General features: G+C 37.6%; 1 protein-coding gene across 1 annotated transcript; it reads right to left on the reverse strand.

The window, feature by feature from the left end:
• Positions 1-5250: 5250 nt before the first annotated feature.
• On the reverse strand, positions 5251-117707 carry SUCLG2 (succinate-CoA ligase GDP-forming subunit beta). Its single transcript, XM_084292543.1, has 11 exons — positions 117609-117707; positions 96080-96221; positions 66454-66553; positions 66235-66325; positions 60210-60362; positions 59133-59222; positions 56148-56244; positions 52348-52509; positions 51130-51272; positions 13071-13191; positions 5251-7198 (listed from the first exon to the last, which is right to left on the reverse strand). The coding sequence occupies exons 1-11, from the start codon at positions 117690-117692 to the stop codon at positions 7083-7085; spliced, it is 1299 nt and encodes a 432-aa protein (XP_084148669.1). The 5' UTR covers positions 117693-117707; the 3' UTR covers positions 5251-7082.
• Positions 117708-144179: the final 26472 nt, after the last annotated feature.

Genomic DNA, 144179 nt, shown 5'->3' on the forward strand with positions numbered 1-144179 from the left:
AATAAGTTGACTTTTTATCAGAAAGGTTTTTGTTTTTTTTTTATTTTACCAATCTGTTTTCTTTTGTCTTTTCTGGGGAAAGGTAGAGAACTGATTGAAAATTGAAGGGGACTCACGGTGGCAAAATGCCAGCCATGAAGGCTTTCATCACTGTATAACATTTACACATGCTGCAAGGAAAAGCAGGAATCTTTGGGGGGTCTTTTGGATCCAAAAGTTTTGACAGTTCAGTTCAGTCATGAGCAAACCTAACTGTTAACCGCTCCCTGGTGTTGGAGGAGGCGTGGTACTGCTTGCTAGGAGGGGAAAAGGCATTACTGCAAAGCCTTGACGGAGCACCTACTCTTGAGTTTCTGAATTAATGTGTGAATTGTGACCCACAGGTACTGAGCTAGGGCTGGGGGCCTGTGACAACAGCAGAGGGATGGCACAGCTGGTCCTGAAGGCTGGGAGTGACACAGCCCCGTTGTGCAGCTGCTTCTAGTACCCGTCTAGAAGAGGCTCGAACACAGCACGTGGGTGGCTCTGTTAGAGCAGCAACAGACAGCTGAACAAAAGGGACCACACATGAAAGCCCTGCTGTACCGGCTGCAAACACAGCCTTTGCTTCTGCTGCTGTGGCTGCATTTTCAGATCTTTGCAAGATCTGGAAATGACTGGGGCAGGGCTCGTGCTGTGATGTGAAAAAGCTCAAGCTTAATGATGAAACCTGGAAATCAATCGTAAGAAGCATGCACAGCTCTGGCAGACCCCTCCGTGTCTTTTGAAAACAAGCCACTTTCAAAGGGCAGCCCCATGAGGGTGTAGCTGGGAATTTCCCAGCTAGAAAAGCCAATGCAGCTGTCATGCAAGAGCAGGCTGGCTTCAGCAGATGGAGCATGACAGCGACAATTCCTTAGGCTTGTGAGCAGCTATTTCGACAATGGGTATAATCCAGAGCATATTGAAAAAAAATAAATAAATCAATGGATGGATAACGTTAAGGAAATCAATAGGATTGAAGATCTAAAGTTGAGCTGTACACATGGAGAACTGACACAGGCCTGCTGTTGTCCTCAAAGGTTGTCTTGATGTGGAGGAACTCAATTATGGACATCGGCATGAGAGCAGCACTGTTCTGCACCCGCCACAGAAATAATGGAAAAAAAAAAAAAAAAAAAGATTCATTCTCTTTCAAGTGACATTCTGCATGTCTGAGAAAATTCACTTTCTGCTCCAAGAATTATCTGAAGCAAACCCACGGACCGATGACCAGATGTTCACAGACGAGCTGTGGAGGTGTGGTACGTCAAACATTGCACCGGGGCTACATGACAATAGTTATGGAAGACTAAATGCAAGATAATTTATGCTTCATTTTCCCCGTGTTTTGCACATGCTTCTTCAGAGCACAGCTCGAGGGGGATTAACATCTTCACATCTGAAGTGGCAGTCCTCCTGCTGTGCAATATGGGAGAAGCACTTGGGAAAGCACTAGAAAAGGGCACTGGCACTAACAGCTTCCCAGCTCTTCACAACTCGGGATGGAGGCTGAGCTTTCCTACTGAAAGGCAGCGGGACTCCCCCAGAGCTGCAGGCCGCCTGTTTTCGCCGACCTGGCTCCCCCCAGCCCAGGATATTTGGGTATAGGAGACAAACACCATGCTGCTGCCAGCATCCTTTGCATGCAGCCTCTGGTCCAGCTGGGGGAACAGGCCAATTCTGCTAAGCAAGCAGCCCGGTTAAGGCAGGGCACCAAACACCATTTGTTTTTGAACTGTGCTGCCCTGCTTGGCCCGTGTTGGGTCACAGGGCCAAACAGAGCAGCTCTCAAGCACAAAAGGGCATTTTCTAAACCCCTCCACTGCCCCATCCGTGAAACCAAGGAGGAATGGGACTATAAGGACTTGCTGCACTGCCCTTTGTTGCCTGGTATTTTTTTACTTCTGTTTTTGGAGCAGCTGGAGAGCAGCAGTCGGCATCGAGCTGCAGAGAGGCTGCCACATGCAATTACAGAGAAAGTCTTGAAGGACACAGTGCCGAGGCAGAGAGACATCTGAAATAAACTTAACGGGAACGGCTTTGTTTAGCTGCGTGGCCTTTTGCTGCCCTGTAATTCTTTATGTCGATGATAATAGAAAGATCAAATTTCTCATTTTCCTATCTCTCTATCTAGAGAAATGCAAAAACTCCTAGGTTTGATCTCCCCGAGCCTTCCTTTCCTATCGCCACTTACAGATACTTTGTCACTGTCACCTCTTTGACGGTGGCCTGCATGTGTTCATGCGCGTGTCCCGAGGAGCTGCTCTGGTAAATAGAAAGGACCCAGTTTCCAAACCCCATTGTGCTGCACATCCCAACAGCACTTTATAAATGAAGTAACCTACTTCTGTCAGTTGCTTCTTTCTCCCCAGGCTTGGCCATTTCTGTTAGGGTTCATTTCAGATTAGCCTGGATGTTACCGGGAGCTGAGGGACAGGATACTTCCCTGTCCTCCCAGACTCAGGGAGACCAGAATGAGACATCACCTGTCCCAAGGAGGTGGGAGAAGGGAATATTAGCCTCTAAAAGAGAAGAGAATATTGGCACTGCTTTTTCTTCCTCGATGATGTGGGAACACTCCAAGGACACGTGGAGGGCTGAGGTGTGAAACCATCACAGCTCCAACATGGAGCTTCTTCCTTGCAAGCAAGGTGGCATCACAGCCTGGCACTGTGATCCATGACACACAGAAAATCTTTTCCCTCTTCAGTTCTCCAAGTTCTATGGAAAAGGAATGGCCTCAAAAAAATGGGGGCCCCAAATTCACTAAAACTTCTTCTGCTAGGCTCCCAGCTCTTGGCTACATCAGGTTTTAGCTCATAGTGGTCCTCTCTGAAGAACAACGTGCAATAATCCATGCACACGTTTATTTTTAATCTTTAGCTGGTACTTTGTGAGGCCAAACAAAGACACAGACGTGTTCAGGATTCTACCAAGGCTGCATGTGTCTCCGGATAAAAGGATCCTGACATCAAACCGACTGCAGCTGGGCTGGAAAAAGTTTTAAATCACTGTGATCAACATGAGTTTTGCACCAAAGTACAAATACGAATACCGTGATTTCCTCTGGGTGACAGGCAAATCCTGTTATTCTCCTTATGAATGGGCCTCATTAAGTGAAAAAAAAAAGTGTTGGTGCAACCTGTTCCCTTTTAAATTAAACATATTAAAGTTGATAGATACCCCTAATTCTCTGCTCAGCCTTTTATGCATTGCAGTAACACTGCTCCCATTGTTACAGAAAGTCTTGAGTTTGCATAAGCTGCTTTTCATTTCCCTGGCAGCTGCAGATCATTCTTGGTGACAAAATTAAAAAGTTTCTTTCAAGAATCCACCAGATCTGTGCTCCTTTTTCCTCCCTGCACCTACAAGTTTAAAAGAAGACAACAAAAACAAAACCTCACCAATGAGCATTAAATCCTATCAAATCAGGCTGGAAGGTCACCTCATCCATCCCTCTGCCCTGAGGCAAAAATCAGCTCCTCTAAAAACAGCCCTGACAGATGCTCATCTGACTCGAAAAAACACCCATTGATGATTTCACAGCCTGTTCCTTGGCTCACCTTGTGCCCACCAGGTTGACCTAAATGTCCTATGCCACAGTCAAAGTTCCTCACTGCTTGTCCTGCCCACAACAGATACAAGACTCCTACCCCTTGCAGAAGAGGATCTCTTCTCTTTGAAGCAGCCTTTTGCAGTGCTCTGAACCAAGCCAGTCGGATGTGCAGTGATCTTCCTGCCCCCAGCCCCTTCCTAGACTTCAGAAAAACTCCATTTATCTGAAAGCCAGTGAGAAATAAGACATGAAACCTCAGGATCAGTTCAGAGCCTCACAGCAGCAGCTAGTATTGGTATTTTTTTCATGTAATGAAGCATTAACCTGGGAGGTTTTTGGTCTTCTGTAGCTAAGTCGACTCCTTTTACAGGACATGGTGGTGCCAGCACCTAGCCTGCTGCATGTAGCTGGTGTCTGAGCACAGGGGAACCATGCAGGCCACGCTCCCGCAGTAAGCAGAGGTTGTCTGAAAACCCCACAGGCCCCAGGCCCGACACACCTCAGGGGGCAAGGCAAGGGGCAGAGCAGTGCCCTCGATGGGGGAAGCAGATTTTTGGTGAGCAGGGAAGGCCCTACTTGGTCTCTCCTGTCCTGACTGCTTTGCGTTGGCACACTGATCTGATCCCAGTTGTCCTGTGTGATTCCAGCTGCTTTACGGGATGCAGGGAAGGAAAGCCCTGACAAACAGGACAGTAAATGAATGTTAAGGACGTTACTCCAGAGCTCCCAGCTGTTACAGGCTCACTGCGAGCATTTAAAGGTCTCTCGTTAACGACATAATGCCATGTCAGCACTAACTGCTTCCTCTTGCTTTTCCTTCTAAGCGCCCAATCCTATGGAGCTGTATGAATACAGGCTGAAATCTCAAGATGGAAAGGCTGACTAAATCCCACTTTCACAAAGGGGATTAGCTGGGACTCACCCGCCACTTCCATGGCCGCTGGCTTTCCGCAGGCAGGGCGCTGCTCCCGCACGTCCCTTTGGCCATGGCTGGAGTCCACCGCTTGGCCCCTGGAGGGGGCAGCGAGCCGAGGACAGCTGCTGAGGGCAGCAAACCTCGCTTGTGCCAGGCTGCAATGTGCTTGAGCGAAGGCTAAAGCATCCCGTGGAGGTACTGCACATTTACTTGTGCTTCGTAACAGCTAAAACTACAGGAATTGTAACCAAATCTCCTTTCCAATGGAGACCCAAACTGACTTTAGACAGTTCCATACACAGAGAAGCATCCCATGGAAGTAACAACAGACGGGTCCACAGCACCACACAAGGTACACTGAGCATACAAAGGGATTTGCTGCCTACAGAATCCATACAGGGCCTTGGCGTCAATGAAGTGTGCCGGTTCAAAAATCCACACCCAGAGCTAAGGAAGCATCCCACCTAACAGCTGAAAAGTAAAATGTTACGGTTCTATTCCACATACGGCTTAAAAGGAATAAATCTTGTATGTACTGTCATGATCCCGTGTATAAGAAATGGAGGAGAAAGGTTTTTGTTTTGTTTTTAAGATAAAAAGCATATGTATGAGTATATTATCCACTTGCAAATAAATTCCTATGCATTTAATTTCACCCATCTGTAACAAAATGCCGAATGGAAGCACACAGAATGCAATGGACAAATTAAATTATTTTATATTTTCTTGAGAGGATGAAGTCATTAAATGGGTTCATTTGTACATTTATTGGACTAAGCAGTTGGTGTAGATAATGTTGATCTCTGCAGACTAATAATGACACACGCACACAACGAATGGCTTCGAGGCCAGAAGCAGATCCACAGTGTATGACAATATTGCATCAACAGTTCTTCCACAGAATGCCTCTATTTCCAGTATTAAAATACAGAAAAGAGTGAGTTTTTTTTTTTAATTTATTGTGGTGAAGTAAACATTTCTTCCTGCAAAGCACTGCACTTCACGCACCTTTGCTAGAACTGCTACCGATACCCTTCTCCTTCATTCAGTCATTAAGTACACACCTACTGGCATATTTATTGCTATTCTAATGGTCAGACATTTCTGCCTTGAGCAATATGTAGAGAAAGGAATGGAGAAGAAAATAAACACCCTATAGTAACTGATGATAGCAACCTATCTACATTACTTGTGTGAAGTGGCAGAGATCAGTGCAGATAATTTATTTTGAGTGTAATAGTTTTAATGGGAATGCCAAGAAAAATTTATTTACATTTTTCTAAGTAGAACACGGTATTGATCGGAGCTGCTCAAAAAATCACAATTAAGAATTTATTAGACAAATTTTTACCTCTCTGCCCATTTACAAAGTCTTCGAGACCAGATCACTATATTCACTCCTTTGTACTCTGCTCAATTTATTGATGAATTTCATGCGGTTCCTGTGCTGAGTGAGATTTGTACTGATTTCTGTAGTTACATGAGCCATTTGGTATGGTCTTCTGTTCCCTGAATGAATGATTCATGTAACTAACAGCTTGAATTTTGACTGTTACAAAGGCATATATAACCAAAATAAATCTTAGTCAGTATCTTAGTACTAAAACTTTTTTCTTGTACATATTTTTGCTGATGTCTTAGAAATAAAATACTTTAAATTTGAAAAGTTAATTTGGATTTTATTTTCAATAAATAAAGCAATGTGTTTTTTTTTTTTTTTTTTTGACGTTATATCAACTGAAGAGTACTCCATGATCCCATAGAAGGCTGGATAAGGTTCTTACCTTTAAAACCTCACTGCAGTGGCATACTTATGAAAAGAGGTTATTCTGAAAAGTTAGCAGCCATTTCCTGCCCGACAGGCACATTCTTCTAGAGCTTTCTGTATGACCTGGTTACACCTAGAAATACTGCACTTCATTACTGAAAAATAGAAAATAAATCACATTTCACCTGTTTATAGGTACAGGATAAGAATGGAAGGTCCTTTCCCTAACAACTACTCGATCTCTTTTCCCGTTATGAGGTATACTTTTACATCTACAAAAGAAAATCATGTTAAGGCAAAGTGTGTGCTTTCTAAAAAAAACCTTTCATTTGAATAAAAATAGATATTGTAAGCACAATTTTTATATTATTGTAAAAATTCATAAAAATATAAACCCATTATTAGTTTGCTGACTCTACAATATAAAAAATTAATGATAGTATTGTGAAACAGGTGAACTACGTGTTTGATTAAAGAATAATCCTGTTGATAGAAGTCAATTATTAATTATCGTATCTTAACATGAGTTTATCAGTGTCAATTTTAGAAGAAAAGCAGAAAAACAGCTCTATGGAACTAAGTATTACTTAATAAAACTCTTGATAACAAAATTACCCAAACAAGAAAAAGACATACTTTTCAAGAAAGTAGCTGCAAAATTTCCGAAGCCTAATTTGCCAGCCTATAGCCTGAGTTTGCCATGTGTCAAAGTCCCCCAAACGCTGATGATTGCTTAGGAAAAGTCCACTAATCCTCTCTGAAATGGCAGGAATGACATCTCGTAAAACATGTACACTTTCTATGAGAATATCTTCAAGGAGTTATTTTTTGGCCACACTGGCCACTGCCTTCTTCGCTGCATCTTCAAGGTCATTTGCAGACGTGATGGGGAGTCCACTCTCATTCAGAATGCGCTGGGCTTCATGAACATTTGTTCCTAATAAAGAACATTGACTATAATTAGTAACGTTAATGAATAAATGAGCATTTTCTACTAAATCACTAGATTTAGCAGAGTTGATGCTTCAAGTTGCACATCATTTCAATAACAGATTCAATGCTTGGTTTAGAATGAGCTGAGAGGAAAGACCCCTGAATTTCAGTGACAATTTTGACAGACAATGCAATGTGATAACAGTACTTGCACCTACAGGAGGGCCTTCGTGAAGGTTAGAGGATCAAACCAACATTGGTAGGGTCATCCAGCAAGAGCAGTGGATAATGGATTAAGTATAAGGCCTTCAAGACGCTCAGAATTTCACAGCAGACTCCATTTTAACATTTATTCAAGTTTAAAGGACTGCATATCAACAAAAACCTAGCAGTGAAAGCTGCTGATGAGAGACAGAGAAAACAACACTCCTAGAGGAATAGGAGGTCCAAAACTCACATGCATCCACAGCAGAAGAATAAAGAATGGTCGAAGAGGATTCAGTCAGACTTCACATTTACTCTAGTTGTTGAACCTGAATTCTCCAGACCTTTCTCCAGCAAAGCCAATGCTCACCAATATGTCTTGCATGACAGAACTTTGAATCAGGTATCTCACTGAGTAAGGGGAATCCACACTTTGGGATCACATCACCCCTCCCATGCACAAGACCCTGAGCTGATCCTCTGTAGGATCACTTCTACTCACTCCTGACCATCAAGTTTCTTGTTCATTTGCCATGTCAAAATGCTTAATTACTTAATAATTCCTAGACCTAGCAAAGTGAATTTTAATTATATTTGGAACTACACACTAATTATACCTTTAATTATTAACAAAGCAAGAAGCATACCCTGTATTGTGCAACTTCCAGAATGCTCAATTTAAAGGGCGAATTTTTAAAGGGTGAATTTTATTTTATTTTATTTTTTGTCAGACATTTTATAATGTCTGAAATTATACAGCAGAAATAGAGAAATTCAGAAGTCTGTATCAACAGTGTGCTCAAGTCAGGATTTCCACTATCAGCACTGAAATCTCTGTAGCAGTAGGTCCCAGTAGTAATGGGGACAATAAATGGAGACAGGGAACATTTTTGCTTGGAATTTTTCCCATACAGAAAAATATTGTGCTGTTTGTGATAGCCACATATTTAAAATTAACTTCTGCTCTTCACCAAGTGGCAAATATTAATTTACTATCAGGTCCTAATGGGAACAATACACTGGATCTATTCTGCACCACATTGATTGCTCTGCACATCAGTCGTCTACTGTGCATTACAAAATCAGTAGAAAACAGTCCTCTAAAAAAGGAAGGAGTTTATGCAGATGAATGAAAACATGGAAGCTGAGAAAATCTTACTGCTGTCAAAAAGACTGAGGTTATGTACTGTATTTAATAAATAAAATACTGTTTTATAGGCCAGGCATACAACTAAACATTTTTTGAACATTTCATTTGCAGCAATCTTATTATTTTTTAAAAAAAGCTTTTTATCCCATTGTGATAAGTATTTTAGATATATGGAGCACACAGAAATTGTAATGAGATCCTGCTAAAAGCAGAGGTAAGAGTTTTTAAATTATATGTTCAGAAAATACCGAAAACATTTAAAGAATCCACAAAAGGCATTATCTTATTGCAGTAGATGTTAAAATAAACAAATAAATAATCCCACTATTCTGACATTAACCTCTTGCCACTGGATGGTGTCAGAGAACTGTAAACAGAATCCAAACACAGGCTACGGAAATAACCTGCCCTGCAGAGAAATGGAGAAATGGTGAAAATTCACAAAACTGAAGGCTATGGGGCTTCTGTTGTCATTGTTTGTTTGTTTGCTTCGTGTTATTTGTTTTTGTTTTTTGTTTTTTAACTTGTCTCCTATTAGGAGAATGCCATTTTGATAAGAGAAAAGTTTGTGGTTTTTTTTTTGTTTGTTTGTTTGTTTGTTTTCCTTCTGACAAGTATTACTATCAATGACACTCCAAAGAAAAACAGGAAAGCTGTAATTTTATCAGCATATGCTGTCAGGCTTTATATTTTAAATGTTCTCCTTTGGAAATCTGGGTTCTGAAACAAGCCTCTCTGTTTGTGTACATTGGATGTGTCACATTTACACCTCTTTTGCCTTGAAATCTCTGCTGTAACTAGCAAAGCAAATCTATTCAACTCGTTACCTAAAAATCCTTGAAATCCTTGTAATAAATTTTATATGCAAGCATGTTTCTATAAATTGTAAATTCTACCAGCACACACTGTAACAAATGAGTCAAGAGGACTGCATAGGTCAAATGAAAACCAACAAAAAATCCACTCCCAATAATACTCGGACAGGATTTTGGTGATGTTCATTATTCACCTGCACTGTCACAGCCATTAGGAACAGGCTGCATCACCTGTTCACCATCATATCTTAACTTTTCCCAAAGTTTATTTAAATATTTTCCTCTGCTTCATGTTTACATCCTAGAGTGGGAGAGACTCCATAGCTCATTTACACGTGTGCTGAATGTTTAAATTCAGAATGCTGGAAGGGATGGGTAAAAAAGTCTGACCTTGCAATACCCCATTCTTCACTCTTGATAAGCAATTTGGGATAATAAAATCAGACATTCATACTAAACTATATTTGTGCTGACAAGCCAATGAGAGCAAGATACAAAAACAGAAGCAAAATTTCACTTGTGTATGGAAGAGTTCTGAAAAAAATGAAATCATTAGATGCTGAAGAACCCAGAAGGTCATGAATCACATGGCTAAATATAAGACAACATTTCTAAATACAAGGCAACATTCTGTATTCAGACATTTGAATAGAAAACAGTTTGCTTCTAACTGTGTTTCAACATATTAAGTAGTTCTAAATCCTCCCAATTCTTCTTGTCCTGTGAACCAGAGAAACAAAGAATTCATTTGCAGAGAGAGAGAAGAAAATTTCCAACATAGGAGGAAGACATCTAATTCACAATTCTTTTTTATTCTTTCCTATTTTCATCTAACGCTGAGCAATGTTAATTCAAAACAAGCTTTGGCTTCCATTCAGCACTGCTAGTTAGCTCTCGCAAAACTTAATTGAAATACATTACATTTTAAAGGAAAAAAAAAATCCTGCATAAAAACAGCAGAAGTGAATTTTCGACATCTGTAGAAGATAAAATTTGGAATATGTAGTTTCTCCATTTGTCCATAAGCCTTTCAAACAACAATAATCCTGCGTCTCAGCTGCTGAGTTCTTTACTGATAAGGCAAGTAAATACATGTAATTATAAAGTTACCATTTTCAAAGAGGAGAGTAATCCTTTCTTTATCCACTGGTAAAACAGCTTGTAATTATTATACAACTGAGAACAAAGATTTGTCCACAGAATCCTGCTAAATCAAGGCAGATTTGACTGATTAAAACTCTAGTCATTGAGACGTGTAATACAGTACAGACTCTTTGCCTGAATGCAAAGTGCAGGTCACCAATCTTTTAGATTTATGGGAACAATCATGAACCTTCCCTTAGAAGAACGGAAATCCAAATAAGTGCCTGTCCCTTTTTCTTCTTTTGAAGTGTAAAATGTTATCAGCAATGTTTTAAAAAGTCTTAGGTAGTCTTTATTTCTTCCACAGTACTCATTATTATTTCAAAATCATTACATATTTGGATAACCTAGTAGAAGTTCAAAGAAGAACAAGGAAGATGATTAAGGATCCAGAGGGATTGATTTCCGAGGAAAGATTAAAAGAACCAAATAGATATATTGCTTGGTCGGGTGATTAAAGAGGCAGAGAAGGCAGGAGCTACAAGCTAACAGTTTCTAGGTACAACATCTGAAGGCTGTAAACATCAGAGGTCATCGTTTAGAATGAATTAACAGGTAACACCAGGACTAACAGAAGGAATTAAAATTATCTCCGTTATCTGCTGAATCACCAGCAAGTCTAGGAAAAGCATCATCACAAACCTAACAAGGAGCATGATATCTTGGGAAGTGGTCAAAGATGGTCAAGCATCAGAAGATGCTTGTAGTAAGACTTTGTGTTTGACTTTCTGAAGATTTAGCTCTGACCTCTGTGCAGAAGCAGCACGTGGCTCTCATAAAGGTCACCAGCAGAAGGGGAATGGGCACTAGGCAGTCACCTCCATGAGGCTTCATGCAGCCCTGAGCCAGAAGCTCTCCCGCTCCATGCCTCTTTCAGGCAAACCCAACGTGCAGTAGCTAACACAACTGGGACTTTGCTAAATCAGCCTGGAGACTGCTTTGCCTCTTGCAATCCCAGAAGTCACCAAAAAGTAAATAAAAAAAATCACCCTTGCTTGTATACGATCGTGGAAGATGCACCAGAGAAAGACCAAAGGCAGACGCAGAGGATTGCAGTTTAAAAAAAGCCAGTTGAGTCTCCTGTTTCTCTTACATTGTTTTCAACAATTGCATTAGAAAAAACTTTGAGCTATCAGGTTTAGAAGGAGAACTAATGACTTTTCCAATATCTTCACTTATAAAATGACAGCTATAATAGACAGTTACTCTGCACTTTTGATAAACTTTTACCAGCTAAAAGAGACAGGAAAAGTTTTTTTTCTTTTTGCTGTGACAAAAAGCTAAGCAACATTGCCTAGAGCTGATAAACAATGAGATTTTATATTGTAAAACTTCCCTGCTGGTAGCCAGCATCCATCAGTCTCTCCTTCACCCGTACCGAACTGTGCAGTTAGTCTCTTATGGTGTTCAGCGGTGCTTCATCACCCAAAGAAAATCTTCGCCATTGGTTTTTAAAATCCATTTTATTTAAATTTTCCTGTGCTTACTACAGCAAAAGGCTACCCATGATAAACCAAGAATATTTTTATGCCCTCTTAAAATTATTTGAGCCTTGCAGGGAAATGCACCGTGGATCTTTGACAGGACTGAGCTGCACGTCAGGCTGTGCTATGTGTCTGTCTTCATCAGGAAAGGCCACAGAAGCAACCCCTAAACAAAGGGCCTCATGGTGAGCCTGCCTTGAAACCTTATTTTTTGAGTAAGAGAGTCTGGGGTATTCAGAACCCTTTTTTTTTTTTTTTTTTTTTTTTCCCCAAACCTCTTTTAGTCTGAAAAAACACGATTGTTTAGTATCTCTAGTCCTTAAAACAATGCAGTTCCTCCATTCACCACCAGCGCAGGGTGACAGGGTATTTTACACCTTTTACCCATTTGGTGGCAGAAGAATCTGCCTTCCTCCTTCAGGACACGTTTCAGAAATGACAGACAGAACGCTCTGCACACTGCCGTTGTAGTAAGGAATGGAAGAGGAGCCAGTAACCACCAAGGAGCAATCTTCCTCTCCTCTGTATTTCTCTTTTGTTTCCAATTTAACAATGCTGGATGTCCTCTAAAATTATTCCACACCATTACCAAATCTTCTGTTTTTAATGGATTTTAGCTGGATTAGATACTTGGACAGAAGAATGCATTACAGTAAGTTCTCTCAGAAATACCATTTCGAAACTTTTTCTTTTAATTATATTGAAGTAAATTTAAGAAAACTCTTTGTTGCTACAGGTTTAGCAATAATAGAATTGCATTCACTAAAAATCACATGAAAAAGAAATACCTTCCAGTGAATAGAAACTTGCATCAAAATCATTTCTATTTGCATTGCAAATGTTACAAGCAAAACTGTAATGCTTTCACTGCAAAATTACATCACTTCAAATACCACCTGGGACCAGGGATGCAGAAATATGCAAAGAAAGAGTTTATTGTCTTCAAGTCATTACGGATAAAGAATTGAGCACATTTGTATCGTGCTGTACTAGCCTATTTTGAGCTTAGAGACCACCAAAAGCCAAAAGGGATTACTGTGCACCTGAGGGAAGACTTCCTCAGGAACCACCAGCACTCACCTTCCAGTCTGACCACCAGAGGCACTTTCAGCTCAAGCTCTCGGCAGGCTTTGGTAATACCATTGGCAATAATGGCACAGTTCACGATACCACCAAAAATGTTTACAAGTATTGCTTCAACCTGTAGGGAAGAAACAGAGTGGGAAATTTTTAATATATTTTTACCTAACATAGGTAAGATATGCAAAGCAGAGTAAAAACTTCCCTCTGTTAGACAAGGCGTCATTTACAGACTGCTCGGAGCTTCACATCTAAGGCTTGGAGAACTTGATTCTGACTGCACTGCTTCTGTAACACGCAGCAGTGATTAACTGCCTTGGTCGAAACTGGAATGGCAATTTATGTCATAAAAAAATTACACAGAAAAGCGGAATTTCTACTTTTTAGTAAAAATAAAAACAGATTAAACAATCCACATTTTAGATTTTTTTTTTCTTTTCATGTATTGAATCTTCAGAGGCTGGAGCTCAGAAAACACTCTCTGGATGTGTGTGCACACGCAATGAAGTGTTCATGTACACTTCACAAAACAATTTGGATGCTTGCTTTATCATAAGCACTGCAAAGGAAACAGTAATATAGTTGCCTTGACTCGATAAAGAGGAGTAAAATTAATTAACTCTAATTAATAAGGAGAGGCATGTAATGAAGAGCATTCATTAATACAGATTAATTGATAACAACCTTGAAAAACTGTTATTCATCAGTTTATCGAAACTCAAATTCCTGCATCCAATTCACAACTAAATTACACTTCACAGGATATAAGACTGGGTCCTCAGCTCGAAAGGATCTCTTGATTTCTGTGAAATCAAATACAGTGACAGTAAAATCTAGTAATAACAGCAGGTAAACACCTTTGTGTTGTTACTGAATCCTTACCGATGAAGAAGCTACCAATGGTGAAACCTTACAAGGCCCCTTCTCTGCCTTGCTTCAACTACCTGGGCACACGCAAACGTTCTCAGAGTTAGGAAGTAAAAACACAAAAAGGGAAAATAAAGCGGTTCAAACCCTCATGCCATTAACCCTTACGGTAGGGAGATACCTATGCAAAGTGCTTTGATGTTAAAATGGGCTAGCGATGCACTCCAGCAGCAGGACAAGCCCAGACACTGCTTTGCCCTTTCTAATACACGCTCCTAATTCAGGGACATTGCACCAGGCACGTGACAGATCAACTTAACCAAGGGTGTTTACATTATTAGAGATAAGGAGGAGGATTTTATGCTCAGTACAGATATTTTAATTCCTAATGCAGACATTCTCATTTAAGGATCTGCTTTTCAGCTTTCAAGCTGAATTCTAATCAGGTCCTCTAATCCATTGGCAGCAAAAGGAAAAAAATGTTGAAGGAAATTAGATGCAGCTTGGATAATTGATGTTTGTATGCTTGGCTTTAATAAAAATACACTGTTAAATTAGAGAGGAGTCTAAAAGGATTCAATCAATAAGAAACTGAATCAGGTACAGAATTCAATCTTGGGTTTTATTGTAATCTTCCAAATAAGCCAACAGATCAGCCCAAATGATGCTGAGATTCACCTTAAACTCCTCGGAAATTCATGAACATTGTTTATATATGCCTCTGCAGCCTCACTGGATCTTGCATTTCTAGTTCAAAGAACTTTAACATTCAGACCCAGCAGATGGATGAAAAGGTTTTCAGTATTTCATGTGCACAGAGAATGCATGATTTCTGTGTCATTCAAGTCTGTAAGAAAAATAAACCTCCCATTGTGTATCAGAATTCTTACGCATTGGCATTCTCGGTATCTAATGCATATGGAACATGAATTTACATTAAGAGGGCAAACAGTTGAGTACAGGACAGGTTACTTGGTAGTATTTCTCTAATTACTATTTCTACCCAGTACTATGTACCTTATAAAATTACTTTATTTCAGCAACATTATTAAGGAAATTCAAGTATATCCACAGGTTGGGCTCTTTCCATCCACCAAAGCAACTGACAGATGTGAAATCACCCTCAAAAGTACTTGCAATTGATTATGGACTCCTCTGGAGAAATAAGGGAACCCACAATAGCATTAAGACATCACTATCAGTGGTGGTAACAACCTGCAGTCTGCCCAGTCCAAGCACCAGGGCTGGAAAATGAGAGTGATGGAAACTTTACGCAGATCTGTTTCTATATAAAATCATTATTGCCTTATTAATAACAATTTTAATTTGCAGCAACTTATTTTTTGTTAAAGTAAGCATTAGCAAGGTTTGACAAAGCCTGCAATTCTACCTGGCACCAAAAAGAATAAAAAAGTACCCCAAATAAATGTATTTCTGTATTAATTGAAGTAATTGTGCTAAGAGATTGCTGTTAGACTTGTTGTGCATCACTGACATAATCCATGAGGCTGCCAGTTGCAAGCAATTAAGGGTATTGCAGGTGCAGCAGAACAGCTTCACATACCTGCCTGCACTCAAAAAAATGCATTTACTGTAGTTTATTATTATTATTTTAAAATGTTCCTAGGCCTTAACAAAATGCACAATGACATCAGGTCACTGTACACTTCAGGATGACTCCCGGCAGCAACTATAAAGCACTCTACCTTTCCTAAAGCCCATTTAGAAATCTATACGCAGGCCATCTCGCTGTCTGCAGCTCTGCACTCGTCTGCTGAACATCCTTCTGCACTAACACCACACATCTATATGCAAACATAGAGAGGCCAAAACCTTGACACTTACAAGTTGTTCTTGCTCTTTCATTTTCCACCTCTGTTACCGCCACAAAACAACAAGAACAGACGTCGGAGAGCAACACACTGCAGCGCTGAGTGATGGCAGAAGTTTCATACCTGGTCAAACTCTGAATCTCACGTAAAACACCAATCCCAACACAACTGCAAACTAACCTGAGATCTGATAATTGCTTTAAGACAGTCTAAGCATGGGCAGCCACCAAAGAGGGCATCCTCGCACCTCCCCTGTGCTCAGAGTAGCATCCGTGATGGATGCCCACCAAGCCCACAACCAGACAACACCAGCCCTGAGGCGAGGGAGAGCCCTTGACTGCTGTTAGGGCCTGGGATGGAGTGGGAATAACCTTCCCTGTTAACACAGGCTCATGTCAGCTTTTGCCAGTTGTGAAATCTTTTCCTCAGCTGTTACTTTTCAGGATCAGAATAGGCATGCAAAAAACGTGTGGGCAAAACCTCAGCTGTCCAACCCCCAAATCACCAAGACCATGATTGTACAGCTCAGGTCTCTTCTGAATATTACTGAAAACGTATATTGGAACGTAAGTTGTTGGTTTTTAAAATGTATTTTACCATAAAACAAAATATTTCATGATGTCCAGCAGAAATAGCTCAAAAACGTAATTATTCCAATATTCAAATCCCCTAAAACCAAATTTCTGTTAGTGTACTTTTTATGAGAATGTCTCTCAAAAAAACACAAATCATCATCTAAACTGATGACAGCATGAAAGGTTTGCAACAGTTTTCCACCTATTAGCAGTGTCAGAGAAGTCTTAGTGACTTGGTATGCATCTTTTTCCCTTATATGCACACAGAGATACATGAATACCAGGAACTGTAAATATTATTATAAAATCACCAATATAATCTGACCCTGCTGTAAATTGTTGCTCTGAAGCTCAATCCATTTATTTTAGTTGAAATGAAGCTATTCAGCAACTGTCAGTAAAATCACATCTGCAGCAAATTAAAAGCTACACCAGGAAATCACTTGCTTACAGTTTGCTTTGACTGAAATCTGAAAAAAACACCTTCACATCTCAAGCTAACTAAATTCAGGTTTTGACCACTCCCAACTCTTTCATCAGCTAAAAACGTACCCGGACATATGAAACAGCCTACATTTGTCAAGATCTCTTCTCCTGTATGGCACGGGTCACATCTACATTGAAGCAGTTGCTTCGCATGCTACAGTTGGCTAACGTGCTCTTGCCTGGAGGCTCCTAGTGCTCTCTGAGGTTAAAACATGCATCATATCTCCCAGTCCTTCTAGTCAGCAGGGTCTAATTTTATGTCCTCAAAAAATAAATTTATTTATTTTTTAACCAAACTAATCCGTGAAGTTGCCAGAAAACAAAAAAGAAAAGCAAGCCTGCAGCATGCTATCAGGCAATAGTGAGAGAAATAAAACAAAGCCATGGATAAAGTGGGACATGTAGTTCTTCATTTTCAATCTAATAAGGTGCATTTAATCCTTCTTATTTTTCCGCTGGCCTTTATTATTCATTTATTCACACCTTACTGCATTTGTGTCAATGTGAGAGAAGCAGATTACCTGCAACTTTCAATACCACGCAACAAAAACCAGATGCCGTAAATTTACATCCTTACTCCACCCTCCTGCTCCAACTGATAAGTCAGACAAACATTTTTAAATGTCCCTGTATTACTATAAATTGGACTGCAGGTCAAATATAACTTTTTCTTATCCAGTTTTTAAATCTTACTGTAATCCACTAGCTTTTTATATAAGGCAACATTTATGGTTCATTTGCAAATAAAGATTAAATCTATTGTATTGGAGCAGGAGAAAGAGCCACAAATACAGAAACAATTGCTTAAAATCTCCACTAGAGGACAGTGCAACTCAATGTGGAAAGGGAATATAAAAATCCCCCTTGAGAGAAGAGCAGGGTTATTTTTTTTCTGCTTAAAGTCAAACCATCTTATTTTACTTTATAAAACGAGAAGCAAAATAATATTTTGCATCTTTGGGATGGAACTTTCAAAGTCTGGAGGTGATAAAATTAAGAAGGATGAGTCATCTAGAAGCAATGCAAGAATGCTTGCAGTCAAAAAATATTAATACCATGCAATTTTGAATGTTTTTGACTATTTTAAAATGGGCCAGGGTTTAAAATTTATTAGTAATGTGCCATAGTACCACAGCAGGACAGGAACTCTGATGAATCCCCGAAACAAAATTCAGACATTCTTTCAAGTAGGGATGGAACGCTGGTTGACAGGTAGGAAAAGCACATTAAGTATTTTCTCCAATGCTATTTTTTGGCTTCTATTTGAGAGGTTCCTGAGGAACCTAAGTCCCTCTGAGAGTGAATGCCTGGTTTCTGCTACACCCAGTTGTTGTATGTTATGCCCTTTTCTTGCACAGCTGGTGAGATGGCAGCCTCTGGCCTGCACACCAGTACAGCACTGGAGGAAGCCCTTTCAGTAATGCAACTCCTTTGGTGACACAGTAAAAATCCCAAACACCACATTTCTGAAAAATCAAAATTTTTCAACCTCAGCTTCTGATGCATTAAAATAGCCTACAGTCTTGAGATTTTGCTGTTTATTGCAAATTCAGGATCTAGAACAGGACACAATTGCATTGGCTTTTGCTGGTTTGAAAACCATTCAGCAATGATACTCTGCCAATAAACCAGATCGTGTTTGTGGCCCCTTGACGGGGTGAGAAAAACATTCAGGTAAGCAGGGGAGGGCTCTGACACCAAAAACAGCTCAGGATGGACCACCAGGGACACCTCAGTCCTTACAGGAGTAAGGAAAAGAGGGAAAGAAAAATGTTGAGGCCACGAAGTACTATTCTAAACTGTATTTGAGAATCAAAACAACAGCTTTTAGCACTGTTTTGGGGGATGGAATGCACCTGTCAGTTCCTAAAACAATTGAATTTTTGGTGCCAATATAAGGGGATAAGTTTTCTATGAGATCATGGGTACAAGGAATAAAAGAGCATAAATTAAATTTGTTCTGACTATCATTTAAATATGCGAGCTTCAAGGAGATCAAGCCCCTGGATAAGCCGATCAGAATGCAGATCAAAATAAGATGGAGGGATGAGGACTACTTACACGACTGCATATTGCAAGAGCAAAACAACACACACGATCAGTTCTTCTGTATAGGATGAGGGTGCAGTATTTCAGATTTCATTTAAATTTCTGTTTGTGCACCCAGAATCCAGCATAGTTGCATGTTTAGGTCTGATTTGGGGGATTTCATGGAAGCAAAAACGAGATGTGCACATGGCACCCATCTCACAGGTGTATTTGGTAAGCACTGGTTGTTAAATACCTTGGGAATTTATGTTATTTGACTGCACCATATAATAGGTTATAAATACCCTCCAAATCCACTTACCTAAAATGGGTTTATACAGTAGCATGACTGTAAAAGGTTTATTCAAATTGATCCATTATTTACTGAATTTTGCCTCTGCACTTAAAATTTAGATTCTCAGAGAAACTATACTATGTGCTACCTTTAAAGTCCTTAATGTCTTAAGTTCAAATTACATTTCTGATAAACAATAATCAATCTTCTGAAAAAAAAAAAAAAAAAAAAAAAAAGGAGTATTCCTGGAAAGAGCGTACCTGGAGAACATGGATGGATAAAAACGGAACTCATACAATACTCAAACCCTAGGATGGGTACTGTCAGATGAATTATTTTAAGTGCAAATTACACTGTTCAGTGCATTTTAGTGGTACAGAAACTTAGCAAGTTACCCAAGCTAATACAGTTAAATGATACAATCACGAATATCCCTAAAAAAAACCCACTTGACTAAATAGACCTGTTGATTTGATGGTTAGTTCAAGTATTTATTTTTAATTCAAAGGCCAGTTAAAAATGCACACGATATATTTGGGAAGACCTTAAGTGTACCTTCTCTCTATCTGGTTGGCAATTGATTTGACTTTCATTAATATATGAATGAAGTTTGAGGAATACCAGTATAATTTCTAAACAAAGTACAACACTTCAACAAGTCATTTTAAAACTTTTTCTAAAACTGTTTTAATACAAGAAAAATTATAATCTTTAAAGTAGTCCTAGGGTTTCTTTGTTTATGGAACTTGGGAACTCACTTTACGTGAAGATCTCATCTTCTGTTTGAAGAAGGAACAGAAATTCAGGAGCTGGATTTTAAGAGGGACTCCACATGTCAAAACACTCACACCATAAGACTTCTCACCACCCCTGCTATTTACTTTTTCCATCACTGGGCGTTCAGCTCTACATCTTCTTTTTAGGTAAGGGACAGTCCTAAATACTACTTTTCAAACCATTACAGCAAGGGATTTATTTCCTGAAACCAATACCCATCGAAACCATCTTTATTCCCCCTATTTAAAAATACCCTTCAAGACAGAAATACTATATTTACTTGGAGTATCAAAACACTAAGCAATCGTATCCATCTCAAGGGAGAAAACAGATGAAGAACATCTCTTCTGCTCTAGGGAGACTTGGGATCTTCCTAGTTTGTCACCTGAGAAACATCTCTGACATCTATTCCCCATGCAGAAGAAAATTAAATGCTACGGAAACTGCTATCTAGGTCACACTGTTCTTCTTAGTGAGACAATACGAACTTTTAGAAAGGAATTCTGTAATTCCAGAAGCTTAATTAAAGTATAAAAATGCCTTGTCATGGGTACTGAACTGCATATACACATCTGAAATCTCCAAATAATTAGAAACCGTTCTTTTATGGTAACATGGTAGTCATCAAAAACCTGAATTACTGTGCTCATTAGGTTCTGAATTACTACCACATAAAAATCAGCTAACTATTAACACATAAGTAAAATCAAAACTGAAATAATAAAACTAAGAAGGGTACAAAGAAGGGTAGCAGATACTGAACAAGCTTTGTATACAGAACAAACAAACTAGGGCTTTCCATCTTAGAAGAAAGCAAGCTGAAGGAGGTTATATAGGAAAGATTGTGAGTAGCAAGAGGAAAAGGAATAGGGTGCAATCACTTAGTGCCTGCCTCCAGGTAATTTCATTGCCCAGCCCTCCGTTCCTGTAATGCCAGAGATGGGGGAAAAATAAAGGGGCACTTATTACTGTCATTTTTAAATACAGCATATAGTTATTGTGTGAAACTGACTGCCACGGGTTATTGTGTATATCAAAAGCTTACATGAGTCCAGAATATAGTTATAGATTTGTGGAAGAAAAGCCAGAGGCTGGTAAATACAAGGATATCACAGATTACTAGAAAGCAGGGGGAACATATCAGAAGTACCCTCACAGGCTTGTCCTTTTCTTACACTCTTCTCTGGGAACCTGTTTTTGGCTGCCATTGGTGACAGAAGGCTGGATCAAGACAGATCCAAGTCTTGGTCAATGCAGCTACACTCTTCCATTAAGAAGAAACAGATACCCATCATTTCTTTATTATACCTATGCAACCCCTGTCTGAATTAAATCACCAAACAGTTAATACTTGAGTCATTTCTCCTTCATCAGCTTCCCTGATTACAGTACTGACTCATCTCCGCAGTTACCATGTAATATTGTTCAAGTATGTGGCATTGGACAGGCGATCAGAATAGGTGATTTTGATTACATTTTTTTTTTAATTTTAATACTATTGAATTCCTTGTTCTTTCCTATCCTTATGTGGATAGGGCTCCAATCAGAAAATGGGAACTGAAATTCAGGTGTATCATTTTGTCCACATGGAGAACAAATTTCAGAATAGCTTACGTACGCCCCTCTCTTGCTTCATCAAACTTTCTCATTACGCAACTGGCACTCAGAGGGAAAAGAGCAAGTTCCCTGGGACATACCAAGCCCCAGACAGAAGACAGCGTAAGCAGAATTAGGGACAATTTCCTCCTACCTTGCTGAACAGCCTCCCAACCAACAGGAAAAGTTTGGCAGACTACTTCTTATCACCTCCAACCTCCCCAGTTGGCACCAACAGTAGCCAACTATCAGGACTTGCTACCACCTAAAGGTTACTGAGAAAATTTGTCCCAGAAAAGTCTCTTTGGAAAACTGGCCTCTCTGGCAGAGAGGCTGAGAACAGTGCTGCTGAAAGATGGATGATGAACCTTACTGTTTGCAAGGTTCAGATAAAGTAATTTAAACTAAAAAAAAAAAAAAAGTGACAGTTTAAAAATTAATGGCCAGTAATAACATCCTTGCAAATAGGATGCTAAGCTAAGATCTGTATTATTATGAAATGGGATGACTCAGGAGCTGACAAAGTGGTTCTACATCCTTTTTGGATTGTCTTGCTACTTGCAAAATCATAAAATGCAATTTCTTTTTTTCCTTATAACAACGGGGGGAAAAATGGCCTGACTCTTTGATAAGTACAAATCAGTGATGCTACTTTATTCCCCATAATAATCTAACCTCTCATGTTTATTTTTGGTAAACTTTTCCACGTTTTCTGTATTCAGACAAGGAATCAGCTTCAGAGAAATAATTAATCGATAATGATCTACCAGACACTTTTCACAAATTTATCAAAGCATCTTATAATAAAAACAGTCAAATGTCTTAACCACAACCCCGAAGTGATATAATCAGCGAATCTGAACTGTGAAAGAAGTTATAGAGCTACATTAAGAAACAGATGGAGTGAGCATAAAATAATCACAGATAAGCCAGCATAAAAGAATTTAACTTTAGAGCAATCAAGGTTGAGACGTTCAAGGCAGTCATGGGGAGTCATACACATTAAAATTAACAGGAGACCCATGTAAATCAGCCTACTTATATTTCAGTGAGGTTCAACACATGAAATTGTAGGTGTCTCATTTAACAATATTGCTCTCCTTGACAAGAGGTTTTGCAGTGTGGTCAAGGAAAACCTATCTAGGAGAGCCTGTCTCAGTTTTCTAAACTATCAAAAATATCCAGATACCTGTTAACTTCAATTGAAAATAGAAAATCTTTTGAGGACTTAAATTCTCACATTTAATAGCCAAAAAAAAAAAAAAAAAAAAAAAAGTCTGAATGAGCCTCAAATGCATGCAGCCCTAACACCTGAAAGCATGATCAAAACAAACAAATGCTCAGCAAATAAAAACTGCCCATCTATCACACAGCCAACAGCTGTCATTTGGCTTCTGTAACAAACTTCTTCTAAATTCAGATTTTCTGCAGCGATCAATACTGTAAGATATTGGCAACATAACAGTGGTTCCTTGGTGCAGGAATCCAAAGAGGGAAAAAAAAAAACAACAAAACAAAACCAAACAACTCCCAAACTGTTTTAGAATCTTAGTCTGCTGCAAAAAAAAAATCAATCATAATTTTAAATACTAAGTGAACAGTTAAGTCCAGAACTCTCTCGTAGTGTTTGGTTTCAAAATCAGATAAACAAGCATATGCAAAGCAGATTTCTTATTCTACAAACTGGTAGCATAGAAGTGAAATTACAGGTTTATGACCCTCTTGTGGCCACTTTTTGTATTTCTTTGCTGAACAGTACATGGAAAGGAGAAGTTTCCCCTTATCAGGGAATCATTTTCGTCACCTAACACCTTGTTTGCAGACATACATATAGCCTAGAACCTATCACTATTTGGGCAAAGCTGTACAAGAAATGCAAATTCAAAGTCTCTGTTTCAAAGATAACAGTATAAATGGTTACAAGCAAGGAAATTAATGCAGGCAGAAACAATTTAATGCATGCATTGGTTGTAGTTTTTGTTAATCACTTTTTAAGTACTTAAGCACAGTAGTGGCTAAACAGAATTCAAAAGAGAGATTACATAAAAATGTTTCCAAGTGGGTGTTTCACGCTGAGCTGCAGTCTGCCATGGCAGCACTGATTAATCACGGAAGCCTTGCCTTCACTTTCAAAGTCCTTAATGGCCCACCACAATCCCATCCCCACCCTCTCCTTTCAGGCATCAAAAAGGTGGCTTCCTGCCTCATTCTGTACTGCCAGCTGATGGCAGCTTCTGGCTAAGCTCAGTCAGTCAACCTAATGCGTTTTCTCATGCTGACTTTCATGTCTAAGGGAAGCTTTCCATTAAGATTCCCCAATGCCATTCCACTGACTCCTTTTAGTCATGACATCCTCAACCTTGAAAAAAACCTCAATGCTTGACAAAGGTAAGGCTACTACTGGCAAGCTGAAATCTCTGTGATTGCAGCTCTCCATCTCCATTTTCCATCTTGGACCATGCTGGAACCTTAGGGTATAGGCTCCTGTAATGGCTATAATCCAATTAAAGCAGGAATGGAAGGACAGGAGCAAGACCTCGCCTTTCCACCTCGTAGGGCTTAGCTGTAATGCAAAATCATCTCCTAAAACTGTGAGCTTCTTGAATTAGAGACTTGGATTTTATTCTGTGTCGATACACTGTCTGGCACAATGGGGTCCTGGTCCATCAAGAGCCAGTGTAGAAGAAGAAATACCAGAAGTAACGACGACAGCAATGGCACTGTACTGCAACAGCAACGAACCTAATCCAGCAGCTGTGACATGGAGGTAGTTCAACAGAGAACTGACATACTGACCCTGAAAGCCAATCCACATGCATTTCAAGCAATTATCTTCTAATTCATTCTAGTTGCCATTTTAGTGATACAATTCACCTCCACAAAGGTAACGCTGAATAAACGTGGTTACCTGCAGCCAGCACCACAGCAGTGTGCGGATGTACTCTCACCAGTACTGGCCCTAAATACAGACAGATTGCAGCTCTGGGAAGCAAGACGATGAGGCATGCTCAGAAGATCTTATCCACGTCCTTTGAAAGGGACAAGAACTCACTGGTTCTCAGTGGTTTTGGCACAAAAGCTGGATGAACTGCAAACCTTTCCAACAAATCCTTTTTCTAAAAGCAGCTGGTCTTCTGGGTGGAAAATTTTGCAAATTATCAGTTCTATGAGACACTACTCTGAAGTATCGTGCTATGTTTGGTCTTTAGGGCACCAACACATAGTTGAAAATGAGAAGAACTGCTTCTTTGATTCATTACTTGATAAGGCCATTTATCAATTAAGTGGGGCTGCACTCTAAAAAAACCAAGCTGAGCACTTCCCAAAAGCCAAGAAACCCTGCAGGACCCTCAGCAGCTCTTACCTCGGTGACACCTTAGAGTGTTTGCAAACAGCAGACAAGAGGATTCTGGTTTACTTCAGCCTAATTAAAACGTTTCAAAAGAATCTAATTACAATATGCCAAACCACACAAATGTAAGGATCTTTCCTACAGAGAATTAGTGATGAATTGAATATTTTTTTTTATTCAAACTGTTGGCAAGCGGTGTGGGTTTCTTGTTTGTAAACAACCATACTAATGCTAAACATATTTATTCTCAACTTGACACGAAATACAGCTCTGTAATTAATCATTTCCCTATCTAATTCAGACAAAATAAAGCCCCAAACTTGTACCCCTCTCTTACTATGTAATAGTCAGTTACACGCAAATGAATAATTATCTGAATTATCAACTATCTACAGATGCACAGCTCTTTTCAGCCCAGACAATGGCACACCCCTGATGCATGCTGGTAATCCCTCACACATTCACTTATTCTTTGTTTTAAGTGAGGAAAAACTCCTTACATATTAAATAAACTCAATCACGGACTATTTAAACTATTGTTTCAGGTTATCTATTAATTGCAGGCTTCCCTATCTATATTCATTGCTAAGATGCCAGCAGTCTTATTAATTGAAAAATGCCTGCTTGAGTGGGTAAAAAGTCAAAGGCCAAGGGTTAAGACTAATTCTGTAAAAATACAGTAACATTTAAGCTGTGAGAAGTTGTCATTGGAATTAACTACTTGAAATCCTGTCTTATTTTGACAGCACAAAGGCTGAGTTTCAAGGAAAAAAAATATTCATTAGAGTTCATTTAATTTCACAGGCTTACATAATTTGCAAGAATAATTTGCTTTTCATACCAACAGATGTTTAGATCTGAAAGACTGTATGACTATACTTCCTGTAAAATGGTATTTTCATCTTCTGAAATGCAACAATTAGGAGTCAATATGAAGACAGAACTATGTTGCTTATATAAAAAGATTAAATTATTTGAAGGAATGTTATATCAATCCCAAATAGACCAGAAATGTGATATGCTACTTGAATATGATTTTGAATATAATGGCAGAATTTGCATGTGTTTTTTTTTTCTCCACTTACATAGAAAAAATAGATTTACAAGATCTTTAGAAGCTCACTGCATTGAAATAGAATAAAGCTAACATGCAGGCATACTGTGCAAGTGACATCTTTGGCAGTCAAAAACTTCTGCTGCTGATAAAAATACAAACAAAAACCACAACACAACTAAAGACACAAAAGAACTCACCACATGCAAAGACTTAGACTAGAATAACATGGTGCCACTTCTTTCCGACACTTTTTCATTATGTTTAACCCTTGATCTAACAAAATGCCATTTATTTATTTTTTTTGTTTGTTTTTTGTTTTTTTAAAGACTTAACATAAGCTTTCTTTGGAAGTCTAACTTAGAAGCCAACTACTTTGTTTAGATACCTGTAACTCACCTCTAAACTAGTAACTCACCTGTAAATGAGTTTTCAGTGGTGTGGTGGAAAGACGAGTAAGAAAGGAAGAGAAACAATTTAACTTCATAATCCATGAAGCCAACTGAATGATTCTTGAACAACAACAGATGATAATACATTCATTATCAAAGTTTCACTTCGTCGTTTGTCTTCACTGACTGCAGCTGACAGATACACTCATTTATAATCCTTTGCCAGTCAGACTGCGAAACTCTTTAGAATTAGTCCCTCAACTCAAGCCTATGAATTCAATTCTTTCCACAAATGACTGGGCAACATTTCAAAATTTTGCTTCAAGACACCCAAAAAGCCCTGCATCTGACTGAGCAGAAAAACAAAAAACATGCTATTCCATATATTGCTGGAATGATGATTCTTTTCAGAATTACAGAAAATCTGGATGAATATTTTTAGAGGTATTGAAAGGAAAACATGAAGAAAAACTCTTTGCCTTACAGACTCTTGAGCAGTTCTAATTTTGATCCAAATTAGAAGCTTATCTAAATTTCTTAGATCTTTCAATAAATTGAAACAAAACAAAAATTGTTATTAGACCTGGTTCACTGGCTATTCTTCCATCTCATTTAAATACCATACTGTTCATAACCATGAAGAAAACTGTTCTCCTTTCTAAAGTTACATACAAACTCTCTTCTTCGTTCCAAAGCCAAAAAGTGTATCACAGTTGAAACTGAATAAAGAAAAATATATAATTTACAGAAATAAATCCACAAATTAATTAAAGACAAGGTAAATAGTACAGTGATTACTGTATCACTTTTTTCCTTTGGTCTGGTCATAAAGAAGGAGATTGTTCAAAAAATCCTCCATGAGCACATGATCAAAGCTATCTCAGAAATGGGAGGATTACCAATGGCAACTCTAGGTAACACATTGCTGCAATCAAAATTGATGCAAATCAGAAATAAGAAGCACTGAAACAGTATGAAAGGTCCTTGCTGAGACAATCAGTACATGTCTCTCATAAATACTCAAATAATTCCCATTTGCATCTGTCATCATGTCTCGATTTTTCAACTATTCAGATGACAAATCCAAACATTTGATTAACAATGTACTGAGAGGCTTTAAGCCTCAGAATTAAAGAATGAACAAAATGTGTCAGCAAGTTACAGCTACTCATGCATTATTATTAAAATAAACAAGCATTTATAAAGCTTGCTTTGCAAGAGATTATAAAAGTAGTAACTTGATGTGAAAGAAGCAGCAGTATTGAGGATCTAAATGAAGTCACGTAGGATTCAGAAAAAAAAAGTTTCAGAAGAAAAGGGTCAGTGTATATTTAACAGAACACTAGCAGTGAATGGTTTGAGGTTTCAAGATATGTATAAATTCTTTAGAAAGGTGAGGAGTCATATAGCCAATGGTTTAAAGGGAGAAAATGAATTGGGGACAGTCAACAAAAAAATAGAGGGAACAATAATAAAGCAACAACAAAATGATTCAATTTACCAGTTCCTGCCCTCTTATCTGTGAATATATTTTTCTGCTCAAGTAGAGCAGCAAAATTGTTCTACTTGGCAGCGTTTTATTTATCCTGTCAAAAAAGAACACTTGCTCGAAGTCCGAATAACTGAGTTTGTGTAACAAAGCATCTAAATATTTGTGCAAAATTCTTAATTTTTCATGTAAGTTTTAAATACTTAATGAAGCAGAGATTAGGAACAATCAGATGCAGAACCATTTTGCAACAGTTTCAAACGTAAACAGGTGTGCTACGTCACAGAGCAATCGACATAGCTATATTTGTCTTTCATTAATCCCTATGCGATGAATTCATTTACTTGTTCACATAGAGAACATTATTTTTAGTCACCATATCAGAAGAATATGCAGAGAATATACAAAGCAATTTAAAATAAGTCTTTTGCTATTGAAATTATAATTTCAGACTGACCTTTACAAATACATTTAACCACATCAAGCATGTGAATTTTATTTTAGAAAAGTCAATAAAAAGTTTTGGTAAATTAAAAAAAAAATACTTCAAAAGTCTGCCTAACATTTTTAGGTTTGTAATTGCCTCACGTAGGGTTTCCTTTAGCTCCTAACAGGAGAAAAGTTATCTGTTAAAGGTTACTATCAGAGCTATAATGACTAGCAGAGATGACAATTCTGACCCAAAGTGGTAACGCTCATCTCTGGTGTTTACTGCTTCTTTATCTTTTCCTTGAAGGACAACCTAGTTTGGATACAACAGCTCACCGTCTTGGTGTATCAAAGGAGGCTTATTCAAGCAAATTGCCAAGGTAAAACCAAGGATGTGACATATCACTGTCACCAGGATGCTTGCATTCTTAGTCTAAGCAGTTATGACTCCAAATGGCCATTGTTTTTTGCACCTATTTAGAAGGAGCACTCATTCAATGTCATCGTCTCAGTTATTTTCTGGCCCAGACCTCAACTTCCCATAAAATTTCCTTTCCTGCAAAACAACTGTGGTCCAGTTAATCACCATTATAGCCTGCCTCTATTATTACCTGCTAGGTTTTGATTACTAGCACCTCAGCAAATTCAATATCACTGATTTCCACTTATGGCTACAGCTGTGATGATGACTTCTAGAAAACAGTGGAACTGATAGAAAATGCTGAAGCAGTTCTACACTGAGAGCTCACTGCTTTCCCCTTGATATAAAATTCATGCAGAAGTTACAAAGCCACCTTTGAAATCACTTTTTTTTTTTTTTTTAAACCAATGATATCCCACATTCCAATACTGTGGAAATGCAACCCTCCTTTACGCCTCGCATCTATTATTTGACAAATGAAATTCACAAACACATCTAATGGGAGAGCTGTGAATGCTCCCAGTGAATAATGGCTCACATGAAGGCACCTAAATTCTTTCAAGCATTTTTCAGCTGAATGACTACGAACCTACTTGGTGCCAGCCTAATGTTGGCTCATCCATACGTCAAAAATAAGCATGGAATCGGTTAAACACTGCACACACCTGGGAGCGCTGGGACTCGGATACAAAACCTCAAAGAAACAAGAACCTTTCTATTGATTTCTGGATAGCTCTTTTGGTTTTCCAATTATGAAAAAGCTACAGGTAGTAGTTTCCTTCAGTATAACAAGATGCTGTAGTTGTCGCCTGCTTCTCATTAATTTTTCATTTCTACAAGCAAAAGTCTTTTTTGGGAGCACTCAGTGGCAGTACTAGTCTGTTCCATTCACTTTTCAACACCAGACATGTATTTATTCCTAAGCTTTCAATTTCATTGCATAGCTTGCTATGCAACTTGCACACATCAACCACAGCAGCAGACAGCTTTTCACCAAAAACTTGTAGCTTGACATATACCTTGTCTTGCCTTAGGCTTAAATTGATTAATTCATCTTTCACTTGTGGTAAAGTTTTCCATTTAAAATGTTTTAGTAGGAAGAGGCAGTTTTTAAAAAATGAACCAGAAAGACAACTTTCAGCCTGTTTTTCATACTTTTGAATGTAATATTACGCACTGCAGTTAAGAAAGTTTTTAACTTAATTTTGCTGTTGCTACCTCCACGCTCTCTGGTTTCAGAAATTCCTTCCTGTACAAGACTACTACAAAGCCATGGCTATTTCGATCATCTCTTTTCTTGAAGCTTCCTGATGACTGGAGAGTTGACTGAAATTCTCACTTTTTTGCAAGACAAGTGAGTTGGAGAAAGCAGATATAATAAAAAAATCATTCTATTATATTTTTGAATGGAAGATTACAGAGTAAGTTTTACAGTATGATTACAGAGCAGACAAAAAACAGATAATACTTTAGACAGCAACATACTACAATTGGAAGCACAACCTCTGAAAATTCAAGTGTGAAAAAATGGAGTCTCAAACAAAATTAGACAAGTTATGGATTTGTCAAGCTTACAGCTGTATGTGTGGGTATTTTCTTAAGTTCATACATGAATATTGAGAATTTCTTTTATAAAAGGTACATACTAATTCAACCACAGGACTTGAAACTCAAAGCAGGGATTTTTACTCTAGAGTTTGCAGGAAGTCAGACTAGATGATCTTAAAGGTCTTTCCTAATCTTCAAATCCGTATTTCAAGGAGCACATACAGATTTGGTTTTGTGTAACACCCAAGTATGTTAACATATTGAGTATATTACAAGTATTAATTTTGCCTTTACCCTTGAGTACAAAGGGTAGATGGCATTTGGTTTTCCCCACATAAGCAGCTATGGGTATAGAACCAGCAGATACAAGGCTGCTCACCTACATTCATTCTGAAAGGCTGTACCACTTGAACTGTTGACCAACAATTTATTTATTTATTTTTAATTATTTAATTGAAGTGCTGAAGGTATCAAGGAAACTGAATTCAGAAACACTGAACTGAATCGCAGATCCCTGACATAATGCAGAAACAATGCACACCTTGATAACAACAACAATAACTGAAAGATTCTCAAGCAAGCAAAGGAAACCAGAGCTAGCGTTTCCCTGGGTATAGACTCAAAGTCATAGAAACAGAAACAACTAGGGCATCTTCTGTAATACCGATGCTGACAGTGCATCAAGAAGGAAACAAAAGAGGCTATGGTAATTTCAGGGTTCATTAGAAACACAGAGGGTGGGGAAGAAATCAGTGTTTGCCAAAAGAAAAAGGGCAAAATCAGTAGGAAAAGAGGCTTTAATTTCAAGCTCTTAAGTGACTATTATGAATAATGTAAAGTTAGAGAAAATAAAATATATTCCCAAGTTATTTGTGTCTGCATCCTCTAGAAATGCAGACACTAAGTTATTTAAACACAGGCTTCTACACAAAAAATAAAGGTAACACCATAAAGGTTATATCTTAGGTGACCCGTCTTCATACGTGCTTTGAGCATCCTGTCTCTTAATTTCCCTAAGCATTCCTGGTGAGTGAATACCTAATGACAGGAGCATACAGCAGGTGCTTCCTCAACTGAGACAAAGATAAAATGAGACATGTTATCCTCTATCTGCCACTCCAAAACCTCCTCTGCAGCTTCCCAGAATCCAAAGAGAATCTTCCATTTATTTAAGCAAGTGCTGAATGTGAGCAAAGGGTTTTCCAGTTTTTAGCAGGAATAACTATGCCTAATATCAAAAGATAATCCTCCAAGTTCTTCCGCTGACCTTCAGTAGTCCTAAAAGGTTGGACACATTGTCCTGAAAGTGGTACCTAATACAGAGTAACACACATTTTCAAGTGAACTGAAAATCTTGTCAAAATGTAGCATTTATGAAGTCACAAGTAATTTACGGTGCTGAGAATAAGAGAGTGACATAGCATCATCCTGAGGAACACTAAAGCAGCAGTAACCTATATATGCAAAGAACAGATGACTGATCATCAGTATATCCATGAGCTGCTCCCTTGACAGCTCATTGCAATGGGAGAACTTGAGAGGAGGGAAGTTTAACCTAGAAAATAAATTAAGCATCTACAAAAAGCTATGCTGAATGGATCAAAACAGATGAAAAAAATAGCAAATGTTTTATTTGCTCAGTTTTGTAACCCTACGCATTACAACCCTAACAAAGATAAACTGACTTTCAGCTGGTGTTACCCTTTTATTAGGGCAAAGTGCAGTAAGGATACAAAATACTCATGTTGTAAATGCTGTACAAACAGTGTACAAAAGCACTGTATTTTGGAGGTCGCTAGAAACATCTGTTTCCAGTTAACTCTGTGCATCCACTATTCCAGGTGACACTGTTCTGTGGCTTGCAGCTGAAGGTCACAAATTGCAAAGAGCAGCAGCATTACCAGCTTGATTTTCACTTGTATTTGAGAGACAGAAGGCCACTTTTAAGGTCTTTTCATATACAGAGGCAGCCCGAATAGCTGGCAATAAAATGCTATACCATACTATTCTGCAAAAGAACTGTAGAGAACACCACTGCTGAAGACAAGGAAAGATACATCCCTTGACAGGGTCAGGGAAACGAGACACAAGCATGCACCATGTGCCTAAACAGGGAATCTGCAGAAGAAAGGGTATTTCGTGGCAGCCATGACATCCCATTTAAGCATGAAAGCAAAGTCAGAAGCACTGTTTTGTGGCCTGTTCTCTAACCATGCAGCTGCACACATTACATTCACGTTTCTGAGGCTGTATTTATCCCAATGTTATAGCCTGAATTAGTGAATACAATAAAGGCAACCTAAGCAGTGGAAATCAAAACTATTATTAAGCTTGTAGATTAACACTGCTAGTGACTGTTCGCCTAGCATGACACGCAATAGTCACGAGGTAGCTACTAAGCCATTCAAACCATGTATTTTAGAAGTATGTATGATCCTTCCTCTCTTCCCCTCCTCAAATATTTATTTTCTAATAGCAATAATGACCTCAGCATTCAAGGCAGTCTTCCAAGATTAATGACCAGTGGAGGTTAATGGTCCTTAGCTATTCTTTGAGCCATCAACTCCTCCCAGCCAGTCATTAATCCCCAGAAATGCCTTAATGCTCCACTTATTACTGCTTAAGCATCATGCCTGTAAATTTTCAGGGCATTAAATCTCAAAAAGTAACCTTTTTCTCTTCATAGGCCACTATTTCAACAAACCAGACAGATGAAATGAAATGAAAGTGACTTTGCTTTATAGGGATTCTCCTCAGCTTTGCAAAACAGTAGTATTTATTTGTGTTTATTTGCATTTATTTGTTTTAGACACTAATAAATAACATCTCCTTTCCTGTCAGTTCACTAAAGTTCTTGACAAAATACTGATATCAAACCTTCTTCAGCCAGCACATCAGAAAAAAAAAATAAATAAAATAACGAGAACAGTTTTTATTAGTTTCTTTCTGCCACAGAAAAAACAACAGCATAGAGGAAGTACTATTACTCCACACAGCTGCTGAAGATGGCAGTGATTTTTGATACCAATATAAATACACGTACTTTTTAAACTTTCTTCTCCAAAACTCAGCCCCAGTGACACCCTGCATTAGAAGACCACATGGTCCAGCAGAGGTGGCACCACACAGCTCAAAGCCACATGATCCAGCTTCTAATGCAGGCTCTGCTACTGAGATTTGTGTAACCTTGGGAAAGTCATGATGCTTCCAGAGGCCATTCGCTTTTCCTGCTTCATCTGTTTAGACCAGAATGCTAAGGAAAAGGAAAATCTCTTTACTGCAGGATTCTGAGTAAGAGACCTTGATTTCGGCCAGGGCTTCTATTCAGTACTGTGATGTAAACAATTATGAATCTTTTCCAATGGCCCAATAAACTCAATGCTCACATGGAAATACTTTGTACACCAAAGTGGTACAGCCTGTAAGAACTTGTTTTTCCTCCAAACCACGTATCAGTTTTTTGGAAAGTCATGATACATAGCAAAGTACTTGCTTTATCATCTCTGGATTCCAACTGAACAAACCAGAATAAATAAAGCCAAACCAGATGTCTTTATTCAAATGGTGACATCATCAAATTTAATCTACATTCATTCAGAAAGTCAATTATCCCAAAGCGTCTAATTTAGACTGTACCTGTTCCAGAACAGCCTATCAATCATTTAAAGGGCAGCCTTTCTTTGCCTTTTTCTTTTTCATTCTCTTAGTATTTTGAATGGACATTGAAGTTTACATTCTTTTCCTACTGTCGTACTCTGGCTAATAAGACTTGCAGTCACAACTTGAATTCTCTGACATTCAAAAGAAAAAGAAAAAATCTTTGTAGGGTTGTCTACATATGACAAACAAAGCAAGATTTCATTATTTCTCAATCATTTTTCTTTGAGGAAAACACCACAATTCAGAAAAATGTTGACATTACATTTAGGAGAAGACTAGACATAATATCGGACTATTATAATATTCATTTATACTGGCACTCAACTAGCATTAGTTGTGAAGGCAACAGGGCTAGCTGTCAGACAACATGTGCAAATTGACAAGCTATTAGAATGCCAACTGGATGTATTCAATTAGAAAATTTACTCCAGCACTGAGAAAGCTTGCTTTTAAGATAAGACAGAAACATAGCGTGTTGACTGAGGAAAAAATGATAGAAAATTAATAAGCACAGAAAGAAATTTATCTCTTGCTTTCTGCAATAAAAGCTACAAAAAGATTAACCATAAAATATTAACTCTAAAAAAGTAATATCCAAAATGAGTCAAAGGAAGTAAGTGTGGGCAAGACTATGAAATGGTTTTGCCTCAGTAATTGAGGTCTTTTTTTTTTTTTTCTCCAAAACACTTACCCATAACCTTTTCAACCCCTCCCTTACTATTTTTAATGTTCTCTTTGTTTTATTCAGACACAGAAGTTTTACAAAGTGAGAAAATGAATGGATTTATGCCAGGTCTAATTTACCAAAACCTACATGGGAATGGCTTAAAAGGATAGGAAATAAAAGTTCTCCCTATTCACATATTTACCAACTGCAATCAAAATTCATCACCTCCTTTAAAAAATTTTAACAGGGTAGGAAGGGTATGGTAGAACTTGAAAAAACTCTGGGCTGGAAAATAGGAGCAAGATAAGGGGAGTTTACTTGAGATTGTCACGATAAAAAAGTGTACGGAACATATGCAAAAAACTGGTATAAGTGATGGAAAAAAAGAATAAAAATTAATAGGTAATAATATGGGAACCTATAAAGATTTCACTGCTGTGAGCTTGGAGTGACAACTCTTAGGGGTGCCAGAGACATACGTGTGCTGCGTGGATTTCCCTCCAGGAGCAACAATAATCATAAAGATATAGCGTATGCACCATCACATTTTATTTCATACAATTAATTTAGTTTAAGCTTTATGTTTTTGATTTTCTGAGGAACTCAGTTTCTATAGAAATAATTCTGTCACTGATGCAGCACGTGAGGGGTTGAGTCAGTGAAAACTTAGTTTAAGTATTATTATTTTGAAACCTGAAGTGTGGTTTGAGGGGAAAAAAAAAAACAAACCTGTACTGAAATGTCAGATACATCTGTGGCTATACCAACTACCTTTATCTAGTGGGCAGCCAGTGCTGCATTGTACTACAAACCAGACTAAGGAGAAACCTTATTGTTTCCCCCTGCAGGCAGCCAGCTCAAAAATTTCCATCTCTGCGACATGACATCAGGTTAGTAGAAGCTGGACCTCTCATACACACCCCAAAACGAAGGATTATGTTCTAGAATATCACCTTAGGCATGAGGCAAGTCCTGTATCCAACAGGTTCTCTGCCTTCAGTCCTAAATCCCAAGAACCAGATTCCCCTCGTCTCATCTCTTCCTGCTGGCTTTTCTGTTCTGATTGAAATTACTCCAATTGTTCCAGGAAGGTATGAGACCCCTCCTCTTATCCTCCTGCTCAAATTTTCCAAGATGTGCTGCTGTGACTACAGGAATCCTACCATGTTAGCAAGGTATCTGGAACCCCAGACTGCCAACAAGGCATTTTTAATAGTTTCTTGGTGGCCCTACTTTATGGTCCCTGCCAGTTTTCTTCTGGAAAACTGAAGCTGTAAAAACACCACAAGTATTACAGTCATAAATACTATTTGGAAAATAAAACCAGAGAGGAATCTACAGTTTGTGAAAACAAACCCCACGTTCACAAACTGTCACAATACCAGCATGTGATACACGCCTTTAAAATTCACAACTATGTGAACGCTTTCAAAGACTGGGTATATATGCATGTACAAAACTGCATACATACAGTACCTGTGAAAAAAAATGTTTAGTTCACACTGCACAAGAAATAATTGAGCAGGTATTAAAAACCTAGTCTGATTGTAGTTGGAGGAATGCAAAACAGCAGTACTAACACTCGAGTACCAGGAGTTGGGTAACTAACAGAAATATTTCATTGTGAGGAGAATCAGACCTTGACTGCTCATGGAAATAAATCTCTTCCTGTGACAGCTTTGAAATTTCATCTATAATGCTGAAAAAAGAAATTTGAAAATTATGCTTAGTTAAATCCATAGAAGCAGTGACCTTCAATACCTCCAGCATTCAAGGAAAAGACACCTCTGCTTCTGATTGACAGATCCATTGCAAATACAGTCTCAGCAGCCCCAGAACCAAGGTTGAGAAATGCAACCCAAGCGTCCATAACTCACTCACTCAAACTTACTCAAGCAGGTTTTCCTCTACCAGGAGAATTGCAAGATCCAAGACTCAGCCCTACAGTTAACAAGTAATCAGGGAACCACGATCATGTATGAACTGATCTTAAGCTTCGGAGTGATAAAAATAAAGCACAGGTTTTTATAATATTCCAAATCAATAGGGAAATGTATGCCTGCAACTCAGATCTCAAATTATCCTTTATATTTACTATATAAAGGATCCATAAGCAGCTCAGTAAAATACTAAATGAAATGTCCATTATCCCTTAAACTCCATGCTGTGAATCAGGCATTTCCGATGTGCCCCCACACAGGTGATGTAGCACTAACACAAATTAAAACCAAACCACACTGAAATGTCACAACCCCTCTCCTGCACTCCTCCGAAGCAGCCCAAAAGAGAAAAACCCACCCAAGCTTCCTTACAGTCCAGCAATTAAGAAGGAAGCTGTGCCAGTAGCTGCCTCTGCTCGTGCTACTGAAAGGTACTCGGAAACACTTGGAGAATTGCTGCAAAACCTTTACAGAATTGGAAAACATTGTTAGAGCTTTAAGTGCTTTTGCCTCAAACCCTTCAAGACCCTGTGTTACCTGAAGCATTAGATAATGCCTCGGTGCCTTGCTACGTTAAACCCATAGTTCAGGACAGGAAAGCTCTTGAATACACGAGCAAGATCAAAGCAGGTAAGTTCAATAAACTGTGCAGTCACTGTTTAGGGGCTTGAGGAGCATCACTTCCACAGCATGTTGGAAGTAATTTTCTCTGGTGACATGCTATGTTTTGTCTTACTGAACATTTAACCTCTAGATTTGGACAGCACACATTTGGCATGGGCACGTTTCTTTAGGGAACACCAGAGTGGTTACTTCAAGTGACAGTTTTCTAATTATTCTGTCAAGCATCAATCCGTGAAGTTCCACGTTCCTCCGTGCCCTGACTGACAGGGCAATCAGCGCTTTACTTAAAGCCTCTAGAGCTGTTCCGGCCTGACAAATGCTTTTTAAAAAAGCCCAACCAACCCCTCCTCCCCAGTGTTCAGAGGGAATGTAAAAATCTGACTTCCAAAACCACTCCTTGCTTTCTGCGAATACAGTTCCCCAAAGTAACCCAAAAAATTGTCCGAGTACATATAATGCAGCTGGGGAGAGGAAAACAGATGAAACCAGCGTTTTCTTTTACATTATAGTAATTAATTTCAGGCATTTGTTTTGGGAAAAAAAAAAAAAAAAACAGTTGATAAAAGTATATCAGAAACAGAAAAGGAACTGAGATAATGCAATTATTCTCTCTAAGAAGTTTTCATCTCTTCTCTTATGAGAGAAAAAATGCACCACAAACACAGCACTGGATTCATCAGCAATAATGGGAACTCAGAATACCATCTTCCTCTGTTGAGAGTTGTATTGAGACTTCTCTTGCAGTATTATGGTACCACTGACTGTAAGCAGTGGGAAAATGAGAGACTTCAAGAGAGAAACAATTGGGCCTAAACCAAGTTCAGGGAATAACAAAAGCAATTTAGTAGTCATGACCATTGTTGCCTAAATAGCACAAAAGTACTTTGTGCTCTTTTATCCACCATGCAATTAAATTCAACACTTAAATTCAACATTTTGATCATCAAGTTGGTGCAACAGTAGAGCAGCTTTGATTTGCATACCAAGATGCTGCACCTGAGGATTTAATGCTGGACAAGCTCTTCTTGGCTCAATGGGATGATCCCGTATTGCTAGCAATCCACGTAATCACAGACATGAAAAGCAGACCTCTCAGTGTGGGATGGCAGCACTAATACTAGCATGCCACTAATACTACTGGCTGCTGCGAACAAATTGGTGTTAAAGCTGTTCCTATGGTTTTAAATGTAAACTATGAATAATGCAGGTTTGGTGACTAGCTCTTCATCATGATCATAACGGAGTCCTCTATAGTAAAACACGCTGCTTGAAATCAGCAAGGCTCACAAATAAATGAATTATCAAGTCAGGTGTCAGAGTGGAAGAGTACAACACATTTGATCACAAAGCAGAGTGAACTGCAGGAGATTTCTCTCTAGAATTAATGCTTAATTCTGTTGTTTTTCTGAAGACATTAAATATGTTAATACATTCACACACACAAAATTCATTTTTTTTCTTGGACCTGAATCAAAACTCCCAGAACACAGACTACCTGTGATTTATGAAAGTGAAGAAAGGAAGCCCTTTTTAATCAGCACTCAAGTCTAGTCATAGCCTAGCAATGGCTGCATAATTGGTTTTCTTGCTGGACAGCCTAACACTAGATGATTTCTACATATAAATTATCATCTCCAGCAACAATATGGCATCATTAGTTTTCCTTAATGAACCAAATTCCTTCTGAATAAGGTTATGTCAAACAACATACTACTGAAAGTAGTTTTCCTGAAGGACTGAATCTTACCTAACCCAGCACTGGCCTCCAGGAGCTGCTCATCGGTCCTAGCAATGAGCCAGTTTTGGCACCCAATCTATTTTTGTTTTTACATGTTTGGTCTTTCAAGTGTAGCTCCCTGGCTGTTCACTGTCACCGGCTGGATGATCACCAGTGCACATCCAGGGAAGGAGCGTGCAATCAAAAATACTAATTTAGATAAACTCAAACTGCCATAGACCTCATTTCCCTTCTCACAAGGGAATGACTGTGCTGACCACTTGTACTACACCAGAGGAAGGAAGTTCTTTGATAAAAAGCCTAAAACTGCAGTGGTCAGTTAAGGGAAAATCTGTTCCTCTGCAAGGGGAAAGGCTGAACTCATCTGTTTTCTTACTGAAGTGAAACAGATTTTTAACATTATTAAGGGAGATAAGCTAACATTGCTGAAATGTAGGCACTGTCTTAGTTTAAATCACTTTTATTTTACCTTTTCAGTTCAATTACTTACATAGTTTGTAAGAATAAGTGAAAACAAAAGCTTATTGGAGATGCTCCTCTAACTAATACACACACACACACACAAAAACAAGACAACTGTATAGGGCCCCATAAATTTTTGATTAAAGACAAATCCTTCACAATTCAGAGAGCATATACTCAATCAGTGGTTGAAGAGGAAAACCTCCAGGGAGTAGCAGGAACTAAACAATTCTGATAAGGTTTCTGTGACTTTCCAGCAAATAGTAATTTGCTCTTTTATATTTCTTCTTGAGAAGTCAAGCATTGCAGTCCCAAACCTTTAAATCAAATGATTTGCCGGGCATCAGGCATTCAACTTTCACCGCCTACTATAAAATATTGACTCTGCACATTCATTCATTTCTACCCAATAATTGATTTTTTTTTTTTTTTTTCCTTTTTGCCAGTTACAGGAACATAACAGTGTTCTGGGAGGGTGACTTCATCAAGATTTAGTTAAGAAATTCTCAGCATTTTCAGGTTTTAATCTTGTCTACACCATATAAGCATGTATGCCATCTATTTTCTTAATGAGATGCTTTTACTCTTTTCCCCTATTATCGTTATTAATTCCAAATCTACCATGCATCAATAGTTTACGCAAAGGCTCCTGCTTTAATCACAAAGCTGGCACTACTCTGTGAAACAACAAAGCTCTATGTTAACTTTTGCTTAATGGCATTTTCAGCTGGAGCCTGTTTGTAAATACAGCTCAATCTGGCATGAGTTGGCACAACAGATTTCATTCCCTTTTCTGGTAAAGTGAATGTTGGCTTACGTGGTCAGCCCAAATGTCATCCACAGAGAAATGCCATCTGATGGCACTGGCGGCAGGACTGCTGTGTTGCTTGCACTGAGGCACTCGGAGACTCTTGGCCAATGCTCTGCCATCCTTTGCCTTGGACAACTTGCTGGCAGTAGCAGAGTGCTCCTTCTCTTCCACGCTTCTGGGGAATGCACATCTGGTGCTCAGCAGCTCTTACAGCTGCTCAGGCTTACCCTTAAATATCTGGGAATGGCATCTAAAGTACAGCAACACTCAACAGCAAAAATGAAAAAGGTTGCACGCATTTGCACACAACTTGTGTAACCAGCAACAATACACATCTACACAGACACACACACGTTGCCATTTATACACGTGATTTGCTACAGTGAAATGTAAAATTAAGAGAAAATATTACTATAAAGAAAACACCCTATTATAGGTACTGTCTAGTACAGTTAAATATTGAAGGGTAAAACACAGACCACATATTTTGAGGCCAGATATTTATCTTCCTATACTGTATAGTTTTTCTATCAGAAGATGAAGCTAAACTTCTAGCAACAAGAGTAAGTACCCATTTGTGGTAGATGTGGACTTGATTTGCCAAGCACTTAAGCACATGACAAGCTTTAAAAGTGAATAGACTAATTTATTTCAGCTTCATCCATCCACTCAGAATAATAGATAATAAAATATTAAAATCTGAAACAGGTTTAAACATCTTCTTGAATTGGAGCATGAATAATGAAGTTGTGAAATAATTCAGTCTCACCTGAAAAAAACAGATTCAAAGGAAAGAAATAGCTTTTCCCTCTTTCATTAAGCCATATTTCAAATAATTTTTGTCTCTTCCAATGCTTTTTCATCATTCTGTGCTCAGCTATGCAAATGGATGGATGAACACAGGCCAAGGAATACTTTTCTTATTCGAATATAATTAAATACATCCTTCTGACTGGAAACACAGAGTGCACACTGCTCCAAAACCGAAGTTTACATACTTCTGAAAAATACATTTCCTGTATTAAAAAAGCATACACACTAGAATACAGAAAATATAACATGCACTGTATCTCAGCAACCCATTTACATAGAAATGGGTGGATGTTCTAACAGATCTTTTTCCTAAAAAAAATGCCAATGATTTCAAAAGCTACATACCTTCCAGACCTGCACATTATTCTCAGTCACATCACTATGCCAGACATTTCAGATGGCATATGAGATTAATAGTAATATAGACCAGCATCACCTATCATAATCTGTTTCCTGTATTAGGATGCAAACCAGAGCACAATTGTCACAACAGAGAAAAGTAATACAGCTATATTTATTCACATAGTTTTCCCTTCTTTCCCAATAACCACTGAACTCGGCACAGCAGTATTAGGTCACTTTTTCAGCTTAGAGACAGAAGACAAAAAGCTCATTTAAAAAAAAAAAAAAAAGACACTGCTTCACATTCCCCCATCTTTCTTTTTTTCCCCCTTTAGCTTAGGCTTACCTTTACACTGAAAATCTTAGTACGATCTTTAGTCTTTAGAAGGTACTTTTATGATGGGGAAAATTATCTTTACATTTTGGAGATAAAAAAAGGTGATATGTGCTAAAATTAGTCTTATTCTTCAACTGACCTGTGCTCTATCTGTACTCAATCCATCAAGGGTGCTTCAGAAATTATAAGTAAAAACAGTTGATATCCATTTCACTGTCAGAAGAAGAGCATGTTCTACCCAATAAAAACGGCTAAAAGCACCTACTTGAAATATACAGTTCATCATCTAGGCCTGTTTCTAGCAGGAACAGATGGAGGTGAGGTGATTAGATTTCTTCTTTTTGATGGGAAAGAACAAACACTTTCGTAGACAGCCATAACACCTCAAACCACTTAAAAATAATGAGTAATAAAATGCAATTTTCTCTACAGAAAAGCTTAAGTAGGGAAACTAAAATCTTTATTAATACATTATTTAGAACTTGTATTATGAAATGATTATTCTTTCATTACTCTGTATGCTAGACGATCTCTAAATAGATTCATAATAAACTACTCATCTCAACATGATGAATTACCAAATCGAGATTCCCAAAATATCTTCCTTTTTATCCTAACTGTAAAATGAGTCACGTAAATTTTCAAAATTTCAAAATCAGTTTGTAAAGTACAGTAAAGGATTAAACACTTTTCTGATGTATTATGCACGGCATTTCCTTCAAGTAGGCAATACGAACACCCACAAACATAACTGCACGTTATATTCCACACGCTGGATGTGATATCAGGCATTTGGCAATTACAGATGACACTGCCAAGTTTTCAAGATGAAGATTTCTCTTGTTTAAGTAATAGAAGACTTTCCCCAGTGTTATAAACCTCAGTCATCATACTAATCCAATATTTCCAATACTGGCAGTTAAAATAACAGACCTAGATTAACAGTATATGGATATCCACTTCCACCACTGCTGCTCCACCAGCCCCAGCAGTGGACATTTACCAGTGCAAGTGGTTCCTGCCATCTTACTACCTGAATCTACTGCCCTTTCTTGGGGTGCCCTTTTTTGAGGTGAGACAGGTAATACGCTGCTATGACACTGAAGTAACATATAGGTATAATCAATTTATTACTATGTAATTGTCTTAACTCAAACACTTCCCACCACAGACCTACTGGCTCATCAAAGGATTGCTCAGAAAAGTCCCAATCCTCCATGGAGGAAGAAGCCCTTAAAAACACTTTATCACCCTGATCACTCATGAAACATAGCTCAGAACAAGCACAAAAATACAACAAATCTTGATCACATAGCAGCTATCTTAGAAACGGTAAGACTGTTATTTGAGGAGCTGAAAGTTTGTAGTCCTCTGTACTTATTTCAGAAGAGACACCATTACAGGAGAAGACAATTGGCACACAAAATTTGAAAAAATTCAAGTGACCAAATATAAAGCCATCCACCAGTTGAAGGAAACAGGTCTCACTTCGCAGTGTGAAAACTGTTCAGATAGAGCTCTCCCACCTCCTTCACCACAGATCCACCCAAACCTAACAGCTACATTTCTATTGTGATCCCTTCACAAATTTCTCATTATTTCCCTTTAAAGGAAATGCTTGTAAATGTTGCCTATTCTGCTGTACAAGAGGTTACAAAATCTCTGCAAGTTTTTATCCTGCTTAGTAAGTTTATTTTCATATCCAGCTTTTAAGATTCATTATAGCCGACTTTAAAATGCCAAAAGGCACTCAACTTGTCAGTGTCAGCAAATAATGGCAAAGTCATGTTAAAGTATATTTACATACCAATTACTTCGGACTCAATAATACACATGCTCCTGAAAAATATATTACTCTTGATAATAAATCAAGAGAACTCTAAGCATTTAAAAAATGCATATTTGTCCTCACATTTTAATAAATATTGGCAATATGCTATAAGTCTTTAGAAATGCTTAAGTGAAATGAAAGAATGCTTTTTCAATACTTTAAGTGCTCTAAAAGATGGCTAGCCACTTTAATTTAATACCTGTGAAATTGCAAAGACACATTAGAAGAAATTCTTGCTCAAATTCTATTAGCCTGTATTTTCTCTCCAACATAGCACTAATAGAAATACGGGAAAAGTCCTAAATTACCCCAATAAGCCCAAACCCTATAGTATCTGTAAAAGAACTATGATTGTTAGTACTTTGCAGATGGATGTGCTCAATGTTCTCCATTAAAGGCACAGTATTTCTACAAATCACTGATGCAGAAAATACAATATGCCTTTTTCAACTTTTCCCAGCTTTACCAGATGTTTGAGCTCTGATAGGTCTTTTCCAGGCCTACAAACTGTCACCCTGTGATCTTAAACTTTCAAAGGCTTAAAAAACCAAAGCATTATTGCCCATGTAAAGCTACTAATCAGAGCTTTAGATTTAGAGCTGCTATCTGAAAGAGGAAAAGAAACCTCAAGTCCATCCATTGGACCCAAGGCAGAATCTACGCTTCCTGAGAGACTCAGGCTAAGTTTTTGTTTGAGGCAGTTCTTAAACGCTTGTATAACCTGTAAGCTCCTTATGCAAACTGCTGAAGGACTCAATCACCTTTTCTGCTGGGCAATTTTCAGAGCAACTAACTTAACTTTGCTCCTTTGAAACCTTACTGCATCTTGCCTTACCACAACTGACATTAACCTCCAACACTGGGCTGACTACCCGAATTAACTAATGGTTAAAAGGGCTCCCTACATTCTATTAGGCAGTAACATTAAGACGACAGTAAAATCCAGCTTCTGAAAACTGTGATATATCAATAATTTATTAGGCATCACCTTACAGAAATGTCAAAATCTTGACACAAAACCAACATTTTATTGACTACAGGTTTATTGACTACAACTTTCTTTTTTAAAATTTAATATTTCATTTATATGAGAGCAATGCTGAATACGAAGCTGCCACTAGTATATGGCTATGCAATAAGCAGTAAAGGAACAGTTATAACTTTTATCATTTCCACAGCACTTTTTTTTTTTTCCTCACAAGTACCCAGTAAACTCAACTCCACCATTTCTGGACACCTGTCTGGAGCTAGGAGTGCTCTTCAGAGGTGTGAACACTGCACTTGTGGTAAGCACCTGCAGAACTACTGGGTCCTTTGAGTTCTGAACTTGGGCCTCGTAGATAGAGCACTGAAAGGAAAACCTACGGAGTGCTCTTGGGGAATGTGGGAGAGAGGAGGAGAGGAAGGAGAGTGATGGTTTCAACTGAAGTCGGCACGCCAGCTGGTGCTCTAGCTTGGATAAAAGCAACAGAATTCTGGTCACAGTTCCAATTTTCGGAATTGCTTCCACTACCACAGAGGTCTAGCACTGTTGGCACGTAGCCTATAACACAGAGACATTTTTCACTACAATAACTCTTCAGCTACAGTTTTTAGAGTACTCAAAACAGCATACAATGCTTCACCCTCTTGTGTGAATCAGAAAAACACACAAGGCATAAAGACTTTTCATGCTGTGTAAAGAAGAGCTGGGTAATGAAGTGTGTAAAGGGTGTATGATATTTGAATGAGAAAGCAAGAAGATTCCTAATGACTATGTAAGAATGGGGTTCCTCTGCATTATCTGAAATGACATGCAATCTGACAATTCAAACAAATCCAATGCTAACACTATTATACGTCTATAACTGAATGCTATTTACATTTCATTTTTTTTCTTTACCACTATATACACACTGACCTAGGGTGCATGTGTGATGGAGAGAAGGTTGCCTGATCCTACTGATTTTTGGCTTTGTATTCACACAACACTGAGAAATCTACTACTGGCAATTAGGAGTGAAATGCAGGAAGTGCATGATAAACTATTCACAGACAGCCTGTGCTCTACGGCAAGGCTTCCTATCGCTGCAAGTGTAGCCATTTTAATTTTTATATTGTTTAAAAGTCTATGAACTATTTCTTACTTGTGACTTTTAAAGCTTAATAGCCCCCCCTTCCCAGTCCCCAAAGCACACTCCTCTCATACACACAGAAGTACCACGAGTAACACCACCACTAACCACTCTCAGCAACGGGCCAAGAAAACCCTAGAAGAAAATCAAATCAGCTGATCCTTTGTTTCTGGATGCTGCTTTTGATGTTCAAGCTGCAACTCTTCATAGATGAGTCAGACTCGACAATTCTGACTGACTGGCATGACAAATACTGCAACAGACACTCTGCAGACCGCATTAAACAGCTGTGCAAACTGCCTGCACTCACAACTTGGCTGCTGGTATTACTTTTGATTTTCACTTCATGTGATTGTGGTGTCTCAATGCCCAATCCTATACCAGGAACACCCCATGACAACATTCCCCTCTTCTTCTTCCAGTCTCTCTGCACTGCCCAAAGACTGTCTGAAGGGACGCCTCAGTGGGCACGCTGCATGGAGCACTTGGTTGGGAACAGAACAGGCACCTGGCAACTCCTAAGAAAAGGTTCACTGCCAAAACCCCTTTTTGGCTTAGGATTATAACACAACAGTCAAATGCTAGGCACAGATTCATGAAATAAAACAGATTTTTGCATCATTTCCAGAATAAAATCCCCTGCTTTATAGTCAAGCATAGTTGGAAACCATACTCAAAAGATCCTTCTCCCCTAAAACTACAAGCCAGTCTTTGTTTCAAGTTGTAGAGTGAGAGCAAAGAGGGCAGTAACACCCCAAGACAGTCTCTATGCTCCAAGCTGCCTGAATGCTCGCAGACTTTTGGAATTGTCTAAACTGAACTAGTTCACCCAATTAGTTTGGAATTCATTCACTCAAAATTAAGACCAAATAGGTTATAAAAGGCAGCCTTTTTTTTCCCTCCTTCAGCTTCTGAAGCCTGAGAAAAGAGTATCACAAAGCTTTTCTCTTAGTAGAGAGTTATGCCTTCTGTTGCCACATAACAGACTGCAACGTTAAGAAAACTAATACTAAAAATCCCTCAAGCCAAAAGGATAAGCTAGTCATAAAAATGTCTTATATAATAAGGATGGATAAGCTGTATTACTTTCACACCAAGCACAGCTGGAAAATAACTGAATTGCAAAATTATGATTTAATGATACCCTCTTTCAGAATTCTCTTCACTCTCGGATGTCTGGAAAATAAAAGCCCTGAGACCTCTGCTTCACACGCCACTTAATGGCAAGACACGTCAGTGCCATTACTTTTCCCATCACCAAAGTGGACAGAAAGATGCATCTGACATAAGCAAATGGGCAAAGTGAAGTGACAGGAATAAGAAAGCATAATCCACATTTAGTAAACAATAATCTGAATTTGGACTAGGGAATGGCTACAGGGAAAAAAAGTTGTATGTGTTTGATATTAATTATTCCCTGGATATGAGTTAACAGATGTCACTACAGTGTATATTTTCCAGAGAAATGTTTTTCATTCTGTCAATATTTTTTTTTCCTATATGACAAACAAACTCTTGTTAACAGCAATTGATTTGATAAATCAATTTGGTAGCATCATCAAGGACAGGTGTCAAAAGAACATCAAAGGAGCTTTAGGGGGAAGAACAAAAACAACAAACAGTTTTGGCCTTTAAGCTCCTGTATTTCAGTAGGGAGAAGGAACAAGGGACAGGAATACCGTGCAGCCAAAAATCTGAAAAGAGTCTATAGCCATGCCTGGGCCACACATCTGAAGTATACATAACATTTATGAGAGCATTAATGGGCAACTCTCTTATACCAGTAACCCATACTGTATTACATTTATTCTACTGTAGTAGTATGGGGGAGAAAGGCAGAGGATGTGACTTGCTTCAAGCTGTTGCTGAGACGCTTCTGGGTTTTGCCGGTCATCACCAAAAACATCCCACCAAGAGCCTACTCACTATGGGCTCCCATACTCACTAAGGTCTTCAAAATCATGATTCAGCCAGGCTGAGATCTGAAACTTCCCATGAAGACTTCTCTTGCTACAACACGTATTAAAAAGTTGAGAGAACAACATGTGGGTAATTTAGGAGTGTCAGTGTTTGTTGGAGAAGCTCCAGGCCAAAGCAGAGGGCTGGATGGTGACTACGCTTCAATGTACCAGACAGCAGATTAATTGACAAGACTTTTTTCAGCTTTAGCCTTTTGGAAACCATTGAATCCTACAAACAGTTGTATGGTAACTTCCAGCAGCTCCAACACCCCGAATCCAGCCATCTTCCCTGTTCCTAAGACTAACAGAAAAGAGGGAAAACATCCCATCATTTGCCAGAGCAGACACACTGCACAAACTCAGAGAAAGAAGACAGTCAGGAAAAAAAAAAAGACCCTGGAATTTAGACTGTGAAAAGAAAGGAATTCAGAGCCATTGCAATGGCCTGTCTGACCTAGGAAGGATTGGATATAGCAGACTGCAAACAAGACCAGCAGAATATAAAAGGGTCACTGACTCCAAAGACAGCATTTCCATCCAAAAGCCAGTGGGTAACCTTTTGCAACAAACTTTTTTTCTTTTTTTAAAGAATTATAGACACTGACATCAGCCAGATTGAACCAACAGCAAACTATCAAACATTTTCAGTTTTCTCACAAATGGTATCTCCTAGCTTTACTAAATGAAATCATGGCATATCTGTATTTTATTATTATTATTTTACCTTATGAAGTCTATTTTGTATTAAGGAGAACGAGAAAGAGAGAGAGAAATCTATTTCAAAGTGCAGCAGTTGAACATTTCCTTCTGGAAGTTGTCTTCTCTTGCAACATCCTTAATTCTGCCAGTGCCATATTTCAGTGGAACTAGAATCAGTGCTGCAGACTGGTAGCTTGTTTACTCACCCCTCAGAGGCTCCATGTTTTTGGAGACATTGACAACAATTAATTGGCTTCAGAGTTCCCCAGAGTAAGTTTTTGTATTCTCAAATAAAGTCGGAATCAGGTTACAGGTCACAGGGAAATTACTGACCAGATACAAATTTTGAATGCGACATTAGACAACATAGCAATTAGACTGACTTACGGGACTGAAAACCTAGCATTAGTTAAGAAAAGAGAGGATTCATTCAATTATCTTATGTAACTAATGGACACAGTACATGGAAAGAGGAAATAACGGATGTTTATCATGTTTTCTGAGCAGAACAAAACAAAACATAGAATGCTTATTTTTTAATAGTTTGTAAACATACATTAACATTCAACTGCAGAGCAGTAAGAAAAGCTATGAATGCTTTAATGTTAGCCGGGTACAACTGCCAGCGTTATTAGTCTCCTATTACATACTGGGATATCAGCATACCTTCACGAATCCTAATTTCATTTTGTACATACTCTTCAACTACCATTAAGAGACATTTTTCACCTGAAGTCAAGTGCAACTGAAACAGTATAGCTGATGATCACAGTGACATAAAATAAGGGAAAAGGTGCTTGAATTGAAAGGGCTGATGACAACCACTTCAGAAATGACTTTTTTAAACCTGGCAAGCCTCTCAGCAATAAGAGCTGTGGTATGACTGGACATGTCCAGAGCTAGACTCAGAATAACTAGTTAATAACTTAAAAATGGACAATGGCAATAAATCTCCACAGAAATGCAGTGTCTGCAGCTGACAATGCTGTCACTTGTGTACGTACATCCCAGTTTTCTGTGAGCTACATTCCTAGAGCAGAAAGCTTTCAGAAGCACCCTCCTTCCCCTGCACCACTCCAAATAGCAGAGTCCAGTGGGACTCTCAGCAATCATCCTCACCCTTCATCCTGGAGTGCAATAGAGAGAACAAACAAAAAAGAAATGCAACAGGGCTGTTCTGTGATTTTTTCCTGTGTAGAAAAGGTGTGAAAAAAAAACAAACCACACACCACAATCAGAAAAGGCATTCAAAAGGAAGAGAGAGGAGGCAACAAATGAATGAGGAATGAGTTATGATGCATTTAGGCTAAGCCTTCTACATTTTGGGCCAGTCATAAAGCCAGGAATGGCATAACTATAGCTGGCTACATAGACACAAGCGTAAGTGACTATTTCAGGTCTTTTCCATTCTACCTTTTGCTTTGCCCCCACTGTCCCAACTAGCACAGCTTCACTATTTTTAGTTAAAGCTGCTAGTGTTAAATAGGAGAATATAGAATAGAAGAAGGATGCATTCACAAGTCAAATGTTGGATATGTAGACATCATATAGCTAAGAGCTACTGAAATGTCCTTTTTTCTTTTTAAGATTGTTTAAACTCGTTTTTCTTCAGCAAAATTAATACCTGCTGTTTGTGCTGTAGCAGACAAAAAACTTGTTTAGCATAGTGATAATCATGAGCTAAGTTGTGTATCTAAGACTTTACCACACCTGCTTCTCCACCACTAATACAGGTTTCAGAACTAAATTACATCTCAGCCAAACCTTGATTATCACACCAAGCATGCAGTGCAGAACTCACACAAATGAACGCAAGTATAAGTGTCTACTAGCATTAGACAATGAAGGTGTCTATTGTATTATATATTCCTTCCAAGAAATAAATCATTCCTATATTCCATATAACTATCATATATTCCAGAATGTATCTCAAGTCCACTGATGCAGTTTTCATACAAAGGTGGTACTTAGATAAATTTATATTATACATACATTAAAAGTAAGGAGAGGGGATAGAAGCACAAGAAAAAAAAAAAGACAGAGATCCACAAAAATATAAAATATTGAAATTAGGACTTCACTAGAGATGCTTAGATACAAGAGATGGATAAGATGACCAAAGCGCTTTGACAGATTTTTATTAGTAAAAGAAAAATCTATGGCAACTTCGGTCCCAGCTACACAAAAGCGTAACTCCACGTCGGCAAGGCTGGTCAGCTGGCACCACTCCAGTGCCTACGCCTGATCAATATTCTCTTAGTAGCTATTCTGTTTCTGTCTGCAAACATGGGCCAATGACCTCAGCACACTAACATGCATCTCTAGAAACAACTATGCTCATCACACACAGGCTCAAGCCTTCTCCTGTTCAGGAAAAGAGAAACTGCACCTCCATCTGCAAAAGAAACAGTGCACCAGGATAGGATAGCAGCCTGTGAATGTTAATTAAACACTGCATATCCTGTAGTATAGAATCAGATATTGTAGAAACCTCAAGGAATTAATGTTTTGCTTAACTCAAATTTTCCTTCTCACTTACTGTGGCACTACACTGTTAGGAATTACATTTTAAGCATCTATGTATCCTCACAAATTCCCCTTAAGGAGTCAGATGCACAAAGTTCAGCACTGCAATGCCCAACTATACCACACCTGCATTTCTTTGTTGAACTACCTTGAAAAAGTGCCCGCTCAAGGCTGACTAGCAAATCCACATGTGGATTAGGAACTGAAAAGTCAATCCATTGGCTCAGTTAAATCATTTTCTTTTCCAACAGTTCCTTTAATAACTCATCCTCTACCTTTACACTGTTAGCTGTATTTTCAGCATACTGTATACATAGATCTATAACACAACTGTATTGCACAGGGAAGCTCCCTGTCCTAAACCAATTTATTTTATTATTATTATTATTTTACCTTTGGATCAGCAGTCAGCAGTTTGAACGCTTGATACACCTGTGCTTCTTTCACACCACCACCAAGATCCAAGAAGTTGGCTGGCTTTCCACCGTTCAAGGATATTATATCACAAGTTGCCATTGCAAGACCAGCTCCATTCACTGCAATTGGAAACATCTGATTTGTGAAAAGGATTAAAAACATAACAGAGCAACCAAAATAATAAGGCCCAAAATGTTATGCAAATATTTCTCAATAGTTCAGTGCCTATTCAAGGATATCCATCACAATACATAGTTTAAAATCAGTTGCATACACACCAAGCATTTAGAATTCGTTATGGTTGTATCAGTTTTAGGACTTAGAAATGCACCTTCCACTAGGCACATTTGAGCACTGCAATGGAAGCTGGAGAAATACAAAAACTTCTGTTTCCAAAAAAAAAAAAAAAAAAAAAAGGAGAAACTTCTGGAAACACTGATCCCATCACGAGTTCCCCTCTGTTGTGATAACAATAGATCAAGCTTTGTATTACTGTAAAACAGACAACTAAATTCTAGGGACAAGTATCAGGCACTCCTAAACCTGCCTTCTGTTTTGTGTTTGCTCCGGTCTAAAAGGATCTTCTAGATTTGTGGTTGGAGTACATATCTAAGCAGTGTGAACTCCGGACATTTTCTAGAACAAGTCATGTTTTTGTTGTCTCTTCTAAACAGAAGATTAATTCCTATCTTACAGAAAAATAAAACAGTAAATGTTATTTTCCTTTTAATAACCAAGCAGCTTTTTCAGAAACTTCTCTTAAACAGAAATGAAGTTTGATATTTATTTGTAAGAGGGAATATCTTATTTTTACACACAAGCTTTCAAAGTGCCTTCTAAGTAACACAGACACATTTCTGAAAACTAATCAAATTTTAATGTCTTTTTGTGTTTTATTTACTGGAAAGATCAATTGAATCAGCTTAAAAGTTCAAAACATAGAAACCCCAAAGGCTCTCCATTCAGCCTTCCTTCTCTTTGACAACCCACATGCCCTGTCTGCCTGCTGTAGCCTTTACCACGTCTTCAACACAATTTCAGTTTCAGTCCTGCAAGAACTTGTGGAAGGGCAGACAGCCTCAGAAAAATAAACTGGTATCATAGGTGGATTGAATGTCAGAATTTAAACAAAGTCTATACATTGACCAAGTATGAATTGTCTTCAAATGTTTTTTTGGATTTATTTGTTCTTACCAAAGCAAGCAATATTTCCATCCAGTCCTATATATTTTAAGTCATATTTGGCAGCTTCATTCTCTATAGGCTCATTTTCAGACTTGTCATCCATGGCAAATATTTCTTTTTGCCTAAATTCTGCATTGTCATCAAAGTTTATCTTGGCATCAAAGCAAACCACTAAGGAAAAAAAAATATAAAAACATATAGGCATTTAGAAATTACAGTTAGACAGAGCTTCTGAAATATTACTGTTATTGCTGACTACTACAGGATGGAGGGGGAAAGAGGTCCTCAGGGTTTGATGATGAAGCTCCTGCACTGATTCCAGCACAAAAAGGGCAAGCTTTTCTTAAATCCTATTCTAAAAAAAAAAAAAAGGTAGATCAAGTGTCTTCACACTACACAGCCATATGCCTTTGTCATGGGACAATCTTCTACGTTTGCTTTAAACAAAGTGCCCCTAAGTTATGAACACAGGTTTTATGAGTTGGATGGGTGGTCTGCAGGAATTTCATAAGACAATTTACTCTCAATATTTTGGAAAGTCAGCAAGTATAAAAGATAACAGACTAGTAATATTTGGTAACATGCACTCATATTTATAGGTGAGTAGTATAAAATTTTTCTCCTTAGCCAGATTTTAAAATTTTAATATTTTATGCTATTCACACATTATTTCCCTAAAGATCTAAATTAAAACAACTTTAAAACAATATACATTAAAAAATATCAAAACATGATTTTTATGTCAACATCCATTATGGTTTCCAAAATAAGTTTAAAAATAGCTACACCTGGCTATATTAAATAATAAATATCAAAGACTAGCTAGTAGGCATAATAATCATATAAAACCAAACAGTAATAGAAATGCATGTAGAGTAAACTGGTTATTTGCCTATTTACCAACTCATTATTTTTATGGGCTTGCATAAGCAAACATCTCATTAGATTAAAATGTTTTAAGTAAATATAAGACTATATACTTATCATTTTACTATTTAAGTAATTTGGGTTGTACTAGATTCAGATAATTACTAACTGCAGCATAATTGATTTCTCAAAGCAAACCAGTCAGATCTAAATGCCTTTCAATGCTGCATCCAGAATCTAGTCCAGCTTTCCTTTCTGTTGTACTTTGATTCGTATTGCTTTGAAATACATACACGTTATGTGTGCACCTACTCATAGGCACTGTACATACCTCTGCAATTAGAAGCCAATGACAAAGAGAAGAAAATTTGATACAGATACCCATCAATTAAAATAACTGAACACACAATCTTTAAGCATGCAAAAGACAGATACAGTCTCAATCATTGTTGTTTGTTTTGCTTTCCTTTCTTTTTAAATACCTTTGACTTGTAGCCAATACCAGATTAAATTAAAACAGAATCAAATTCAGTTTCATGACTTCAGTTTTAGAAAACTATTCATGAGTTTTTACATATAATAAATCTCTATTGAAAGAGTCTAGTTCTTGCCTTGCAACTCACTGTGTGGAAAACTGCCAAAACGAGAAATACCTTGCATCCAGTTTTTGTTAACAAACTCAGACCTGTACCACTTTTTCTCTTCAAGCTTTCAGTTCCTTACATTGCGAAAACAACTCAAAACTAGGGAAAAAATGCATTTTCAGAACCCTAAGTTTACCTTAGACATGAACATCCTCAATGACACAGTAATAGAATCTCATTTCTACAGAACATTCATCTTTAACAAAGACCATGCTGTACAAAGCAGCAGAAAAAACACCTAGTAATACTTATCAAACCATTTTCACCATCAAAAGCACATTGTTACATGCATGATAGATTTTACAAATGAATTTTTCTTCTGAACAAATATCAAAGAAAGCTCCAACAAATATTCATGGAGTATTTCTGTTGGTTTTGTTAGCAGTGTAGGATTTATGTCATCTGCCAATTCAATAGCTTACACTGAGAACAAACAAACCAAAAAAAAAAAAAAAAAAAACACAACAACAAAGAAACTGGCAGTTACAGGCTTTTGACCCGAGAGTGTTAACAAAAGGAATCTGAGACAGAATTAAACAAAAGGAAATACATAAGACAATGCATTTTGTAATGGAAATTCACACAAGTGAAAAACAGAAAGCACAGCAAGAAATAAATCCATCTTAACCATTACTTTGACAGGAATAATGGTCTTTGTATAGTCTTATTTTATCATTAGAAATAACTGCATTAAGCTACTGAAATGTTCTCCCATTTGTTTTATCTTTATGCTGCTTTAGGACACTTCAAATGGAGAAACTGCTAGCAAAAAAAAAAAAAAAAAAAGCATGCAGGATGCTATCTGTGTATGTCTGCCAGTAAAATGGCTTTCACAGCTTGAAACCTTCTCTGTTTCTGCTCCTCAGCTTCCTGGATGCAAAATACATGGGAAGAATCCTTGTAGAAAAGGATGAAAGGAGCATAAAAACTCTCACCATCATCCTTCAAATTATGCCCTGCTTAGTATCAATAGCCATTCAAGAAAAGCTAATTTGGCAACTTAACCAAATCAGTTTACTTTTTCTACAGTGCTGCCTCAAGCAAGGGTTCAAATTTACTGTCACTGTGGTCCTGTACATCATCTTTTAGGACCGAAAGTTTTTTTTTCCTCTTATTGCTAACCATTCCTTCCTTCTTTTGCCCTACCTACTAGTCTACCAATTTCCCTTCTGTGTTGGCCAGACCTGTCCTCAATGATTTGTTTTGAAGTGATCATCATCACCTGCAGGAATATTCCAGAAATTTTGGAGAACCTATTTTAAAGGTCTCATTCATCCGCAAACATAAAAGTAAGTATCACGTGTTGCACTTGAAAATTCAGACTATTAATTTTACAAGGCATTACGTCATTGTTGTGCTTTAACTTTACTGCACAACACATGGAAATGTCCTTCTGATCTCATTCCCAACTGGTTCTACCAAGGCTAATGGATCTACATAGACAGCAGGGAAAAAAAAACAAACAACCTATTGGGCTCTGAAGGCAAATTTTTCCATTTCTGTTTAAAATGCAGCCTCTATAATAGAACTGTACTGGTCAACAGCAGGGCTTTTTGTTTGTCCCCCAGTACATGTTTCATAAATTGGATAAGAACCACTGAAGTTAGAATTAGCTGGTGAGAATTTGACTCTCATTTATTAAGCTGAGTGAGGTTTACAATGCAGAAACTATTGATTCAATGTGCACATTAATATGGTGCCTCAAATGAGCAGTGAGTGCTGCCTAGTTTTTGGAAAACTAACTAGCAGAACAATGTAAGTGCTAAATAAAATTCCTTTTATTTACCCTATACACTCTTGGACCTGTATTCATGGTAGAAACAGATCAATCAACCATTTTCTTTCCAAAGCATGTAGCCAAGTGTCAGTTCCAGTTGCAATTTCTCCTGTGCTCTGGTATGTTGTGGAGTCGTAGGTAACTTTAAATCATGAGTGCATATGTTTACGAATCTAAAATAACAAATTTATTTCTCCACAATCTCAATAATTCTAGCAGCATTAACAATAAAATAAAATAAAAATAATAAGAAAAAACAACTTCATACAAATAGAGCAGAGAATGTTGCTGTTTCTCACCACGCATAACATGTAGAAGCTGATACTTCCAGTATTTGGATGAAATAACAAAAGGTATTGAAATGTAAAATCTGCCGTGGGAATATTTATGAATATTGCTTAAATTACATTACAAAATGAAATTAATGCAAAGCTGCTGCTACAGCCTTTCATGCAATTTAATTTATAGTTTGCATAAATAAAGGAAACAAATGAATGCATTATAACTCTTTAATTTCTTACCTTGCCCTTCTGGAGTTTCACCAAAGGGATTCACTTCAACCTGAGTGGCATCAATTTTCAAGAAAAGATTATACAGCTTCTTAATTTGATCTGCTGCCTAAATTTGATCAAGAGATTTACAGTTACCACACAGAAAAATAAAAGTTTATGTTTTCAAGGCAAAGGTAAACCATTATTGATTATTGTTAATGTATTAAATTGCACTAGCTCTACATAATTACAGCTTTTATTTCTGTTTTCTTAATCATATTTACATACTATCTAAAATAGCTATAATAGGGCAATATGATACTGCATAACATTTAGTAAGCACTCATTTAAAGATTACATGAACTGGAGATTTTCTACAAAATAAACAGCACAATTACTACAGACAACTTTAATTTTAAAAGCGCCTAACAGTTCATAATGACACGTTCTCCAATATGCTGAGATCTAAGTTGCATATACATTAATCAGTCTAAACTCCAGAAACTACAAAGCTCTATGTACACACAACTGACTATAGAAAAAATATACACATTTCTCCTTCCTACATCACTCCAATGTTTTCTTAAAGAAATTGTGTCAGAAGTGTGCTCATTTATTCCCTGAAGTATACTCTTGCTTGTTCCTTATTGCTCCTCACCATCTCTCTCCCAGTGACTGGTTTGGGGCCAAAGTATTGTGACTGACTATAAACGTCCAAATCATTTGTTCATATGACATTCTTCCATTAAAAGAACAGTTTAGCCTTCAACAACAGCAACATGAACTTGCATTAAAAAAAAATCTCTTTGGTTCATTACACAGTGACAAGCTATTTGCTGAAATGAGTTTGCAGATGAAGAAGTATCCTAATAAAGAACCCTTCAAATTTGTTCCTTCATTACTGATCATTTAACTGAAGTATACAAACCAAAAGTATTTGTGACTTTTTGTACTAGCAAAGTGAATGAGAATAAAAACTGCAAGTCAGTTTTCTCCCACAACTTCATGCCTAAGAGAAAACATTATGATTGAAAAGACTCAACCCCAATGCAGCACTACATCAGGAAGGACATGACTGGCAGGTTGAGGAATGTTCCTTCTCCCTTCAACTCAGCGATGACAAGGTTGCACCTGGAGTCCTACATCCAATTTTAGGTCCCACACTCCCAGCCAAAGAGAAGTGGACAAAGTGGACAGGGCTACATATAGAGGGCTCCCCAAATGGCTCTGGGACTACAACACAGGACCCATAATGAGAGGCTGAGGGAGCTGGGCTTGCATATTCTGGTGAAGAAGATGCAACAGCAGCCCATAACTATGGTGAAGAGCAGTTACAAAGATGAGGAACTGAACTCTTCTCACTGGAGGCAGACAGTACAAAAAAGACATAACACCCACAAGCTGTGGGTTGGGGAGGTTCAAACTGAACATTAGAAAAAACAACACCTTTTTCACTAGGCAGGTTCTGCAACACTGGAGAAGGTTGACCAGTGTGGTCAGGGAACATCTGTCTTGGAGGCTTTCAGGGCTTGGCTAGACAAAGTCACAGCTGATGAGCTCTTATGTTTGCAATGGCCCCAGTTTGAGCTGGAGACTGCACCAGCTGACCTCCAGAGGTCCCTTCTGATCAACACGCCTAAGACTCTTTAAAGAGTTATACTTTGGAAGCAGCATACAAATTGCTTATGAAGTCTTCCCTGCTGAAAAGTTATTATCAGCTCAAGCATTCTCAGTGGTTTTGACTTTAAAAATTTATCAGACTTATAAACCTGTACCCACCAAGGCAGCAGTTTCCTTGGCACGGACAGTCCAGTTGACAAACTATCCTAATACCACATTGGTAAGGCTATCACAGTTATGCTATGGACAAAGTCCCACCATGCATCCCACAGAGAATCTGGGCAACCTGAAAAACTGTTGCTGCCCCAGCATGCTGTTGTAATTTCAGCAGATCACCAAAATCGCTTAAGTTTTATTACAGGCTGCTCTATCTTTCAGCACCTCTCTGAATCAGGCAGCTTAATGTCACCATTTCCCTTTCTCAAGCCTCTTCAAGGCAAAGCATAAAAGCCCAGCCATGGAGTACTGAATACATAAGCAAATACTAGAATTCATCTGAATAAAAACTACATCCCTATGATTCAGTGAATTCCTTTGAGGAGCTGATAGCATAAGGAAAGAAATGCACGCACTGCAGTATTATTTAAATGTATTGTTGAAAAGTCCATGTATAGTTGTTAATAATTAAGTACCAGAACTCTTCAAGGGTTGAAAGGTTCTACAAAATCATTTCTCCTCATTAAATATACAGCTAACTCTTCAAATGTGTGTTAATCAACTTAATGATTATGCATTTGTTAATTGCGCAGTTGGGATAGAAAATAATTAAAACTGCTGAATTAAAAATAAAGGAATTCTACAAAAATGACAGTTTGATACTATGGAAAAAAAAGGCAAAAGTAGCTAAATATTGTATCTGTTTTCCAGTCATCTGAGTTAAATTAAACAACCTTTTTTTCTCAGCAGAATTATTCATAAAGGCAAAATACCTTGCATACTTATGTTCTATGTGGAATTCCAATATATATAAGAGATACTGAAAAGATAAGCTGGTAGCCTTTTGGTTTTATTTTGAGCTGAAGTAATAAAAAAGGCTTCAGTTACACAAAAAGATACACTTCCCCACGTTAAGGGCCAGATCTTCCAAAAAAAAAAAAAAAAAAAAAAAAAGTACCTGTGTAATTCACTGTGTTCTACTGGAATTCCAATGAAACAGGACACTTCTATGTGGTATCAATTGCTTCAAATCCAAAGGACGTTTAGTTTGGAACAATAAGGTCCTTGATCAAATTGGTAAACCCTGATGACATTTATATTGGGGCAATTTAGTATTTAAAATGTCAAAATGGTCTTGGTCTAATAAAAAATTAGCCTCTCATGTATGTTTGGGAAGCATTACCATACAGTTGAGCTAAAATGTCTTCAGTAAAAACTGAGGGAGTAGAGTCAAGTCACCTGCTGTTGTAAAGGTCCTTTAAAACCCAAATTTTTTGCCATCTGCAGTGCCTGATGATCTTGAATGCCTTCGAAAATATCTATTTCCTCCTGTAACAATAATATGAATATTTAGTTATATTTATGCAATCTGAATGGAGATTTTTAACTTCAAAAGGAAAACACTTAGTATATATTTGCAAATGAGTAATTAAAATATGGCTGTTTGCCAAAGTTTCTCTGAGACTGAGGCTATAGCAGCTGCCTATAGGGTATGTTATAATTACCACACTATCTATGAAACAGTCCTTCCAAAAAATATATAATTCTTCAGGGTGGCATGCTGACAAGACAATGTGACACCAGTTTTCACTTTTAATTACTGTACAGATGGCGTTGACGAATACTTAGTCTGTTAATTTTTATGACATCTCCTGGAATATTTTCAAAGCAATGGTGTCACTGCCCAATAACACTGTGAAGTTTATATAATTTTAAAATGCACATTAAATATTTTTATATTTTTTGAATAATTACACTTGTTTGTATCAATTATTTTCCCAGATGAATAGATTGAGTACTCATTACCATGCCACAGTAAGATAAAAAAGCAAAAACTTAAATGTAGTCATTATTAAGAAAGCAATTATAACATCTGTATTTCAGATGCAAAAGTCAACCAGGTACTAAGAAATAATTAATAACTACATCAATGAGAAAAAAAAAACAGAAACAATAATCACACTGGCAGTGACCCACTTGTCAAAGAACTGTGTACTTTCCGCAAAGTAACACACCAGACCACTCATAAAAACATGTCATATGTTAAATTCAACGTAACACATTAACAGCCAAATATAAGCTCTTTCTAACCAAGCCGCAGACACACATACTGACAAAATCCGGTGTTATACACAGTTTTATCATTTACTAGATGACAGGTCTGGACTCTTATTTAGATTAACACACTTCCTGTGGTTCTTGCTATCTTCTTTCTGCACACAGAATTAAGATAAATGGAAAAAGAAGGAAAAATTGCATATAATATTTTCGATAACTGATAAGGAAAATGTTGAATCTTAAACATTATTGAAATACCTTAAAGATAAGTTCTGGGCTAGTAACTGCAACTTCTTCTATGTCAACACCACCCTGTGGACTGCCAACCATAACAGGTCCATTGCAGGCTCTGTCCATCAAAATTGCAAAGTATGTTTCCCTTGAAATATTCAGTGCTTCTGCAACCATCACCTAAAAATCAATACAGGGGAAAAGAAAACAGCAACATTTCTGACTGATCTATCTAGCTGGTTACACCTAATCTGAACACAGCTTTAATTCCTTGATGTGTCAATGCGCTAATATCTTTTGCAATGTAATAGCAAGTACAAATTAACAGAACCAGTAAGAGACAGTATTTCCATCTGCTGTGATCAAGCACAGAACATTGTGGCTCATGTTTTCTTCTACGCCTTAAAAAGCACCAGTTTGATACTTACTCTCCTGAAAAGAAACATTCGTTCAATTGCTTTTACAAGATAATATAACCCAATGATTTTTTTTTTCAATAAATCTTGTCTCCCTAAATGAGAGACTCCCCTGATGCTGCTATTCTCATATTCAGTAAACACTGTAAACCAGGAACCTAGTGCTGATTTTTCCAAGAAGAGAATCATAGCTGCTGCAAAGACAACCTCCACAACACCTTTTCATTCCCAACAAGCACTTTAACATGTGGCCCCCTGAAAAATCTGAGTCGCAAGGGACTGGTCTTGCAAATCACATACATGTAAGGGTGTTATGTTGGCTTTCTGATGCATCCCATAGGTAGTGGCACTCCTCACCAGCAAAGTGTCTCTTAAACTCTCTACCTCCTTCTCACAGAAGGCCACCTCCTACACTTACAATCTTAGCACTGTATTCCTGCCCTGCCTAAATATTTCTTAAAGAAATGAGGATACAGATAATTCTGCCATCCAGCTTTGTACTTTCACTTTAGAGACAAGCAGATGTGCACCCTCAGATATTGGCACAATCTAAAAACACAGGAATTTGTTTTTCCAAAAAGCTACTCATTTTTCTGTATCACTATAAACTACAGAGCCATTTTGTACCAATATCTGACAGATACTTCTGCATGTAACAAAAAAAATATTCAAGTCCTACATGTTTTGAATCTACAAGTACTCACATTAAGCATGAGGGGGAATGGCCCATGTAAATTCTTCATTACAGTTTTTTCTCTCCTCCCAAAAATATGCCAAAAGTCAAAGGCCTTTCCATTTAAGTATTACAGTAACTATGCTCTCCTCTTTATCTGAACTGTGATTTTTGCAGTAGTTTAACAATAACTGTGAAAGCAATTTCAGAAACTACGTAGTTTTATTGTTGGAAAAGGACTCAAAAAATTGTAGGTTTGATGGAAGAATACCAAATTTTCCCAAATGTTCTTCATTTTAAAAAACATCTGCATATGATCGCTACTAATTGTTCTTTACACTCGTAACAGGTGCCATAATCTCAGGTGCAAAGACCGTAGCTCTACTATGCACTGCTAGAGCTCTGTTCTAAGACAACAGTTATGCTTTTCAACCTGGAAGCTGAGCAGTCACATCTGCACTTTAATTTGCACTACAGCTTCTCCCTCTAACAACCAATCTCTTAAGCATCGTTTCATATCTTTCAATGGAAGCAGCAGAAATAAGGAAAAAAATATTTCCTTAAGATTAATATAATTAAAAAGGAGTAAACGGCAGTGTCTTTTTAATGTGGTCTGTTTATCAGGTGACAGCTCTGAAAAATGATGGTAGGCAAAGATCATCACTCTGAATGAAAGATAAGGTGAAATTCATTCTATCAGTCAGCAGTTCAAACTCCGGAGATGCAAGAGGCATGCACACACCTGCAGTCTTAAAACTCTGCCTACCCAGCAAGATGTGTTCCATCAAGTAAATATTTCTGGGGTTTTCATAGTTCAAGGACTATAAACAAGAAAGATGCACTATACTTTCACCCAAGTCGCTATTTTGACATTCTCCTCCTGAGTACATAAGAAATAATGTACTTACCTTCTGCCAGGTTGTACATCTCAACAGAACAGAAAAAAAAAAGTAAGAGACAAGGAATTAAATGAAACTCTCTTGTTCTCAATGCAAGGAAAGATGCTATTTCTTTATTGTGTTTTGACTTGGAAAAGATACTCTTTATAGTAATTTTGCCTCTTTCTACTTTTACCTTTCCTCATTCATGGAACATGGGGTAACGTAAAGAAATAGTTCAAACAAGCAACTGTACAAAGCAAACTAAGGGAAACTAGGGGAAAGGAGACAACTAAGAAAACAGAAAAACTACCATATCTCTTAAAAGCATCTGCCTATTTTAGACTACTATAAAAGGGATGCTAAAAGCCCACTTCAGAAACATAGCTCAGCTACCTGCCACAATTCATCAAATTAAAAGCAAAGATATGGAAAGCATCCTTGAGTTGCTACAATTAGACCTTTTACCTGAGTGAATGGTTTCACCTTTGTACATATCCTGCATCAATGTATCTGAAAAATGTGAGTTATTTGCTTTAGACTCAGGTCAAACAAAACCACCTGGTCCTACTGGAACTTGTCAGAGTTGTTCATTTTCCAGAGTGCTCAGGATCCAGGCCAGGCTTATGACGGGGATCAGCACAGTGAGTCTTTAGGACTATGTTTGCAAACACAGCAGGTGGAACATGTATTATTAAATCTGGTATCTTTTCCATTGCTGCTTCAGAGCCAAGTTTCTTCTTGCCATTGCTAATTAACCATGCCAACATCACCAAATAGTTCTGTCTTACCTCACGAAACTACCACCAGTCTGTCTATCCTGTAATAGGCAAGCTTATTGTAGCGTACAAATTGTTGTCAGATGGTGCAACATCTCTCTACTCCCAGTGAAAACAGCTACCATCCTCCCTTCACCATCCTCCCTTTCTGCTGCAGAGCAAAAACAGGGAGACTGGCATTAAATATTATTTGTTAAATGCTACCCATCATTCACTTGACAAAACTAAAGTAACTAAAGCGAACCCATAATGAACTAAGGTTGAAAAATGAAAAGGGTGCAAATAAATCTACAAACTTTTCTGATATTTTGTCTATTTGCTTATGACAAAGAAGTATCCAGTTTTGCACACTTGGTTTATATTCAAACTATCTAGCTTACCACATCAGGCTTATATTTAAAGTGCCCTGGGGAAAAAAAAAAAATTTCTTCAGAATTTCACGATAACTTCAAGCTTTCCTTCTTAAAAACGAATCATTACTTAAAAAATTAAGTCACATCTAATTTCATGAGGATAACTATAACGGCTCTTTATACTGAATCAAATATTCAAAATGTTAATCGTTATTTCTTGGAGAGACAACACAGGTAGCAATTTATCAGGTTGTCATGATTAGAGAAGACTGTCTTCTCAGATAACCAGGCTCTCCAAATTCCAAGCTGCCATAAGAGTATTTTATGTAAACTCACAAAATAGCTTACAAGTTATGAAGTAACTGAGGAGCCTGCTATTTATTTAAGAAACTGTCTAAAAAAGCACAAACACACTTTAAATTCTGCACAAGCTGAGAAAGCAATCTAAAAACTCAATTTTCTGTTCCATAATTACTCTAATTGTACGAAAATTCCATCTTTTCTCTTTCCTTACAAAAACATGTAAAAGGTGACTTCCATTCCCTGACTTGACAGTAACTCATTGTTTGCCTTGAAGAAAGTGATTTAATAACTATTTTCCTTCTGAAAATAAATAAAAAAGAAAAAACAAGTTTTACTATTTATTTACTTATTTTTAAACATAAGAATTCCCTCAGACTTTCAAAAACAGCGAAAAGTTCAAAAAATGTAAAAATATGCCTCTTCTTTTCAGGGTGAACTGCAATCTTCTTTAAGTACACATAAACGTGCATTCTTACATATACACACAGAGTGAGCAAATGCCTTGAAACTGAACAAAATTGCCTTCTATTCTCAACTTCCCTACTCCTCTAAGCAAATATGAAGAGTCTGTCTGGCATTTTCTGTGCACTACTATCTGCCCTCTTCACTAAATGAGAGCCTAGACACAGCTAAACCCATTTTTATTCACATTTATGTAGTTTGTGCCTTGATTAAAGTTTCAGTGTTTGGCACTGCAGTCTTGATACTGCAAACCTGAATGCCTCAAATCCTTTAACTATCTTCAAGATCCTAGAATGGGCTAAACTTGAGAAATATAGATGTTTTTAAAAGACACTTTTTTTTTTTTTCCTGGGGAATGGTCTTTTTGATGACACAGATGCATCACTTTAAGCAGGTTTTCTTCAACTCTCTAACAAACAATGAGGATATCATTAACCAATCTGTTATATATTTAATTACTTTAAAACAGGATATATGATCTTACCATAAATTACCAAGACTCAAGACCTTGACACCAAAATTATTTAGAACATACTGTTACCTTGTTATGTATCTGTGTGATAAACATATGAATTAGCCTATGACTTTTAAGAATGAACTGTAAAATCAGAATGTAATGTCTGACAATAGACAATCAGCTTCTCTCAGTGAAAAGCATCATACAGATTTATCATGAATCCATGTTAAAATGCTTACAAAGTATTTTTACAAAGTATTTCCTGCAAAGTTTTCATGCAACTTAAAGGAAAAAATATACTATCAAGGCTACTTTTCTGTCTCATCAAAATAAATCTCTTAAGTTCAGTAGCACAAACTTCACCTTATGCTTCATATATGCCCTTGCTGCTTACTCTTGACTGTTACTTATACAAGAAAGATGGGGATGGGAAGGAAAGCTAGAAGTTAAATCTTCTATAGCTATTCTATACGTGACACAGAAGTCATCTTAATATAAATCCTTTAAATAATCTTACTCAAAAATTCCCAAGAGTCATACCTTTCTTTCATTTCTATCAATTTCAAAGAAAACTTAAAAGTTTCCTTTTCAGAACCGAACATATAAATGAATAGACTTGCACTCAGACAAAAGAGTAAAATTTCCTGTATTGATGCATTTTAAGTAGCTCAACTACAGGAAAAGAATAAAACCAAAGAATTTATAAAGGCAAGCTGCTTTTACAATACACAATTCTCAAAGCAGAGTGCCTTAATATTGGAAATGTATATCCTTTTTTATAACCTTACTGTTATCACAATCTCTGACAGACATGCCTTAATAGTAATACTGTTCCTTCTTTTTAATATCTAGTATTTCTTTTTAACAACACCTATCAGGAGTGATGGTAATTTGCTGTTCTTGCTCCCCAAGAGAAGAACCACCTGAGCACCCTTCTCCAGCCCTCATTAGATAGATGCTTTCCAGACAAGTGTTCCCCTTCTATGTTAATACCAAGCTGTTCACAATATATTAAAAAGTGAACTGCAATTCCTTTCAGCTCATGCCAAATTATCTCTTGGCATCACATACAGTGTGGGTCTTGACTACGCACCTGTCTGAGGATCTTTGTTCAGACAAACAAAGCAAGAGATAAAAACATACATAGTAGGTAAGTAATTGCTAGGATTTCCTGACTTTGAGAATTGTACTAAGCTAGAAGTGAAAATTAATTACAGCATACTAGCTCAACTCAACCATGACCATGCCCACATTTTACCATGCATCCACAACATGTTAAAAACAAAATACTTTCAATCACGACCATTTTTTATTTTTTAAATTGACATCATTCTCATACAAAATCATCTGTCTCTATCTTTAATGAGGGTTGCCCAAAGTTATTCGTAAATGAATTAAAGATAATAATACTGCAAGTCATCATGTATATATTACTTGTCTTAGCAGACAGTCTATATGCATGTACAGCTATGCTATATAGAGTTCTGCTAGCATTTAGTATATATTTGATAAAGGATGAAGCTATGAGAAATTAGGTATGCTGAATTTTATAGACAAAGCATATGCATACAAAGATAAGAAGTGTAATGTATTTTTTTTCTTTCAACAACCAGATGAAAGAAATCTGATGTTGGAAAAGGAATGGAAAAACATCTATGGCATATAGCACAGCATGTTAATACATGCTGTAGCTAAACACAGTTCTCAACTTTTAAGAGGCATATATCTTACCTTTTTCACTGTCACACCATCCTTTGGAGTTTGCTTTGTTGACAGATTGTACCCAATCATCTGTTTAGCAAGCTGTTCAACAGTCTTAGGGCTACAAACAAAGGAAGAAGGTTAGCCTACTGAAAGATATTAAAAGAAAGTCAAATAGCTATTGTAAACAGCTTAAATATGAAAACAAAATCAATTAATTCACACTTTTTTGCGATTTTAAAGACTTACTCTTTAGTTAGATGGACTCCTCCTTTCAATCCACTGTTGAAAATACCTTTTCCTCTCCCTCCAGCCAGAATCTGTGCCTTCAGAACAATTTCCTTTGCCTCTGTGAAAGAAACACAATGCTATTCTATCATGTGTCATTTATTGAGCTTGTTAGCTTAAGTTTAAAAGGTATTTGCTGGTTAGATTGTTTAAAAAAATGGGAAGTTCGAAACTGGTGAGCAATAAAATGATAGTAAATTCACCAGTTTATAAAGCAACATTGAAAAAAGAAAAAGGAGATTAAAGGATAAATATATAGCAACTATCAGCTAGATAAATACGACATTATTTAGATAAAAATCATGCTATTAATACTACACAACCTGCATATCAAACTGTATGCTGATATGGTTTGTTGGCTTACACTCTGGCATGTTTTTTTTTTTAAATCATGAATCAAACCATAATTTCTCTTGAATACAGAACAAAAATTCTCATCAAGGAAAATACACTCCAGTCCTTGCTCTGAATACATGAAAGTAAGGCTGTGGAAGTAGTTATAAAAGAAATTTTCATCCCCCTCACAACTGATGCTGGCATTACCAGGTAAATCCAGCAACGGAAAACATGTTATCCCATGCCCTTCAGATGAGAGAAGGCATCATCTAAAGCTTTGGCAATGTGAACGTAACAGTAACAAGTGCAGCAAGACAAAGTGAAAAAAGTAATTGCAGTGAAACACAGGTTCCAAACAGAAGGGATCTTCATATCCTTATCGAGTAAAATGGGGAAAAGAAAAAAAAATAAAACAAACAAAACCATCCTTCATCATCTCTGCAGCTCCATGAATGCTTCTTGAACCACAAAGATCTTCCAGGTGGCTATAAGATGTTCATCAACAACGAATACTGTCAATTCTTACAATTACAATTACCATAAAATTACTAGGTATTTTGCAAAGTCTGAGATCCTAAAATTAACATATCCTGTCCTAAATTAGTCATGGCCTAAAGAATAAAATTGTTGTTTTGTGACTGAGTCAATATCCTTTGAATTCTGTGGGGTTCTCTGACTTTACTGATGTTTGGATGAGGTCACCCCTTGAATCAAAACAGTCGATGCAAGTATCCAAGAAAACACAACAATTTGTTACTAAATTGACAGACTTAGTGCTTAAGTGGCATAGAGGATATATAGATACTTACAGTCAAGCAGACAAAGGCTTTCTAGTTTTGTGTTACATATAAATATTTTACAGATGACTGAATACACTTTTGGATATGAGATCATTTTTGGTGAAGCTCAGTTTCTAACACAGCATCATTTCAAAGTTTGAGGATAATACATTTCAGCAACAAGAAAGCAAGCTGTATGTTAGGACAGAAAAAAAATACTCTAAAATACATATATTCTAATTTCCACATTAAGACAGAAATGTATTTTTAACATAGCTATCGGAGGTTCTGCACCAGGAGATGCCCGATTCCCAAGCTTCTCAAGACAAAATCCCTCCAGATGTTAATCCATTCAGTAACACCTGACATACATCACTCTGAAACTTAAAAGCATTCACCTTGAAAATATTTCATGCATTCCAATATATTCATGTTCTGAGCTCCCTATTATTCATGCCACTCCAAGGCAGATAACAAGGAAATTTAAATGCAACAAAAAGTTTTATATCAAGTATTTTATAAGCACACAAATTATTAAGATGAATTAAAAGTATAAATCACTTCCCAAGCTACAGAGGCAAACCCTAACATCCCAATAGCTGCTGTGATAAAGAATCTAATATAGTATCATTAATAGATGCTGCAAGCATTTAATTAGATCTGTTTAGGTGCCAACCATCCCAACAGTGCTTTGGGATGAGTTTTGGTTGTCAGTGGTATGTGATGTCAGCTGAGCCAATGATCATTGCCCTCTGTGCCACCCATCACTAGGCCAGCAACTCCTTTTTAGTCATAAATGGCACGCTGCAGAGCGCTGATTATCTTCATTTGGCTACAACAAATGAAGGTAAAGAAAGGAAATAATGTCTATGTTTTTATAATCCACTAGAGGACTATCAAGGCAATACAATAACTTCAGAAAAACAACTATCAAAACCATAAATAAACACACTAGAAAGTAAGCATAACCATGTAAGGATTAGACGTGAAGAACTAATCAATATAGTAGCTCAGCAGAGCACGGTACAGCAGGTTCTTCTTGCCCTGGGGAAAGCAACAGGAAGCAATTTAATTCAATAGTTATTTGCCCAAGCTCTGTAAAATGAAGTAAACCAGCCAGATCTTATTTTATAGTAACTAGGCTTGATCATTCAGTACTTACCAAGCTGATTCACTACTTAACATCACCATTTTACTTAAAGAGCCGATCTCTTGAAACGCTCACACAGAGCTGTTTTTATGCCATCTCCTGCCTGAATTCCCAAATTATGTTATGGAAGTCAACCCCCAAAGAAAAACATGTTTTAAGTTGGAATGTATGAAGCAATTCACCTTCACCTTCATTTGTAGGCTCTAACAAAAATAAATAAAAAGCTGTATATAAAGTCAATATTGTACTCATTAAAAACAAAAAGCTGTAATTAATTTCAATTAGCACCCTTCCAAACTGCTGCAGTAAGGTTGGAAAAATGTTAAGGAAGGATTGTGTGGTTATAAATACTGCATTTGAAGAGAACCTAGCACAAGCAACATATCTTTACACCCCCATAAAGTACAGTGCAACATTTTCAACAGCAATGCATTTGGTAATTAAGGCTCCAATGAACTTCTGTTTATGTCCATTGACTGATAAACCTTTGTATAAAATTAAAAAACAAACAAACAAAACACACAGCTTGTTTCTTGAGCGCATATAGATTTGTTGATATAAAAATTTCTTTCACATTAAAAATAATACAAAAAAAGACTGTTTGCTAAGTGTCACTAATTTAGCAGCAAATAGTTGCAAACTGCTCCTTGCAGATTAATGACGCATTTCTGGTAACAGCATGTGTTCTTAACTAATTTTAACTTGGACACATTAATATCTCAGACTTAACAGTTTATTAACTGAATCATATATACACACACATGCTAATTTTACAGAAAAAAAATGATAGAAGAGTCCTTTAAAAAATTGAGCAAAAATACAACTTGTTCCTAAGCCAGATGCCATTAAATAAGCGGGACCAGCAGTTCTCAGAAATGGCCTCAGAGTTTAAGATTTCACAACTGTAGTTGGGTCCAACTACGTTTCTAACAAATTTAACCTAACAACATAGGAAAAAGACTTAAGTACTTCTATTTTAAATAAATTCAGTTGTTTCGACAGAACAAAATACAGAACTCCAAGGCACAAGCATCCTTTACATTGCACTGAACAATATATCTCCTTCCCTTCAGTCAGCATTGTGAATACCAATGGCAGAGATCGTCCTTGCGATTGCAACAAGCTTGATTCTATAATGAAAGCCTATTTAGAATCAATAAAATCTGTCCTGCTTTGGGGAGCTATGATTACTCTGGTCCACTGGTACTGCTTGCAGCAAAAATGAACAGCTTGTTCTCAGCCCACTGCTGTGTATATTTAACTACTGAATTCTTCATCATGAAACAATACCCTGAGAACCATAGTTCTGCCCGTTACAGGGTACACTAATTTATTACCTGTGAACAACTTACCATTATTATTGATATGACTGTGTGATTGCAAATTAGGCGTGTTAAAAATTACATTAACACGTGCTGTAGCTTACCAAAATTAAACTACTGCATAGAATAGACAATGCAAGACAACAAAGTATTAGGCCTCACTCTTGCCTGTTTAGGAACAAAAAAATTATAGCAGTGCACTAGGGAATACACTGGCAAGGCTTCACACACTTCAGAATTAGAGCATGGGACTGAATGGGAGGCAGTCTCATACAAAATCCTAATCACATCTCAGTCTCACCACGCAACTTTCTGCAGCTCGGCTTCTCTATCTGCAGGGGTTCTGGGAAAATTAATTAGTGTTTGCACCTCTTAAAAATGCAGAACCCAATTCAGTATTACATTCATGTATTTTTACCCCAGTGTAAGGCAGCTGATGACAAGAGAAGGGCCAAACCCAGACATCCCTCTTGTTATGAGGTTAGGACATGTTGCGAAATAGATGGAAGCAGCCCAGTGCCATGGGAACACCGCAATGAAGACAAATTGAGGACATGCCAAATTAACATCTCACAGATGCAGCAACTCCTCACTGACCCAAACAGAAGCACAAACACAGAGCCCACAAACCCATGAGAGCCCATCCACAAAGGCAGCAGGGGTCAGTAAGACTCCTCCATCCTTCAATACGCCACAGATGACCCCAGCCACAGTGGGGTTGGGCAGGTATTAGTTTTAAGCACTCTGCTAGCCACCCTTCTTCACCCAGTATCATTGGGTTGTGCTGTATGTAGGGCAGAGCTCTTCAAGCACTCCCCCTCCCCAAAGTCCTGTGAGAGCTAGATGGGGTACTTCCATTTGCCAGCAGCTCCAAACTCTCTACCTTCAGGAGGCAGAGGCCAACCTAATAATGCATTTACCCAGTAAAAGTCCTCCGAGGAACACAAATTGCGTTGTTACCTTTGGACACGTGCAACTTCTACCTTCCCTTTGTCTGGTCAAGCTTTAATCACCATCTTTTTCATGACAGTCTATAATATTACTCCAATAAGGACTGGCTGGGATGCCCACAGGCATTCCCAGCAAGCCATGACAACAATTTACTGATTTCACTGATTTACTGATTTTCTAAAACAGAGCTTCTCTTCCCAATACACTTCTCCCTTCTGTCTCTCCCTCCTCTGCCCCTCATTTGATGAAAATAAGTGAGACATTACAGAAGTTTTTCTGACAGCAGTTACACCTCACTTCAGACAGCACAAGAACCAAAACCCAGAATGCCTACATGCTGCTCCTACTTCAGTTTCCCCATCAGTGGTGATGGAAAAAGCTCAAGTGCAGGAGTGCCTGCTAAGGATTCTGGATAACCTCCCCCAGGCTGCATCTCTGTAGTTTAAAGCCTGTCTTCTGCAACAGAGTTCCCCTTACAAAGGTTGAATTTGTGGGTTGGATTATTTTTTTCCTACCTCTAGCTGATTCAACAGTAAAATCTTTCCCTCTCAGTAAGGAAGCCTACTTTTCTGGATCTCATCTGTCCTCTTTTGTTGTTGCTACTTTTGTCTTTCTCTAACTTCTCTTCAGGAAAGACCATCTCTAATCTATTTTCCAAAGTTTCAGCCATCCCATTACACCGCTTAGGCAGGATCCTGCAGGTGCTTACTATTCTTTAACAACACTCTTGTCCAGACACACTCTGGTGTACTTACACCAGCACAATAAGGAAGAGAGAAGAATAAAAGCTGTAAGGATGAATGATAATATTTAAAAACAGTAATCGAGCATAGTTCCCAAATTGAACTCTGAATCCCAAAGTTGCTGTAAGAACTGTTCGTATTTGTGCCACTTTACATGAACTTCCTCTGCAATCTGAGACAGCTTTTCCCATGGAGCAAGTCTTGCTACTGCTCCTGCTGCCCCCCAACTCCTGAGCACTGCGGAGACGTCTGAGGTGCTCCTACGCCCTGCCAAGGAAGCAGATCGAGACGGGAAATGGAAGCTGTCCACAACAAGATTCATCCCACATCTACAAAACTACTGGTGTGCTTCAACATCTTCAGAATGAATTGCACAACTGATTTGTGTTCCCCCCTGCCCTTATTTTAAGCTTAACTCCCTTCCTCTGTTATTTCCATCCTTCTGCTCTGTAACGCTGAAAAGAATTATGTTCTTACACATCTAGTTTCTACAACCTTTGGTTTTCAGACTGGTTTAAAGTTAAATAAATCATCCTTTTCATGACTCCACGCTTTTGAATATATTGTATATTTATTGCTAGATTATAAGCCTCATTAAAATCTATAATGATAAATTAGTCAGTCTCTTGATTCTGTCAGTGCTGTTATTAATTGCTTTCATAACCATTACTACACACTTCACCGGTGATAAAAATTTTAAAGCTAGATAAAATCAACTAAGCTAAAGCTCACTCTTAATAGTGCACTTTTAAACCTCAAAGTAAAAGTAATCACACTTCTTATATTTAAGTTAAAGTTGATAAATTACTTATATAGCAAACAGAACCTCACGACATCCAGCAGCAGGCAAAAATATGCACCTCGAGGCAGGGATCCAAAGAAAAGTTTTCACATTAAAATTCTTTCATTGTACATGCATGTTTAAAATTTTATCAGAAATCTTGTTTCTGATAATTTGCCAACCTTTACGAGTTTCTCTTTTCAACCTAAATTCTCATTATTTTTAATGTAATTTTGCTCTGGAATAGACCCAGAGTTTAGACAAACTACTACCTGTCATCTTCTCTTACAAACACAGGAGGAGACGTGGTTTGAAAAATCCATCAGAGGGGGAACAAATTCTTCACATGGTGGAAGAGCACTGAAGTCTATCAACAGAACCAGCAAAAGCTTTTTATGCCAGCTCTCAAACAACATCCACCCTACAGGTAAAACAGAGAAGGACACATTCTGTAACCTGCAACAACAGCCTGCCCTCCTGCAGCATACTGTATAGTACATACCGAACAAAATAAAAATCCATGCAAGCATATTTTCTTCTGTCATTATATCCACCATTTTTGTTCTTTATGACTTCATAGTATTATTTGTAATATGGACATTAAAATAATTTTCTCCTCTTTGGACAATTTCAGACTAAGAATCTGCAAAAGCAAGCAACGAATATTTCTGCTGTGTATCAGGTGTGATTCCCTATTAGCTGACGTCATCACGAAAGCATCTCAGTCTAATCTATTAGTATGTACTGAGATTTATTAGAAATTTGGGCATGCAAAATTGTGTGGTTCAATAACCAGATACGGAATTTACCTGTTTTCCTTATAAATATAAAATACTTATAAATCTTGTGATGCATCTTTCTTAAAACACTCAAAATTAAAAACTCATCATTTTACCTGACTTTTAGCAAGTTATTTCTCTCCACATTTCACTTTTGCCTAAAGTACAGAAAAGAGTTACAGCAAAACAAGTTTACTTACAGTTTTCTTAGTTTCTTTACCTTTCAAACTTTTCAGGGATTTCAAGTTTCCCTTGCCAAAGTATTCTGAAAACCTTTATTTTTTTAAACACATTATATATATATATATATATATATATATATATACATACATATATATACACAAACATATTTCAAAGTTAGCAGATTCAGGCAGTCCTAAATTCTTGATTGAATTCCATAACTCCATTTGTTTTAATGCAATTCAGAGAACAGGTTTCATGCAATCTGTAGTGCTGAAGTCAAGCAGTCATTAAGAACCAACACTGCTCTCGCCCCTAACTGCAACAATACTCACACCTGTTTTCCTGGAAGGATTTCAAAACTTTATTCTTTGTGATTATGTATAAGGCATAAGGCAGACAGGCCAGAAAAAAAAAAGTCTTTTCTGATTCTGACTGATTCTGATTCTTTTATCCATTACTAAACTGCAGACATTGAAAAATTTGTACTTAATGTAGAAAACATAAAAACTGGGGAATATATATGAAATCTTCCATAATTTACTTTTAAGCATAAAAGTGTGGCAATAGAATATATTTTTAAGTATGGAGCATAAAATAGGAAACCTAAGCAAGAAACAAAGGAATTCACATGGAAAACAAACAAACAAACAAAACAATATAAAAACAACTGCAACATTACCACCATTACTTAAGTTTCCATTCGATTAGCTTTACAAAGGAAGAGGAAAAGTAAAAGATGGTATAAAAACCTTTTATCCCTTGGGACAACCCTTGAGTTTCTGATCATGGAAGAATAACATTCATGATTTATATCACACTGTAAAGCAGCTGTTTAAACACTAAATGTCCTTAATTTTACCCAGCAGATTCCTAGCTGAGCTAACAATATTGGTGACCATGCACTGTACCAATGTACGCAGTCTCTCTTCTTTTCTTAGCTTCTGTTTGTCCCCTTAGTTTTCTTTATGGATTTATAAAGAGCTACTTCTTACTATACACAGTCACAACATACACTGTATGAGGACACTGGACAAGCTGTTAGCTTGATTAGCTTAATAATAGATTTTTGAGTGTGATTTCCAATTATTTTTTTTTTTCCACATTCCATGGAAAGGCGAAATTACAAAGCCATATGGTGCTTCATAAGTAACAATTAAATGTTATTTTCTAATCTTTATGCACAAAAAAACCCAAACCACCAACCCACACCACCATAAAAATACATATGGGCACAAGGGCACGAAGGAAATGAAACTCTGGAATGTCTGCAGCTGTCCAGAATGATCCAAACACTTCCTCAGCTTCTTCCCCATTCACACATTTCCAGTCTGTGCTAACACGGAATATTACAATTAATCACAATGTATGCCTCAAAGCTCATAATTAAGGCTCTCTTTTGAAACTGCAACTTCATAACAACAGCTTGTACAAAGATCTGTGTACCACAATGCATGTTCTGATTCTGATACTCCACTATACCCCTTGCATGGATTTGTTAACAGCTTTGTCCCTGCCCAAGCGCAAGCATTTGCAGAGCTCTGACAGTCAGAGGAGTCCCATCCGTGCTGGCATCTGGGAGCCTGTAGGCTTACTGCAGGACCCCACTATTTTTCCAGCAATTCACACTATCCAACACAGGCATGTGACTGTAATTGAGGAACTACTCTACTCCCACATAAATGAAACTTAAGCTGTTGCTCCATATGATCCCCTGGCAGCCCCCTTCCTCCTCTCTGACCCTTGTAACACCTTCTGTATGTGCTAATTGTAGAGCAACTGGATATGGGACTCCCACTTGTGTACCCAAAGTTTGATAAACTCTTAACGTGTCTTACTGTAAAATGGAGATAGCAGAGCTGGCTACCTTACTCACTGGACACTTCTGGACTAAGACCTGCATATGGGAAGGGAAAGTTTCCTTAGAAGAACCTTGGATAACTGCTTTTATTACCTCTACTACTGGAAGTCAAACTGATGGGCAGAGAGATTTTGTTGTTTTTCTCATGAGCAGCGAGACTGCAGAGCACAAGCTAGCCCTGGGTAGCTGGAAAGCAGCATTCACCACCAACACAGGCAGATCCAAACACATTCACTCACCATATAAATGATTCTTATCATCTGCACATCTCCTGGGGACAATATTAACAAGAGATTTTGCTAAACAAAGAGCAATAGGAAGAAAATATATCAAAAACTTAGACATCAACGTATTATTTTAAAGTCAAGAGGATTGTATGCCTTTCTAAATATACCTATTTTTAAATCTGCTGAATTCTTGCATTCAAAAGTACTGTACACTGTGATCTTTGTCGATTCTCAAGAGAGCAATTTTGTCAAATTCATCTTTTGTGGAAAGATATTTTGAGGCTATACTGAAGATAAGCCAAAGAGAAGAAAATTTAACATCCTTTCAAATTCATACTCACAGGATTTTTTTTCCCCTAACAGTCTATGCACTGCTTTTATATATAATATATACACACATATATGTAGATCTACCAGCATAAAGATTTCATTAATCTAAAAACTTAAAACAGAATATTCATGTTCTAAAGTACAGAATATAAAAATTATGGTAAGTGCAGAGACAAAAGAGAAGAAAAAAATTATTCTCCTTTGTGTATTTTATTAGAAATGATCTAAATTTAACTACTGTTTGCATAATGCAATAATATTCAATTAACATCTAGCCTGTAACTTCAGTTAATAGTAAAATAACCCAAAAGTACTCAACAAGAAATACACATACCTAAGAAATTTACAGGTCTAACTGAAAATACTACAGTATTTTGGAATGTCTACCTTGAGAAGATAGATATACATGCACTTACAGATAGTTTGTATACAAAAACCCTGTAAGTTTAGCTACTAGAGAAGAGAATGCTCAACAGTATCGTCTGCAAGTATAATGATCCTTTCCCAAAATCTGCACTTCCAGAACGCATTATACCTGAGTAGGTCTACCATATCTCACCAACCTGCATCACACCAGACATACTATATTTTCTTCTCAGTTTGAAAGCGCTGTGGCAAGTCCATATATACACCTAGATAATATATTACAGCGTAAGAAATGGGGTGCTCTTTTGTACAAAGCTTGTTATTGAGCAATTTGTGAATCTTCGTATTGTGAAAATCTCAAATTCTGTATTAGTCAATTTGGTTTCTTATAATGATTTAATGATCTTATAGGCACACTGTTAGAGACACAGGAAAGCCATCCCTGGGAATGGGATCTTTTTTCCTGGAAAGATATATTTAGGAGTTGATATACTTGAAGCAAACATTCATACCAGGAGGCAAGTCAACTCACATGGTCCAATGCTTCTGTTTTCTTTCCTTGGTATTCTACTGGGCATTTCATACTAGTATTTGCTTTAGATTTTCAACAACTTGCAACATGGTCTACATGATTCGATCAAAGTTAGCACACAACACATAATACTATGAAAAAGTTGGCTACCACCTTACTGCAAAACAGCATTCTACTTGCAAGGAACTATCTGTGGAGAAATACAGCTTTTTAGCAGGATATACTACCTTAGCTACAATCCTAACAATTCATCCCTTTTGCTCTTCAGAATTGCCTTTAAAAGTTCCATATAAAGGTCCCAAGTATAGAAAAGTAATACAACACCAACAGTTGACTTTTAAGAATTGTATAGTAAAAGTAAAAAATGGTGATACATTACAAAAAAAAACACAAACATTAAATGGAGTATGTAAGTTATTCTTTGTATATCAGTGATGTATTACAAACATCATTAGTGTTTTAGCTACTAAGAAATACTGAAAAGCAGCATTTTACTTGCTAAATTACTGACAAAACTGCTACTAAAAATATACTTGGTGTACAGTCATTTACCCCAAAGTGACATTTTAAAGATAAATAATTGATTTCATTTAAAGCAATTAATTATCAACCAAACTCATCATTTTCTCATTTCCCCCACAAGAAGTATTATCTCTAGTATGTGTCCTAAACAAACTCATAAGAATCTAAATCATTATTTTCTTTCTTGAATCTTCCTTTTCTAACACAATCTTTTTTTTTTCCTCCCTTTTATACAAAAATTTCTATTGTTTCTCAAGGGAAGACTTTTTCAAATTTGTCACAAATGTAGCCATTCTGATATCAACATATTTTTCTTCAAAGCAAATCGGATACACAGCCTCTAGACTACAATTTGAAAGATGAACATACTGAATACATGAGAAATGAAATCAGATAACACACAATAATTTTCTCTTACACCACTGCTCTGAAACTGAACAACTACAATCACATCCTTTCTTTCAACTCACACAAACTGCCTTTATGATATTACCTCAGTTGACTCTTGCAGAACCACGTCTATATCTGCTAAAATAACTTTTTAAGCAGCAGCAACTAAAGTGAGGTTAGGCCCTGCTTGCTGGTAGGCTGCAGCAAAGTTGAAATATCAATAATTGCCTGATTTCAGTATAGAAAACATTTTTTAGAAATGAAATAATTTTAAATAAAGCCCTAGTTGGTCACAGAATAATGGCTTATGTAAAATGAAATGATCCACCATTCAAGGCAGCCTGTACTGTATCCCAAAAGGCTAGGACAAAAATAAAAAATATATAGATAAAAATATAAAATTATAAAGCCAATTAGAAGATGACAGAACAAAGCATAAAGGTCCACCATCCCCAGCACAAAGCACTGTCCATATGCCTGTAACCTAGGAAAACAGCAGAGGGACAAGAAATACAGAAGCAAAAGAAGAGTATCAGAGTGAAGAACCTGAACCATTTTGTGAAATGAAGTAATTTCCCCTTGGAGTGGAATGCTTCATGGCTCTGTGTAGTGCAGCTCTGGAGAAACGCTTCAGCCAGAACTGCAGAAAAGGTGTTGATGGAGAGAACGAGACATCTAAGGCTCTGACCATGGCCATCCACATTAGTGATGTGTGCTCTATGCAATAAACTTTTCATGAAGCTCTCAACTTTCCTAGCCTAATGAAAGAAAGAGGGCAACAAATAAAACTAAATAGTAAGAGTGGATTACTTTCACCAGAGTGCTACTGCAGCCTTCTGCTCTCCTGTCCAAGGAGCGAAGTGATGAAGCACTGCAATACCATTCATGTGACACTGCAGACTCGTGGTTAGAGTTGGCAGCCTTCCGTCGACATCTCCAAGGAACTATCCTGTTACACAATCAATTAAGCAAAAAGACAAAGAAAGAAAAATCTTGCAAATGAGTAGTTGGAAGATCACGCACATTTCATTACTATTACCATTTTTCTACACGGCTTCTTATCATTCACCTAAGTCAGAACAGTCATCAAAAATTAAGATTTAATTCTGCATTAAACAAACTATGAGTAGTTTAAAAGTGGTTCAAAATCTACATAAATCAAACACAGCCAGACTTCTATTGCTTATAATATTGACCTCAGCCTTGCAAAGCTATTACACAGGCATTCAAATTTAAGGTCTATGGATTTGCTTTCAAAGCTTTCCTTGGACACACCTGACTTGTCATGGAGCTTCTCAGTGCTTGAGGAAGTCTGGATCAAAAAAAAAAAAAAGAAAAGACTAAACTTTATAAAACACTCGTAATCTGTGACAATAATTCGGAAGCATCTTTTAAAGGTTCTGTTTTTCAAGTGCTACAGTGCAGAGTATCCTTCTCTGAAAACACTCCCCAAAATACCCAAGAGCTGCCAGCTAAAATTGCTGGTTTTGAAACTTTAGACCATCTGTATTTGAAATGAGCATTCTGTAGATAGATATTTGCACCTTTACCATGCCAAGACATGCCAAAGGAGGGAGTCTCAAATGTAAACACGTTCTGCCTGCACGGGTATAGACACAAACATATAAATATAAAAAAATACACTAAAAAAAGTATTTTCCTGCAAAGATGCACTTGAAGTCAGAATCAGCCTGTTTAATTTTTATGCTTGTAGCATCCATTGAACTAGCACATTAGTTGGCTACAAAAGCATTGTCTATACACCAACCCACTCTAAAAGGTGGAAAAACATTATAAAAAGCCAAAAAACAGTCACTTTTTAAAAAAAGTTTTTATTATTTTTAACATAGTTGGTGTTTCTTACACTCTCAAACATGCTTTATTATAAATTATTATAAAAAACAACACAAGTAGTAAGATCAATTGGTATCTTCCCATTACTTCTATCTGGTATTCACTACCCAACAAAGCAATTCAGCCATACACAGTTGAACATGCACCTTACAGTCTCTACGGTCCTACAATCATATGGCCCTCTTATGTTGCCAGAGCCATTTCTGTACAAAATATACATGAAAAATGACTTCTAGCTGCAGCATTTCACAGTATATATAAAAAAAAAAACACTTTCCAAACTCATAGGTTGAGCAAAAATTTTACATCTCTTTATTTGTAATTTATGCAGAAAATTAATACACTTTGTAAAAGGTCGTCAAAGTTGTTTTCCTGTTTTTTTCTTCAAAAAAAAAAAAAAAAAAGATAACTTTCACACACCTGTTTTTCCTGCTGACAATTTAGTCTCCTCCTCTTGTAAATATGTGCCTCTAAGAATAAATTGTGTTTTATTATTAAAGATAAAAATATGATTCAATACAAAGCAGAAAAGCCAATCTCTATAAAGTTTCCCAGCACAGCTTTTATATGACAATTCAAGTATGCAACCAGAAAGGCATTTAAGCAAGAATAAGAATATCCTAGCTGTACATGGGACTGAATATTAATGGATTATGTAATGCATTTAAAATGCAAAAACCGCACAGCTTCAGCCAGATCCTGAGAAGTAAAATCAATGGTAACTCTTTATGATGGCAATATTCTCTAATGAGTACCTGACACATCTGAGAACTATTGCCTATATTAGAGCCAAAATAAGTCCACAAAATTAATAATGAAGTAGCATTTTTTGACTTCTATATACAGGTCAGTTTTACTCCTAAGTTGGTTGATACAGAAGAAAAAAACACCACCCACAAAAAAAAAAAAATCAACAACTTGATTTTTCCATAAATGTATTCTGCTTGGAAAAGTGCCTGCATGAAGCACACCAGGGAACAGGAGTGCAAGCAGCCCATATCACCTTGCCCTTTGTTTAGATTGTCAGTTTTTCCTTTTGATCTTTCTTTGCAGTTGAAAAAACAAAAATTGATTTTCCCTGTTGAACTGAAGTAGAAAAAGGACAGTATTTTATTTAAGATCCTTCACTCCCCCACATAAGCCTATTTCTTTATTTATATACAAAAGAAACTATCTTTTTGTTCTCTTAAAAAATATTTTCAACTAGGGAATGCTCTCAGTTTACTGACTGTGGTTTCTTAAAAAAGGAGGGCCTTAAATTCCCAATATTGGTCTCCTGCAGAAGAGCATACACCTCAGAAACCGTCTGGAGCTACAGAAGCTGAGCTTCAGGAAAGCAGCAGTCGTGCTTGTTAGGTGCTTGCATCAGCCTAGGTTACTAGCAATATTATGATCAAAAGCTTGTTTGTGGGCAAAGAGAAAAGCAGAGTTTAGATAAACAGATATAAAGCCAAGACCATATTGACAGTATAATCATCATCTTAATAGTCTAATCAAAACATCATGATTATTCCAGAATTATTACAGAAAAATGAAAGTCTATGAAAATGTTAGACACTTTTTTTGTGTGTGTGTATTTCTTAATTTCTACCCCCCTTTTCCTGGTGTTAAACTTGTCCCTCTAGAGCTCTCCTGGGTCCTATGGCTTGCAGTTTCATTCTGGTCTATGGTGTTAAAGTGATTCTTCAGCTTGTGGAGCCCTTTGCTGGAAAAATGTATGACGTTCACATTGATGGTTTTGTCTTTCTCACTTTAATATCCATACACACAAAATCTACCTTTTCATATTTTAAAAAGTGGTCCACAGGTCCATCTTGATCTGAGTTTGCTATATGTAGTGCCTTTTACAGACATTAGATAGCAGTTCTTTGCTCTCTTTCTTAATCCTAATGTAGTTTTGTCCAGTTCTAGGTTTGCATTTCTTTAACCAAGCTTTTCTGAGTTTTTCAATGCCATGGATCTCCAGCATTAGACTGTACTAAAGCTCCTGGTTTTACTCGTTGGTTTACAATTCTAGTAAAATATAAGTAAAGCCAACAGAACATCTGTGCTAATCTCAAATGCTGTGAGCTTCGTCCATGTCTCAATGAAGACAGGATATAGTTATGGTTGCTTTTAAGAACAATCTTCAGTCACCAAAGGAAGCAATGACTTCTAGCAAACAAAATGTTACAGTCCATTTCATACTTTCACATAATTCTCAAAGATAAACCTTGTAACTTCATTAAAGGTTCTGAAGTTCCTCCACACTCACCATGCATTCAGCAAGACCCCTGGATATCTTGCAGCAGGTAGTAATACCATCCATCATCGTATTCCAACAGTAGTTGATCATTAAATGAGAAATACTGTGTACACTAATGGAGTAGCTGTTAAATACATATTTTAACCCACTGTCACAAAAATTACTGTATTATTAATCCTTTGAATTGCATTTACAACTTGCATTTCAGAATAAAGTGCTGATATTGGCAAAAAAACATTAAAAGGTCCCCTAACACCTACAGGTATTATCAGTTCTAGTGGACTGCAAACTTGCTGTGTTGTCTGCATGCATTCTTTTAGATGCTTAAAGAAAGCTGAGCTCACAGACTACTGAGCTGATGCTGAAGCTCCAGGAAAGCTGAGGACACATGCTCTCACAACTGCCCACTCGGAAGCACGAGAAGCTCCTGTCCATGGCTGGCTGCAGCATGCAGCCATCCAGCTGTTCCCCTTGACTGCTCCAGTCCTTTTAATCTCTCTTTTGCTGTGAATTTGGGAAGGCTTACACAGCTTTGCCCAAGCATTTTGTTCGAATCAATTCAGCGTTTGATTTGTCACACAGAACTCTATTCAGAACAGTCCGGTGGAGAGCATACCAAACGCTGTGTAATTGTGACCAAACAGTCTGTAGCGAGGCCAACCACTGAGAAGTTTAAACCCAAAGAATACAAACTGTGAGTCTCCTTAAGCTATGTGATCCTCCTCTTTAAACCCTGCAACAAGGAGATTGCATAGGACAACCAGATTTAGTTACACAAAAAAAAAAAAAAAAGAAAAAAAAGCAATTTTTACATCCACCAGGCACACGTGGAAGTTTCAATTATTATTGGTGCTGACCTGGTCATTTAGAAGCCTTCCTCATGCAACATCCTATCCTGTGTAGACCTTCCCCAGCCCTTTGAGGGTAGACACACATCCTGCTCACCAGTTCTAGCAGCTGAGCATTCACATCTCAACCTCCAGTCACTACCTCTTAGCAAAGACATAACTATATATGTTACACTCACACTTAACGTTATGCAATCTGGAAAACCTGAAGTTAGCCTACAAAAATGGGATGCAAGGGCAACAGGGAGGCATTAGCTTCTCATTTGGCAGTCAGCATTTACAGGGAAAGATGCATCTCGACATGACGTTGAAATCAGCAATGCTCAGTTTCACTTAGGCTTAGTGCAAGATGAGCTCTGCAGGGACTCTGCAAGTAGGTATTATGCTTGGAACTTGAATTCTATGTATTTTAATGAAACTGCATGGTCCAAGCATCTCTGAGAGTGAGCAGCCCTATGAAATTCCAGAATTTGCAGCTTTCTCAATTGCTCACAAATCAAGATAGTTTTTCTGGCTAAAAAATTAAAATTGCAATAAGCAACAACTGTGTGTGCAAAGACAAAGGAACATGCAGGTGATTTATGAGTTTTGAACCTGTGCTGAACCTGCAGAGGGACTGACATAACAGGTGAGCAAGTACATCTCAGATGTTCGCATTTATGCATGATGCCATTCAGCTACTGCTCAGCTTCAGATGAGCAAGATTGTGAACCAAATCTGTGTTGAACTTAGCAGCAGCAGAGGATTGTATCTATACACAATCCTTGCAATCATGGTCCAGCTGAGAGACCTAAGCACCAATCCCACAGACCCTACTATGAATCCTGTAAAACAGATTAATTCCCTGACATCCTAACAACTATTAAAAACTGGTTAATATTTTATTAGCTTAAGGGCAGCAAGTTGCTTTGAAAAGAAGAAAAAAACAAAAAAACTGCAACTCTTGTGCAGTCACTCAGTCATGTCTGCCTGGTTTACGAATTTTAAGAGGTAACTACTGAAAAAGAACTTTACAGTATATTATTACTTTCTTCTACACTGCAGAAAATAGTTTTGGATTTTATTGAAGTGTCAGGTATAGAATAGGGCAATTTTTCTCTAAGAGTCAGAATTTTTGCATTATGCTTTGTTCATGCTTCTGCCATCTCTTCCACTGCAGCTTTCTCACATGTTTAGACCTTCTACTTAAGAAAGTATAAACTATATATTCATAAAACAGTGGCCACAGCTTACTCCCAGGATGTCTCCTGTGATATAATTTACCTAATATAATACAAGAGAAGGGATTTTAAGCAGCTAAAACAATTCATAGAGAGACAAGAGAACACACAATTAATGCTGCCTTGCCTGCTGTTAACTGCAATAATTACTTGTTAGTTGTGTGGGAAGGAATGTAATGTATCCTATCATATAGGCAAGGGCTTTGAGCAACCTGGTCTAGTGGGAGGTGTTCCTGCCCAGGGCAGGGGGCTGGAACTAGATGACCTTCAAGGTTCCTTCCAACCCAAACCATTCTATGTTTCTCTGACTATTTCGGTGATGTGCTCCTGTTAAATTACGTCTGAATCCAGCCATTAAAAATCTCTCCCTAGTATTTAACCTGAGTGGTTTACTTCCTTTCTTCATTAGCCTAGAGTTTGCTGAAGGAACGCTTTGTGCACTCGATGGAAGTTTGTATGTATCACTATTTATAGGATAGTTTATGTCAAAAAGTGTAAAAAATAGCCATATATCAGAATCCATAACATTCAAATTCATAAAACAGAAAAAGCTGTATGAACATTAGAGAATCAGGAGACTCACTGGGAAAATGGACAACATGAAATATGAAAATACATCAAATTGTTTTAATCCCAAAACTGTAAAATAACTTTTTTCAGTAAGAAGATATCTTTAAGCATATAGCAACTTCTCATGACTCAAAGAAACAACTATTTAAATAAATACTGTATCTGCATATGGACTTCAAATAGGAATGTCACTCAAAAGATAAAAATAAGCAAGCTATTTATAGTGCATGTTAATTACCATATTTAAATGGCACATTACTTTATGGCGTGTAATCTAAGTTTGTATTTATAGGAGAAAATTTGTATAAGAAAATATTTTTTTGAGATAGTTAAACTTGCAGATCTTATAAAAAATCATCCATGGTAAAAAGAATAAAAGGGGATGCTGGACCTGCAGACAGTATCAGGATTACTATTATGATACTCTTCAGTGGAGCACAATACTCATACACCTAACATGCAATGAGATCAAGACAGCTACTGCTCAGACACACAGATGAATGGCTGGAGGGATGAAGGGATAAAATTTGGCTGGGAGCAGAGGGAAGCACAGTGAAGTAATGATGAATCTTCCCAGTGACTTTAATGAATTTAGAATGGGACTAAGCAAAGCAACATATTTTTCTCTTCCCAAAACACATTAAGAGCATAAAATAAAATATTATAAGATCATTTATACAATAAGAAACTAGACAGACTGGTCAAAACCACTAAGCCATGACACTACATTTCTGGTACAAAAGAACTAACTTTACACAGAAAGTTTCAGCTGTTCAAGCATTCAACTTCTTTTTTCCTCCTGCAGAATCAAATTACTTTGAACTTGTTTTGTCCCTGCAGCAATGCGATCCTCCCAGGTGTCCTTGCCCTGCGCCCTGCCTCCAGCAGCACCCGGTGCCCAACGTGCCCTCTGCTGCGCCCCAGGATGGCTGATGTGACTCTGGAGATGTATTCGGGGCTGGAAGTCAGTCTGGCCAGAAGATGAGGACAGCCACGGTCACACAAAACACCAGCAGCACCATGGCAATAACTTGAAGCAAGATTGTTGGATTTTATTTTTTTTTAAAACCAAAAATTAAGACCTTCTCCCTGAAGAAAAACAATTCTGCACATGCATCACAGTTACACTGCTGTAGCATTTCCTCCTCACTATCTATGACCTCCTCCTCTTTTTTTCCCTTTCCTTTCCATTTTTTATTGTTTACTATTTACACTGTAAATATCTCATGGCTGCCTTACTTCCCTCTCTCTGCAAAAATCCTGGGTTGTTCTTAGGCATTTAGAACAATAAATATCTTTAAGATTTATAGCCTAACGTTTGGCTCTATTTATCTTACTCAGGTGAGTGGTCCAACCAAGCCCAAGGGAGGAGCAAGAAAAATGTTCTCCTTCACAGTGACACAGGAAACAATAGCTGCCTTCACAGCGGGACAGAGTAGAGTATACCACATATAGGTCACACGGTCAACTTTGGATTTTTCATAAGAAACCAAAAATCACTTAAAGAAGAGCACATCTAAAGTCTGGAACTAGAGCTGAACATGATTTCACTAAATGCTTTTCATGATGACATTCTTGAGGGTTAACACCTCATTTAAAATATACAGTGATGCACAAAGCTAGATAGTATCTCCCCACTGAATCCAGCAGGGTTACAAAGGCACATTTCATATTCATGAGCGTGTTAAAATGTTTTACTCTTTTTAAACTGCAAATATTTGAAGATATGTAGATAAACATATTTTAAATTCACAGCACTTTCTCAAATATGAAGTAGCAGATTAACAAAATGTCAGATCATCCTCAGCTTCAAAAACTGTTCTATCATTTTAGGTAAAGATTATCTACAAAAAAAAAAAAATCACAGCCTCTTATGATCATAGTTCTCATCTGCTGGATGTTTTCAGACTATCAACTTTTAACTTGCTCCCATCTTTGAAGATAAAACAAAGCTCTTGCAAGTCATGCTAACCTTTGCAAAATACCAGTTAAGATTACTCCATAGACTGGATGAAGAAAAGAGGGAAAGGAAATCATGGTGTGGAGGCTGTGTGTTGTGAGCTCTGAGTGTTGTACAAGCTCAAAGAGATTTCTAGCTTGGTTCAAAACCATGTGTTTTTATAGAAAATGTACAAGCAAATATCCTTACACATCAATCAGAGCCCATCCTAAAACACCACGTATTCCATAAAGACCAAAGGTATAACAGATTTAACAGAAACAATTGACAGATCTAGAAAAAAATGCAATTTCTTTGATTGAATTATATACTGAAAGTGGTTATCTAACAATTGTTTGCTCCTGCTATACTGTGTCACCTGTGGGATGGTGGAGATCCGGGAAATTACGATGGCATCAAAGTAGGGCAATAACCAGAACTGCCACACTAAAATCTCAGCAAAAGAAATAGTAAGAGATTGAACAATAATTCAGAATTCAGATAAAGAAAAGCATCCGAATTAAGATTTGTTCTTTCAGCACTATTTTAACTATTAATTTGAAGGAACTTAACACTACTCTAGCTTCACTGTTTGCGAAGTTTCCCAGTTTAATTCTCACTAAATTTAGTAGTGTTCCTCCTCCCCTTTATTGTGCCAGCCTTCTGAACCCCAATTACAAAAAAAGAAGTCTCTCCACATACCTAGAAAAATAGGTAATGAGATGATAACCAGAACTAATATCATATTTGTCCCCTTTGCAGATGAAACTGCGGACACAAAGTTTCAAGTTTTAAAAGGACCACAGTATGGAGGTGGGAATAAATAAGATACTTCTTCCAAGCAACTACTACCAAACTGCTGACTTTATGAAAGAGCTTTGCCAGTACTATAAAAAAGGATACAGCACAGATACTATAAAAAAGGATTAATTACAAATTATTCTTGTCTCTAGACGGTCATCATTTTGCTCTTAGAGTTCATATTAATTCAACATAATTTTTACTACTAGTACTCCCATTAGAAAAGCTTAAAATAACACATATTACAGACGTAAGGGTCTACACTTTTGACATCCTTATACAAGGGATTATATGGCAACAGGCTGATCACCTACATGATACAGCACTAAGCAGTGAAGACCTATCAATCTGAGATTTGTCACCTCAAGTTTCTAACCAATAAATGCTATTGCAAAATTAATACTTAAAACACATCTTCTGCTGAGAGTTTATACCATGTAAACAAAAGAAGTGTGATTCTGCTGGTCAAGGTCAGCCCAAAGGTCACAAAACCAACAACATGGCCATAGTAATGAGGATCAGAGAGGAAAAACTGCAAACTGCCTGCTGAGAATTAGAACTTTTCCATTGCAAGTTTAACCAATAGTATGGGCAGTATTCATTTTAAAAAATATACTGAGCTCTAGTTAATATCAACACATTTATTTTAAAAATAAATCAGGCTTCATCAGAAATGAAAGAATTCTCAAGGAAGTGCAAGTTTTGTATGGTTCTAGGCAATAACCATTATTTTGTCCCCTATACTTTGTTAAAATACAAGAGACAACTAAATGGGTGGTAAGCCAAGCTGGCATTTCATTCAGCAGCAGAACAATTTATATCAAATGATTTGTATTCAGTTCTACCTTGAAACACATTCAGTGATGCAGTCAGTGATGGCAGAATCCTAAAACAAACAAACAACAGCAGAAACCACCACAACTCATTTATCTTCCATCAGAAGCAGACATTCCCAGAAGGGGATACACTGTGGTATTCGGATAAAAGCAGACACTATAAATACAGGTGATTTAAAAAAAATGGCTATTTGGTGTCACAGATGGATTTTTACAACACTGCTTTACAAATTAAAAACAAAACAAATGCTTTATCATACCCTTTCCAAAGCAAGCCAGAAAAACAAGGAAAAAAAATAACTTCAGTTTCGGTAATCAGCCCCAAACATTTTAAAGCAGATGGGCATCTAGAGAGTGTAGAAGGTGTGATTTCTCTCCTTTACACAGCTGCTAGAGCTGCAGAGAAAACAATGTTGTTTAGTTTTTCATATCTTATACATAAAACGTGTCTAATGGTTCTGATTTTGTGTGTGAAAAAATGAAAATTTCATGCAGCTGCTTCTCAATTACACATCTGGTTATTGTTTTGCAGCTGCAAAGCTACCTTGAAGAACTATAAAATATGGTGTGACAAGTCTGGAATACATACCAGGAATCATATTGTACCTTCCTTGTGATGTGTTGAATTTTTACCACCTTTTAAAGTTCCTGTATCAAGAACTATGGCTTCTGTCACCTTCTTTTATAAACAAAATTTCACTAATGTATTTAACACAACCGAAATCTGTAAGTGACCACATTCTATGACAAACTTTAAATATGAAATTCAGTGCCCCATTTATGGAGTATTTTTTTCCTTTCCTTCCAAGTAGCTATTTTGGTAATTTGATCAAAAATCCAACACAGAAAACAATAAGTCAGCACAACATTAGTGTCAAACATCTGAAATGAGATTTTGATTTGTTAGCCCCCTAGCCATTACTCATATTACTATAAATCTATTGAATATGAAGACATTTGGTGACAAAGAATGGTTATAAAATACCTAACTACTGTAAGCAGTCTCAAGCTTGCATTTACTGACTCACTCTCAGCATGTAATTTTCTAACAAAGGGAGTAGATAAGAAACACAAAACAGATTTGCTTTTCATAACCATGCATTTGAAATTAACTATTTCGGTAAGTCCTCACTAGACATAGGGTCCCTCGAAGAATTTCCATACCTAGAATATTAAAAATGCTAAAATCTGTAATTTAACTTGAAACCAAGAGATCCAACAGCACAATGCCCAGTGGTAAGCTTTCACAAAATCTTTTACTAATTTTGTTTCAAAAAGAATTAAAACTCAGAATCACAGGCAAGCTACAAGTTTTATTTCTTTGTCAGTTTTTCTGGCATGCAGGACACAACACGTGGACATGATCAACAAACACACGTGCTACTTGTTAGCTCTCCCTTTTCCACACAGGTGCTAAGGGCTACCGTGGAAAAACACTGCTAAGCTGAAGAGGAAGAACCAGGCATGCAGTACAGCTAAGTTAGAGACCCCCCGCAGGGTTTACCGAACATAATACATTGCTAAAGTACTGCTCTGCTTAATATTTTGCTCCTTCTCATCCACCTCTGAAAGTTTCTTTGCACAAAATCCAGAAGAATGGCAGAGAATAAGCAGGAATTATAAGATTCATAAACAAACAAACCACACACACAACAAGAGGAGATAGCAGTAGTATTTTAGGGCTCATGTCCAGGGAGAAAGGTCCTGCTACGCAGTGGTGCAGAACAGCCGCTGCGTTTTAAATCCTCAAATGGAAACTTTAATTCCACCTTGAGAGTGCCTTTGTGTGGTTTAGCTCCCAAGACAGATTAAGTTAAAGCACCTAAAAGCAATCTTAGAGTAAATGAAGAATGTCCACAAAAAGAGCCCAGTAAAGAATAATTACTATACTCCAGCATTGCACTATAGCTGTATCACAGTAAATTCACCACGACTTTCCAACAAAATCCTTAGTAATGCAGGCTTCCGTGAATACAGCCTTTTAATACCTTACCTACCTCTTCTGATCCTCCCTGATTTTTCATTCAGAAGATGGGGTAAATAAACTGGATAACTGACACAGTAATCATTAAGCCTCCCCCTCACAACCCCCCCCCCCAAAAAAAAATAAATATTTAAACAACATACAAGATGTCACCTTCATAACTGTTAATCTAGTTTATCATTTACATCATTTTCATACAAGTGACATTTTTAATATTGTTGGCACAACTAAATTTAGAAAAAAAGTCCAAAAAAATCAAACCACTTAAAAGTGGACAAATATAGAGAAAAACATTTTAAGAACCGTTTACTAGTCACTATTTGTTTTCTATACAAAGAAAGCTTAATTTCCACAACTTGTCAAGTGGAAGTTCAAGCAAATCGCTTCAGGAAAAAAGTGAGTGTGTACAAATACATAGTGCCTTTTAGGCAGAATAAAGCTGTTGCATTAATTTGGTGTAATTGTTGCAGGATGAGATATAACAGATTTCCACACAGAAAAGTAAAAGCCTTCTCTCAACCAGAAGTCAGGAGATGGAAGATGGCATTAGGGAGAGACAAGAGACAAAATGGATACTATAAGGAAAAGGCTTTAAGAAAGAGTAAGAAATTGGAAAAAGGACAAACAGCAAGAAAATTAAAACCACAGACCACAGCAAGTTTTGTGGAGCTTTGCAATGGATGATGAAATACATAAAGTGCATTCAGAAGGTGCCAATGAAGCCAAGATTGGAAGTAACAAAATAATAACAGGTATTTCCTATCGTGAATTTGCAGCAAAATGCAGGTATCATCTAGTCTTGGATTTCACCACTTCGAATAGGCCAAATCCATTAACTGAAAACCTGATAAATGCAACAGAGAAATATTCATGCTCAATAATGTTGAACAGGGTCCAGAAGGAACTCATCCACCACTAGCTTTCTATTAAATTTAAAAGGTTGTTTTCTAAATACTTACCCATTGGAGAATAGAATCATATTAGTCAATAACTTATAGCATCATTTTGCCTGAAAGGACAGTTTTAGAAAGCCGTAATTTAAGTATAAAGAACTTTAATAAAAGCTGTCAGAGAATGTAAGAGGAGTTATGGGAGAGCAGTTTCTTCACAGCGAGCAAGCTTGTTGCACACAGCTCCACAGAACAGCGTATTTCAGCAACACGTGATTTTTCACCACATGCAGAAAGCAGAACCCAAGGGACTCTAAAAAATAACTAGTTAAAACTAAAAAGTACATTGGCTTTTTTCAGAGAAATAACATTATGCATGGGTGATAAATTATTGCTACACAGTAAACCAACCACACAATGGAAAGGAATGTGGAAATCACAGAAATGCAGGAGACAATTCCTCTCATACCTACCCTGTCAGAGAAAAAGGAAAAAAGGAAGTTAAAGCACGTATGAAAAGCCTATGATAACAGCAAAAAAGATCAGCTAAATAGCCAAAGAATTCACAGACTAAGGACTAAATTGAGCAAATCACTTAAACTTAACTTGAAGTACAAATGCTGCTCTGTACAGGATGCTCGCAGAAAAGCTCCTCTTGGTATAACAAAAGAGAACCTAAATTCACATTTCTAATCCCCTCAGAAAGGTCAAATTCAAGGGTCATTTTTCCTAACATAAAATCTTAGATTAATTGTAGATAGCACTATCACCACCAATTTCTTCATAATCTATACAAAAAAAGCAAGTTACCAAGCTAAGAACCCATTTTTGATCCCTTCTAAACACACTGATTTTCAGGTGGTTTTCCCGACTTGCGTTGAAGATTAACTTTGACACAAGGGATCTAAAACAGCTTCTAAAAAAGAAAAAAAAAAAAAATCAAGTGTTTCATCTAAAGGAAAAAAAAAAAAATCCCCAGGTGCTGAGATAGGAAGGAGCCATGATCACATGACTGAAAACTTTCAATATTCTAAGAAAATAGTGAATAATAGGTGACAGGTAAATGACCACATAGAAAGAGGCTTCAATAAATCCCTGCTGTTGTTTATAAAACATGTTTTACCTCCCCGGCCTGATATAAAAAGCCTGCCTTTAGTCCAAAGCTGAATTTTGAGTTCTGTCATGCATAAGGCAATAGAAATAGGATGTGCAGAGACTACATTTTCTTATATTCTACTAAAAAAAAAAAAAAAATGAATAAAGGCCTTGCACTCAATTCAATTGCACTTCTCTGCGATAAGAGTGTGAACACTGCACCTGACTGATTCCTAAATGTAATGAAACACTCTAAGTGGCAATGGGCAGCACTCTATTGCTTTTGTTAAAAATCAGGAAAAGAAATGCATGCCAAGCTTCTAGCATCCATTTAGGATACTCAGCATTTTCAACCACCTCCATAAGTTCTCTACTGATTCTAAGAGCCAATTGACAGTACAGAGTAACACCCTCCAGCATAATTATAATCCCTTTCAGCTTTGTCCATCTACTAGTTTAAAATGAAGGTTCCCTTAATAACTTCGCCATCAGACAGAACGTAAAACAGAGTGCCCAAGTTGAAGTAGACTTAAGTGCCTCTGGTGGGGAAGGCTAGACAAAAATGGATCCTGAAATGATGCACAGTGCATCTGCCCAATCCAAGCAATGAAAATGCTCCCATCCTAATGGCATGGGTGTGTGTATACATAAATAAGAATTTTTTTTCCTTATATCAGTACAACAGCATGCGAAAAAGGTGCAGCAAAAAAAGGAAATGCCTTCTCCAGATAAATAAATCCTGGATATACCAAAGCATCAAGAGAAAAATCAGATCAAAAGACTTGAGTTAATACAGGAACAGCCAGATTATCTTACAGTTCTAGTACCTCCATTTAACAGAGAGCAAAGTGAAATATTTGGGAGTTGAGCATTTGTCTGAAATGTAAGAACTTGTTTACAGATTGTGTTTCTTCAGGTGGCAGATCAAGCAATACCTTATTGATGTAGCAAAACAACACAACACCTTTTTATTTCACTCTCGAAAACTTAGGAATTTTAGCATGAAACACAAAGTCATTTGTAACTGTGTTTCTTGGCATTCTATAAATATTGCCTTCTCTACAAGACTTACACCTGAAAATTGCTTAGCACGTAATAGGCACTGAATTCCTTAGAGCCTAATTCTGTATTCCTTACAGTACTAAACTTCTTTTGAAGTCAGTATTAGTGATGTCATTTTAATTTTCTTCACATCTGCCATTCTTATCTTAGAAGAAAAAACCTTTAATTTCATTAAAAATTCCTTATAGACTGCCTTTTGTACTGTTGGTAAGTTTTGAAAATATTTCCGAGAAAATTAATATTCAGTGTATTCGGTATACACATTAATAAAACAGAGCAATAGAGGAAATGAGCAAACTATAATAAAACTGCTGATACTGGATAAAGGTAAAGCCTTTCAAGAAAACATGCATTAACACTTTTCTGACAAGTGAAGACAGCAGTAAAAATGATCTGATCCCATCTTTTTCCACTGCATCAACGGGAACTTTAATAGCAAAACTGGTGACTACAGGCACAGTAATACATGCTCAGTCTTCTGTATTTGGTGGAATTGATTTTTTTTTTTTTAATAAAAATTAACACTTTGTAAAGACTTCAGTATCATCAATTTCTGTCCCATTATTTGTACCCCTCTAACACAGATATCCATGTGAATGACAATGCTATGAGACTATCGAGGGAAAATACTGCTTTTCCTATATGCAAGATAACATGCCTATAGAAAGAAGCTCCTTTCACAAGAAAAATACCTAAATTTTGTATTGCAAGTTTTGATAAAAGACAAAAATAGAATAAAGTTGAGTATGCTGGCAAGTATCCTTGTTTTCAGAACTGAAAGATAAGGACAGCTGCAATGTGGCATATAATATCAAACCCCCAGATTTTTGAGCAGTATTTGGCAGGGGTGATTGGCCTTTCCTTTCACCATCTTTCATTGCAGAATGCCTGTCTATTGAGAACATCCCAAAGCTGCCTCTATTTGTTATTTTATTTTGGAGTATTTTGTGCCTCTTGTAGGCTAAAGGTTTTCGTTTTGCTCCTAACTTTTTACTGGGCAGTTGTATATTCAAAAGACAACAGCCTGCATCACATCGTGCAGATAAACCTAAGTCTGGAGGATCAAAAAGGAGCTAAATCTGATAAAATCTTGAAACAACAAATATTACAGTAGCAAAACTTGTGTTCTGAGTGCTTCATTTTCAAAGTGCATGTTAGAAGGAAGACAGCATACTATCAGAATGATTACAAGGATGTTGTTAATTATTTAGTGGATTGATAGGGTGTGTCAGTCATGTCAACATGAAATAGCTTTCATACTGTAAACCACAGTTCTTTAATGCCCAGTAACGTACCATGTTTGAATACAATTTTATGAGATGAAGAAATGTATCACTGACTGGTAATTTTTTGAGGTGTTAGCAACCCAACCTAGTTAAAGCACACAACATTTACATGATAGTTTCATTAACTCCAAAAGTTAGGTTTTATTTCTTTTATTTAAATGTACTTTAAAAACATATAGACTAAGCATTCCTGTGATTTGCAAAACAACCAAGAGGTTATTTAAAATAAATCTAGCATCATAAAACAGAAAAGGTTCACTGCCTTTAATGGAGCAATTTATTTCTGCAAATAGTTATAGGGATCTAGAATAGTTATAGTTATTGGATAGACTAATCCTTTTATGAGCTCAATCATGAAGAGGAGAGTTTAAGCACAGAAAGATTTGTGAAAAACCTGCCAGAGTCTCACTTAGCATTTCTTGATTTTCTCAGATGTCCAGATGCAAAGAAAACCTCCAGTTTTATGAGCTTTGTTTTGTGTCAGCTTTTTACAGTTTGCCCTACCAAATGACCATAGCAGTAGCATTTAATGCTTTGTTTCAAATACATTTTCAAATATTCTGGTTGACATAAGAAGGTTTTGATTACTGAAAAATGTATCATCTTAATGATGTTATAGAGATTTAGCAAGCCATTATGCTAATCCTATTCAGCTACTTGAAGTCTGATGAGATCTTTCATACCAGTAACTGAAAAGCAGTTAACTAAGTAGCCTGCCTGTGCATTATGTAAAACATTCAAAATCTTCCTGTTGTTAGACAATTAGACTACAGCAATGTCTTTCTTCCGGCATTTTGATGTACGGTGTATTAATTTTAACAGAAGCTAAATTTAAGTGGAAAACTATGCTAAATACTAATATTAACTTTAGAAAAATAGAGAACTTTTTAACATTTAGAACATTTATGAATCGGGTGACAAGATGTACTTGAATACATTGTTTTGAGATAACAGATACTACATTATCTTCTTTCTCACCCATATTCTCATCCTATGTTTACTGCACTAAAACAAGGATATCACAGAACATAAATGACGTTCCAGAAGCATGGTTTTATCTCCCAGCCACTACCAAATTTTTTAGTGATAGTAGGTAATTGAATTCACCTTTTCTCATTCCCTCATATGGAAAAATATACATGTTGCCAAACACATGTATATAATTCCCTATTACATATTTTATTTCTTCATAGAAAGAACAGTTGAGGTTGGAAAGGACCTCTGGTGATCATCTAGTCCAATGCACCTGATCAGGTGCAGGGTCTGCTACAGCAAGTTACCTCCAGTCCAACTGGATTCTGAGTATCTTCAAGAGTTCATGACCTTTTTCTTCCTTAGCTTTTTAATAGAGCAAAATTTTGTTTGAAAACAACTTTCTGCAAGTTCATTTACTTTATTTAAGTTTTATCAAGTATATATCAGCCATTCATGATGTTATTCTCAATTCTGAATTGCCAAAATGACATAAATAGTATCAATTAAAAACTGCATGCTATACGTTGCCTACCTTTAAGAAAAAAAGTTCAGAAAAAATACTGCTGTTAAACACTGTTGTTCACATACGAAATAAATATTTATAGTCAGGATAATATATTAAACCTTTTCAATAAACCTCAAATTGAAGATTGTGTACAACTTATTAGAAAACAATTTATTTTCCAGATTGTTATCTGGTGAAGCAGATTTCTCCCATTATCAGTCAACTTACTTAGTCTCTGAGCAGCCTCCAGGGCATCATTTGCAGAATCAGCCACAAAGAATCTCTGAACTGTAACCCCATGGTCTGCCATTAGTTTTTTGCTTTGGTACTCCTGCAGATTCAGCCATCGTCTAGAGGTTAATTGAACAGCCTAGAAAAATGAGAAGGGAAAATAACATAATGCTCATTAACAACAGTTCATCAGACAGTCAACTGAGCTCTTCAGTCCCACGGTTATCTCAAGTCAGCAGTTGAACAACACTGTTTCAGAGAAAAGGTAATATACACATTGATTCCCTTAAGAGCATTTTCTTAACATTTGTGCATTCGAAGTATTCGGAAAGCTACAGAAGATTTTAAACCACGCAAGGTTCACTAGTGATCTCTGCTAGAAATAAAACGCCTCGCATTTAATATCAACAAAGATTGGCAAACTTCATTTGAACAGTATTTTATTCTACTTATTCCATGTGTATTTTCCAGCATCTCTGGGAAGAAAAATAACATGGAATTACCATCATCCTGTACTAAACAACATGTATGTATTTTCAGTGGTGTGTAACCCACGCTTGGCTGGTCACAAGTACATTTTGTTGAAGAAGCCAGCACAATCATGCAAGCCACGCAAGGCCAACAACTAGAAAAGAATTTACACCGTTCTCAATGGTGGGAGTCTCAACACACCAGCTTAGAAGTTTCTGCATATATATGTATTTATCATGGATACAAAGATACGGCAGAGTTATATACACACACACACAGACATCATATTTGCTAGTTTCAGAGGTTAAACCATTGACACCCTGGGCATCACTGGTTCATTGCTGAACGACTTAAAGAAACTACACTTTCTCCACAGGGGATGACTTGTTACAGATAAAAGCAAGAATTAAGGAGCTGTTAAGGAGCTGTTAACACCCTGTTAACATCACATACAGTTCTGTAATTGTTGGTTTAAATTCAGCAGCAAGCACAACAGACACTTTAGGCCCAGCTCTGAAATAACATTTGAAGTAATGTGGTTTTAAGGTTCTTTGTTTCTTATTGAGACCAAAAAATAAACTTTTTTTTTCCCCCTGAAGATGTTAAAAACACAATTCTGCAAGTACTAATTCTTGATAATAATATGAATTCCACAACAAACAGTCCATGTTTGCATAGACCTAACAGATCCAAGTACATCTGCATTTTAGGTATCTCTCTGGGTCGGTGAGCCCCTCTGCTATCAATTCAAAGAAACCAGTCTGAAAGGTGTCACTGACTCCTGGCAATGGCAAAATCACTACTTATGCCAGCAAAAGATGCTCATCCCACATGGAGAGGCAAACTGTTGGCCTACTGGCAGAGAGCCCAGAATCAGCCCTCGGTTCCTCCTGAAGTTAAGGAGCACAGTATGCAAGTTAGCACTGCATATTCAGAAACGTCAGACAAAGGGGATTATTTACTATACTAATACTTTCATCTCTAACAGCACGATAAAAAATAGTATCCTAATGAAACTTCATACTGAAAACAAAAACCTCCCCGCTGAAGTCTTTCAATAATGCATGCCCTTTATCACAGTGCTAGAATTTTAAACGCTGCACTGTAACAAAAGCAAACTTCTGTCTGCTCTGCTTGGTTTGAAACATAACACAAGATTGAGACATAAAGGAAATACAAAACACATTGCACAAAACACAAGCTAAAATGCACTTTCAGTTTGTATTTCCCTATTGCCTGTGTTAGGCTCCAAGAGGTATCACTTGATGATCACTTCCACAAGGGAGTAACATGAGGAGCCGAGAGCAGCCCTGAAGGTCAATTCCAACCTCACCTAGAAACAGGATAAGGGATTCCAACCAGAAGTCCTTACTTGGATGCTGGAAGATTTGAAACAGAGTAAGTCTACACGGAACTTGATAGCACTTTTTAGTTTTATTTGTGAACCTTATAAATTCAGTTCTTTATTTTTGTGTTATGCAATCTCATTTCCCACGGGGCCACAAAAATTTTGATTACTCTGTTTATAATTTAAGAACAAGTCTTCAAAAGTAAGGTATTATTCACCATGTAGAAAAATAAATCTTAGTTTCACACAGGTTATGTTATTCAGCTGATGTAAATCAGATAAACCAAAAGAAATTAATCTTATTTTGGGGTAGACTTGTGTTCCTGTTACTTGACAAAAGTATTTTGAAACAATTTGTTTTCAAATTTCCTGCTTGGATAAGGATTAAATAGTTAGGAGCTTGCAATACTGCACTGTGCATCAACTGACACCTGTGGTGTTAGCTCAAACCAGCAAGGTTTAAGTGATAAAAATCTCTGAAGGACTTCGTTCTATACTACAGACTGCAAAGGGTCACCGCTTAATGAAGGCCACTGCTGATAACTCACAACATGTGACAGGTAACAGAGCAGAAAAGCAGCCAAAACTCTGTTTGCTTTATGAAGCCTGCAACCAGCTGTGGTCTCTGCTACCCTCCTGGCGTGTTACAGGAGCTCATGGTGCAGGTACACATTCTCCAGGTGTAAAATGGGTATAACTCAGTGCTCCACAATGATTCTCTCCGAATCACTGCTGAGACATTAAAAATTATGTTACGTATACACACGTAAACACACATGCATACAGAGGTCTGTTCATGTACAAGAATTAGGCAAAGTTAAGAAACCATGGGAATACATGTATTTATTCTGGAAATAACGAACCAGACAGGTTTGAGGAACACTGTCAGAAGTAAGAGCAAAATTCATTTGAAAGAATTAGCAAAGCTGTCCTAAGGGTAACAAAAAAAATCTGGCCATAAAATTTGGTACAGAGAAGCCAGCAAACATAAGGTTAGTAAGCTTGTACATTTTTTCCTATCTTCCTATAGTTTATGGTTCTTAGAGAGACCATCTTCCTGAAGGCCAACTGAAGACTTTCAATCAAGGCTTCTGACAAAAGACAAACTCCTGGTTGTGAAAGAGGCACTTGATAAAATGAGTTAGTACAGCCTACCACTGCATAACAGAGCTCAATGCATTGAAGAAACCAACAAAGTTTGTATTAGAAGCTCTGAAGAGCAAGGAATATAAAAAAAATGCTTTAAAGCCCTTGCAGCATACAACCATACGTCTTGCGAAGAGTGAGCAAAATAAAGCAGTTATAAGAGATGAAAAAGCAAAAGCCTTGAATCTGAAGATGACTACTCTTTCAAGACTATCTTGAAAACACAAAACAGCTGTAAACACACACGTTTAAAGCTTAAGGCACGCACAAAAAAAAAAAATGACTGTAAGATGTTAGAAATGTGAGTAAGCAGATGATTCCCTGAACTAATTCTGAGTTCAAAGATGTTTTCATTGCAATAAATGTCTGAAAGATTTAAGAGGGGCAGCAATAAAAAGAATCAGTACAAGAATCTTGAAAAATCCTTGCCAGATGAAGTTCTCGCCCCTCTCAAATACATTTACACCAAGCAGTCACAAGAATTTGAGATGGCCTTGAAATACTTTAAGCTTCTTGGGCATCATAAATTTCCATGCATCCAACATAGAAATATATACCCAGTGTACACCCAGCTGACAGTAACACAGCTACTGCACAAAGGTACAGCCTTAAAGACAGCCTAGGCAAAAGTCTACAAAGGAAGAAAGCTGTTTCCCAGGCCTACTTTTCTATGGGCAGCTGTTACCAACACTTTCCCCCAGCCATTTTTTAACTGACATTTTTACTTCTCTGCATGTTAACTACAATTCCTATTAAAAAAAAAATAAATCTAAGTCACTCCAGTGAGCCTAAATAACTGAAAAAAAAAATAAAATCCAGACAATATGTTTTCAGACTGAAACAAAGAAAAATTCAAACTAAGAGTTTCAGTTGTTTAAAAGTTAGTTTTTATTAAAAGGACAAAATAAGTAACAACCACAGCTCTACTGAAAACTTCCAAGAGATCTTATATTACTACAATGAAAAAAAATAGCTTTTATATGACCTTTCTTTGTATGTTGTCTGTTTGTATACACAGTATAGATGGAGATAAACACTAGTTTGAGAATCATATATGCGAGGTAAGTTGAAAGGGTGTTTCTTCTTTTGTTTTAATCACAGGCAGAGGCAAATAAGCATTAAAAATAAATGAGCTTATGAAAATAAGAAAAAGTCAGTACTGATACACACATTTTTATATAATTTATGATTTTAAATAATTTTAGAAAGTTTTAAAGATGAATTAAACTCTTCCTAGTAGGATAATTCTTAAAGATTAAATTTCTAATATAAGTGTTTATCAAAGAGACTAATACACTTAAATAGGGCTCTTTTACAACTGATAACTTTCCCTTAGAGCCTGACAACAGCATCAAAAACCCGAGAACTAGAATAAGTGGGATCAAAGGCCTCAACTGAACAATAAAATGAAGTAAGATGAAGACAGAATTATTTGATCAAGTACAAGTTTCACACTGGGTTCTCTCCTGATGGATAGATTTATTAGGCATTTTCTACAAGCACAAGGGATTCATGTTTGGTGTTCCCCTCCAATCTCCCTTTACCTCTCCACCTTCCCAGATTTTGGTTACTAGTCAGAATCACACTAGCGTAGACCAAAGGTGTAGAAACAGATGAGGATTTTGAAAGCACTGTTACTAGTAATTGAGTATTGTTCTCAACAAGTCTTCTGTTCAGTTAACTTCTTTACACACACAGATAACGTGAGTTTGGTCCAATCACATATGTACAGTGCTACCAAAATCAGTGTCACAGGCATATAAAGAAGTTAAATGTCTTTTCTTGACCACCTTAATAACACAAGATGTTTTACATTGTAATGGTTTATTGACTAGTGCTAGAGAAAAAAATTGATCGCTCCCATAACCTGCATAATCTCTTATTTTACACCAGTTTGTTTGTTTGGGTTTGTTTTATATAAAATGCTAAGGACCCTACATGAATACTGTATTTGGAAAGCAGTCAGATTAGATTCTTCTACTACTCAGCTTGCCATTTCTGGAGCTGGCAAGAAAAAACAATTTGCATTATTTGAATAATATGGGCTAAATAACATAAGACAGTTAAATTGGAGATGAACTACAACAGAGGTATCTTTGTCCATATATATAATATAAAATATGCAATGGTAGGTACTCCTATGTGCAACATCTTTCAGGTGACCCTGGAGATGGCACTCAAAAGACAACAGGATGTCTCTCTTCTTTAAAAGAAAAATAAAACAAAACAAAAAAAGAGAAGTTGTCTTCGTATTCACCAAAAAGCGTACAAGTTGACGTTAACTACTTAAGCAAACTCTGCTCAGAAATACATGTCCCATATATCCACAGAACAAGAATATCATCAGCAATGCAAGGTTCAAACTAGACTATGATATTTCTTCCTTATCTGAATGTGTATGTTTTTTTTGTAGGGTTTATTTGTTGTGGCTTTTTTTTTTTTTTTTTTTTTTTTTTTTTAACTCCCTTGCCTCCCTGGTGAGACCACTAAATTTATTTAAAAAAATTGCTGTTTCATACTTAATCCCAAGTGGAATTATATTGGTTAAACATTTAAATTGATTAAGTACCTTCCCACATCAAGTTCAGTGATCAAGTTTAGACAATTTATCTAACAGAAAACTAACCTCAAAGACATAGTACTTAGCAAATCTTTTCAGGCCAAATCATGTACTTTTGGAAAATGCCGAATACAATCAGCACTATTAAAAAATAACAAAATCACCACTCAGCAGATTTCTGGTATAATTGAATATCCCTCGACATAACTATATAATTTGAGCAGCTCTACTGTTTACATTAACCTAGCTTAATGCATTTTATTGCACCAATATTAAAAGCAAGACACACTTCAGTGACATCCAACAACCCATTTTCATTCATGGTGAAAGCCAGTATTAACAACATGAAACAGAAATGGAGCTCTTAAAAGCACCTGACACTGAAACTGGTCAGATAAATGCAGATTACCTTCTTCTCCCTCTGCTGCTCCACTGAAGTAATGTAGCTGTGCTAATTAATAGATCCTGGGCCAGTATTAAACAGCTCTATCAATGCAAATTATCTCTGGATAAGTTATACTATATACATTTGACATATAATTTACAAGTTCTGTAACTATGGATTATTTTGTAACTGTTATACTGGACAGGTCAAGTAGGGAGCAAAACTGGAGTGTTTATGGACAAGTCTTTTACATGAATCCTGTAACAAAAACAAAAATAAGTGCGTTTAACGTACGTTACCTAAATTAAAAGCAGCTAACCAAAAATCTATTCGCTTACCCAACATATTCTGCAGCATTCTAGTTTATTTGATTTTTATGCTCTGACCTAAAGTACAATTCCAAGCTTATAGGAAAGAAAACAGATACACAGATGACAATGATGAAACACCATACCAGTCATCAATATAAGAAATAAACTTATTGTATTTATTGACATACAACTGCTGTAATTGACAAAGTTGTAGCAGAAGTTCCTATAAAAAAAAAGGAACTTATTTACATTTGCTGGCAGCGCTGATGTAAAAAATAAGTATTAGTGGAGTTGGTCTGACAAAAAAAAATTAGAAAAAGCGCAGTACATTGAACAGAGTTTACCACAAACTTGAGTCACAAAATGCAAACATACAGAAATTACTCCTCTTTGTTCTGTGCAAGATCGAATATTTCAAGTATGAAAGAAAATGGAAAGACTCGTGGTAAGAGTGATTGTCGTTAAGGTCTGCCATGTCAAGTCAAACCACATACCCTCTTCTGTCCAAAGGCAACTAATGCCATAGAGTTAAATATATATTACAAAAAAAAAAAAAAAAAAAAAAAAGATGAAAAATGTCCTTCCTAGGGAATATCATCTTGGCTCCTATAAATCAAGTATTTCAAACTTCTAAACCAGGAGCTGGCACCTAGACCACCTTATTTAAAAGCTGGAGAGGAACCTATCTTCCACCTGCATCCCAGATTGCTGACTTTAGATTGGTCTGAGCAGAGACCAGCAACTTCATCCAACACTGGGCATTTTGATCAAAACATCTATGTAGGCTTCTGAAATTTATTTATAGGCTAGGTCATGCAATTAATTTTATCCTTGAGGACAAAGCCTTGAATATTTTCCTGACGAAAACACTTTCCACACTTTTCTCCGTAGCATTTAGGAATTGCTTATTTCTTGTTAAAATGTGTATCAGAACACTGTAAACAATCTTAAGTGCTCTTGTTGAAAATCTCCCACAGGTAGACCAGAAGACCTTTCAAGAGTGAAGCTCCCCTCCAACCTGTTTTTCCATATGAATGGGAACTCACTTGAACTGAGTTAGAACAAAAGCACCACACTAACTCCAAAGAACAGTTAGAGACCTTTGGGTCCCTGATTTACCTCTCAGAATAGACCACACAAGGCACCTGGCTCAGTAAAATGCAGCAGGCCTCAGTCTCATAAGAGAGGAAAAAAAGAGACCACATTTCCAAGTTCTTTAATCAAAATGCTGTAGCCATTTTGATCAATAAACTGCAAGGGTAATTTACTGTTTTCTACCACTGAACCGTGCACTCACTTTTCAGAAAGAGATCTGTCACTGCAATTAAGGTTTATGTGATGCAAATTACAATCAAAAAAATAATAAAAAAAAAAAAATCACAGAATCATACAGGTAGGAAAACACCTTTAAGACCATCTTGTCCAACCTTTAGTCACGAAATACGCCACCACATCATTGTTTAATAAAGCTAGGCAGCCTGTTCTGGGTAATTCTGGCTATTCCTAACAGCTCTGACTCATTGAAGCAAGGTGTTCATGTTAAATAATTAGGTAATTCTCTTTGTATGCACAAGAAAAAAGTAGAAAAATTGGTGGCTTGTTTATAAAACCTGTACTAAAGCAGTTAATATTACTAGAACTTCAACTGGAAATTGTTTACAAAAATGAGACAAACAGTTGAGAGCATGGCCAAGAGTTTCAAAATTTTAAGTTCTATTTAAGTAAGCAAATTTAAAGTTTCCAAATAGTGAAACAGGCAACTTAAATGTCCGTATTAGTGAAAATCAAGTTGCTACCTTGAGTGAATAAATCTTGATAGCAAAGCCTGAAGTTAAATCCTATTTCAGAAAATCTTTGCCCAACATTGCCTTAATATCGTTTTTCAATTACCCAAAAGAGCTTATTCAAAACTGAGCATTCTGTAGTCTCTGAAATCACTAATCCGCCCTTAAGTCATGCTTACACTGAAGAAGTGTATCAGCTCAATCCATAGGCAGTTTAGTGACATTTAAATAACAGCACACTTCAGCAATCAAACAATTGCTCCCTGCGTGCTCCTGAAAGCCAAGAAAACCAGTGCTGTGTTACACCTTTTACACCTTTCTGCCTCATGCAGTTCTCCAACCCAAGATGACATCAGTGTAGACTTCACCACTGCTCTCCCCTATACTGCTGACACAGCCGTACAACCCCTAGAGCAGCCTGTAACAGCCGTGTATTTCTTGAAACAGAGAAGCCAAGGTGCTTGCTGCTACAAGGCTGCACTTTCCCAATTCTGCTCAGCAGCCCTGGGACCAACAGCTCCTGTGCCCTCCCACCTGAGCCTGAAGAGGAGAAAATCCAGCAGGAGGCTTCCTTTGCTGCTCACTTTACTCCGTGAACCAATGCACCAGGTGAAGCAGAGCCATAGAAGGGATGCACCAGGAGCATGGCACTGTGGACAGAAGGACACTGACAGCAGCCTGCCCTTGTCCCCAGGGAGCAGGGACATCACCTACACCACCTCCTGCAAGCCAAATCTGGGAAGAACATGAAACTACATGCATGGCACTCAGCTGCATGTCTCCTGAAGCAGTTACTCAAATTCACTGCACAGTTCATTGTAGAGAAGAGTAACACTTCAGAAAACCTACAGTTCAGAAGTCGACGGTTTTAAACAGGATTTTTTATTTTTACATTAGGCGTTCGTGTCATCATTTTAATCCTAGCTCATGCAATCAAAACAAAGCACTTAGTTAAATCTTCCCCTGAAGATTTCCACATAGTTCACGGAAAAGCCAATTTCTCTTGTCAAGTTGCAAGGTTCTTTTAATAGGAGCCACTGCAAACCAGAGATAGGGAGGCAGGAATCACAGCACATCCCAGCATGAAACATCAAGATGGTGACAAATACCAAAGAAATAAAGGGAAGAGCTTTCCTGAACGAGTAACATCAAATTGAGAAACTAAAGCTATTTTAACGGAAAAGCTACAGAGGATATATTTAGTCATCCTATCTGTTTTAGTTAAGGAAATCTACCTTTTCTTGCATCGCCGGGCAACAGTGATTATTCTAATGTGATGTAACAAGGCAAGGATATAAAGTACAGGTTACCAGCCTGTAAATAACAAAACAGGCTAGAAACTAATAAATGCCAGCTGACTTCACCTGCCTGTTGAGGAACAGGCAGTCACCAATTACTAATAGAATGAGAATTTGTTTGTTTAATAATTATGCTAATTTATTGAAGTTTTATTAGACAGGTACACAGGCAGTATTGACAAGTTCCATAAAGCATTATAAAGCATGGCTGACTTACTTCAAAACAAATTAAAACAGAACGTACTGCACGCTATGTAAAGGAACAATGAAAGCCTGGTAGAGTGAATGGTCATGATCAGCTCAGAAATGGGTACAATTCCAGGACTGCATGGACCTAAAGATCTCCTGCTGCAGCACAAAGCTTCATACACATGGGAACTCATGCCCTGAGATCCTGAACCTCATGATCCCAGGAGAGAGCACAAACCGCCGTGCTTCACAACCTCTTGCAGAGGCATTTTCTAACCCAAGTCTGCCCTAGCAGACTACTTTCTGTTTGGGAAACCCTCCGCTATATATCCTGAGCTCAGCACTACTGAGCTCTGCAGGGCACAGTTTGAAGGACTCAGATTAGGCACTCCAAAGAATACGATGCCTTGTGTTTTCCACACAATCACCTATGCCACATTTTTTTTTCCTGCTACTAATAAATTTCTAACCTACCTCCAGGAACAGCGTAGTGGAAGATTGTCCATGTGCAGATTTAGTGCAGTGCAGCACGGCCCTGCAAACAAAAGGAGCTATTCAGCTTTCAAATCAATTCCTCCTGGGGGGGCAGAGGGGGTGGCACATGTAATTTCTCCTTTTACCTCTTAAGAATGAGGTAAATAGTTCCTAAATTAACAAAATATTATTTGCTTGTAGTGACTATTTTCTTGAGTGAAAAAACAGTATCTGTCAATTTGTAATCATTTAATCACACACAGGAGGAACATCAGGAGCATGTCCATCAGTTTCAAAGTGGCTGCCTGCTGTCAAGGCTTTCTTTGCTACATCCAGCTCCTTCCTTAAGACCCACCTTCTGAATCTTTCCACAGCAGCCCCAACCCAGAACAGAATTGTTTTGCTGTGCTCTAAAATTTGCCACAAATAGCGGAAGAGCTCCAGAAGACAGCACCAAACTAGTTCACCTATTACTCACCATTTTGAAACTTGGCTTTACAAAGCCAAATAGATTGGCTTTGAAAAGCTCCTGGGTAAATACTATTCCATTTAATCTAAGTCATAACAATACATACATAAAAAAGGAAGTCCTCTTGTTTTAGAGGCATCTCAGTTATGTCCCGAATATCTCACAGTATTGCAGACAAAATGGCAAGTTATATTTAAGCTCTGCCAGCCTTTAAGTAAATGCATTCTGGGCTGGAAATTTTTTTGTTGTTGTTTTAAAGAGACCATAGTGTCTCCCTCAATAGTTGTCCTGAATGTTCTGATAGCTCTCTACTAAAAGAAACCTTTTCAGTCCAAAGGTTCCCAAACATTTTTCTCTTTACCCTTCCGTCTTATGTTCTTTTGATTTTTACCTTGCATGCCTTTTTGTCCTTCTATAATCACCCGCTGCAAACTGAATGATCCCAAGCTTAACTTCCGCGTTCCCTTAGAAATACCGCGGCACAGTGTGGTGTTCCTACAATGCACAGCTCATTTGGGCCATTAGCTCAAGAAAGAAAGAAACTACACAATTATGCTCCAATGTGCCTTTAAATCACATTTATAAACTCAGCTTTCTGATTTATCCCTCTGTTTATTTCTCATGCAAGGAAGCAGAGACAAGAACAAACTTGAAGCAAGTCCTTCACTCATTGCAGATTTAAAGCCTCCAGTAATGATTATACTTTATAGACTTATTTGCAGCTTGCTTACACACAGGGATTTTGACAGCTATTCTGTAAATACACTCTCCCACCTACTAAGCTCCATTGTAAACTACCAGGAACATGCACAGGGTCAGACTTGAGCTCCTTCTGTCACAGTTGTTCTCCTTATCTCATAAAACCAGAATCTGAGCCCACATCCTTGTGCACTACAAGGCAGATTTTAGCAGCTACCACCTGGACAAACATTCTGCATGTCTGGGGACATGGTTTTTTGAGGACTGCAGTCCTCAAATACCAAAGGAGACGGTAGAAAGGATGTCTTCTTCAGCAGTCAGACCCTGACCTCAGTGCTCTATTTCCCATACTTTGGCAGCCTGTTCATCAGTTGTTCCAGTGAGGCAGCCACAGGTTCACCTCCGAATTAAGGAGGACATTGCTAAATCCTTCACAATCCCGCAGCACAACACAGGGGAGCATCAAGGCCTCTATTTACATACAAACACAAAAACAGAAATTGCAGCAAATTAAGTAACAGCATATTTTAGACACAAGTTCTCCAATGCATCCTGCTTAGCATTTAAAGGCTGACTGAGCAGAGCTGAGTATGCTCAAACCCCACCAAAGTTCAGCTGAGCGGTCAATCATTAACAACTTCTGAAAACAGAGCCCAAATATGGCAGGCTCCTTATTCTACGAGATTACACAAACACTTTCTGGTTTGAATTACACATTTAAAGCCACAGAAGAAGTAGGATGTCAACAACACAAAGCCCATAGACCAGTCAAAGGGGCAAACAGCTGCGCACTAGGTAGGGAACATGCCCCCTGCTGACTTCAGAAAACATTTGAAAAAAGCCTCTTGCATTCTTTAACCAAACTTTGTACATCCACATATGCCCAAGACGCAAGCAGACGCTCAATTTGCAGAGCCTTTGCTTGGGTAAAAGAACCAAGAATATGAATTCACAGACTCAATTTCTCCTTTTGCCAACGTACTAGCTATCAGCAGCATTGTTTTGCGTTAGTAATTAATTTTAGTCAAATTAGTCCAATTTTGCTTATTTAAAACTTCAAAGCTTTCAGAGAAGCATACTTTCTGGACCTGAAAAATAACTGCTTTGAAGTATCTGATGAAAATAAACTTATTGCCATATACAACTGGGTGATTAGTTGCAAAAAAATACTGGAAAATACTACTTACCTTTGCAAATGAAGTAAGACTGTTGGTGATACGCATTACTTACCTAGATAGGGAAGCGTGCTACCTTTTCTACGTAAGTCAGAAATATTCATTTATTTTGAATATCTTAAGGGGAAATTTCATATTTCTGCTCTCACCCTATGAAGTGTTTAACTTCCTAATTTTTTAATTTTTTTTACAAGTTTTAAATTATATTTTAATGCAACTATGAAGAACTGCTTTACATATTAAATATAACTAAGAAAAAATAGCTCAAAATATTTTACCATCAACCACGAGCTATAAGGATATATGCATTTTTTATATGTCTCATCCTAATCAAGCTTCCTGAATAATTATGAAACTCAAAGCATGGTGAATAGGTTGATCAGAAACTTTCCTGAACTCCTGACTCAAGTAATCATATCCATCAAAAAAGCTTTTCACACCTGCTGTGCCCTGGAAGAATACCTTCTCACGTGTTAGGAATCACTGATATTTTAAGGAAAACACCAATAACGTGTAGGTTTAGACAGTCTGAGCTCTACTTCTCCTCGTAGAGAAGCAAATATGAAACAATCACAGTTTTTGTTCCAGCTCTTCAATACTTGCAGCCAAATCATCATAATTTCCATGCTACCTAATTATGTCATCATATAAGATTATGACTTTGAGCGCTAAGCAGCGTAACACTCCCAAGCAATAAACATGCAAATGTCCACAACGGTAGAAAAAGAAATATAAAAGTGTCTACACAAACAGATTCACTGCATGCCTAAGTCATACCTTGTTTAGCAAACTAGTGCAGAACTATCAGTAACAATTTCTAACCTGAAAGCACCCAAAAACTGACTGGTACACAGTTTTTGTTTAAATCGGAATGCTTCACCTTTTATTGTTAAAAACAACTTGATTTTAATTAGACTACTTGACTTAGATTGATACGAAGCAAATGTAAAGGAACAAACATGCAAGAGGAAGACAGCTTTCTGGCTGCTGGGGCACAGCCACAGAGAAACCAGAACCTGTCACAGAATTATGAATGAAAGTATGCTTTTTAATAGAAAACCAAAGGTTATGAGCATTTTTCCTTACTTTGCAAGTAATTTTTTTTTAATAATATTTTTTTCATAATTCACACTGGAATTTCACCTTGCTGTCACCCTCAAACCTCAAAGCAAGTTTGGGACACCATGAACAGCATTATCTCTTCATCATCAAAGACTCTGACCTTAAAGTGTATTTCTACATTTCTAACAGCGCTGATCAAACAATCCAGGCAAGTGAAAGTCTATTTTAAGTCATCTTTAAAACAAAGCCATCTCTGATTTCTTGCCTTCTGGAAATGCAGGCGCGTTCACCGCCTGCGCTTGGCCATTTGGAATGATTGAGACTTTCAGACATGGGGAAGCGCAGCGTACAATAAAAGCTAATCAGTGAGCCAAGGGAGTAGGGGAGAGCAATCCTTCATCAGAAGCATGATCGTCGAGTAGCTCTTTAAAAACACAGCCTACCTGCGAGCTGATAGCATTAATCAGGCACTAAGTGACAGAGGTCACCACCAAAGCTAACATCGACCCAACGCGTCTGCTCATAAGAGAATGCAAAGTAATAACCATAGTATTCAAAAATCCAGTCTGTAGCTGGCCAGGAGACCCCCAGAGAGCCTTCTGCATGAGGGGACAAGGAGAGAAGCACCAATTCCGTGGGATTAGCAACTCAAACCCGCTCCTCCCAGCCCCAGGCTCCTCCATGACACAACACTAAGCAAGACATCCCAGATCCACCTCAAGCCTCCCACTGCTAAGCAATGGTCTCGCAATGCCCCATCCACTAACAGCAGTCTGCCCACTGATCTCGACCCACAGGCTCTCAGCTGGTTCCCACACATCCCATACGTTCTTACCTCATCTTCCACACCATGTTCAAAGCAAGCTCTAAACACCAGTTCCTCTAAATTTATGGCATCGCTGTAGACTATTTCAGTCTGAGCCATCTAACTGAAAAACAAATCCAGACCGAAACTCTGCATGAAAGAGCTCAATTAAATACATTCACTATTTCCAATGTGTTTGGAATGGCAGGGTTGAAGAAGCTAAATAATTTAAGTGAAAATAAATTTCTCATGCCATCTTCAGACCTTAAAAAGCTAAGCAAGGAAGCTGCTGATAGTAAGTATTCTGTTGCTTTTAATAGCACTTTCATCTATAATTTTCATAGACAGAAATCTGTATCTTATCTTACCTATCACTTATCTATAATTTGCATATGTAATCTTTCCCATAACTGTAATTTCCCAGACACTTTCATACCAATATTATACAGGAGCAACTTTTTGTTGTTGTTGCAAGGCAGTAACTGCTTTCTTGGCTGCCACTAAATAAGGAGCTGTCAAATTAAACTGTTATTTTGCCCATGGATCCCTCAGAGGATGATCTCAGAAAAATGAGACGTGAAGGGTTCAACTAGTAATTTCTGCTTGGTTTTTAATTTGCAGCTCCAGAATTTTTAGTCAAAAGCCTTGAAAAAGCAGACGATCCTACCAAACACGACCAGAAAGTCTCCCTTAACTCTTCATTCCTTGCAATTCCTACAAAACTTCTGCATCTCAGAAAGAATTTAGGTGGATGAGAGTTCAGCTCCAAAGCAAAGTAACTACAGTAAGAGTGATTCTCTCTCCTCCTGACACAAATTGAGACTATTGCTCATTGCTTATAGTCCTCAGAGTCTATCTACTCCTATAATACCTTGCCATTTTTCATCTTTCCCAGTTATTGCTCCCATGAGTTTGCTTATTGCTCCAGAAGTATTCTAAATGCTCACCGTACAAATGGGTGTTTAAAGTTGCTGCTACTGATGTTCTCAAAGTATCTATCCATTTTCAGACAAATAAAACGCTTCCATTTACAGTGTAATCAAACAAACAAAAACTCTTGTTCCAAACTGAGTTAATGCCCACTGAATCCTGAAGGTCAGTATTGTGTCTTTTCTGCCTTAAGACAAACAGATTATTAACTTAAAATGGCCAGAAGCTTTATAAAATGAGTCAGATGTTCACTCTACAAAGCCGTAAAGAGCCCTGCAAAGTTGTACATTCATAATGCCTCTTGTACAAACTCATTTAACAGATAAAGATATGCATATAACCCTTGGTGTCTCCCTTGTAAATACCACAAATCTACACCTTTCTATTACAAAAAGCAGAAAACAAAAATCTAAATCATTAATTATACAAAGATACAAATTATAGAGGCAAGTTTAAACTACTTTTGCTCCCCAGGGCCAATCAATAAAGCACCACTGCACAAATCAGAGACAAACTGGATGGACTGAAATTGATCTGTCACCGAGCACTAATGTGCAAGGTAAATAAACTACAATGAATAATAATGAAGCACTTACAAAATGTTAAGAAGGTACTTTTCTTAAATGAAACTTTTCAAGTGAAACAGCCCAACCCACATTTGTCCCCAGTAGGGACAGTGCCTTGAGCTTTACGAGTTTGGCTCCTAAGCTTATATGCTAATCAGATCATTACAGAACTAAAACAAAAGGTAATTCAATTTTGGAATACAGACTCTCGTAGTCTAGGAAACCCGTGAGCAGGCAGAAAGAGACCAGGAAGAAAAAAATCATGGGTAAATCTGCTCAACAAACCAGCTCCTTTTAGATAAAAGCGATACTGAAAAATTCTCATTTACTAAGTGTATTGTGTGCTATCAGTATATTTTAACTGAGGATTAAACAAGCGTAGTGACAAGTCAGTCAATAATTCCTATTTTCCAATTCCCTCAAAATCAACATTTAGTCATTAATCATAGAAGAACATCACTATCAGCTCAGTGTCACAAACAAAGACACATGAAAAAACACAAGCATTGGGCTCTTATTTTCTTATTTCCATTACCATATCAGCATAGGGCTTTGGCTTACAATTTAGAATCTGTTTTAAGTAACATCCAAACAACAGAGACTTGAAGAGCATCTATCCACCAGCACAGCATACTACCGCTACTACAGACTTCTTTACTATACTCCATCTCAGCTTCTCCTCATAGTTTGATGCCTATAGCTACTGTGTAATCTAGTTAAACTAAGATCAATAGCTCACCATTAATTATGGATCAATGTTTAATTATCATTCTCCAAGTTACTGTTATAAGCAGTTGCAGTGATAACATGATTTCTGTCTGTGCCCTGTATTTTATTAAAATGCTGAGGTGGAAGATGAGCATACAGTTCTGATACACAGATGGCTAGAAACTGGCTTCCTCAGGAGAGGAAATTAAAGAAGGGAATTTTCTGAAGAAAATCCTTAGGGTATACGCTCAAAGCTGCAGATTATAGTCTCAAACATGCACCGAAATATTGGACTGTCTGAGGCAATAATGAGCTGAGCTAGTCATTACTCATTGTGGTCCACTGCAACAAAAAGAATAAATCAGTAGGGTTTAAGTAATCCCAGAACTCTACCTGTAAGTGAGTCTCCAAGACCAGTGCAGGAATCATATCTCTAGGCACTAAATTTCCAACTTTTGCTGAAAACGAACATTCAAAACAAGAGCGAGGGAAATATATTGGAAAAGTGATCTACTTTTAGGAACACTGAATGTTTGGTTTGTTAACACTCTTTGCACTCTTCCATATTCCCAAAGAACTTCTTCACCCTCCTGCATTCCTCATACTAGCCTTGTTGTTTAAGACAAAATACATATAAAAAAACAAAAAACACCACGCAAACAGACAATATTCCAGGGAAAGAGAAGAACAGAAGAAAACCAGATGAAGACACCAGACCTACAAAGGAAATGGAGTTTGTCTATTGACACTTAACTAGCACCTGAGGAGGCCAATCAATGAAAAAGCACTTTTATGGCAAAAACTTTAATTAATCCTACATATACCCAAGCACAGTAAGGAGTATCTTTAGGTGAACTGATTGGGCATTCAGATGGAATGTAGGGAGGAAGGATTTACTTATCCACAGACAGGTTTAAGAACATGGGGGTCCCAGCTAATTCTCAGACAAATGTCATATTCATGAAGCCTGTCTGGTTTTTTTTTCAACCTAATTAACCCTATCCCCTATTTAGATGAAGTACAAAGACTGGCCAATGAAAGCTGCAAAGTGCAATCGTTTTCTACTTCTAGATAATGCTGTGAATATTGTGCTAGAGCCATACTGTTTCAAAGACAAAAGATCCAACAGTATAAAGCTACTTAAATAAATTAAACCAGTCTTAACATTATGTTTACATTTTTTATTTCCATCCCCAAGAAGGATTCAATAACCACATGTTTAACAGAAGAGCCAGGAAGAAGTGTGCCAGACTTCTGTTCTGCTTTGGCACTACAGTTTTGCCTACAGTTTGAAGAGGACTTTGCAGATGTTTTTCTTAAGCATATTTGAACCAAACACCTAACCATTTGTGAAAGTCTGAGGGTCATGTACTGCTGCCTCTGAATGTAAAACTTTAAAAATTATAGCAAAGCTGTCAACCAAAGAAAGGCAAATCGAGAAACAGGCTGAACTTGAACCTTCAAGCAACTTCTAACAACTTAACATAAATACAAGAAAAGAACAAAAATACTGGCATTGGAGTAGCTTCTAAAGTCATGAACTGCAAGTTACTTCAATAATATTCTCTGTTGCATGGAAGATCATTAGCTTCACTTACTGCTGATACCTTCGTAACAAAGACAGAACTTCCTCTGTTCAGCATTAACAAGGCTTCACGGGTTTTCAAGTTTAAGAACTGAAAGCATCTGCAGTGAACTAACTTCTCTATTTTTAAGCTATTGAGAATTCAGCAGATTTTAAAACAGGAATATTGTTCCATCCCACCTTTTTATTTTATTCTCATATTTTCAACATCCGTGAAATTTGGAAATGTTACGGTAGGACGGAGGACGGTTTTGAAGACTAGGATAGGGTTGCATAATGCTGGCTGTATCTGCTCACTATATTAGAAAACTGGAGTTACCTTAAGCATTTTGTTATGATTCTGATTTAATTGTTTCTTATTTATATTCATCGCTGAAATCCACTGCATCTGAAGCTATTTTGAAAACACAGCATTCTCCCAAAGGGCCCAATCCAACTCCCATTCAAATAAACAGCCTTCAATGGAACCTATTTGTTGCTAGCCAACAAGATTGAATTCTGCTGCAGAGTGGTCCCTGGAGCGTTTGTCACAGCTCTTTACAAATATTGCTCCAGTAAGAGTAGGTCTAAATACGCTTGTCCACATGCACTGCAGACAACTGAAATCTATCTTTTATCTTCTTGAAACACTTGGTCAGATTTAAACTCCAAGAGCACAAAGAATTGAAACTATCAAGAATATAAAAAGTAAAAAGGAGTAAAAAAAAAAAAAGTTAACAGTTATAAAATGGTAAAATGCCAAAGGCAAAGCTGAAAGATGATAAAATATTTCATTGGATAAGATCAAGTACTATTTATTCTACTCTTAATATAAAGTTACACAGAAAAATCTTTGTTCATGTCAGTTACTACAACAGCATACAACCAAACTTCTCAAAACTACAAAACTATAGTTTCATTATAACTATGTACAGCATAATCAGTTTTGAAGTAAGTAATTTTGCAACAAAGTGTACAAACACCACACCAATAATAAGTCATCAGGCTTATGAGGAAAGATTTTAAATCTCACCAGGCATCTGCTCACACGGGGTTACGAAAACAGAGGGCACTGGATTAGAAACAAAACTGATCCGCAAATCAATACTGCAAATCAAGGCAACACTGTCTTGCCTCAGTATGCAAAAAGAACACGACCATCTCCTGGCACCAGCTCACCAACAATTGACTAAGCAAACGCACAACTTGTCACACAATTGGAGCTTGGCAAATGTGAAATAAAGTACACGCTCACAGAAGAAACACTTAACTTTTAACTTAAACTTTTTAACCCTGTTTTTTCTTGCTGATATCTTTGCTGTATGGAGGACCCTCATTTGTGAAAAGAACACTGTGATAGATTAATTTTTTCGTCCTCAAAGCCTATTTACCATAAAAGAGCAAAAAAGAAAAAAAAAGTATTGGTATAATTTCTGGTCTGAAAAAAGTTAGTGAATGATCCAAATTAGAACAGTTATTTCAATGGCAGGCCTCTCTCAGGTTCTTCATCCTACTTTGTAGCACCACAGGATCTGGACTCAAATTGTACACTGAGTAAGGTTTATACTTTGAAGTCCGAGATGGAGGAGGTTAGCAGATGACTTTAGATGGGAACTCTATAACGCAGTACTGCAAAAATGAAGAGCTTTCTACAGGAAAAATGTTTCACTTTGAAATTAAAAAAACACTTTGTTGTCATACAGTATTAATTGGGTTCTTTGAAAACAGTTCGATTGGAAAGCATAGATAGATCTTATAATAGATCTTGGTAGGTCTATTAACTTATTATTATCTCTTATTATCTGACAAAATTCAGAAACAAAGTGTCATTTATTATATGAGAACAATAGTTCTATTTCAAAAGTAACACACAAAAAAGTTTAAAAGGTTGGCCACCTTAATATCCTACTGATCTTGAGAATCTGAGCTGACATGCCCTACGAAGATGCTCCCATCACAGCCCTACAGAAAGAGTAAGGACGCATACAAAACCAGACAGGTTAGCTCTGGGCTTCTTATTGTGTTCTGACTTAAGTCAGAGGTACTGAAGTAGTCATGGCAGAAACCTATCTTTAACCACGTAAATCAGGAGCACCAAACACCTTGTTGGGACTGACAGGATTGCTAATCAGTGCAAACAGATTTAAATGTATATATACAAGCATTCATGTGTTTGTATACATACTTAAGTGCATGAATACAAACACACATTCCGTGTTTATAAACATATAAACAAAATGGACCCGCACTACATCAGCTAGTCAATTGCAATGAATTGCCAAGCTCTCCACCCACGGTTGGAAAAGGAGAGCTGGACATGAAAGATTTCAGACTTAAAACCAAGCTGGCTAACTTCCCTTGAGTTAAAAGACAATCCGCACAAAAGAAGATGCGCATCACGAGTTATGCTCAGCCCTGCACAGTGCTTTATCAGACAGCTGTCCCATGCCAGAAGACTCGAGCATCCCAGCGGCACCGGTGGAGCAGAGCTGGCTAGGAATGAGCTCTGCTCGCTCAGGAGGCTTTTGCTTTCAGCAAAACGTTTACACTCAGGAGCGTGGACCCAAGTAAACTCCTGTGCAGCTGCTGATCTGATAAAGAGACCAAATAAAGAGGCTGGTTGCCGAAGGCACTGGAGCTATCTCAAATGTACGTATCTCACTTTATCTTTGGCATTTCTGCTGTTCGGCAGTCAAGGTGAAAAAAGAACTCCTGCCACCGCTCAGACGAGCTCCCTCCTTCGCGCCCGCTCACCCCTGACCCCAAGGGAGGCCGAGTACCCACCTGTGGCCACGCAGGCAAAGCCCGCGCCAGCCCAGCGGCACACCCCGCGGCAATGCTGCCACCTGAGGGGCACCACCACGTGTTTTGATACACGATGTATTCCAGGCATGGCATCACCTACTTCTGCTGTTAATACACTTAAATTATTTTTGATTTTGAGGAAGGGGATATTCTGCAGCCATGCTGAGCAATGATTAAAAGGATTACGTTAAGCAGCATTGATACACTCTACACTTGCAGTATGGAAAGTGAAAGTACCTCCTAAATTCCCAGGACCAACAGGCCATGCTAGAGCCTTCCAAAGACCATCTGAAGGAAACAGACATGTTCTAATACCATCATGTGCCCAAGGAGCGGGGTGGCACAGTGCCACCAGGGATTGCCATGGCCGTAGCGCCGCTACCAACGCTTTGCCCCAACCCCGTAGGGCATATTCCCGAGATGGGGGCTTATTTGTTTATTTCCAGCCCTGCAGACACTGCGTGGATTCAGGCTCAGCACATCTGGCAGCCGAAACCTGACTAGCAGCAGCCTGGGGAGCACGAAGGAGGCACGCAAAGGTCTCCTCCTCCCTCCGGCCACCAACGGGCGCTCGCTTGGCAGAGCCCCGCTCCGACGGGGCGGCTGCGAGGCGCAACCCCAGCCGGGCACCGAGGAGAAAGCAGCAGCAGCTTCTGTAGCCAGCGAGCAACGACTGGAGGGACGGAGGAAGCACGGCGCTTTCCCTAGAGGCTCCCAGCACGCCGGGTGCGGTGCCCGTCGCCCTCCCTCGGCGCCCCGGGGCCGTGCCTCACTCACCGGGCAGCCGCCCCGCAGGCGGGCGGATCGCAGCGCCAGGTCCCGCAGCACGGCCCCCGCCTGCTTGGCCAGGGGAGCCGCCATCTTAAGCCGCGCAGCCTGCCCGCCGCTGTCTCCGCCCTGTCCCGCTCCCCGGGCGGAAGCTTGCTCGGCCCCATGGGTGCCTCACGGCCCCGGAGGGGCGGAGAGGGGCCGGGCAGGGCGCTCGATGCGGGGATGGGTCCTTGCGGGGCACGGGGCCAAGGGGAGACAGGGGTGGGGGGGCGGTGAGGAGACAAGGGAAGGGAGGGAGGGAGACATCTTGGTGCTTGGCAGCTAGGGAGTAGCGGTGCGGGGCTGGGGCGGGAGGTCGGAGGAGAAAGAAGAAGAAAGAGAAAAAGAAAAGGAGGAGGATGGAGAAGAAGAAGTAGAGGAGGCAGTGGTTGAGAGCGATGGGCAGCTAGGTAGCGTGGGCTGATGTTGCTCAGATGCAAGTGGTCACCTGCTGAGGTACTGCAGTGTTGCTCCCCTTCTTTCATGATTAAAAGCACTTTAAAAAGATTAATGGGGAATAGTAAATGAACTTATAATAAGCCCTGCTGCGATGCAGCTGACTCTTAGTAGGTACTTTAGTCAGAACTCCAAGAGGTGCCTCAGTTCCTTCTTCACCCACGGGTAAAACCTGTTCGTTAACGCCAAAGCTGAATTCTGGCCCTCCTGAAGGACAGTCCATAAAATCGGAGCCCTGGTAGCTCGCATCTCATCATCTGGCTATAAAATCTAACACAGAACAGCTCCCAGGCTGGGCCGTGGTTTCATGAAAGTGAGTCCCGGCAGACAAGTTTGGAAAAATGCCTCATTTCCACTGATGTGGAAAGACATGGGGGCTGGTGCGGACACAGGTGTGGCGTGTCAAACAAACTCATGAGTTAAATGGCCTTGTCTGTGTCTGCTTCTAGTTAATCCACACTCTGGATAATCCATCCAAAATAATGCAGAGTTGACTTTAAATAATTCACACACATTGGCAATTAACAATGGTAGTTTGAAAAAAAAAATGTGAAAAATGAGAGGCAGATGAGATACCCTTGTAATTTTATAGCAGTTCAAATTAAATTCACCTATGTGGAAGAATGCAAAGTTTAACATTATATGAAGGCATTATGCTGTTCATTATTTATTCAGTGTTTTGTAATGAAATAGTAGGATAAACAAGAATTATTCCTAGTCCAGGACATCAGTGGGAACAAAGGAGAATGCTCCTGTCAGTGCTTAGGACTTATATTCCTAAATGTGTTTTTTTTTTTTTAAATCAGGACCAAACATCTCCTTTATTGGAATTTAATCAGTAAATAAATTATACTTCTATTAGAAAAAAAAAATTGCAATTTCATAAAAACAGAGGTGCTAGGAAAATCTGAAATTGAACAGTTTTGTCTTTGTCATGACAATTTAAGTAATGCAATATGTTTCAATAAAGAATCTGAAGATGCAGCTTTTTGATAGCATTGAGCAATAATGTATGGTACCCAATATTAACCTAGGTATTACTGTGTGCTTGTTCTTTCAAAATGTTATATACTGACTTCAGTATTATGATGGAGGAAATATAATTTCATTTTTAGTTTCATGACTGTGGCTCAATAAGCACAGTGTTCCCTATTCATACAAACTATTATAGCTGTCTGCATTAGGTTTATATATATAACAGGTATATAAGCTTTCAGATAATGTGTGTGGATTGCATGCAACACTATCATTTAATGCTATGAGGAGCACTTTCAATGCATAACATAGATTGTGGAGAAGCTTCTTTACTATATTTTTTATTGTTTAGATTTGGTAAATGCAAAAACACCATGCAAATGCTCAGTCTATGTTAGTCACCAAGGGATGATTTTTGTGTACCTCTATGGCGGAAGATATCTGATCTTTGAAGTATAAAAAGTATTGAGATTCACTGTCTCCACATTTAGTCACCCTGTTTGTAAATATAAACCAAAGACAATGTAGATTGAATAGGTCCCAAGCAATCAGCAAGGCAAGCAAGAGCTAGCTTTCTTTGAATATGGGATACAAAGATATATATGTGGATGTTTCAGAGAAATCCAATAGTGATTATTGTTAGGAAACCCGCTTGGGATGCAGGAATTTGGGATCAGCTAAGGATTGGTCCCAATGTATTGTCCTTACAAGTAAGGAGAGGAGTGAATTGCAAAATTACATTCCTTCTAGGCTTCCAAAGATTCCTCTCTGTATCTGTCATGGGTGTGCAGCACTTGCGGGTGCTGCCTTTCTCATAGCTTCCCCAGGATGCATAAAAAGCTAAATCATAGCTATGCTTTGGTCTTCTTAATGCAGAACAATCAGTAATGTTTTTGCAATTAAGTAGAGTTTAAAAAACAAACAAACAAACAAAAAAAACATGCCATAATGCATAATTCTTATAAACATATCCCTAAGCCTAAGTAAATGATAGTGTTTAAGTGAAAACATTAAAAAAAAAAAAAAAAAAGTAACCTTTTTGCAAGTAAAGAAAAGGATAATTTTGAGTGTTTTTTGCATTTCCTCTTCATTGCAGCGGTTCTTGTTAAGGATGAAATAGTACGTTCATTTTCTCATCCATACAGATTACCTCCCAAAACATTACTTGCTAAAGATGGATGTCACACCCAGCACATGGATGGTGTAAGCAGCAGTTCAGAAAGGTTGTTTATCATTAACTTTTCATTTAACCATAAAACCATTTGACAAATACAAACTCATTATAACTAGCAGAGCTGAATGGAGGTTTTATTTCTCAATATTTTTTCCTATGTAACATATCTGAGCTTATGCTGATACTTGTCATGAATAAAACCATTGTTACAGCAATGAAGCAGGGAGCATTTACGTTTTAATGAATAGCATAGTCTTCTAATTTAGACTGAAATATAATTGGGACAAATACATCTTTCCTTGTTAAGATGATTAGTCTTACGACTTCAGTAGAGTACCTGTGACTCAGGTGAACCTTCATCGTTTCACTTTTGATCACTGATAATATGATTGTTCTAATCTGTTTTTGATGGATTGCAACCTCCTTTTTGGAACACTGTAAACAGTAGACTGAAAGACATTTCATCATGCACATATTAACTTCTGATTATACTTGTGTCAACTGCAGAACACAGCCTTCATATCCACATACATTTCCTAAAAAGTAAGTTAATTGCAATGTGAAATACATGCCACACACAGCATTCCTAGGAATAGTGCATGACTGTAGTAAAACTGCGTGAAATTCCCTAGAATAGTACCACTGAAGGTGACTGAAGGACAGAAAACATGATCATAGACTCCATGTCACTATAGAGTGTGAGTCCCAATGCACAAGTGCCTCTCAGTCTATGTTGTTGTTTCAGTCTTTCACTGTTCCTCATCCCTATTTTCAATTCATGTCCGTTCACCTCCAAATATGAAATTTAAAAAAAAAAAAAAAGACAAAAAGGCGATAGTAAGTGGTAAATGTACCAATGAGTGGAGGAAGGATAAAAGAAGTTTAAAATAACAATGTGCAATTCTACAACACAAAAGGAGGATGAAATTAAAGATTGAAAAATGGCAAATTAGAATTTTAAATGCCCTCCTAGGTCAATGAGTTCAGTTATTGCATACAGCCACAGAATTTCCATTTGTTAAAAAAAATACTTGGATATAATGTGAGGGATCCAGGAAGTAAGCAAGATGGAGTGTTTTTTTGGCTAGGTAGGATTGAATTTTCTGCTTGCGTGTCTTCAGCAAATATGTGAGCTCAATCTACTGCGGCATCATTGGTCTATCTATGTAAATACCAGTTTGCCTTGTTCATCTTCAAATTATGCACACCTTTGCTGTACCTACTGGAATTTGTATGTGGCTAGGAGCAAAAGAATAAAGCTGAGCTTCAAAACATGTTCTTTGCACCTCCTGTTTGTTGGGGTGGGAAAACACTGTGCCACCTTGTAACACTGTGATAGCTTTGGCGTAGTTAAAACTAGAAACAGGAAAGCAGCGCCTTAAAACATGGATGGCTTTAAATAATAAAGTGTAGGAATAAAGAGAAACAGTAGTGAAGCAATCCATTTAAAAAAGATTTATAGCAAGAGAGGCAATACCAGGGGGAGCAGTAGTAACAGTAATGTTCCCCCTTTTTGATATCTAAACGTTCGACTCTGTGAAAAAGAAACATTCAGGAATTATGACACAAATTAATTGGCTGAAAACAGTAGAAGTGATGCATCAGTTTATAAGAGATGTCTTCCTTTTGCCAGCGGCCTACCGTATAATAAGGCAGGCAGGGGAGTTCGGGTTTCTCAGCAGAGATACACTATAGGCCTATAACACTCAGTTCCAACAATGTTGAGAACCCTGATATTGTGGATAGAAAGACAATTTTATTGAACTTCTGTCAGAGACAATATAGGACTGTGAATAGAAAAAGTGTAAAGAACTGAGCTGTGGGATGCAGGGGAAGAAAACAACCTCTCAAAGGCTGGACCTCTTTGATAAGATGTGACTATATCCCCAGAAAGTCTCTGAAGCCTTTAAAAAGTATAGACAATCTAAATTCAGGAAAGAAATGTCTAACAGTCAAAAAAACTAAAAAAATTAAAAAAAAAAAAAAGGGAAAGAGTTACTAGAGGAAAAAGGAACAGAGGTTGGAATAGCAGCAAAACAGTGATGTAATGAAAAGGCAGGCACTGTCACGTATTGCTAAGCAATTCGGTTTATTACAGAGGCAAACATTCTAAAAAAGCCCACACTGATTTATCAAATATGAAGGACAGTCGTGGCTAGATCGATACTATTCTGTAAATTACATTAAAAACGTATTTATCAGCAAGCCATTATATTTATAAACATATTTAACAGCAAGCTATCCAGCGTATAAAGGAAAGTTCACAGATGTGGAGCTTGCCCTGACAGTTAAGTGTGGAACAGCAATACCCAAGGGCACACGCTTACTGGTAGAAATTTGGGCTCCATGTGTGCCATGCAGTTAATCTCTTTAGCTGTTTCACAGTAGGGCTGGAATACCCATGTGGAAGAATAAAGGCAAGATGGCACTGCCTAAAGAGAAATTATTTGGATTCTAACAGAGCAAGCATTGTTATGTAGGATTGTTTGTGTCCAGCACAGTCTCAGTAGAAAGCTGAGCATTTTCCAGGAATGGAACCTGGGTTCTGTCTGAGACTACAGACAGCTGTAACTAAAAGTTTTCCTATAAGCAATGTTTGCCTTTTGGTAAAAGGAGGCTAGGGAAATCAGGAAAGCTACAGGTGTTCTCATCACATCTAACCCATGTTTTAATTAAGAGATTGGAAAATACCTTATAGCATGTCACCCCAACCTGTCACAGGTCTGAAATTGTCTATTGTGATTAAATTCTAAACCTGTTGGCTGAAGGGGCTCATAATATGTGAGGGGTAATTTTTTCCTGATGAATTTTATGGATTGCACAGGGAGGGAAATTGATTTTTCTGCCGAATTAAGTATTGATTTAAATGTAGCTTTCTATGCTAGCTAGTTTAGGGTCATGGGGTACTATTTCACTGGATTTTGTTCATTGCTTGCTATGGTTTCCTATTTCAATAAAATCTTTTGGCATGGATGCAGGTTTCACTTTCATTACAGCTGGTTGGACATCAGCAAGTGGTTCAGTGATCACGGAAGTTCATGAAAACCATAAACTTTCTGAGCAGCCTAACAAAGAAGTGCAGCACTGTGTAAAAAAAAAAAAAAAAACATCTTAAAACCTAAATATGCCTCCAGAGAAAACTGAACTGCCTGAACACAAAGCAGGTATAGCTTCTGCGATGTTGATTGTTTATCCTTAATAAACGTGTTTTGTTTGTCCTTAATAAGCATGTTTTGATGGTTTTGTTTCTCTAGGAAATTTGGGAATGTTTCAGTGCATAAAAATGAGTCTACAATCAAAATTCTACCCCAATGGGTATTTTTGTACTCTCAGTCTCTACTTCACAAAAAGCTGAATTTTGTCTTAAGTAGAAAACCAGTGAAGACCAATTCATTAAAAACAACTGCCATAGGAGGTATGTGATTTGTTCTGAGGATCATTTAGGCTCAAAATGCATACAGTACTAAAAATTTAGAGAAACAATAGAAAATCTATATGGACAGCTCATTTAAAGGCTGTGATGATTTTATGTTTAGAATTAAGGTAATGTGCATCTAAAGTGTAGTGTTCTGAGATAATTACTCTTTTATTCGCTTTAGAGTTAGCTTCTTTAGACTTTTTTTAGTATTAAGCTACGTACTGAAATGAATCTGTTTGTTTCTCAAGGCTACATGTGGTTTATGCAACGAAATTCAGAGTAGGATTCCCAACAAATGATAAAGTTGAAGAGAGAAATGCCAAGATCGTATTGTTTTTGGGAAAGTAGTTATTACAGTTTCTGTGGCTTATGGTTCAGTTCTATACAAAATACTGAACTAACTAATACTAGTTAACCAGCAGAAATCAGTGCAAGTGCATAATATAGTTTTATCAGTAGGAATACCCAAATGATTAGGTGTTATTTTTAACTAAAAAAAAAAAAAAAAAGTTGCCAATGAATACTCTCCCAAATTCTAGTGGAATTTGTGTATATTCAAGAGTTTGTATTTCCTTCAATAATCCCATATCGTATTGCCAGTCAGGAGAAAAAAAAAAAAAAAAAAGAAAAAACAGTGGCCATATGACTTGTAAGGCACATGCAACTGACTGCCACATTTCAGCTTTAAACACAGCTATTCCCCCCCGGTAAACCTGAAAATGATTACAGTGATTACAGTCAATTCATTCCTTCAGAAGAACAAATAACGGAGGAATTTGCAAAATACATCAGTGTTCTGTGAAGAAGAGAAGAATTTGTCAGGCAATAATTGTTATGAATTAATCAGTTAGCTTTAATGCTAAGTATAATTTTGTGATACAGCATATGAGTATGAGCTTTAGTCAATACACAAAGAACAGGCTTGGGAAGGGATTTGTCCCATGTTCAGATTTTCTGGAGAATAGCAGTGAGTCTTTATGTTAACTGTCATCTCTCAGTATAAAAAGCAGCTGGGCTCATGCTGTCTTACATTAGAAGCACAGACTTAGGCAGTAGCACTGCACGCTATATAGACCTTTTTCCCCTGTGTCCTGCAGAAGTCTCTCATTCTTTTCAGGCCAGTGAGAGCAGTAAACCAAAGCCCTCTGGCATCATATAAAGCACAAAGATATATATGTGTGTGTGTGTGTGTGTACACATATATATATAATGCAGACCTCTATTGACAGAATATTTGTATTAAAATATATGCTAAAATGGCATAAAAGATATTTCTTCTATTGTTTTTTGTAACGTAAGGAGGTCTGCCATATTTTGCTCTCTAATTCCTCCATTTTCTTCCTGCTTATTTGTAGAATCATAGAATAACCCGAGTCGGAAACTCCTATTCAGAACTGTAAGTTTCAGTACACCTAATTTTCCACAGATCACTAGCAAACGTACAGATTAATTGCACATAACACCGATCAAGCTGCATAGAATTGTTAATGTAGCCCATCCCTGCCCTTGCATCTGTGCTGTCAGACTGAACATGTCTGTCGATAAGTAATATGTAGTAAACCTAAGGGCTGAGAGACTGAGAATCAGCTCCATAAAACTCCACCCAAATGAGAAAATCAGCTCTTGATGAACAGTGAGTGTAGACCATCAGAAGTCATTTTTCTTGATGGGCAGATGGAAAAATGTGTTTTTGAAGGTAGGCTGTTCAGTTTTTGAGAGGCAACTATCAGAGGTCATTTAAGCCTCGGCTGATTATGTCTTAGGCTTTAGCCAAGACTAAATGGCAAGTTCAAAAGTCTTGTATGTACAGCTGTGATCTGCTGAGTGAAGGGTGCTTATCACAGATGAAAGTTAAAGAAAAGAGACGAAGTCAAAGCCAATGAAAAGGAGAGACCTCCCTTTTAAGGCAGCACGCTTATTGATGAACTGAAAGCCAGCGATTGTTTTATGTTGTGTGGCACTTTTCCTCCCTTGCCTATGTGAAACTGAACCACTGCTCATGTTTGCTATTCAATCCATGCCCTTCTTACAAAGAATGCTGGTTTTGTATATCTAAAACACGCAGTCGTACCCTAGGAAGATAATATGGTCTGCAACTTTAGAAAAATAATAAAAAAGGAGGGGGCAAGAGCATGCAGCAACTGTCATCCTAGTCAAAAAGGCATTAGAATCATGGCCTTATCTTTGTGATGTATTTCAAAGCCACTTAACAAAGGTGAAGCAAAAACTCACAGAGAGGTTTGGTGATGACTTATTTTGTCTCATTCCATTTGTTATCTGCCAAACAGTGCAGTAGTCATATATGACAACCTTCCTTTACAGACAAGGTTGCCATCCTAACTTTATCCAGCCCATCTATAACTTAATTCTCATGGTGTCTCTAGGCAAGTGGTCTGCAGTATTGCTAAGATTTCTGCTCAGATACCATGACACCTAAACAAAAAAGGTCATGTCTTAAGGCAATTCCCATCATTTGTTGAAGTAAGCTGAAATTTTCATCAGGGAGCTATTGCTTCTCATTTATAAAGAAAAACATCAGCTATTATGGTAATAATACAGAAAGCCTCATTAATTACAGCACACAATAAAGAATAAAGTGAGTTTAAAGAAGCCAAACAGATGGTGCAGTATAAACAGGCTTTTTAAACAGTAACCTTCACAGTAGGGAATGCTGTAGGTAAGAGTGCAACTTAACTTTCATTAGAACATTTTTATTTCTATGTTTAGAACACAGAAGTATTTCCAGATATGTTCTTTGCTGAAAGTTGAATTATTCTGGAAAGTCTGAGAAAAACAAAAAGCAATACAATTGCTTTCTAATTACAGAGATTATAAGGTGAGGGCTGGGGGAGAAGAGGATACGCTGTCATGTTTTTACTGTTTTCTGACATTCTTTCTGCACTTTTGAAACATTTTGTAAGGAAAAGTTTATCAATAATTTTCTAGGAAGAAGTTTGGCTGTTAGCAGAAAAAAAAAAAGAGGCAGACATAGCTCTGTTTTGGGAGCTAATGGGGAGGAGGGCTAGAAACCATTGCATAAAAGGAGGAGTCTTTGAATAATATTGAATATTAAATACTATTCATCCACTTAGACTTTATTGAATTATTCTTAAAATAATTTACATAACTGTAGTTATTTACAGTATACACTTCAATTTCTTTTGGCTATGAGCTTTCTGCTGCCTCAGTGATCTACACATTACATTTTAACTTTAATGTTAATGAAAATCTAAGTTCATGGCAATAAACTGAAATTCAGTTACTTTTTTTCTTCCTGATGTAATTGGAAATTAAGCCCAGTTTATTTTTAGTCTGGACATTTAATTGCAAGAAAACAAGTCTTTGGGAGGGAAAAAAGGAGCTCACTAAGAGAATACTTCTGAACTCAAGCAACTGTTATTTCAATTTAGAACTGTACAATCAGGTGGCATTGGAGAAAAGAATTTTGTTCAACCTTCCGAGCTGGCATATGTTTTAAAACTGGGCAGTAAGAAGCTGGGATACCCTATACTCTAGCCCATTTCTTGTCTCAAGCCTCTCTGTTTGTTGTCACTGAAACTGTGGTTCCCCTGTATGCAGCATATGGTAGCGTAGAGAATATTAAGAGTAAGGTTGGATTTGTGGCTGTTCATCTAAGGTCTGGGATGACTCATTGGACAGCACACCTGTACATTATCCCTTGTTTTAGAGGCATCAAAGGCATCTCCATGTGATGCTACCACAGCTTTTCCTTGGGCACCATTACCGCTGACACTAGCCTGACCCTCATCATGCCAGTTCAACAGGCCATATAGGCTCAGGCAGCTCATAAGGGTGGTTTTGTTTTGATTTTTAATATATCAGTGGTCATATTAATCTGATCCTTGAATGTGGCAGTAGCCAGAGACAAAACTCTGTCTCATGAAGAAAACTTCTAGTTGTTAATGGATCTTTCAGTCATCCATCTGAAAAGATACCTAGCTGGTGTTCTCAAAATGCAGGTATGAAACTGTGGCAGCTCTGAAACTTAAGGAGCTCTTTGCTGCCATCTCTCAGGGAACTGAAAAGAGCGGGAGAAGTATGTACAAAATTATTGACATATTTATTTGCCCTCCCTTTTGTGGACTTTGAGAGATATTTGTAGACTTAGAGAAATGAAGTACCATTATACTTGTTGCATGGTAAAGAAAATCAGAACTGTATTTAAATATAATACTGTTATGAGTTACCCATAACGGAACCTCAGATTGGCATAGGGTATTAAATGAGGCTGAGTCTATATGTATACGTAAGTACATCTGTTCATAGCTGACGTGATGTGTTGAGTGTGCTGAGAAATGGAGTGCAGACATCAGTATGACAGTAGATGATAGTAGCATCATTTAGGTACAATGATACAGGATTAGCACTGACAAAGGATGTAAATGGGAGAGACAGTGAATTGCTTCCTCTATGAAATGAGGCAGCCCTTCTAGGGAGTATTTTTAGATCTGTCTCTTCCCTTTTTTGATAATAAATGATGAAGAGGGTGCAGCTGATAGGCAAACTATGAAATCATTTGTTCATCAAATGTTTAAACCAAGTTAAAAATGTATCCAAAGATACGGCATATATTTCTGCATAGGTGCAACAGAACTACTTTAAATATTGACATTTTGTAGAAACATTGCTAAGCATTTGGTGCAAATCAGTGATGAATTCCATTTCAGCTTCATTTGAAAATCAAACAGAGCTCTTAGGAAAGAATTAATAGTTCTCGGTGAATTCAGAAATAGTGTTTATTTGTTTTTCATGAGTTTATGAGTTATATTTTGGGCTAGCTTTTGCAAATTTTAAGAAAAAAAAATCGTAGTATCTGAACCTGTTCCTTCTTGTTAGCAACAATATTTGGAGGAATAGTTTAATGTTTGTATCACTATAGGAAGTTTCCTTAACATAGCATTCATGAATAGTCTCATTAAAATCAAAGAGCATGACTATAGGGCTATGCAAACACAAAGTTTGACCCAGAAAGAGAAGATGTGCTAGAGTTTCTGTGACATCCTCCAGGGATTTCACTATTGCTATTGATTTTACATGAAGGCACTCAGATAGTACAGTGATGGACGGCAGTATAAAACCCTAAGAGAGATGGATAGACATGATTAAGTGTTTATTGGCTAGTAGTCAGTACCTTTTCCTTATCCTCTCAGGTCCCAATCCACAGATGATATGCTGTTACCGCTTTTAGCTTCAGGGTTGGTCATTAAACTCAAGCAGAAATAGCTGATATATTTAGGTCCAGAGGTCTCCAGTTCATTGCTTGTTTATCTCTGTACTAGAGTCTAACATACAATCTTGAGGCCTAAATAAAAAGCAGAATTGTTGTGAATATTTAATTTACTAAAACCTTTTTATTCAAATACCATTACTCTTTAAAGTTTTCAGTTTTCTTATTTGTTCCTTGGAGAATTTACAATTTCCCCACTTTCCCTTGAGATTGTGGTCTGTTGTTACTCTTTCCAAAGGAAACATAGAAGTCATATTTTATCCTGAAAGGATTATCCTCCCTTTGTGTTCTGTTTAATGTTTTTAGTTGAATACTGTGAACTTTTCTGGACACATTTCTAGGATTTATGCATTAATATCGGCCTCCAGATGAAGAGGCTTTTTATCAGATAAGCAAACCTGAGAGGCAGTCCTGAATCTTAACACTGGGGATAGAGGCTGGAACAGTACTCTTTCTTAGAGAAAATCTGATTGCATTTGAGTGACACGGAAAATATTTTTCTTTTTTTCACTGGTTGTATTAGTCCCACAATAAAATACATGAGCTCTGTTAAAAACAAACAAAAAACAACAACAACAACAAAACCAACTTCTGGGATATGGAAAAATTCAATAGCAATGTGTACTAAGATGCAATGAACATATTTTGTCCTTTATTATTACTTTATATCTAGATGGCCAACTGTCTTAAGAGTGCTTTCAGATCCTGCAGATCAATATTCTGCTAAATTCTGATATTACTGTAGTTGATGGTATTGCCATCAATGATTTGCTATACCACAAGGTATCTTTCTGGAATAAGGCATGTTGTCCTTACTCAGGGAACGCTATGCTTCCAGTTATTGCCATCAATTGATAGGATATTGCTGGTACATACCCCACGGGGCCTGTTTTTTTGTTTTGTTTTGTTTTGTTTTGAGCTAGGATCAAAATTTGAATTTCCCAGATATTTTTATCTATTTATTCTATTTTAGGAAGGAAAGGTTTAGTGTAGTCTAATGGCAGAAGCAACAGGCTACCCTAGCTAAAGTAAAAAGACATATGTAATACTTATGAAGTCCACAAAAACACGAAGAAATGTACACTCTTTCTACATTTGTTGAACCTTTTTAGTTACATGTGGCTTACAACTAATACAGGGGTTGTATGTGATTTCACTGAGCTAAGTAACTTTTGGTGAACACTAAATTAACAATGTAGTGAATTGCTATTTTCTGCTCAGGAGATGTCTGTGAACTGCCATAATTTCCTTCTGCAATTATTTTTGAAGGACTAGCTTTTTGTCATTTTCAGATTCAAAGAATTTGTGAGTAATACTCTACAACTTAGACATGTTATCCCAGTGTCACCAGTCAAGCAAAGTCATATGCAATTCTCTCAGACCAACAGTCTTTCTGGCACTCATAATATTCTTAGTAAAATCTGCTTGCCACAGATCTGTGTCCGAAATGCATTCTGCAACTAAAACAGCATAGAAAAGGTCAGTTGCAAATGCTTCAGAGAATATTCATAGCAATCCTCTTTTGCATAACATCTTTTTGCAATAATAATTTTATCATCTCATTATTTTCTGACATTCCCTAGTAACATGTCAATGGTTCTTGAAAAAAAAAAAAAAAAAAAAAAAAAGCATTAAACAATATCAGTGGGTTTTTTTTTTGTTTGTTTGTTTGTTTTTTTTCCCCTGTCATCTGAAAGTTCAGTGCTACATGGTCTTTGTCCAGGCAGCCTGGTTTGTTGTCTGTTGTCACTTGCTTCTAGTTATCTAACAAATGCTTCCAGTTACCTAGGTTTGTCACAGGCTGTTTCAGTTTCCTTCCACCTTAAGATGTGATTTGGAGCTCCATCGCCGAGCTGATTATAATAGATTGCTCAACATCATTTCTCACTCCATTGTCCACACAATGTGGGGAACATTTTTGTGATCCATTTTCCCTGCAAGGAACTTTGTGGCAAAGATGTAGCACATTGTTATAAAGAAGCACTTTTGTAAACCTTCCTCTTGTAATGAAATTACACATTCTATCTGTGCAAATGTAAATGCTATTTTTTGTTTGTCTGTTTATTTTGCTGTTGAGCTACGTCTCAGTTATTTTTTAGGTTCATGCTTACACATTCTGGATTTGATGGTCAAATGCCTTGAAAATTTACTCGTCTCAATTCTAGTGTAAGATTTCATTGGAAATATTGCATTGTGTATGTAATTATGCCTTCTTCCCGAAGATCAGTCAGTAATTTATACACCATTAGAATGTGTTTTTGATGGGAGCTTGACTAGCTTAATTATTTTATGTGTTTCAGAAGAATTTGCTATCATAAAACTGCATAGTAAAGCATGATAAAAAAGCTGAATAGTTGTAGGAAAGCTGGCTTCTTTGTATAAACTAAAAACTATTCCACCAGCACATAACATCAAATAAAATGTACTCTAACTGTATTGGTGTCTTTCTCCCCCACAACAGAAGCAATGTTAAATATTGTAATCGGGTATGCTAATGCTACAGCAATAGAGCCTTTTTGTGGACTATGTGCTGTAGGTACCCTGTGTTCTGCAGCAAGGTAGCTGTTTTATCACAAACTGTTTTATAGCTGTTCTCTGAAAAACATTCATGATTTACTCATTCAACAGAAGACAGAGGAAACTGAGTGACAACCTACTAAAGGTGTCAGTAACTTTATACTTGCATGTATACTTTCTTAAAAGGAGTTGGATGCTTCGTTCTGTATGCAGCATATTTTGGAAAATCACACTACTTGTATCCCATGAGTTTGAGAGAATTTGGTTTGATTTGTTGGGAGGTGATTGATAGTTATTCTCACTGTGATTCTTAGTTTTGGCGTTATGGTCTAGTGGTCTAGATCCCCAGGAGCTATGCCAGCTTTAGCTCAGCATATGAATAGCCTGGTGCCCATCTTTCGAAGATGCAAAAGAAGTAACACAGTGATATCCTGAACTGTGGAAACAAAGAGAGGATTAAAGTTCACAACTTTTCTAGAAATGGTCAGTGTATTCTTTTTCATGATATGCTGGCTGCAGGAGCTTGTTGAATTTAAAAGTAGGAAAAGACAGTTGCAAATATTACACTGAAATGGAAAGTGTTGTTAAGAAAATGGTAGAATAATGTGCCTTCCAGCTATAATTTGAGATTGCCTGCAGAAATCCTTGACCTAAAAGAGGCGCATGGATTATGAAACATAATTACTGCAGGCAAAGCTAGGAAACATTTGCTACCTTGCTGCTGCCCATTCTTATCTCTCTCCTTTATTATTCCTTCATAGTTTCCTTTTCTTTAGTGATGCATCAGCTCTTCAGGTAATAAATCACAGAATCTTTGTGGATAATGTCTTTATTTTGCATGGCAAACACATGCCATAAATCTAGGTAAAACTTAATGACTGGTATATGACATCCTTCGTTCTGTGAATGGCAGAGACAGAAGATCCCATTTCCACTCAGCTTTCTCACTGCAGGAGAGACAAAACTTGTTGATCAGCTATTTGGGTACTAAAACGATTTATACCAACTCAAAGAAAGGAGGGGAAAAGAGCCACTAACACTGCCCTCATCATTTCCTGGTGTTGGAAACACATTTACCGTGTCAGTGCTCATGTACCAGCACTGACCCACATGCCCTGCTTTTAGAGCTGTTATTGTTATCTGACACCATGTAGTGTTATGAAGACAGAGTGGTCTTGCTTTACCCGGAGCACTGCTGTTCAATGTGAATAGCTCTTAGGATGACATTGTTTCTCCTGGGCAAAATGGTCTCCGCTCATTCTAACGTTGCCTGCGTGTCATACCTAGATTCCCTTTATGGGAGTCTGAAGAAATGAAAGGACTTTAATGATTAAGAACAGTCCAAAATGGACTTGGCCAATTCTAGACTAGTCTAGAGCTGACTGGTAGAAGCATTTTTCCCATAAGACATATATATGGCATTTCCATGTTCTTTGTCCCATAGTGACTGCTTGGGATATTCTTGGCAGCCAGATACTCATTGTAGTACCTCTGTGTCTAGTGAGAAGAATGAAGTGTAGGATCACAGAGTCATAAGCTCCCAAAGTAGAACTGACAGCTCTGAGACAGCGGGTATTTTCTCTGAAGAGGAGTTGTAGTATCAGGCCCATCATATGTAAAGCAATTACAGTGTAAGCTAATGAAATCAGATGCCAGCTTTGCTGATATAACTACTTTCACAACCTCTAGCCTTCCGAGCATAACACAGAATAATTCATAATGGGACTGCACAGAACTCTTTCAATTAGATTTCAGCAGTGGAGCGAGTTATTTTAGCTAGGCAGAAGTATGCAAAGCCTGTAGGCTCAGACACATGGTAATTGAATAAATAGACTCAGGCCTCTGCTATCACAAAAAGAAATTAAGAACTCAGTGTAAAAGATGTAAGAGTCTACCTCTAAAAGACACCCGTTCAGCTGAAATCATCTAACTGCACTCCATTCAAAAATCACACTTCTGGATGAGGGGAGAGGTTGCTCTTTCTCTGAAAAACTCTCAGCGGTGAGGATGCCTTCAAGTGAAAACTATGAGTGAAACTAACTTTCAGATACTGCAAATGTCAAAAATGCCTGCAATGCATGGAAGAAATTGAACGCTAATCAGTAAACAGAGACTCTAAAGACAAACTCTCTCAGGGATGCTGCCTTTATTAAAGGTGATATTTCAGCATTTCAGGCAAGTAGTACTAATCACTTGAACCTGACACAGCACAAGCTCTCGTGTTTCTGCCTGTTTTGTGGTGTGTGTGTGTGTTTTTCCCTCTGCCTTACAACCGTTTCTGTTTTGTGAGGCTTCATACATCCTCCCTGACTAAGGGTATTGAAAATAGCACCTAAACCTTGCAGTAGCTGAATGTTTCTTAGCCAGTGCATTCAGTGCTTGGAAGCTTCTTCCCATCGTCATGGTGGTTTTTGCACTTTTTTTTGGTAGCAATTACTGCTAGGTGATCAGGTTTTTAGTCACTCGATCTTTTCCATTATTGGTAAGAAAGCTTTCCCAAAGTGGATGGCTCGTTCCCCGGGCAGGTTACTTCAGCCAAGAATGCTTGATCCAGGGCTTTCACTCTGGGCTTCAGATGCTTTCAGGTAGCGAATCATAGATGAACATCTGGCATGGCTAACTCTTGACTTGCTAATGGATTTGAAGAGAACAAGAAGAGAACAAATTCAGGACTCCATGAAGGAAGGTGGAAAAAGTACCTAAACATCCTTTTTTGGCTGTAATGGCGTACTGGAGAGGAAGCAAGAGTGGTTTTGTTTATAATACTTTTATACTATTTTTCAGAAATTGTTTACAGTCTCTCAAGTGGAAAAAGTGGCATCACACTGGGAAAGAAGCTTTCAGGGCTGTTGCCAGTTTGCAAGAATACTCATGGGAATTTTGTTGTTGGCTTCAAAAAGGGAGAAGAAATTATTTTTGCCTTCTAAATTTGAATAAGAATTGCTTATACTGAATACAGATTTTCCAGTCCATTAAGTTCAGTCGGTATGAAATGAAGTTAACTGACCAGACTGACACCTGGAGAATACACCTTGTGCTAGAGGGAATCTTCATTCGTGTAAAGCTGATGGAGCTAATTCTGTTACCTCTTGCTTTGGATCTGACATTTGTGAGGTTTCTGTTGCTGGAGCTACATTTTCTGGGTGAATGGGAACATGCTGAGACAGTAGGAGAGACAGGACAAATCAAAGGAGAATCAATACTCTTCTGCGATGTCCTGTCCTCAGTTAGCAGAATAAGCAGACAGCACACTGGCTAACACTTAGTATCTTACACCTTCAGAGCCATGCAGATCCTACTACTCCTGTCACTCCTTTGATGATCACATAGTGCTTTTGGTACTTTCATTTCTGTTATGTGTTGTAAAGAACAGACACATTTTCTTTCTTGCAAGGAAGAACTAATGTCCTTTCCCTGGTAGAAACATCATAGGATCAACTGTCAAATGCTGCTTGAGTATAGGCGCCAAGGATGGAAAGCCAATTTCTGTAGAACAGCAAATGCTAACTCTGCTCCAGTCAAAAAATAAATCACAGAAAAATCCTGTTTAAGAGAGATCCAGAGTATTACATTCTTCATGGGAATACCACATCACTTCTGAGTGCTTTGTATGAGAGAGAACTTTTACCTTTGCACAAGTCTGAAGGTAGAGCCCACAGCCATTTTGTTTCACAGAAATGGGAGTGGATGGTAGAATTATTTCCATTGATTGCAACCCAGACATTTACATTCTTTTTTTTTTTATTATTGCCTTCCCTTTTGAAGAATTGATTTCAATACGGAAAGCAGTACCAAGAGAAGACTGGCTGTATTGAATTCACATTGAACTGATTAAAAAACATGGAAGTTATTAGAAAAATAAACATATTTCCTTTTGCATTATGCAATATTTCATCCTCAAATTTATTAGTTTAATATACTGTCTAAGTGAAAATGACAATGAATATTATTTAACATCACTGGAGAATATTCTTGGCAGCTGTAAAAGATATTTTTATGTGTGCATTACAGTTTACAATTAAATATGTTTTTTTTTTTTTTAATGAAAGATCATATCATTTTTGATCTTATGCATTAATAGTTTGAGGTTAGTCTAAATATTCATACACACGTCTAATTTTGTTTACAATTTTTTCTGGGCTATTGTAAAACCTTAAGAACTGAAGTAAATCTGTTTGAAGGTTATTTACACAATAATCTAGGGGATCGCCTGAACATGCAGATACCAATCAGCATTTCTATTGTGCAAAGCTAGTGGTCTTACACTGCAAAGTGTTGCTGTAGCTGAGATGAGAATCTGGTTTGCAACTTACAGAGATAACTGAAAAAATAGTCAGGTGCAGTACACACACTTCCACGCAAAGGCCTAATTGATTTTAGAATCAGTTTTTGTAAGAACACAGGACCAGTCTGAATTAAATTCCCACCAATGTTCTGTTGGGCATATTAATTCTTTCCCTTCTTTTCCTTCTTGGATGTATAATGCTGCAATCTACTGCTGAACAGCTGCTGTGGCTCCTGATCAAAGACAGGTAAAGTAGTCCCAGATCTTTTACCTTCCTCTTACAGGTGTTATGAGGTTTAATTAATTTATGCTTTTATAACACATTGAGGTCCTTGAAGAGAAGATAGTATGGGGTTGTATTCCCTTCTCCATTCCATTACTGGCCGACCAGATTGCTTGGAAATGCAATTTGGTATGCACAGGTGGCAAGCTCCTTCATTCGTGTGCTTTTGATGGGGTTGATCTTGTTATTTCTCCTTTAAAATTTCTTAGTAAGGGGAGCAAAAAAGAGAAGGCATGTCAGAGGGATGCTTAATGAAAGAGATCTTACAATATATGAAGCTTTTCCAAGGAGGTTCCACCACATTGTACCTTGTGCCGATCAATTATAGTATCTCTTTCTTACGGGCACTATTCCAGGAACAGATAATGGGTTTGCACAAATAAAAGTTCCAGTAGAATTTGATATGGAAAATAGATGTGCAGAGACTCCTGATGTGCTGTGTGACTTTGCTATTCATTTGTGTAATATTCCAGCAAATTCATTAGGGCCAATTCTCAAGCATGCCATAATCCATGTATGCCAAAAAAAAATTGAAAATTTCCCAACAAAACTTCTGATATATTTTATTTATTTATTTATGTATTGTTATTATTTATATATTTATTTAATTAATTAAAATGGCAGCTCTCTATAGGAAATATTATTTTAATGCAAACCAAAAAATGCACAACCAATTGTTAATTCATTAGAACTGTGACTATGTGATCCAATGACATTGTCACTCTTTTGTTCATTTTGGTTTCATTACCCTGAAATTTTGGGTCACACTGCAATTATTTTTAAGCAACTTCACTGTAAAGATTGAACAGCTTGGCTTCCTGACAAAAGGAATTTAGATTACAAATCAGAAGACCTTGTTATGCCTTTCTTGCCCCACTCCCTCAACTTGGGGTTGGATCAGGACTGTGAACTTTGGTTTCATCATTCCAGTTAATTCCTTTTTCTTTCATTAGATTTTCCATTGTTGAGACCGTTCCTGGTTATTTGCTGACAGCATTAGACTGGGGAGATGAGACTTTCCTGGGGAAAAAAGCGTGAAGAATTGAAATGACAGGGTTGTACCAGCAGCATGGTGGCTGCGCTAACTCCAGCTCAGTTGTAGGTTGTGCTGCAATATTACAGATGCCGTGTTGTGATGTGGGGAAATTAGATAGGTGCCCATGGGCCCTACCACAGAACACAACAGAATGTTTTCCACGTCTGTGTACCAAGTATATGCACTAACTTTGTAGAGTGAGTGGACTGTTATAAATGTTACGCGAGAGGAAAACATCATATCTGCAAAGTGCATTGACAAAAATTCAGGTGATGTTTTACAATCTGTGCTGTGTTGTTGCTGATCTAGTCAGCAACAAGGTTGGAGCATTCAGGGTCCAGCACAGCATTTGAAGCCATGAGCTCAGAAACAAACTGTGCTTCAAGTATAACATTGAGCCAAGGCCTATCTATTTGGGAGCATAATAAGGTCCGAAACCTGTATGAATAATAGCTAAAGGCATCGTTTGCATTGATTTCAGTGCAGCTTCTGGGTGGCTTTGCATCCTCCGGGCTGCTTCTCTGAACTGGAGCAGGGTGACTCAACTGAAGAGTTGTTATGTACGTTACGTAGTGCTGTCTGGACACCTCACTTCTAAGCACTCCCTGGGTTTAATGGCCAGACTCTGTAGTTAAAATTCATTTGCAGGTGCTTTCTCAATGGTAGGAAAAACCTGATTTTTGCTACGCTTTTCTTAGAACCGTTCCCCAGACAGCATGCTGCCTCCCTCTCTTCAGATCATAGGTCAAGACACTTTGCTGACAAATCTGACCATTTTCTCTGATGTAGCAGAACCTTTAATGATCTGGACCAACTAAACAAATGACCCTTAAATTTAACGCTTGTCTTTGTTTTATATATTTGTGCACGTTCGTAATGCAAATCCAAATACTGGTTCATCTAAATATTTGAAATTATCAGCCTCACCTCTATTGCATGAGTGTCTTGTTCATACTTTTGCCCTTGACTAATGGTACAAAGTAGCATGTGATCCTCCCAACCTAAAAATTCATATATTCAGTTAAATGTTAGATTTGGAATATTCATCATCAAGGTAAATAAGGCCTGTAAAAGTGTTTTTTCTTATTTATTATAAATATTTTTTTTCTGTCATTACAAGTGAGTGCTGAATTTTTTCTTGTTCAGATCAGTAGTGCAGACAGTGCACATCTGAGGTGCTGATGGGCAAAAATGACTGCTCTGCAGTCAGGTGGGAAGCAAGAAAAACCACTCAAGGCATATCAAGCTGACTTACCCTGCTACCTAATTTGTTCTAAAACCAAAGAGTTAATTACTGGAGTTAACTTTCTAGTTTGTGAGAACACTTATTCTGCAAAGACAAATGACAACATACACCACAGATTTAATTAAAGAGAGCAGAGATAAGTACTGTATTGTATGCTGAAGTAATGTTTACTATAGCAATTGATTACTCTGCAGGCAGCTTGTTATGTTCCATTCCAATTTAAAGTGAAGATAAGAAATATAGAAGAATGATAAATATTCAGTCTGAATCACACCTTTTAAGGAGGTGACTGAAAGAGACTGAGAACACTTATATAAGAAACAAAGCTGCAAAATCCACAGGTGATGTAAATGAGCATGTTTCCATTTGGCTTTACTGAGTGTTGTTTTACACCAGTTGAGAATCTGACTCCCAAGAGTGCTAATAAAAAGCTCCAGTATCTTCAAACCTCTCTATGAAGAGCTGGACTTTTTATATCAGTGTGCAATGGCCTGATAAATCGCCATCCATTTCTTCTCAGAAAGTGAGGGAGAAATGATGGGGAACAGCATTGTTGTTCTCTGGAAGAAAGCTGTAGGGCATAATGGAGAGATGGTATCATAGCACTGACTCACTGGCCAATCTTTATCTCTTCAGAGCCCATGTTTTTGTCATTTCTGCAGTTGTTGTACAATGTTCCCTCTGTTTCAGTCTGGTGGTTGCATGTGATGGAAGGGAGCGGGCTTTCAGCTGAGGTCATAGATTAGGAAACAATTTTATCCCAGATTCATGGTATGACTTTGGCAAGCTTCAGTGCTACTGTGTGCCTCAATTTCTTCATCAACGTACTTCTTCTGAGCTACACTTTGTTTTTGAGAAGCAGGAATGCTGCAGGTGAGAAGTGATCTGGTGTTTAAATTCAAATGATTTTGACTGGAGCATTGCCCCTGCCTTGGACTGCTCATGTTTCCCTCCAAAACAGGATTACTCCATCCATGTTATAGCTGACTGGGACAATAACATTTACTAAAAGATGAACTGGGAATAGATAGAACCACAGCTTACCACCTCCACAAGATGGTGGAGCAGTGGGAAAAACAATTGGTGTCTTAAAGTTAGCAGTGGGAAATTAGTCCCTGAATCATGGCATAGCGAGCATTTCAGGATCCCGCAGAAAACTTGAGGTTCAAATACAGCAGGAGGCAGTGAGCTGTGAGCACTGCTGGCTCCCTGCTCTGCTCTCTGGGAGCACTGACTGGAGTCTGGAGTGCTCAAAGCATTCAGCTCACGTTCGCAATGTAGCAGAGCAGAGACAGACTTCACATGTGTCAAATTTGTACAAAAAGAGAACCGGATTATGTAAGCTTCATTTTTCTTTTATTATTATTGTTAATGTGTATACATTGCATGTAATTGTGGCATGAGCTGATGTTAATTAATTCCAAATAGCCTTTTTAGCTAGAAACTGTGTTGTACTTCATTACTGCAATAGGCTCTTGCTTTCCAAGTTTCCTCAAAATGAAACAATTTTCTTTTCAAGTGTACATCACCGAAGTCAAAAAGACATAATATTCCCAACTGTATAAAACAGCCTGTGGCAACTAGGTTAGAGCTGTCAGTTTTACACATGGGGTGCCTGACAAACATATTATACATACAATTCAAGGCTGACCTTATACTGCACCTGAATTTAAATCTGTGTACTGCATGATGCTTTATATCCTAAATAGGCTGTTAACAACCTCTTACAGCCCTTCCCTTTTATAATGGGCTGTAACTGCAAACTCTAAATTGTCATGAGCAGCAGCCAGAAGGTAGCACCATAAAATTAGTTAATTTTAACATAAAGATGCCAAATCACTGCTGCACACATTTTAAAAGTATTTTCTCTTTCAAATAGTTCAGTGCTTGCAGATAAGAAGCCAGGTCCACGAGAATTCACCGTTTCACAGTGTTTTAAAATGTCTGGTGTCTCCAAAGCACGTGGGTTAAGAACTGGTCAGCTTGCAGAACTGGGGACATTCCAGGCAGAAATTCAGTCTTGAGGGGAGCCTTTTTTATTTTTATTTTTAAACCAAGACCTCTGTGATCCATGAGATAATCTAACTAGAAAATTTTGGTTCTCCTAGTTTGGGGATGCTGAGATATTAGCAAGTGTTTTCAAAGGGCGTAGCAGTCATTTGCAAAGGATGAAATCCAGTGCCAACCTCCTGATGACTTCAGCGGGGTGAGATTTCTACAGTAACTTTAATGAGAGCACAGATATGCAGCGCCCGCAGAGAAACCAGCGGTACTTCCTCTGCTGATGTGCCGGGGAAGTAATAATTTGCTTCCTCTCGTAGTATGGCTGGAGGCATTACAAAGTCTTTGCAACGGGTGGTGTAACTGCAGCCAGGGAGTGTGTGTATGTGTGTTGGGGGGCACTACAGGGAGAGGATCTGAGCAATTTACTGCAGCTTGGCATAAACTTCTAGAGGGTATACAGGAGGCTAAAAAAGGGAGAGGTATGTTGAGGTCAGTGCTTTGCCACTGCTCTATGCATAGGCAATCAGACATCTCTTTTGGTCTTTTGGTGCTGTATGATTAGAGAAGGCATCACAGAGTGTTTGTCTCCATCCTCACCTCCCTCTCTGTCAGACACACTCTGCTTATGGCCCAGTCCCAGGCAGCAGATTTTCAAAGCTCCAGTATCTGTAGTTTCAACATGTCCCCACAGTGGGTTCTGCCCACCTGCGGTCACAGAGAGAAGCTGCTTTTCTAGGGTAGGTTTGGGGTGTTTGTGACACAGAATTTAAACGCTGCCTGTCCTGAGTGCACAGCACACTCGCATTTCATGTGTCGCCTAGGGACAACCCAACCCCAGCAGGTCTGGGAAGTGCTTCTGGCACTAAGTGTGGTTATGGCAGGTTAACACTGCTCTATCAGCCCATCAGTCCCACAGCCTGGTAAACAGGAATGGGGAAGGAATCAAAGAGGGGAACCTGCCTATTAAATCCCTGTGGTTTCTTCCATCTCTGGAGACCTTCCCAGGAGATCTGGTCCATTGGACCAGTGCTGTAACGCTGCACACTCAGTGGTATGTCTTTGCTCGAAATGCGAAACAAATTCTGGTGCTTACTTTACAGCACTGTGTCTCTTGTCTTTCATGTGCTTGCTGCTGCAGAGCTGTGCTGTTTGCATGTCAAATCACCCCCTCGTTCCTGCTCAGAACAACAACAAAAAAAAAATCATTCAGCCAAAGCGAGCTCAGGAGAGGTCTGGAGAAAGGACTCTGTTTTCAGGTTGACCCAGGCAGTGGGAAGGTTCAGATCACAATCTCAGCCTGAGCTCTGTAAACCACGGTGGGCTTTTTAGCTCATTTCCAGTCTGTACAGGAGCTGCTTGGATCTGGCTTTGTGCCCCATCCCTGTGAGCTGGTACCATGCCTGCCTGCCACCTTGAGCAACATTTGGAAAAACAAAAACAAACAAACAAACAAAAACAACCACTGCTTTTCTTACCATAAACAAATCTTGTCCTTTTGGAAATGTTTTCAGGCATTTTGGAGAATTGCTTGAAAGTCTCCCATTTCAATCTATAGGCTCCTTTTGCTATTCTCTTACATGCTCCTGTCAAGCACTACGACTAATAGGTACTGTTTTGCTTTAAATTCCTTTGGAAGTAAAATCCTTAGGATTAGTGTTTTTGTTTCCTTTGATTTGGTTAGTTGCCTATCATTGACTCATGTCAGGCATTAAAAAAACTGTCTGCTATACTTGCTAGAGAAAATGAAGATTAGGGCACGGTGTAGCATGCATGTTGTAATAGCTAATGAAATTATGTCACACCAGCGGTGCTTTACTAACAAATACTAGTAATTCACTGAGTGGGTTAGTTTCAGTAATTGATTGCCAACTTTCCTAGCAAACCTTGTGCTCAGAAACTTTTAAATATAAGACAATTCTTCGCCCTCCTCTGGAGACATCTCGCTTGTATGCATTATGAAATGGGCACATCCTATTAAGGTATTCTTCCCTGCTTGGATATGACAGCTATTCTCAAAGGAACTAAACTCATTTCAGCACAATGTGCTGGAGACCTGAAGAAGTAAACTATAATTTATCTTCCCTGAATAACACTTCTCAGCTCAGTGCCTAAGCTGGATCACCTTCCCATGAACTTCGCCTATGGATGTTTATCTGCTGACCCACAGCCATATGGATTTATTTTCATAACATGCAAATCATTTTACAGACAATGTTGAAAAGAAACATTTTATTACTGATATCCTGCAAATTACAATTAATATTGACAAAAATATTGACTGGTTACACAGATTTTATTAAGTTCTTGCATATTGGTTTTTAATTATGTTTATGTTTAATAAAACAAACTATGATGTCTTTCCCATCAAATGATAGGTGAAGTATGCAGTCTGTATCTTGACTTATTTTCTTAGCTCATCCTTTGTAATTTGTGAATTGCATGAAAATGCAAATATTCAAATTTATATTAAAAATGAAAAAAAGAAACAGTCAGCCTCTAATCCCTGGTAATAGTTCTACTTGACCCCTACTTCCCAAAAGATGGGCTAGATGTTTAGCTGACACTGATTTAACTAAAACAAACCATTGAGCAGTCTAAACTTGCTCTTTTTATTTCAAAGACAGATTTTTTATGAAGGTGACATTATGTTGCATGTCCTTCTTTGGGAATCTACCTTTGTAGGCTGAGGTTTTGGTATAGCATATGGTTTTCTATAGAAGTCTTCTACAGTCAAAGAGATAAAAATCACAGGGAATTAATCATCAGTTCTCCTGGGTGGATTAGCTTGTTGGTGTTGGTAGACATATACTAAGACTCAATTTGAGTAGGTAAACTGGCAAGAAACTGTAAGCAATTCATTTGGGGCTTCTTCAGTAGCACATAGTCGTACAAAGTTTTTCCTGTTTGTCAAGTGATCACTCGAACAAAGTCATGGTACTGCCTCTGAGGGTTGAGACATTGTCTCTAGAGATGAGCAGACACCAAAAACAAGGCATGTTAACTGTCCCAAGAGTCAGCTTCCCAAGGGAGAGTCAGCTGGCATCTGCTGACTATCAGCCTCAGCATCCCTCTGAGTAATCTGAGTGTTCTGCTCTGAAGCTCAAAGCCATGAGACAATCCTGTGGGTCAGCATCTCTTCATCTCTGCATGTCCTCACTGAATCCTAACTTTTACCTGCTTTGTGCAAAACAGGGGAGAATAACTCATTGAGAAAAAGCAAATACAGAGAAGTTAGTTTAGAAAGATGTTAGAAAACTAATGACCTCTGATAGCCCCTCTATAGGTGGTGGAAGTCGCATGCATATTTCACTTCAAAATAGTCATATTCTGCCTTTGTGGCTTCTACTCTGCTTTTGATTATCCCAAGCATCCTCTTGAGCCCATTGTTTCCATACAGCAACATACAGCAACAGCTGCAATTCCTCAAACCATTCCTAAAATACAGTTTAAAAGCACAAATAAAAGTAAACTATAATGGGGATGTTACTCACATACGAAACTGTGGGCTGAACTACTTTCTATGTTTTTTATTTGCTAATTAATCTAGCAGCTTCCCAGATTTTATTTTAAAGAGTCCAGTTTATAGACACAGCCAGCCAGCAGAGTAGTCTGTGCTGCAGCATCTGCTTAGAATATTTGCATGGAATTGCTTTATATCCATATAAAGAATAAATGTTTTCTCCAGGTTGTCGTATCATGCTTCTAAAAATCAAAGACAAAGGGTGCCGTATTCAAATTCTGCCAACGGAATGAACAATAGTTATTAGTACTTAAACTTTTTTTATTACAGTGTAAAAAATACTTATCTTTAGTCTCTGCTCACCTCTGCGTGACATCAGAGGGTGACGCCGAGGAGTCCTAAAACACTTCCATTTGCTGTTACATGAAACACACCA

The sequence above is a fragment of the Netta rufina genome (assembly GCF_964035555.1).
Source record: "Netta rufina genome assembly, chromosome: 10".
Lineage (NCBI taxonomy): Eukaryota > Metazoa > Chordata > Aves > Anseriformes > Anatidae > Netta > Netta rufina.

Excerpts from the sequence above, each read along its gene's own strand:
- SUCLG2 (XM_084292543.1), bottom strand. The coding sequence starts at position 117,692 with ATGGCGGCTCCCCTGGCCAAGCAGGCGGGGGCCGTGCTGCGGGACCTG. Across the intron at positions 60,363-66,234 it reads ATGGTGTGACAGTGAAAAAG|GTGATGGTTGCAGAAGCACT; the intron begins GTAAGATATATG and ends ATTGATTTTTAG. Across the intron at positions 59,223-60,209 it reads GCCCAGAACTTATCTTTAAG|GAGGAAATAGATATTTTCGA; the intron begins GTATTTCAATAA and ends TTATTGTTACAG.